The sequence below is a fragment of the Zeugodacus cucurbitae genome, chromosome 6, assembly GCF_028554725.1.
Source record: "Zeugodacus cucurbitae isolate PBARC_wt_2022May chromosome 6, idZeuCucr1.2, whole genome shotgun sequence".
NCBI lineage: Eukaryota > Metazoa > Arthropoda > Insecta > Diptera > Tephritidae > Zeugodacus > Zeugodacus cucurbitae.
The window spans coordinates 55596324-55740502 of record NC_071671.1 but is presented as its reverse complement, the minus strand read 5'-3'; the positions used below and the strand labels follow the sequence as shown (position 1 = coordinate 55740502).

At 33.0% G+C, this 144179-nt stretch overlaps 5 protein-coding genes, 1 long non-coding RNA gene and 5 other non-coding genes across 14 annotated transcripts; 7 read left to right on the top strand and 4 right to left on the bottom strand.

Moving 5' to 3' along the window:
- The first annotated feature begins 42139 nt into the window (after window positions 1-42139).
- LOC105218692 (dynein axonemal assembly factor 4) lies at window positions 42140-43253 on the top strand. Its single transcript, XM_011194430.3, has one exon. The coding sequence runs from the start codon at window positions 42336-42338 to the stop codon at window positions 43092-43094; it is 759 nt and encodes a 252-aa protein (XP_011192732.2). The 5' UTR covers window positions 42140-42335; the 3' UTR covers window positions 43095-43253.
- Window positions 43254-43472: 219 nt separating this feature from the next.
- On the top strand, window positions 43473-43544 carry Trnat-ugu (transfer RNA threonine (anticodon UGU)). The gene has a single exon. It is a non-coding gene; the product is annotated as a tRNA-Thr (tRNA).
- Window positions 43545-44624: 1080 nt separating this feature from the next.
- On the top strand, window positions 44625-44696 carry Trnat-cgu (transfer RNA threonine (anticodon CGU)). The gene has a single exon. It is a non-coding gene; the product is annotated as a tRNA-Thr (tRNA).
- Window positions 44697-45047: 351 nt separating this feature from the next.
- Trnat-ugu (transfer RNA threonine (anticodon UGU)) lies at window positions 45048-45119 on the top strand. The gene has a single exon. It is a non-coding gene; the product is annotated as a tRNA-Thr (tRNA).
- A 456-nt stretch (window positions 45120-45575) lies between these two features.
- LOC105218700 (uncharacterized) lies at window positions 45576-46574 on the top strand. The gene is made up of 4 exons (XM_029044497.2): window positions 45576-45857; window positions 45937-46083; window positions 46147-46320; window positions 46388-46574. Exons 1-4 carry the CDS (start codon window positions 45789-45791, stop codon window positions 46535-46537), a joined length of 540 nt encoding a protein of 179 aa, XP_028900330.1. The 5' UTR covers window positions 45576-45788; the 3' UTR covers window positions 46538-46574.
- A 2520-nt stretch (window positions 46575-49094) lies between these two features.
- Trnat-ugu (transfer RNA threonine (anticodon UGU)) lies at window positions 49095-49166 on the top strand. Its single transcript has one exon. It is a non-coding gene; the product is annotated as a tRNA-Thr (tRNA).
- A 662-nt stretch (window positions 49167-49828) lies between these two features.
- Window positions 49829-49900, bottom strand: Trnat-ugu (transfer RNA threonine (anticodon UGU)). The gene has a single exon. It is a non-coding gene; the product is annotated as a tRNA-Thr (tRNA).
- A 1688-nt stretch (window positions 49901-51588) lies between these two features.
- On the top strand, window positions 51589-54756 carry LOC105218694 (SET and MYND domain-containing protein 4). The gene is made up of 7 exons (XM_011194432.3): window positions 51589-52053; window positions 52126-52321; window positions 52384-52728; window positions 52808-53050; window positions 53413-53748; window positions 53811-54150; window positions 54228-54756. The coding sequence occupies exons 1-7, from the start codon at window positions 51735-51737 to the stop codon at window positions 54420-54422; spliced, it is 1974 nt and encodes a 657-aa protein (XP_011192734.2). The 5' UTR covers window positions 51589-51734; the 3' UTR covers window positions 54423-54756.
- Window positions 54536-59631, bottom strand: LOC105218693 (integumentary mucin C.1-like). Its single transcript, XM_011194431.3, has 3 exons — window positions 59471-59631; window positions 58777-59395; window positions 54536-55026 (listed from the first exon to the last, which is right to left on the bottom strand). The coding sequence occupies exons 1-3, from the start codon at window positions 59471-59473 to the stop codon at window positions 54878-54880; spliced, it is 771 nt and encodes a 256-aa protein (XP_011192733.2). The 5' UTR covers window positions 59474-59631; the 3' UTR covers window positions 54536-54877.
- Window positions 59632-62670: 3039 nt separating this feature from the next.
- On the bottom strand, window positions 62671-64489 carry LOC105218696 (uncharacterized). Its single transcript, XR_852100.3, has 4 exons — window positions 63957-64489; window positions 63784-63873; window positions 63421-63732; window positions 62671-63357 (listed from the first exon to the last, which is right to left on the bottom strand). It is a non-coding gene; the product is annotated as an uncharacterized LOC105218696 (long non-coding RNA).
- A 1342-nt stretch (window positions 64490-65831) lies between these two features.
- LOC105218695 (aquaporin) lies at window positions 65832-136099 on the bottom strand. Of its 4 annotated transcripts, none has more exons than XM_054234523.1 (6): window positions 135848-136099; window positions 134762-134964; window positions 89614-89807; window positions 67555-67698; window positions 67273-67485; window positions 65832-67208 (listed from the first exon to the last, which is right to left on the bottom strand). In XM_054234523.1, the coding sequence occupies exons 2-6, from the start codon at window positions 134775-134777 to the stop codon at window positions 67020-67022; spliced, it is 756 nt and encodes a 251-aa protein (XP_054090498.1). In that variant the 5' UTR covers window positions 134778-134964; window positions 135848-136099; the 3' UTR covers window positions 65832-67019. The 4 variants fall into 4 exon arrangements, with proteins under 4 accessions (XP_054090498.1, XP_054090497.1, XP_054090496.1 ...); XM_054234522.1 differs by having other exon boundaries at window positions 135800-136098; XM_054234521.1 differs by lacking the exon at window positions 134762-134964 and having other exon boundaries at window positions 135800-136099.
- Window positions 136100-144179: the final 8080 nt, after the last annotated feature.

The window sequence follows — 144179 nt, the reverse complement described above, 5'->3', positions numbered from 1 at the left end:
CGTTTCGCTGTTGTAGTTAATGGTGGGACTTTTGTTCTACTTGCCTGCCATTATGTGTTTAGTGGTACAGTGGGAATCGCTTGTATTTGAACTAGTCACCGAGCTCACATACTCTCCAAATTGATTAGGTTTATGCCATATGAGAACAGGTAGAGCATTTTGCATAATATTGATACATGTCGAGCAATATTGGAATCTCTAAAGTCTAATGATTTTCTTCCAAAAAATAAATAGTTCCCTAAAATAAGAATTCCGTATTCCAATTTCTATGATTCTTATGATTTCATACTGGAACCTCGTGTTTCCTCATAACAACCGACAACAATTTTGACTTGACTTCTTATATTAATTCCTGAAATATTACTTTCTTTAAAAACTGTAGCGGATTTTGAATACTTATCGCCAAACTGAAGTATTTTCTTTTAGCTCGAACTCAAACTAGTTAATGGTGGGACTCTAAGCGGACATCAAAAGAATACTCGCTAAAATAATTTACTCACGAAAAAAAAAAATATTTTTATTGTATTTCTAAATAATCTCAACCAAATTATTATTAAAATATCGACAACAAAAAAATGAAAGGTTTGAGTGACGAGTTCTCACCGATGTTATTTAATCCCTATTTTGAGAATTGGAACTAGTTGGGCATTCTTGAGGCACTTGCATAAAATTATAGACCTGATTATATTTTACTTAACAGTGAACAGCGATATGAGAACATAAGGTCTAATAAATATTGATGAATAAACTCATTGGAACCACTTTATGAGTGGGTCTGATGATATTCGGTTCAGCCAGTTTTCTTGTATTTCAGATCAACAAGAATTGGTAGTCTTAATGATAATACTTCATTAAGACTACCAATTCTTGTTATCAACTTAATATCTTTCCTGGAAGCCTTATCTGTATCTGTCAAAAACCTGTAAGCTATGGTCAGTCATAATTCGTATACCTGGGAACCAGTATCAACAACACCAACAATATCAGCCTCGAAATCCAGCGCAGAATCACTCTTGCCAACAGGTGCTACTTTGGACTGAGTAGGCAATTGAACAGTAAAGTCCTCTCTCGACGAACCAAAATCAAACTCTACAAGTCGCTTGTCATTCCCATCCTGCTTTATGGTGCAGAAGCTTGGACGATGTCAACATCAGATGAGACGACACTAGGAGTTTTCGAGAGGAAAATTTTGCGCAAGATTTATGGTCCTCAGAACATTGGCAACGGCGAATACCGCAGACGATGGAACGATGAGCTGTACGAGTTATATAACGACATTGACATAGTTCAGCGAATAAAAAGACAACGACTGCGCTGGCTAGGTCATATTGTCCGAATGGACGAAAAACACTCCAGCTCTGAAAGTGTTCGAAGCAGTACCCGCCGGAGGAAGCCGAGGAAGGGGAAGGCCTCCACTCCGTTGGAGGGACCAGGTGGAGAGCGGCCTGGTTACACTTGGAATCTCCAACTGGCGCCGAACTGCGAAGGAAAGAGAAGAGTGGCGCGCTCTCATCGATTCGGCTATAATCGGCTAAACGGTTGAACACCAATAACATATGGTCAGTAACAAATAATAGATAGTGAGACAGGCTCTTGATTGTCTTTTATTGCCTTGAGAATAGTTTGATTGTTATGTGTATTGTAGTCCATTGCTTCTAACTAGATCTTCCAAGGGGTCAAGAATGACCGATTGAGGGTTTGACGGCGTGATTACTTCTTTATAAACACTTTAATGTACTTTGGATCTAGTTAAATGCCATCAAGCCTACATAATTCTATATATATGTATTTTTCATATCTTTCTATATCGAGTCCCCACTGTATCAACGGTTCATTGCTAATAATAAATTGTGTCGCTAATACAAAGCACAACTATAATTAGTGCAACGGAAAATAATGGCAAAGAAAATGCTGAGGATTAGGAAAAGAAAAGATGAAAAAAAAAAAAAAAAAAAAATACAACTTATGATACAATAAACTTTGAAGTACTAAAGTGCAGCAACAACAAAAAGTTGCTTACATATAAATCTAAGTGGTTAAAGCTGAAGCTGAACTAAAAGCAATGGAGCACAGAGTAATCCAGGCAGAGTGATATCTAGAAGTCATACATTTAGCTGAGACGTGCAGTTAGTTTATAGACGAACATAAAGAAATACATACAAACATACTTATATACATTTATTCATATATACATATATCTATATCTAGTTAATGTAGTCGCATCGACAGTAGTCGTCTAGCGGTTATTTAGTGGGTCTGTTAGTTGTACAGATAAAAAAAGTAGGCAGTCAGTCGGTCGTTAAGGCGTTCGAAGCAAATGCGCTCCAACTTTACATTGTCTATTGTAATAAGCTATGTATATATGTATGTACTTACACATTTATATATATATGTATATGTGTATGCATGAGTATATTTCTATCTGCTTTTGGGCGCATTTGACAACATAAGTGGCGCTCTAATTGCTATTGGTTTTAAAAGCCCATGAGAAATGACTGTCGGCATTTAATATAATGCTTGCGTTTTTTTTTGTTGTAGCTTATCTATGTTATATACATACATACATATGTATATGAATATTTACTTAGTTAGATACCTGCCCATAAATACAAATATACAAAAGTACAAATTATCGCTCGTACATTTATACTTGATTTATCGTAATTGTAGTGCATGTGATAGCAATAAAAAATGACAACAACAACAACAAAAACAAGAAAAACAATTTGTGAATTGTGACACAATAAACTTTCCACTGCTGAAATTATTTTTATTAATTTTTTGTCTTGCTAATAATTATGGTGAATTTAGTATATTTTTCTTAAATATGTACACTGTTTTAAATTTTGTTGTTGTTAATACAATTTGTTATAAAGGAATGAAGTTTTGTACTATATTTTTTATTTTTTACTGATATTTTGTCTATTTTACATTTATAATAAATTATTGTTTAGTCTTTAACCTTTTTTCATATTTTTAAATTAATTTGTGTTCTGACCAAAAATCAATTAAGCACAATTCACTCATGGATTAGGGTGATCCTTATGTGTGGAAAAAAATTGTATATGAAATGCTACAATAGTCGAAAATATCGTCTATAATATAAGAGTATCTACTGAAGTTTGGTAAGACGAATCGCGGTGCAAACTCAGCTTCGATAACTCCTTGCAAATAATGCTGAAGTCTTCAAAATCGATGTTATTTTGGTGTTGATTGGAATTAGTAAGAATAATCTCGTCTTTCTTCGTGAATTGCTATTTTTCCATCGCATTACCTTTAAATTGGAAAATGATGTGTAGATCAAGCGTATAGAGGGTGTTTTGTTTAGAGGTATGAAATGTTATAGCACTAAAACTGTCAAACTAGCTGTCAAAGTAGAAGCATGTGTTTGACATATACCATCAGCATCATGGATAGCATTCCTATGAAGCATTTTTGGTGTAATTATATTCACATAATAAATGTTAAAAAGCTTTAAAACTCATAAAGACAGCATTTTAAAAATTTTCGCATTTTCCAGTTTTTATTTTTAAATTCTATAACTCTAAAAAAGCACCCTATAAACTACTATTTTTTATTCAAACATATGTAAGACATTAAAAAAAAATATTCTTTATGAATTCATCCACTTTACTGTAAATTTGACAACAAAAATGATTAACTTAACAACTGACACTTTGAAGGCTCAAGTTTAGGTCTTCAGGGGGTCATTCCATTTATCAAAAAAAAAAAAAAAACATTAAATTATATTTTTATACATAGCATATATAATATGACTTCTTACTGCATATATTTACTCGTTTAGTTAGAAATGCCTCAGGTGTGAAATCAAATTACTTAAGTTACGCTTCGTAACCTTGAGCTGGGCTTGAACTTGTAAAAATCATATATGTACATATACAATAATTATTGTTATTATTGTAAATCCAAATAATATTAGAAGCAAAAAGTCATTTAATCGAGGCGCTGATTGCTATGACTGTTGGCAGCACTAATTGCTTGGCGTAAATAAATATTAATAAATACATAAACATACATATATATACGATCTTCAAATACATATGTATAAACTTTATTTACTACTACTATTAGAAGTGAATATTAACTTTGTTTAAACACGATTAAATAATTTATAATAATTTATGTTTATTTGTTGAAGTGAGTGCAGGTGCTCATATGAAGTATATGTAGTACAGAAATTGTTGTTGTTTATTAAAGTGATTAACTAGTTACCAGAAGGGCTTAGAAACTGTATACATATATTTTCAGTTTACAATACAATACAATCTAAACTCCATTGAGTGCATTATCTTCATTTAAATTTATTCAAATTATTGCTTTCACACATTTATCACATATTTTAAAATAATTTTCATTGATTTTAATCACTTATGAACTATTATTTTTTTCACTTTCCTTTAATTTTAATATTTTGTCATTTCCATCATTTTGGTATCAGTTGAAATTTCATTTCTTTTCAAACGCATAAGCGTTTACACTTTCTTGCGCATGCGTGCGTATTCACGCATTGTTGCGCTTGTTTTCAGTAACTTTGTTTTTGTATAGCGGTAAATCGCTTTCCAAATGCTTGCAATAAAGCTGTGAAAGTTCAATCAAAAGTTTATTTAAATGTCAATTAATTTTTGTTTTGTTTGTAAAAATAAACAATTTTTTATATAAAGCTGGCTGAAAAGCGATTTATTTTAATTTATAATATACATATGAACAATCACAAGACACAAATAATATGTGTCTATTTTAATAATTAATAAATACTAAAAAGTATTTTATTGACATTAATAATGAATTTTGTATTTTTTATTCCATATTTTCGAAATTTTAATAAAAAAAAAATTCAAAAATTTCTCGAAAAAATGTGTCAATGCAATAAAAAAATATTTGCATACTTTGAGAGAATTTGTCAAAAATTTCCCATTGATATGTCAATTAGCAATATCTATGCTGATTCAATCACATCTTGTCAGGTGTTCAAAAAGCATTCCTATCATGTGGCCATATGTCTCTTGTTGTTATTTGTAAATTATCATATAAATTATCTCATCCGCTCAGATTCTCTTCATAAATCCATAAAGAACACAATTTATATACAAGCATATAAAATACAGAAATATTTACTTGACTATGTATACAGTGGCGGGTGAAAAAATTGAGATGGAGCAACAATACAATAATAACCAAATATTTGTTGGCATTAAAATCTTTTGCCGATAAATTACCGTTAATGTAGCACTTCAATAAAAAATAGTGAAATGTTGACATGTTCTATCAACCAAATGATCTTCACCATATCCGTTCTCTCTTTTATAGAAAATTTGAGACAAAAAGTGGTTTTATCAGATCAGATACAAAAATCTATGCAAAGGTCAGAGTCGATAATTATCTATAAAACAACTACGTTCCATAAATTGTATCAAATTCAGATTTCCCTAGATGAAGAAATTATTTTGAGTAACCCATCCATGATGATAGAACCATTTCTGTAGTGCAAAAATGTATTTTTTCTAAATTAAAAGCAAATTCGAAGAATATACAAATTCGTCTCTATTGAAGAATATCAAAAATCCAAGACTTTTAATCGAGCAATTAAAATAATTTGAACAATTTAACTCTTGATTGTTCTCAATTTATAATGCAATGGAGATCATTTAGCACAAATACAATTAATATTTTATTCAAAATAAATTTAACAAAAGCGAAGGACCTGTTGGATCTGTTTGACCATGGTATTAGCATGGCAATAAAACCCCTTGATGAGATTTATAAATAATTAAGAGTTTTTGAACAATTTAATCAGCTATTCCAAGTACAAAAATATATTTAAATAACAACCAGTTCTATTAGAGCATTTTTTTCTTGGCTGTCATAATATAAATGACCGCCACTGTACACCTATAAATGAACGTTTGAAAAATAATAATTCTTATATGATATTCTCGCATTGTTTTATTCCCCCCATGAATGAAATAATAAGCTAAATTTGCGAGAGCATATTGCGCTCAAGTAGCACGACCTTTCTTGATGCTGACGCAAAATCATATAAACTTGATAATGAATTATTGCAAATCTATAGACACACATAAAGCCATAAAGACAACTTGTATAGGCAACAGCTACTTGTCATACTTAGCCGTCACATTTACGTAAATAAACGTGATCATTCCTTGACATCCATATAAAAAGCAGAATGTCATAACGCTAGCTATTTCTCAAAACATGTCACGTCGCCTGATGAGAAACAGGAAGCCACGGGAGGGCAGTTTCAAACTTAAACACTTGTGGGTATGTCACACATTCGTGAGACTGCGATTCTTTACGTTTACTTGGCACTTCAAACAGTCGAAGTATAACAATTAGCTACGGAGCGCTTCATTGAGTTGAACGTATATATATTTCTCTTCATTTGCTCTCTCCTTCCCATCCGCACGTTTGAAGTGTCTTTCACCTTTTGAAAGAAATGTCGAAATTCTAAATATTCTTCTATTAGTTATAAATTTAGTAATTAAGACCACAACAAACAAACACAAATGCTGCTTCACTATTGTCATGTTAATGTGTCCCGAGATATGCTAATGAAGACGACATTATCTTATGATAAGTTATAAGAATCTTTGATATTACATGTGTCGGTACGCTCAAGCGTTGGATTCGTTACGAAATCCCATTAGTTGTTTGAGTATGGCATAACAATCGATTCGAAATTCAAAGCAAACCCATTATAGCGCACATTGTTAGAATTAATGAATGATTCGAATAAATTGATAAGGTATTTGACACTGGCTGCGAAGCGGTAAAAAATTGTTCCATGGTACTTCACCAGCGATGAAGAGTATAACGATAAGTACATTTGCATGAGTAAAGAGAGGAAATGGGTTAATTAGAAAAAAAGTGTTTGAAGAAAAGGATTATGTGGAAAATTGGGTGTGTACCATTGATCTTCGAATGTTTGCTATACACTCATGTATGGATATGTAAATATTTTTTTATTGTTAAGCTTGATTTGAATTTGAAGTGAGAAAGTAAAGTTATTGTAGATAAATATTTCTCAATGGAAATCACTTTCCTTTGCTGTTATTTTGATTTTCTAAAGTAAAAATTCGAAAAGATCACTCGAGTGGGCGGTACATTTCGTCTTTATTCATGAAAAATTTCGAAAGTTAAGAATAAGATTAGTGGAAACATTTGGAGGGGAAGTGTATCTCATCGGTGAAAATGTAATTCTGTTGTGGTTTCATTCCTCAGATTATTTTTTTGTATGGAAAATTAACAATATATATTGGTCAAAAAGGGTGAAGTGTTATATGACCCACAGGCTTGTTTTTTGCCTTCAGCGACCTCTCTGTAAATATTTCCAAAGTTCCTCAAGCTTTCTGGGTAAGTCCACAAAGATGTTATATGTTACCATTTGGAGTCATCGGAGAGAAAAAAAAATGTATTTTGTTGTAAATGAATTACATAAATGTGAAAAGGAAAGTATAGAGTTATTCTAAACAGAGGCGGTTTGTTTTCAGCGAACTGTAGGGAGATATTTTTATAGTTCCAGAGACATTATCCGTAAGGTTGGTTGAGAAGCTTTGAAATTGGAATGCTTAGTTAAAATGGCTGAAGGTGAAATATAACAATTTCTCTTTCAGTTCTCAAAATTAGGACAGTCTTAAAATCAAAAGTAATCTCTAATAATAATTAGAGTAATTTCGATGAAGAATTTTCGGGTCCGTCTAAAGTGTTTCTGACAGTTCTTGTCAATTTCACAAATTCACCTTTGTTTCAGCTTATTTTTTTGTGGGTGAATATCATAAGAGCAAGGTGATATCACATCATCTCTTAACCTGATCTACCCTAATCAATATCAAACCATTTCCGGACCGTATATACTTTTCAGGTATAAAATTTTATTTTTTATTTTATAATAATTTATCAACTAAAATCACCTTAATAAACCAGCTTGTTCTGCTTTCCAATTATCCAGCATAAATCAAATTATAATTTCCACACAAAAAAATATTGCTTTGATTTCACACTCCAAACTAATAGTATTTCCACACTTTCCAAACTGCAAATTTCAGCCAACGGTTGTATATTGACAGACAATTTCGAAATATCGATAAATCACTTTCAAATGTCAACACTAGCAAATCAAATCACTTGTCGGTTGAAAAGCAAAAATCAACTGCCGGTCACCGGTCAGTTGACAATTCGAACACCGTAGCGAAAAAACAAAACTAATTTCGAAATAGTATTTGGCGAAAAGCGTAAATTTAACGCTTTAACGCTGAGCGGTTGAAGTGATGAAATGTCAACACAACTTTAGTTGGACGCTTGGAAATTTGTTCATCAAACTCATTACCGTTGTTTACCGTTAGCGCGTCGATTATTTCGAGTGTTTGTGTTAATATTGATTTTCGAATTTTTTGCTTTTTATTTTTTGTTTTTTTTTTTTTTTTATTTTTTCTATTATAGGTATATTTATTTTTTAAGCATTCTTCAGACTAGGTTTTTTTTTACATTTCACCAGACACACTTGCGTCCCAATTATTATCAGCACACAAATTGCTTCGAATTTCTTCTGCCGCTTTTTATTTTATTTACTTTTCGAATTCGTTGCCGGCTTTCAACTGTTGGAATTTTTTCAAATCTATTATTCTTTACGTTGTTCTAATTCACTTCCGATACTGCACGACAACAAACAGGAAATCCAACTACACTTGAGTAACTAAAAAATGTAAACAAACGTCGAGTTAATTTAGACTCGAACTTCAGGAAGGAAGGTAGAATATAAAGCAAATAAATTCCGGCTTGTGTTTATTTTGTTTTGTTTGTATTTTGCCTGTATTTGTGTTTCACTTCGTTTATTCGTTTGTATTTCACAAATTCGTAAATTATCCCTGCTTCGTTTGTCAACAATTGCACATGCGCGTAGAACTCACTACAGCGACCCTTCACTTCTTCGATTCGAAATCACGCGCTAAATGAGGGGTTTCATATGTTGTTTGTTGCGAGTTCGTAATTTCTATTTCTACAGTTACGCACAGTCGTTTCGAACGTTTCACTTCGTTTGGCGGCTTAAATCGTACTGAACGCCAGCAATTGAAATTGAGCTGCTCTTGGTTGTATACTCGGCACTTGTGTTGTGTGTGGTTCGTCACCACCGGTTAACGTTTGGCAAGTAGTTGGTTGGCCGATCGGTCGGTCGGTGATGCTGGCTGTTGGCATTAGAAGTGGTGCTGGTGGTGGTGGATGCATGCGGCTCGGAAATGAAGATGTGTTGACTTAACACCATAGCTGGTTTTGTGTTTACAACACGTAATGCGGCTGATGGGAATATGTTGTTGAGCTACAATCGGTAGTGGTGGCTATTGGGAGTTGTTAGTACTCTATATAATACAATTATTACTTCTATATAATACCTATACTAGGGGTTGTGAGATTAAATCTCGACTGTTTGAAAGTGTATAAAAGTAATATTTCATACCTATTTATTTTTTGGTCTCAGACTGTGTTATTTAACCTAAGATACATATTTCCAATGCTTAAAACCTGTTAGATTATTCTGAATTCTCTGAATATTTTTGATACCGAATTTCGGTGAGTTCGAATTTAGGGTTCCTGGTCGAAAACCATAAATTTTTTGTACAGAGCAAATCTTCAAAAAGGCAAGAAAATGAAAAATCTATAATCTTACAAACAAAGACAACATTTTCGTAATTCACTCATTCACTCTAAAATTGCAATTAAAACTTAGAGGTAGATACCTTCTGGTGGGATAATCAATTAGATTCAATTTCGATATCATAAAATTGGCTGCCGTGAAGATTTCGCAAATCCCTTTCTATGTTAACTAGAAATTCGATAATTAATATTTAAAGTTTCTATAGGGTTTCCTATTGACCCGTTCTATCGACCGATATCAGATCTGTCTACATATGCAAGTGCTCGATGTATTTTATTGCCTATTTTGTATTGCTTTGAATTCTCCTTCGATAAAATGGACTCTCGTTCAGTTTTTAAGTTAGAAATCAATATAGCAACCAGTTTTTTCGTGATTTTTAATGGTCTATAACGCATACTTTCTGTAATTGAACACTTTAATTAAGCATATGTCGGTTATAGATTAATATCTTTATAGATTATAATTTATATTACTTTTTAAGCAAGTCTTTCCAATATTTTAATTGTTTTTCTGCTATTCGTGGCGGAGAGGAACTCAACAAATCAGAAATCATTAGATTCCATCCAGTTGTTCTTGACAAACCCAAGGATATATGCTACGGATTTTTCAATTTATATATATGGTTTTAAGAAAATAATCTGCCTTTTAAACTTTATAAATGATCACTATATGTTGTAATATCTATGGTTAATTTTTATCATCTCACGAATCGAATTAACCCCAAAATCTCTGTAGCGCACAAAAAGCACAAGTTCGAAACAATTTCAATGTAACCAATGCGCTTGCAACCATTTGTTCGAACATCGGATGGCGTTGCCAACTACTTTAAGTCGTTGAATGAACAAATTTGTTTACGTGTGTAAATAGTAAAATAAAATGAAAATAACGCTCGTTAGCTGATTAGTAAAACACACAGATGTGACAATTACATATGTACAAATATATTAATATTCATACCTACATATATGCAATAAAAAAGAAAAAATGTCAGGCAGACGCCCACTAAATCTTGTCAATGAGTTAACTTTAAATATGCACATATTGGATTCAACCTCTTCGCGATGTTAAGTCATAATTAATGAAGACTAAAATTCTTAAATGAGTTTGTTATTGTTAGACAGTCGCTAATCAGCTACTTGTGTTTTGTATTAAAGCAAAAATATGGTGCAAATAATTAATTAATATTAAAGTAAGTAATATAATCTAAGAGAAAATTAATCAAAAATTAGTTTCAGAAATAAAAAAAAAAAGTAAAATATTAAGTTAAAATTGAAATAACCCAAAATTAAATTGTAAACAAATTAAGCGAAATATTAACCCTCTCATGCCCGAATTAAAATGGGCGGAGCTAACATTTTTTTAGGACAGATATATATTAGTCTTAACTCAAATATGAAGTGATAAAAATTTCAAAGTCCTATGTATCCTGGTTCATTAGTTACAGGATGTTGCTTATAGGCACAAATTAGATTATTATAAATAAACTAAACACTTTTCTCGTGCAATTTTTTTTTAAATAACTCTCTTATCTTTACTTATTTATGTAGTTCACTTTGTTTTAAAATAAACAAATTTTTTTTTTTATGTTTTTGAGCACTTTTTGTATAAACACTTCAGTATAACTTTTTCGCGAAACCGATTTTGACAATTCCACTCTGCGGAGAAGGCCTACTGAATGAATACGTGCACAGCTCATTACAAAAAATGTAACTGTAAGCTTGCACAACACATAAGTCTACATAATTGAAAAAACCGCTGGTCAAAAATATTTAAATAACGAGAGTTAGAAGCCGGTAAGCCTATAGGCAACATTGGGCATGATAGGGTTAAGAAAATAATATTTTTAATATTAAGTAAAATAATTATTATTATATTAAATGTCTTTTTAATATTTTATTTTTTTATTTCACATTTTTTAATTTAATTTTTTTCTCATTTCTATAATTTTTTTTCTTTAATAAATATTTTTTATATTAATATTAAATTAAAATAGTTAAATATAAAATTGATTAATTAATTAAAATTAATTAGTAAAAAAAGAATATTTTTTTAAATTGAAAGAAAACATGTAAGGAAGGGCTAAGTTCGGGTGTAGCCGAACACTTTATACTCTCGCAATTTATTGATGTAATTTTATAAAGATAACACAAGTCGACCCATATATTCTGCATACAATTCAATTGAATAACGAAAATCATCATAAATAGTATATGGGGACTGAGGTAATTCCTAAACCGATTTCACTCTTTTTCACCACCAAGATACAATATATCGAAGACTTTACGCTCACTTAATTTAATATTACTTATAATTAGGTATATGGGATCTGGGGGAAGTTATGACCCGATTTTTACCATTTCAGGTACAGAGAGAAACTGTTATAAGAAAAAAATGCAGAGGGAATGAATTACATTAAAAAATCTGAGGGATTTACCTATATTTTCGGTGAAAAATTAACCTTAGGCACTGAGTTCTTCATGTTCGATATCAGGGGCCTTGAAAAGTCATGGTCCAATTTTGACAATTTTTCCACAAGTGATGTCACAACTCAAATACAGTATTGGTGTAAAGTTTTATTCCGCTAGCTTCATTGGTTTCTTATGAATACATTATAAAGTGAACGAATCAGATGGAATTCAAAATTGAGTTATATGGGAAGTAGACGTAGTTGTGAACCGATTTCGCCCATATTCCACCCGTGTCATCAGGATGTCAAGAAAGTGTTATATACCGAATTTCATTGAAATCGGTCGAATAGTTCTTGATATATGGTTTTTGACCCATAAGTGGGCGACGCCACGCCCATTTTCCATTTTGTAAAAAAATCTCAGTGCAGCTTCCTTCTGCCATGTAAAATTTGGTGTTTCTGACGTTTTTCGTTAGGGAGTTAACCCACTTTTAGTAATTTTCAACCTAACCTTTGTATGGGAGGTGGACGTGGTTATTATCCGATTTCTTTCATTTTCGGACTGTATTAAGAAATGGCTAAAAGAAACTACTGCAGAAAGTTTGGCTTATATAGCTTTATTGGTTTGCGAGTTATATACAAAAAACCTATTTGGGGGCGGGGTCACGCCTACTTTTCCAAAAAAAATTACATCCAAATGTGCCGCTCCCTAATGGGATCCTATGTTCCAAATTTCATTTTCATAACTTTATTTATGGCTTAGTTATGACACTGTATAGGTTTTCGGTTTCCACCATTTTGTGGGCGTGGCAGTGGACCGATTTTGCCCATTTTCGAAAGCAACCTCCTCAGGGTGCCAAGGAACATGTGTTCCAAGTTTCATTAAGATATCTTAATTTTTACGGACAGACGGACGGACGGACAGACGGATTTCAAATCTACTCGTCATCCTGATCATTTATGTATATATAACCCCATATCTAACTCTTATATTTCTTGGTGACACAAACAACCGTTATGTGAACAAAACTATTATACTCTGTGCAACAGGTTGCGAGAGTATAAAAATATGAAAATAATAGTTTTTATATTTAATTTTTGAATACTTATTTTTATTTTTTAATTTTTTTTGCATTTATTCTCATTTTTTTTTTTTTAATTTGTTTAGAATATAAATATTTTAAATAATTTTTTTTTATATTTTTTTAATTGCTTTTAAAATTTTTTTAAATTTAATTTTAGAAAAATTATAAAAACAAAATTTTTGGAAAAGAAAATAATTTTTGTTTTTACATCTTATTATATTTATTTTATTTTTTACATTTGTTTTTTACATTTTTTAATTTTTTATATATTTTTTTTAAATACATTTCTTTTAAATTCAATTTTATTTTCCTGATATTTATATATTTACTTATTTTCTTATCTCCTTCTCCTCACTTTTTTTGTCAACTCATTGACATTACTTCTTCAACAAAATTTTCCATAAACTTTAACACATAAAACAATTAGTGTGTGGGTTCTAGCGTCATTTTATGCTTGCATTATTTGCTACTAAGGTTTCCCCTTAACGGCCTACGTACAAGTACAAGTAAAGTGCGCTGCAATTATTGCCGCTTGGCCGACATTTCCACAGAAATACGCACTGACGCATTAAAAAATGTTTTTGTAACTAAATATTTATACAACAACAAAAGGTAAATGTATGAAATATCTGCGTTCTTTGTTACCAAACATTTACTATACGGATGTATATGCATGTATGTGCATGTGGGTAGTTAGGTGTGCGCCTCCGCGGGTTGCGTCGAGTGCGCATGCGTCGTTGCACTTGTCAACAATTGAAGTGCATTTGCCTCGTTGCAAATCGATTTCATGCGTGTTCGCATTTGCTAGTATTGTACATGAAGGCTGAGGTGGCATGAAGGAGCAAATGCATGCTGTGTGTGCGAAATGTATACAAAAAAAAACTTACCTATATATACATATATACTCACGAAGGCATATAGCTCGTAGTTTTATTTATGCTGCTACCTTATTTCCACGTTGTTGTTGTGCCGCATGTAATTTGATACGTTTTGTATTGCTTTAAAGTGAAAATCTAAACAATAGCCGTTGAGTGAAGTAATGTGACAGTTTTATAGGCTGTCATATAGTAATCAGGCACACTTTTAATTGAATACGATCGTCATAGCCTTTTTTACCTCTAATTCCTTGTATTCCTTATTTAATAAATACCATTTGTATTTTAAAAAGTTTATTTGCTTCAAATGATAATTTGTGTTGTCCTATTATGCACCACACAGTGCGCCGCAAGAGCATACTCGCTAAAACAACAAAATGAATGTAAAGCAACAACATCGAGGAATTGTTTCGTGGCTGTTTAATAAATAAACGATTTGTAATGTAATAATGCATCTTGATAAAGTTATTACTAGGTAGCAGAAGTACCTTCAAGGAAATTTTATCTCTTTTGAACAATCTCTGTATACAAAGAAAGGTACTTTAATCCCAAATATAATTAAATTGTTTTGCCAGGGATTGGTAATTTAAGTATTTGGTTATGAAGTAATTTTCATTTGGATTTAGGGGATTAATATTGTTCCTACTTTGCCATCATGTTTCTTATCAATTTACCTAGATCATAAAGTACCGTCAGTGGAAGAATTGATAGATTTTTAAATTTAATGAAAGACTTCAGGTCGATAGCCAAGAGCATGCTCATACAAGATTCGATAAGGGTATAGAGATTCCTTCTTGCAACATATAGTTAGAGTGAGTTCTGAGCGAATTTGGATTGCTCAGTTTAATCCTTGAAGGTTGTAGACAAGTGTTATAATTTATTCCTATGAATGAAAATTCTGAAACACAACTACTTGAATATAAATAGACACGGTAATATGGATATCAAGCTGAAGGGGGAAGGGCTATGTGCGGTTGTGTCCGAACATTTTATACTCTCGCAATTTATTCATTTCATTTTATTAATATTATATAACACACAATTTGACCCACATATTCGTCATATATATGGTATAAAGCCCATTGAAAGTAGGAAACCATAATATTAGGTTAGAAGCACCGAGGTCCTCATGTTCGCTATATGGGGCCTTGAAAACCTATGATCTGATTTTGGCGATTTTTAGAAAGGGCCTGCCACACCATAAGTGCAGTATTTATGCAAAGTTTTGTTCCAATATGTATCTTCACTAGTACTAACTTTACATATTGTAAAGTAAACTATTCAGGTCGACTTCAAAGTTCTGGTATATAGGAAGTAGGCGTGGTTGTAAACCGATTTGGTCTATTTTCACAGCATATCATTGGGATGCAAGGAAAATATTACAAACCAAGTTTCATTGAAATCGGTCAAGTAGTTCCTGAGATATGGTTTTTGACCTATAAGTGGGCGCCGCCATGCCCATTTTCTATTTTGTAAAAAAATCTGAGTGCAGCTCCCATCTGAAATTGATGTGTGAAATTTAGTGTTTCTGGCGTTTTTCGTTAGTGAGTTAACCCACTTTTAGTAATTTTCAACCTAACTTTCGTATGGGAGGTGGGCGTGGTTATTATCCGATTTGTTCATATAGCTTTATTGGTTTGCGAGATATATACAGAAAACCTATTTAAGGGCGGGGCCACGCCCAATCACCCAAATCCTTTATTCCAAATTTTACTATTATAACTTTATTTATGGCTTAGTTATGACACTTTATGTGTTTTAGGTTTTCGCCATTTTGTGGGCGTAGTCCGAATTTGCCCATTTTCGAAAGCAACCCTCTCACGGTCCTAAGGAACATGTGTGGGAAGTATTGTCAAGTTACAGCTTGCACAGACAGACATCCGGATTTTGACTCGCCTCGTCGCCCTGATCATTTTGATATACATAACCCTATATCTAACTCGTTTAGCTTTATGACTTACAAACAACCGTTATGTGAACAAAACTATAATACTCTCTTAGCAATTTTTGTTGCGAGAGTATAAAAACTAGACGAATTATTCCAAAGCACAAATTAAATTTGAGACACAAAAGAAGACTTCTAGTTCAAAATACTTGTATTCAGGGTTGCCAACTGTTAATAAATATTTATTTTATTAAATCGTTGGAATCATAATATAAAGTCACCTATTGAGTCAAGGTTTAAGAAATATTCATGTCGCAGATATTTTTGAGTAAAGTTTCCAACTGATAGAAAACTTGATGAAATTCATAGTTTAATACTAAAATATCGGTTTGAAATGCAATGGGTTTAGAAGTAGGTTCGTTCGTAGTTATATTTTCAATAAGATCAATGACAATCCATCCAATATCATTCCAATAATATGATACTAGACTAATTAAAAAAAAAGAAGAAAATGAAGAAGAGAAAGAGATATTTATTTTAATATCATATAGTTATTTTACATTATTTTATATACGTTCTAATATGAGATATTCTAATTTTTTCCAACCAATCAAGTCAGATAATCAATTATTTTATTTACATATATTTTATATTTATTACATATTTTTGCTTTGTTTTTACAGATTCTCAATTTCGCGTAACAGCGAATTGTGAAAATATACATCTTCATGGATCCATATTTGAATGCACTCAAAAACAATAGTCCGGTAAGTGATACACAAAAAAGTATTTTCGCTACTCATTAAGAAGCTCAGACAATTAAAGTCTTTTTGGAGTTTGTAACTGCCTTTTATGGTTCGAAGAAATTTTGGTTGTGCTTTTATGTAAATTTTTCAAATACAAATGATGATGACTCTCCTCCCTACATGAATAGAACTCTTTGCCGTTCTACACCAACAAATGTGGACGAACAGAATATACTTGTACACTGCCATATTTGCATAACAGCTGTTACGTTTTTGTTGTGTCGCTTCAATGAAAGTGTCGCTTCGTTAGAAATGAACATGAAAACGTGTTTTTTAAATTAACCAACTCTTTTTGTGATTTATTTTTTTTTAGTATATTTTTGTCTAAAAATACAATTTATTACCCAACACAAGTGATTCAACCAAAAATCAACAAAATGAATCACAACAAAACAAATTTGATTTTTTTTCTTTTTTACATTTTTGGATTTTTTTTGTGATTTTTTTACATAATTTTTCATTTAGAATGCTAATTAAAACAGGAACATATGAGGTGAAAAACGAAATTAACGCGCTTGCATTTCCGCCATAGGATCGATCTAATTTCGAAAAATGTCGTTTCTGGCACGCATCACACATTGTCGCCACCACCACCACCAACACCACACATCAACCAACTGCAACAACAACAACACCGGCGGCAGCACTTCACAACGAAATCTGTCGATTGTTGAGCTGTGTATTCCTGCTACCCTAGCGCCCTTAACGGCACCCTCAGGACCAGATGAGGCGAGCTGCAGTTCGAACACATGTGCCGCATTGCAACCCTAATTTCTAATTTTAATGATTGCACTCTTCCGCTTCCCGCATTGTTGTTGCTGCTGTTTGTTGTATGTGTATAATTTCCGTTTTGTATGCATTTATCCTTTTTCTCATTATTTCTCGATTTTGATTTATAGCATTTTGTCTGTCTGTTCATTATAATGCTTGCTTTCTATTTCCATTGTTTTGGTTTTTTGTGTTGCTGCTCTAATTCCTTCGAGTGCTAGCCAGAATCCATGTAAAGCAACCCTTTTCCCCCTTTTTTTGAAAAAAAAAAATAAAAAAAATTTTCTGCTTTGTAGCGGCTGTTAGAGTGCCTATCTCGAGCACTGCTGTCACTGATGGTGTTTTCGATTGTGGCACTTCAGCCATTCAGTTGATGATTTTATTACTTGCGTGTGTGTTTGTTTGTGTATGGTTTTCGCTGGCTGCACCGGTGCCTGGCTGGCGCCGCTGTTAGGTCAATTAATGGTTGATTTTCGCTTAGTGTATATTATTTGGTTGAAAAGGGTTCATAAAAGTATGCATTTGATTGTATGAAAAACGTGCTTTTATCTGGTCAATTGAAGTCATTTTATAATATTCATAATCTCTACACTTCATTGGATTTTAGTCAAAAGTCAATTGCTCGGTCATACTATAGATGAGGTGTAGTGTAAGGAAAATATGATATTCGTTATGTTATATTCGTGTTTCGTTATAATAAGTGAGGTTAGTAGCGATATAAAAGAGGGTTTTTAAATGCTACGAGTAAATATTGGTAGCTTCTGATAACCGTACTACATATGCAGATGCTATGAGGTGAGTTTTGCGCTAGTGGTCCGATAGAACCGTACTAATTTTATAACACACTGGCGTACGCCAAAAAAATTAAGAAGGTTATGCAACTTGCTATCCAACATTCAATAAAGTGCACAAATTGTCAAAAATATTTGAGACTGGGCTTATCTTCCATTTGTCAACTAAAAAAAATTTATCTGGAGCTTGTCCCCTTTTAAAACTATTTTTTTATTATACTAGATGTTTTATGAATTTGAGATCCTCTGGTTCAAGAAGCCTCGCCATTTATTGTATTTATTTGATTAGTATTCCCTTGAAATCTGATAAACCGTTTAGGTCATAATTAATTCGATGTAGTGTTTTATTGAATACCGAGCAAATCTAGAACTAAATATCAACTATCAGCTCCATTGTAAATGTGTCAGAAGGGTACCGTATCTTTATTAGATTGAAGAACTGAAGGTGAATTTATTCGGCTTTTCTTCTTGATCTTTTATATAACTCTGCTTTCTGTGCGAGATACTGAAACGTTTCCTACACGACATTCGTCGACAAAATATAATCTTTTTCTATTGTCTTACCACAAAATATTAAGAGTGTTCATTTGGTTTAGATTTCCTTTCTCATTTCGCAAAATTTTCATCACTATCAAGTGTATTTTTTTAGGTTTATAGTACGCTTTATGGTTATAAAAACTATCCATCGGTAGAATGGGGAAAAAATGTTTCCGCCAAATATTTTAAACCAGGCGACGATAGTACTGGGAAACTGTCGCCCATTTACTATTTATTTATTTTTTCTTCAAATAGTATGAGTTCCAAGAAACACCGTCGCCTGTCCAAAGATTGGCTCAGTAGCCGCCATTAAATTATCGGTATAAACATTTGTTGTTTTCCAAATACACGTTTAATAATGTCTGAAAGGGAGAACTTCGAGTCCTGTTTCCTTATTTCCAGAATGAATCATCAAAGTTAGGCGCTCTAGATTCGCCTAACCCCTTTTTGTAATGTTTTCAAGAAGTGAATTTCCAGAAATGTAATTAATTTATATCTACTATTTACGAATAACTTGCAGATAGATCTCAATGGTTTCTATGACATATCTCTGGTTTTTCAGTTGTTAAAAGCTCTAGAACAATTTTGATATGGCTTGAATATGGTCTACATATCTTGCTAATGTCCGAGTGCTAGCTACTTCAAGAAGGTTTAAGAGCTACATATATATAATAAATAACTTTTACTGGTTTCCCTACTTAGTGGTGTCATTATATACTTGTAATAGTGAAATCAAATGCATCTTGCCATCAATGTGGAGAATTTGGCTAAGCTTATCATAGAACTCATTTGACGTTCAAAGTCGCCTTAAAGCATGGATCATTTATTCCATTGGTGAATAACAGCAAAATACACACCACAAATATCACGTTCAAACAACTAGCGAAATCATAAGCTCCTGTTATACTATATTTACTTCAAAAAGTGAAAATATATTTCATTCGTAATTTATTACTCAATATTATTATATGTATCTAGATAATCGTTTAAAAACTTGAATTTATATATTTCTCATGCTGCTCTAAAGCTTTTCACACACAATCAATTTTAAAACGCTTTTGTTGTATAACACGCCATTAGTCGAGTAATCGGAGGCAAATGCATTGACCAGCAACTTAATTACAATTGCAATGCAGTTAAATTGTGCATGAAATGTTTGCAAGTCTAAATGCAATTCGGTATTCAATGTCTGAAAATAAATAAAAATAATTGCATACACACTCAGACATTGAAAATTGGCGCTTGCATGCATTTGCTATGGTGGTAAATGTGAGAAGCTCAAAAAATATCGTTTTACCAACTCAATTACATATATACATAAAATACATATATATTTATATACCTACACATATTGTTGAAAAAAACCGAACCCCCTCATTTAGAGAGTTGAATGCAGTTAGTTGAATATTGACCGGAAATAATTAAAGTGGGCAAAAGGTTGCACTGCGAATTTGCATTTTACTTCACCCCTTCCGACCGGAAGTGAATACAACGGAAATTGCAAAAGTGCATAATGCAGCAGTTGTATGTATGGGTGTTGTGCACTCAAGTATTTACTCATATATGTATGTGTTCAATGAATATTTAAATATGTAAGTAAATGCTTGCGTCTGCTTGCTCAACTGCGTGAAAGCTCACTGAAGCGTATAAAAGTGCGCCGATCACACGATTATCAGTGCGATTAGCAGACATCAAGCAGCCTATGGAGAAAAGCTGCTTTGAGGGTTAAAACAGCAACTGTTGCGCATGCGTGATAATTTCGCATTAAATGCATTTCGGTTTTTAATGTTAAGGTTTACTAATTGCGAAAGTGTGTACTTAGTCATGATATACAAGTATATTACAATATATACATACATATATATTTAACCGTATTATGGGTAAAATATTCAATTCAACCGCGCGTTCGCCTTATCTCATCAATTTGTTTTTGCTATCACTAATATTGTTGTTGTTTTATTTTTATTATTTTTTATTTTACGCATTATTATTTTTTTTTGCAAACGCATTACGGTTTTCCATCTGTTGCATTTTAATTTAATTTCCATTGCATTACTTCACTACTCAGCACTAACAGCTGTTGACTTGGCCGCCTTTGTGCACACCACCCGCTCAATTACGTAGCTTCGCGATGGCCTGCTGTGCTATTGCTCGCTGCTAATGTATTTGTTTGATGAAACAGTGGTGCATTCGGTGAATGATTAAATCAAATCTTGATTAGGTATTACTATTTATTAAGTACTTAAAGTTTAAATCTATGTCTTGTATAGGATAGTAAGGGTTTATGCTTCTACGTGAAAGTGTTTTTTCACCATTTTTCCCATCATCTTTAATTTCTTGCATAGTCCTTGCCAACAACAGTTTCCTGGAATCTGAAGTATCTTAAATAGTTTCCTCAGTACGATTCAAACTTCTTCAGATTAGGTTATGGATAGTTGGAAACTTGAATACACTAATTTACCAAAGATGAACTATGTCCTATGCAAAATTTAGTCATCTCTTCTAATTATACTCTCGCAACAAAGTTGCTAGAGAGTGTTATAGTTTTGTTCACATAACGGTTGTTGTCACACCCAAAACTAAACGAGTTAGATATAGGGTTATATATACCAAAGTGATCAGGGTGAAGAGTGGAGTTCAAATCCGAATGTCTGTCTGTCCGTCCGTCCGTCCGTGCGTCTGTGCAAGCTGTAACTTGAGTAAAAATTAAGATATCTTGTTGAAACTTGGCACACTTATTTCTTGGCACCATAGGAAGGTTGCTTTCGAAAATGAGCAAAATCGGACCACTGCCAAGCCCACAAAATGGCGAAAACCGAAAACACATAAAGTGCCATAACTAAGCCACAAATAAAGCTATGGAAATAAAATTTGCTATGAAGGATCGCAATATGAAGGGGCATATTTGGATGTAATTTTTTTGGGGAGGTGGGCGTGGCTCCTCCCCCAAACAGGTTTTTTGTACATATCTCGCTAACCAATAGAGCTATATAAACCAAACTTTCTGCAGTCGTTTTTTTAGCCACTTAATACAGTCAAAAAAGGAAAGAAATCGGATAATAACCACGCCCACCTCCCATACAAAGGTTAGGTTGAAAATTACTAAAAGTGGGTTAACTCACTAACGAAAAACGTCAGGAACACTAAATTTCACATAAGAAATGGTAGATGCTTCACTCAGATTTTTTTACAAAATGGAAAATGGGCGTGGCGTTGCCCCCTTATGGGTCAAAAACCATATCTCAATAACTACTCGACCGATTTCAATGAAAATTGGTTTGTAATCGTTTCCTTACATCCCAATGATATGTTGTGAAAATAGGCCAAATCGCTTCACAACCACGCCTACTTCCTATATACCAGAACTTTGAAGACGATCTAAATCGTTTACTTTACAATATATAAAGTAAGCACTAGTGAAGATATCGGTGCAGAACTTTGCACAAATACTATGTTTATAGTGTGGCAGCCCCATTCTAAAAATCGCCGAAATCGAACCATAGGTTTTTAAGGCCCCATATATCGAACACGAGGACCTCGGTGCTTCTAACCTAATATTATGGTTTCCAACTTTCAATGGACTTTATACAATATATGTGACGAATATGTGGGTTAAATTGTGTATTATATAATATAAATAAAGTTAAATAAATATATTGCGAGAGTATAAAATGTTCGGTTACACCCGAACTTAGCCCTTCCTTACTTGTTTTGTATTTGTTTTTGAAAATTTTGAAGGTATCTTTTAAAAAATAGAGATTTTCCGAAATTCTTTGAAAAATCGGTATACAGGGAATTTATTGGGTAATGCAATCGAAAGCTGAGTCTCACAGGAGTTCATACAGAGTAACCAACAATTGGTTCCTACCCACTAAAAATACACTTTTGAAACGGTTTAGCGGTTTTGAGTCTTTGTGGTTATGGGATATGGTAGAACTCAAAATGAAACAGATCGAAATATCTGATTTCGTTGGTACTTGTAGATCCCATGGTCTTCTGTAAAAGTTAAGACATACGAACTTGTGAGACTTGAGAGATCTATTTCATAGCAGAAGTCTACATGAATTTTTGACTAGGTGAAGAACATTTCTAGTTCTAGAAATTAACATGAAATGGGAACTCAATCTTAAACTCAGCATAATCAGAATCTTAAAAACAGCAAATACATACCCTTCGGACACTTTTTAAGCGCAATCAAAAAGTGTTTCTGGGTCTTTGGCGATAGTTGACAAAACAGGTGCCCTGGTACACAGGCCAAAGAACAGTCCAAACAATGGATTTTAACCGGCAACCTATTTCAAAGCCTATATACTGTCCTATAAGCTTATGACAACCGTTTCCTTCAGTATGTGTGATCTATCCTAAATAAATCAAAACGGTCTTAGGGGTCTGCTATACTAATTTTTGGATCGATTCGTGCTAAAATTGCAGGAAAACGGTCACATCACTGATTCAGATCTGCTCAGCACAGCCTATTTGGAGTCAAATGATCAGAAGATTATTGGCGCCACTGAGGCCCAAAAACACGCACTGTGCAGCGTCGAAATTTTGTAAAGACGCAGCTTTATTTGCAATTAATTGCGCTCTTCCGTGTGAAAAGTGTCCATTGTTTTCGTTTCGTTGCAATTACGAGCTACAACAAAAGCGATGTTACACTTTTCCGACATCTATTGTTGTTGCGATTTTCATGCTTTTCATTTAGTTTTTTTTGTAATTATCGCCGTCGGCGTAACTCTTTGCAAGTGCAGCCCGCTGAGGCGCGTGCGCACACGTGAATTTTTCCTCGTTTTAATTAATACTCTTTTCCAGCATTTTCATTTAATTTCCCGCTTCATGTGCTTGATTGATTGCTGTCAGCAATTATTACGCATCAACTGACGCAACGCATTTTGTTTTCGTACAACAATCAAACAACGACCCACCGTTTTTTTGCCAATCTTCTTAATGTTGCAATGACTGCATGCTTTTCATTTTTTTTTGTTTATTTATCACTTTTCCTTTTTCGGCATGCCACGCTGCTGTGAGTGTAGAATGCCGGTGGCGTTATACCTTTTCCTAACAGCATTGTTGCACCGCGCCGCACACATGTCAACGGCACAATTGCCGCTTTGACGAATTGTCAAGCGTTTGATGTGTTAAGCAGTGTGGATTATAGCGGTGTATGATTGTGTGTTGCATGCCACATGCATTGAATAGTTTTTCATATGTGTGTTATTGTCGCTTGTGCACTACTTTTCCGCTAATGCTATTTCACACTAAATAAAGCAAAGTAGATGGGTCAATACGATTTTTAAGGGCATACAATTGCATTGCGGCGTTCACTCACATTTTTTTTTTAATTTTTTGCGATTTCGACATTTGAGCTCCCTATAAGTGCATTTAACGAATTAAATCGCCAATAATTGCATTTCAATCATTTGTTTTGTTCAACACATGGCACGTTTTGTCGCTAATCGCATTTAGCGATTTATCAATAATGCCGCCTTTTATGGTGTTAATAATAATATCCTTTTTTAGATAAATTTTCGATATATTCGAAAGTAATCGCCGACATTTCTCTTTTACTATTTTTACTCACATTCTCCGACTTAACTGGAGTCTTTGTTTCAAACATATGTTTGATTTTCATTATGTTGCCCTCATTTCTCTATTCCAATGATCAAACCTTAGATTATCTCTTTCTTCTGTGCACATTAACACATTAGCCACATGATGTCCTTTCTGAAAGCAGCAACTGTTAGATTTCTTTTTGTTGTTGAGCTCCTTTGTGAAACTTCTTACTACATAATAAACACAAAGAACACCAGTCGCGTCTTTCATTTCTAATAAAGCATGTTGGTCATGATAAAAGTCAATAGGCCGCTGTTATGCCATCTGTTACAGTTTTTTCTCATAAGTGAATTGAATTATTTCCAATTAAATAAAATTTAATTGAATTAAATATGTAATTTTCAGCCGAAGTCCTTTCAGTAAGTAAAGTCTTAGTTGTAAGGGAAAAACAAACTAAGGAGTGTATTTGAAGATTTTTAATTAAGGGTTAGGTTAAGAGACTGAACTATAAAAGTCACGAAGGATTTCACATCGACTGCTAAGGATGCCGGTCTTTTGTGATGTCAAGAACTCTTTAAACGTAGTGGAAGACCCTTATAGGTCGACAAAGCACTTTGGGCCTGCCACAAATTTGTTGAGGCGACTAATTTCTAATAATTGAAAATGCTATTAGAAATATACATATATAATTATAACTCAATTTCTCCAATTTTTGATTCGTGGCCTTCGATGTCCAACAAAGGAAATTTTGAAAGCTTCAAGTAGCTTAGTAGTTATATAAGAACTTTTCCATACTAGAGATAAGCTCGAAGCCTTCTTAATGGTTTGACCATTGTTAGAAAACATTAAAAAAAAAATTTAAATTTGAATGGATTGATATACATATAATCTCGTATACCCCTTTGATGATGTATTTTGAACAGGGAATTTTAAACTTAATGGCTAGTTCATCACTAATAGCATTAAATAACTGATAATCTCAACGACCTAATATTGAATTTAAATTAAAATTTGACACGTTTTTTCAAAAAAAAAAAAAAACTATGACCCCTGGATGTTGTACCTCTGAAAGTACACTGAGTAATTCCACAACTCATTTGATTTTTGCATCGATGGATGGAAAAGCACTTTTGTATCCCAGTTCGTAACTGTTAAAGATTAATTCGAAAAAAGAAATGATCCCTCAGTTGGTAAATGAATATTATTAATGGCAGTATTTTATCGAAATATCGAATTTGCCTGAAACACATTATGTGAACCAGAGTATAAATTTAAAGTTCTTCAGAAAGATCTAACTCGATGTATGATAATCTCAACGACCTAATATTGAATTTAAATTAAAATTTGACACGTTTTTTCAAAAAAAAAAACTATGACCCCTGGATGTTGTACCTCTGAAAGTACACTGAGTAATTCCACAACTCATTTGATTTTTGCATCGATGGATGGAGAAGCACTTTTGTATCCCAGTTCGTAACTGTTAAAGATTAATTCGAAAAAAGAAATGATCCCTCAGTTGGTAAATGAATATTATTAATGGCAGTATTTTATCGAAATATCGAATTTGCCTGAAACACATTATGTGAACCAGAGTATAAATTTAAAGTTCTCCAGAAAGATCTAACTCGATGTATTAGGATTCAAAGAAATAAAGGTCCAGTATCACCATTTTCGGTAATACAGTATACTAAGCGAAACATATTTACCGAATATTGTCTAAAGCATTTTCTGACCGATAAAATTATCCATTACAATAGTAGTTTAGGATTCCGTGTGTTGAGCGTTATATGTGTACTTAAGAAAATAACTAACCATTTGATTAATTTGTACATGTTTTTATTCAAATTAATTAGACAATTCACATATGAGTTACTATAGCTACGAGGAATATATGTATTTATGCTCGAAGTACTTTAAAACACTAAAGTCATTATATTTACGATTTACAAACGCCTGTCTGACAGTGCTGTCCCACTGAACTGACAAGTTTTTTCCCGTTGCATTTTTTCCATGCAACTCCCTCGAAACCTAAAAATACAATTTACAGCGTCTCTTTTAAAATCCGAGAAAAACTAGTCACTATGTCGGTGGGTGCCCTCGTCATCATTGTGTCATTTCGTGCAAGCAATGTAACGTATTTTCAATTGTTTTCCATGCTTTTTTCCTTAACTTTTGACGGTTTTTCTCGTCTAATGGCAATAAAATTGCATTATTTAACCAACTCAAATTTGCAATTTGAAGCCGATGACATGTAGACAAATGTGTCACAGAGCTCAATTGGTGGGACTTGGATGTTCAGGGGTATACATATATTAACGTAAGTATATACGTAAATGCTCATGAATATGTGCCAAAACGTTTAACAGAGGAAGCGGCGTCGAAAGCTGTATTCGGTTTTCGGATAATTGCCACGGATCATATACAGTATTTGTGTAAATTTTTATTTCGCTATCTTCATTGGATCCTTATGGATATCTTATAAAGTGAAGGAATCAGATGGAATTCAAAATTGAGTTATATGGGATGGGATCCATTTTCTACACGTGTCATCAGCGTGTCAAGAAAATAGTATATACCGAATTTTATTGAAATCTGTCAAGTAGTTCCTGAGATATGGTTTTTGATCCATAAGTGGGCGACGCCACGCCCATTTTCCATTTTGTTAAAAAATCTGAGTGCAGCCATTTCTTATGTGAAATTTAGTGTTTCTGACGTTTTTCGTCAGTGAGTTAACTCACTTTTGGTAATTTTCAACATAACCTTTGTAGGGGAGGTGGGCGTGGTCTTATCCGATGTCTTTCATTTTTGAAATGTATAAGGAAATGGCTAAAAAAAACGACTGCTGAAATTTTGGTTTATATAGCTTTATTGGTTTGCGAGATATATACAAAAAAAACCGATTTGGGGGCGTGGCCACGCCCACTTTCACAAAAAAATTACATCCAAATATGCCCCTTCATAGTGCGATCCTTTGTATCAAATTTTATTTCCATAGCTTTATTTATGGCTTAGTTATGGCACTTTATCTGCTTTCGGTTTTCGCCATTTTGTGGCCGTGGCAGTGGTCCGATTTTGCTCGAAAGCAACCTTCCTATGGTGCCAAGAAATAAGTGTGCCAAGTTTCATCAAGATATCTTAATTTTTACTCAATTTACAGCTTTACGGATGGACGGACAGACGGATTTTGACTCGCTTCGTCACTGTATATAATAAAGTATATATGAAGGTGACATATGGGAAACATTTTAAAGATAATCAACATTTTAGAATTTGACCAAGGGTGTACACAAACAATATTACGAAATAAAATCTTGAAAACCTTTTTCTGTACTGGTGTCCCGTCGTATGTTCATAATCTCCTCTTCACAACTTGGGACCAACCGAAAAGCTGAGTGAAACTTACTAACTGTCTTTACCACTTCCACAAGGTCCGCCATAGAGTTGAATAGAGTTGAATGATCGCCAATGAAATCACTGGTTTTTAAGGCTCTAGACTGGTATTAAACCCCACGCGGAATATACAAGTTTTTCAAAGTTTTTTTCGTAAAACTCTCCCAGCTCAATTTTATTAAAATTTAAGCATCACGAGGCTGATGAGCGACCCTAAAGTGCATGTTTCTAAAACTACGCTGAAATACTTTAAATGTATCTACAAAGATTAACAACTGGTTTGAAGGAAATTTTGTGAATTGGTGATGAGAGAAACTTTAACAAGATAGGAGCACTTTATCCCTACTTATTATAAAACAGCCTCTATTAAAACTATAATAACATCATCCTTCGTAATTTTTAACTTCTTTAGAATATTTATAAACATATTTCAAAAGATTATTATTTAATTATAATCTGGTGACTTTAATATTAAACTCAAGACATATTATATATTCAATGTTGATCCCAAGTAGGCTGAAAGTCTAAAATAACTTTATGAAAATAATTCTGGGTTCTTAATAATTAACATTTTATAATTTTTATACTTTAAAAGCATTGCAAATTATTTTGATATGACGTAATTATTTAAGAAATCACTATGCTAAATATAATATTTCCTTTCAACTATTTCTTCAAAAGTCAATGACATTTCGAAGCTTTTGAGGGCTCTAGCCTTTTCAAATACAACAAGCGCTTAGCATTTTGTTTTATTACTTTGTTGTTTTATGACTTGCTAAATGAAAAATAATAGTTAGTCATATTTTTTATATTTTTTAATCTTTCACAGTCTCTTCCACAAAATTTGATTAGAGTTATGACTGCTTTTTATTAGCCATATTTTATTTATGTACATCCATTGCCACACAACTCAACCTAATTCAGTTTGAATACACACATATGTGGTATATATACATATGGGATGCTGATCCCGCTCTACTACGCCAATGATGCCACAGAGCCAACAAGTGACAGCTATTAGTCTATTGTTTCAAACACGAGAATCTAAATTTGAAAGCGTAAAAGCAAGCAACAGTTTGCGATTGCTAAGCGAAAGCATATTTCACGATCTAATTAGCTCTTTCAGCTGAATTATATGACTATGACGAACGTGAATTGCGAGTTGTGATGAATGAGCGTTGAAATTTTTAGCGGCGAAAAATTGCGTTGTACCAAGAGCTTATGCCACACGAATGCTTCGCCGAAATTAATGATGCGGCCATAAGTGCTGACTAATTAAAGTATCTACCAACTACTAAAGCCAACAAATTAATTTATTTAAGTATACAGCATACTCTGATGAGTGTTTTCATTTGAGGTTTTTTCAAGCTTTTGCAACATCTCTGTGTTAAACGTTTTCGTTTTTTTGTTTTAATTTTTTTTTTTTTGCATTTAAATTACACTTTATGCGATGTAATTGAACGTCTGATAGTTTAGAATGCAAATTTTAATGCTTGATTGCGCAAACATGATTATATTATTGCAACTATACGTAACGGATCGGATCAGCGCGTAACCTTTGGACCGTTGCAATCTTTGTTTAGATATGCATCCATTTGTAAGGCCTTTTCTGAAGGAGAGTAAATTGTAAATTGTAGGTGGGGCACATGTAGATACATTATCACGTTAAATTACTTTAGAGTAGTTGAGCTTATAGAGTTCCTCAATGAGTCTGAAGAAAACAAGCATCCAACAACTCACCTGAGTTCCAAAGATGTTTAACATTCCGAGTAATTTATTTTATTTTATTTTTTGATTTGAGCATTGGCCGCTGTGGAAAATACGTTATCTGGATTCCCTGAAAACTAAACCTTCACATATTATTCCACTGCAGTAACAAGAGTCGAATCTTCGGCTAGTTCATGAGTTTTCATTTACAAATAAGTCTAATGTTCACTGTTAAATTGCTAATTCAGTTCGAAATCACATATTTAAAATAATACTGTTTTTTGCAGTGCGAAAAATGTATCATCCTACATGATACTACATTTAAGAATGTCTATAAATATTTCTCTCCATATTTGCATTATTTTGCGGGCGTTATTGATGATCGCAAAGCGAGGTGTGTCGCATTGTTAATTAACGTAGAACCGACATTAGGAGTGTGCTCCCAATTAAGAATTGCCTACAATTAGATGACGTCGATTATAAGAATAACCTAACAATAAACAGTGTTATAATAACCGGCTCAATAACAATGGTATTCTTGAGAATCAGAGCATCACAAACTATGTATAATTTATAAACTATCTATGATCCTATCCTATATTTCATTAAAGTATTGGATTTGTATGAAGTCTTATCGCTCAAATTTTATAAAGTTAAGATTTATTTTAGTTATATCTTGAATAATAATGTTATATATCCCAAGGGAAATTGCATAACAGACAACTCGAACTGACAGCATAACTTCTACGAAAACACTCCCGAGATAAAGACCATCACAAGGTTGTACGAGTATGTCTTCTCTACTAATGTAACTAGATTATTGGAACTCTTAAAATGTCTGTCAATGTCAATGTATAAGGCAAATAGAATACCGACGAATGCTGGTAACGTCAGTGACGACAGAAATCGATGAGCCGTTTTTTTAAAGATTTTAAAGATCGACGAGTAAGTGTACACTATGTAGTGCCAGACGTATTCAACACATTTAATTGGAGAAATCAAAATTGCAGAAAAATTTAATTAGACAGTCCCACATCAATTATATGCTGCAAACAAATGCATCGTGAATTTACATTAAATGTGTGGTGGCAATGAATCCGTACCTATAAATAGCATATACAATATGGGGATCCTAAACGTTGGAAGAATTCTTGTATAGCACAATACCGTTATTTTTTAGTAGAAGAGACCACTTATAAATTTACACCGATAGGAGACGGTAGAGGCCTATGTGAACTTAACTATATACTATCGATTATAGATATGTATTAATATTGATTAAGACGATGCTAAATAAATTGTTTCCATAATTTTTTAAGTACCACCCTAACACTAATGCATATGTAAATTGAAAAGCAATTAAAATGCTAAGCCACCTAATCCGAAGAAAAAAAATCACAAATTAAAATAATTACAATTGTGAAACACACCCTATAGTGAATTCAACTGGTTGGGAAAAACTTTAAACCTAGTACGAAACGGAAGGTCTACTTAGTTAGTCTGTTTCCAAATATCTTCGCTAGAAAATCTACAAGTAAATTATGAATATATTTATAATACACATATATAAATACAGGATTCGAAATATTTTTATTAATCTTTCAATTAACTATTTTCAAAAGTAAAGTCCTCTCTCGACGAAACAAAATCAAACTCTACACGTCCCTCATTATTCCCAACCTGATGTATGGCGCTGAAGCGTGGACGAAGACAACATTCGATAAGAACGCTCTTAGGGATTTTCGAGAGCAAGGTTTTGCGCAACATTTATGGTCCTCTAAACATTGGCAACGGCGAATACCGCAGACGATGGAACGATGAGCTGTTCGATTTATACGACGACATTGACATAGTCCAGCGAATAAAAAGACAGCGGCTACGCTGCCTAGGTCATGTTGTTCGAATGGACGAAAACACTCCAGCTCTGAAAGTGTTCGATGAAGTACCCGCTGGAGGAAGCCGCGGAAGAGGACGACCTCCACTCCGTTGGAAGGACCAAGTGGAAAGTGACCTGGCTTCACTTGGTGTTTCCAGTTGGCGCCAAAAAGCAAAACGGAGGAACGAGTGGCGCGCTCTGTTAGATTCGGCTATAATCGCTTAAAGCGGTTCGTACGCCAAATATATATAAATATATATATATATATATATATATGACTTGATTTGGAAAATAGTCCTTCAATTCAGTTCAGAGCGACAAGGCTCTTAATTTAAGGATCAGAAAATCCATCCCTTTCTTCAACATGTGTATGTTCGTTGAGTGATGGTCTGGCAGATTTTGGAGAAACTGCTCTTTCAAAAAGACGTTCCGTTTAATGACCTCTCAGATACACTATTTTCTCTTGCTTTGTGATGATATCTGAAAAAATATGCAAAGACCATTGAAGGGAGAGTTTGAGTGAAACTTCCATGCGGAAATCATCACAATATGAGAGTTTATTTTAATGTACCTTGATCTTGTATTCATAATAAATTAAATATTCTGTTTACAATTCGTATTAGTCCGAAATTTTTCTCACTAGTTCAATCTTATGACGTTTCACTGCACTCCATAGTTGTACAGAGAAATAGTAGTACAAGTAAAATATTCGCAAATTATTCACAAATCTGACTTGATTAATAGAAATGCTGAGGTGAGACTTTACATATATGAATTGAGTTCCATTGCAAATGCCTTTATTAGCATAATATATATACTCGTACATATCTCAAACATTTGGTAGTCCATCAAATCATGAAACTGTTGAGTCGAGAGAATTGCTTTTTCGATTAAATTGTTATTCATGAATTCGTACATATTTGCTGGGGTGGAACTGACGACACCCATTTACCGAGACATGCAATACAGGCAATACCACCAGTGAATAAGACAAGTAATCATATAGCATTTCATATTTGCCCACCCACTAATTGTTTGCATTGACAATTAAAAATCATGTTTAATATATTTGAGTTATCTCTAAAAACATGAAAATAAAACAAAAACCAAAACCACTTGTGCGATTTATGTAAGTGGGTCACAAATTCAAGATTTGAAAATCTATGTGTGTTATATTTGTTTACAAACTTCACGTTTGGAAGAAAGCTTAACAACAGTTGTTGTCAGCAACGTTCGGCGTTCGGCGTATCGGCGTTGAAAAAATGTGCGAAAAATTTTCGAGATTTTATTTACATTTTATTCAATGACCTAAAATGGTGATTGATTGGTTTTTGTTTCAGACTTCGCTTTTGTTTTACAACTTGTCGGCTGGTCTCTTTCAACTATTCCCTGATTACACTATTCGTTAAGCATAAATTAATTAGATGCTGTCGGTAATTTGAAGGTTGTTATAAACTTTATTAGTTAGTAATTTATTAAGGAAGATTTTTTGAGAAGCATATTTAAGCATATTCCCATACTATGTTCGGGAACAAATTTATTATTTATGGGTGTTGCGACGGCCAATACTTATAGATATAGACATTAGGTTCTATATGAGGATCATCAGATTCGAACGTTCCCGCGAAAGTTAGGAACCAACTTTTTTATTGGATTTTTTTTTACCACAACAAATCCATCCTTTTCTCAAGACCCCTGTTTCACGGATTGACTCCATAGTCTAAACTGTATAGTGTACAACTCTGATAATGATAGATATCTAAGATTTGCTGAAAGTTGATAAAATCGGTTTATTTACTTCCAAACAACACTTACTCAATGTTTCATTGCTTATATTTGTTGTCCAACGCATCTGATTTAAATTTCTTCTCGCATTAAAATTCATTAAGTTGCCACACTATAAATTAAATTTAAATACTGTTATTTTTTCCCACTAAGCGAACACGATTTACAAGTAATTCGGATAATTTATTATCTACATTTATTCGTCGGCATTTGTTTACACCCAACTTGACTCCACTTCTTACACGGTTCTTAATGTTGAAAGTGTTGTTGTCAAACTATCAAACAATCCATTCTGACCAAATCGCAAGCATTACAAGCAATCCCAGCGACATGATTTGCATTTATAATGCTTTTCGGTGAGCAATAGACGCCCGCTTAGACATTTGTGGGCACCCATAAAATTTTGTGTTTGTAATAGATTACTCATACAATTGCATTTAGTTTAATTTAAATCCTTTAAGTGGCATAATGTTTATTTTAACAAGTGTGGAATTGAAAATTGTATAATAAAATTAAATGAATTTTAGAAAAAAAAACTGTTTAAAATACTGCAGAATTAATATTCCCCACAATGCACAGGCATTCATCTAAGCTATTTACTGCATTGCATTCCCATATTTTGAGTTGTCTAGCCTGCATTTCGATGGAGAATTTGTATGCAGCTCAGAGTGAACTAGTCAGTTGAGAAAATTTTATTTCACATACTGTATGATGTACTTATAAATGTAATTAAATGGAGAGATTCATATTCGAATATTGTAATTTAATTAAATTGAAATAATTTTTAAAATTCTGATGATGAGATTTATCTAAATCAATTCTGAAAGTAAGTTTTAATCGTTACAATAGCTAACTTTCGATCTCATATAGTAGACCTTTCAGACATATTCCGTAATGTCAGTTTTTCTCTCTCGAGCATATTTTTCAATTTTTCATTACATACATGAAAGTTTTAAGTTTATGGATTACCTTAAGGGGTTATATACAGTTAGACGACCGTAAAAAAGTGAATTTTCCAGAATTTTTTCTGAGAAAACTTTTTAATTTATTGATCCAAAAATTTATACACATATTATGGTATCTTTTAACTGTATTTTAAGACTTAGTATTAGTAAAAATATTTATTTGAAAAAGAGCTACAGCTGATCTCCAGAAGCTCCTCTCAAAAAAGACGTTTTGCGGTGATCACTATATCTCGGAACTGGATCATCCGAAATTAAAAAAACCAAACAGATTTCGTTAAAATAATGTTAAATCTAGTAATTAATCGAAGGAATAAGCAAAATAAAATTTTTTGACAAAATGGCGGTTTCTCAAAAAAAAATCGATTTTCACCCAAATTTTGGCCTTAAATTGTTTATAAAAAAAAAAATATTTATCGGAGAGAAAAAATCTTCGATTAATTACTAAAAAATATATTTAAGAAGGTCGTGTTAAAATTTGAGACTAATCGGTCTAGCCGTTTTCGAGTAATGTTGGTCACCGACTTTGAACACCATTTTGAGAAAATCGCGTTTAAAGTTTGGACCTTGTACTTCCAAGCACTCTGAAACGCCTTTTCAAATTTTTCATTTGCATGTAACTTTGAAAATATTCACCGGAACGATATGAAATTTTCTGTGTGTATTCTTAAATATATGTACATTAAGAAAATGAAATAAAAAAAAATCGATTTTTTGAAAATTCTAACTGTATATAACCCCTTAAAACCACAAATATTTCTAAATAAATGTTTGTCGTACTTTAACTATAACCTATAAGAGTAAGCTTTTAGTCTTTTGAATTTTGCGGCTATGTATAAAGCGCTACAGAGCTCGTACTATACATATTTGAAAGGTCTTGACATAACCTACAAAACGACGCTATGCATGATTAGGATGGATATTGCTTTCAATAGTTATAGACGTGTAATCATGGAGTTCGCTAACGTCGAAATTCGCGCTATTTTAAAGATTTCTTCAGCTAGAGAAACGTTCCGTGCGATTAATGGTGCTTTGGGGGATAGTACTCTATCACTTCGACGATTCAGAACGGGTGAAAACGACACCACGGATAAGCCAGCCCGCGGAAGACCTATGGCGACGAATACCGATCAAATCATGGAAGACATTGAGTTAGACGTGCATGTGGCATCTCGTGACATCGCCAGGAGATGGGAGTTAGTCACCAAACCATTTTAAACCATCTGCAGAAGCATTTTGGATACATAAAAAAATCTTGATGTTTGGGTGCCGCATAATTTGACACACAAAAATGTTCAAGACCGAATCAACGCCTGCGATATGCTGCTGAAACGGAACGAACTCGACCCATTTTAGAAGCGGATGTTGATTGGCGACGAAAAATGGTTCACACACGACAATATTGAGCAAAAACGGTCGCAGTCGAAGGCCGGTGAATCGTCCCAAACAGTGGCCAAGCCGGAGTTGATGACTCTACGGGAGGCTACGGGAGCACGGATGGGAGGTTTTATCGCATCGACCATATAGCCCGGACATAGCGCCAAGTGATTCCCACCTGTTCCTATCCATGGCAAACGCCCTTGGTGGTGTAAAGTTGAACTCAAAAGAGACTTGTGAAAAGTGGCCGTCCCAGTTCTTCGTAAATAAGGAGGGGGGCTTCTACGAGATGGTATTGTGAAGTTGCCGTCTAGATGGAAACAGATTATCGAACGAAATGGTGCATATTTAAACTAAATCCGATCACTGTAACTCCTTTTTAGAAAGCCTTGAATAAAGAGCTAAAAAGCGGAAGGGAATTATTTGCCAACCTAATATATGGGATCTGTTTCGTATTGACTTAGAATTTAATATACATATCACTTTACCAATTTTATTAGATTTTTTTTTTTTGTATTTATGTATATGAGATTACCTAAACATACTCTTTTGGAGTCATATCTGATCGTCAAACGTTCGCGCCGAATTATGGTTTTTGACAACAAGTCAAATTTTTCGCAAGAAACTTTTTTGGTCAGGCTGTGTAAGTCAAGTTAGTCTAATTTTATGAGCATTGAGAACGTATAGCCTCATCCTTCATTATAAAGTCATCATTCACAGATTTTTAAATTTCAAATAACTACACTTGGATGCGGTTGATTTAAATGTAATAAGGTTAATAAGGTATCGGACAGTATACATACTATATTAGTTTCGGTAAGAATTATACTCTTGTGGTATATGGAGAGATTTTGTTCCAAAATTAGTTCCAATTACTTTGTCAAATATATATCATATTGGACCCAAAGCGGACTTTAAATTAGATTTTATGTCAAATTCATAGAAATTATAATAAATTATAGATGAATAATAATTTGAAAATCTATCTAATCTCTTGATTGAATTGAGAAGAACGGTTGGATACACGGGATGAACAAATAAAAAATATTTAACAATTATTCAACAATACTGACCACCTTTAAACCTCTGTTCCAAAATGTTTATTCTTCATAAATTTACATGCTCTCTACTGGTTAACAATAAATGTCGTAATAAATCAGTTTTATTGGATTTGCCTAATCTCCAGGGCAAACACAAATTTCTTTAGAAAAATTTTCCTCCCAAAATTTTTTTCTAATCAGCGGTCACATCTACATTTATTTTAGATTACATCTACATACCTTTATTTATAACCTCATTGTGTTCCGAACAATATAAAAAGGAAATCACGCAAATAATCAGGATGTTACACATGTCCACTGCTTATTAAAAAGTACTCAGTTTTCGACTACTCACTCAACTCATACACACAGCAGCCGCTTGTTATCTCTTTTTATGACCAAATGTAATAAAAAATGTAGCTCGTCACAATACACGCATGTAACTGTCATAAAACTGTAACTATAATTCAATCTCGATATTGTCAGGACAATTACTCAAATATTCTCAGATTCATGCACAATGTACGTGTATCTCTGCAACACAAAAGAACAATGGGCCGGCAATCAACGAGGGGATTTCGACTGCAGTGTACTCATATGGGGGTTGGAATGCTGCAGTCAAAACGTTGAATGCCTCGGATAAATGCAACGGCACAGCATGTAGCAATGCAGTAGTAGCTATGAGTGCTTCCTTCAATGTACCATGCCGGACCCAAAGGTGAAAAGGTTGCGCCACATGTAAAGTTGATAATAATGACGGTCGACAAGCGCTGCTGAAAGTGCAGCCCTTATCTGTATGATTATGGATCTCGGACATTTTTTTGCATTAATAATATTGCATAAAATCGGAAATGCAGCTGAAAAGCAACGCTGATTTGCGTCGTTAGCACAGTAATTATTTATGCAGATCGCAAAAATTTAGCAGCAAACGAGGCGCTGAACCGAGCAACCACCAAAAATGTGGTCAGAAGTGGCCAACGAGGCGATCGGACACGGCAAGCTAATACAAAGTAAAAACACTCGGCGAATATAAATGCTAAAGAGGAGGTTGGTAGCGTTGTGATTGCTCCCGACGGACAGTTGGACTTAGCGCGGCAGTTAGAAAAAACGCTAGACAAATATGTGACTATATACTTACGAAGCTAGCCGAACGCCGAAACACAGCTGTGCCATTAATTTTCTGGCCGTCCCGTTGTTATTGCTGTTGTTGTCGCCTGTCATTGGCCGGCATGCGACTTTAGCACGGCGCAGTTCACTTGCCCGCTGCTTTTCATTCAAATTTCGTCTATTTCAAGCTGGCGCTGCATTACAATGTTATTGCTGTTGTTGTATTAACTCTCTTTACAACTGTCTGCACGACTTTGATTGACGGCTGACATGATCATCACCACGACCATGACCATCACAGACCGGCTGACAGACAGACAGATAGCCCGTTAGCTATTTCCCTTGCCGCTATTTATGGTTGAGCCGGGTGGTGTTTGTTGGATGTCTACATGTGCGCATGTGCGCATGCGTGACGCGTTACAAACGCAAAGTGTCAGCGTTTCAACAACTGCATACATAGTTTTACATGACACACAACCACATTTGTTAGATACATTTATGACAAATGTTCTGGCTGCTGAATTTACACGCTTCTGCACTTACTATTTCATAAGTCGTGGCACCTTTTGTAACACAAATGGATGACAATCATTCCAATGACTGAAGCAGGACACGTGTCTTGCTCGAGCTGTGCATATGATTTTGATTTATTTGACTGGTTTAAGGGTTGAGTTGTGATTTGTTGCAATCAAAAGTTGCAATTTCAAAGCTGAAACATTTGTTAAATTCGGGTTACCATACTACAATACCTTAAATCGGAAAACCGGTTTCTCACCGTTGTAATAATTCAATTAATCATTAGCGCCACCTTGATGGATTTGATTAATCTCTTTTGGAAATAAGACAAATCTGTGTAGCGTACACACTTCGTGCTGTGGTGTTCATTACAAATTTGAGGTTATATTTTGTAGCGTATGAGAGCTTTGCATAAGCATTATCATAATTTTATGAAGTTCCCGAAACGGTTTTCGTGAACAAAACCGGGTTTCTGCTCAAAATTTTGAAATTTGGAATGTTATGAAAGAACAGAAGTAGCAGTGGCTTGTTAGGTTTTTGTGGTTGATTCTGAATATGGACAGTAAACGTTATGTATAAACCTATATGTGTAGGTAGATATCTTTCTTATTTCGATACTTTGATGATCGCAGGAAGTACATTAGACCTCTTACGATCATTTTTGATTTTGTGGTAGTTAGATAGCTGAGCTTTACTGAGTCCCAACTGTTCAATACTAAACCGCCAAGGATCTCTCAACTGTTCGGTAATAATGAGACGAAAACGCATTTCTTACAAAATCATTAAACGTGAAGTTCCTAGTATATCCGGTTTACCTCGATCCAATTGATAGTGAAATTATGGAAAACATTTTTTAAGAATTTTTCAGTTTGATTTGTAATACGTACAACACACTAAAAGACTGGACCAGACTACCCATATAATCTGATCTATACCAAGTATTATCGAACTTTTCTATTAAATTTTAATAATGCTTAACGGTACACTACAACCACAGACATCTCCTAAAATGAAGAGTATTATCTCAATATAAAGTATAAAATTTAACTGCTATAATACGATGCACTTTCGACATTATTCTACTCTCTGTTCATCTAAAGCCAGTCTTCTCTACTTATTTCCTAATTAACTTCCGCAAGAACATCTATTTTGAGTAATGTGAATATCCACTTCTCCAATTCGTTTAAATTGAATTGTAAGAATTATTCTTCTTATCTAAGAAATTATATAACTTTCCCTTAATTCTTCATATACATCGTTAATAAGAAAGCCTTGTGTTGCCAAAAATTGCACGTGCTGCATACTTAATTATTTCCTTTACTCCCTTTTATTTTACCTAATGACTTATTTATATCCAATGCAAACCTACATCCCCTTAAAATACATATATTTGCATAAATTTTTACTCGGTTTTTGCTTCGATAAGTCAATATAGATATGCCCTAGTGGAAAAATAAAGAGCTGAAACGCATTCTACATTACTATTTTTGAAAATAATAAATTTCCAGCTAGTTAAAGCTGTTTGAACCAATTATAATCTAATCGGCACCCTCTTAATGTCTTTAATCTGGCCGAATGCCAGTGGTTAAAGTTATTTGGAAGTCGCCGAGGTAGAATTCACTCAATTCTTTCTTCTTAACTTTCCCACATTTATAACATCAAGACTAAAACACATTGGATCTCACACCTTCAGTCATCCAGGTGACCTAAAGAAAGTAGAAATACAAGGCTTCAGAAGATGTTTATTGGTTCTCGAAGCTTTGTCGCTGGATTAGTTTCAATTACATTAGACTTTTGGCTTCAAAGACTTTAGCAGCCCAAGTATGATCCTCAACTAGAAGATTTGCTATAGAGCCTAACCTAATCTAACTGTTGCAAAAATAAAAGTTACTATTACATATTTATTTTATTGACCAATATAATTCCGATTCCATAATGTTTCCTGTAGGTCACAATTACAAGAATGCTTGCAAAAAGAAATGTGCAAGATGGCAATGCTTGATTAGCATAGTTATGCAAATAACACTTTTGGCACAGTATTGCAATTACCATTGATATCCGTGTATCGATGATTATTTGTGTATTTACTGTTCGTTTCGAGGGGTGGTACAAAAAATACTTGCAATAAAGTACACTACTGGAAAAAATTAACGGATCAAAAATAAATTCCAAATTTTTGGGCAAATTTCAACAGGCCGTAACTTCGAAAGAAATGGCCGTACTAGAAATCGATAAAGAAGGACATTATAGCTCCAAGTGTCTAACTTTTGGATTATAACTTTTAAAAATTGTAACCTCTGCGGTTTTTGAGTAATCGTAGAAAAACCAGCAACAAAAAAATTTTCAAAATTTTTTTAGTTTTTTTTTTGGTCTACGGGCGTGAAAAAAGTTTGTTTGTTTTTAACCACTATAAGGATCGGATACTTTGTTCATTTAGCTTTAATTTGGTTTTTTGAATCCCTCGATACGTCCACTTCTCGTCGAGATATCGGTCTTCAAATGGAAAAGGATCTTTTTGTCTTTGATTATCGATATCTCAGCAACCAATGATCGCACAGAAAGTTAATGGTGGGTTTCAAGAACTTGAATGAATTCTCATTAACGACTAGCCATTGCTTTTTCAAAATTTTTTTTTTTTCTTATTGTCACATGAATTTGAAAATTTAACAAAAAAAAGGGCTTTTGGTGTTTTTTGGAAAATCGTGCGCTAGCTCGAAAATAATGAGGAAACCACTAATGTTAAGTGTGCCTTTTACAGTTCAATATGTCCACAAAAACCCTAAAAAAATCAAATTAATTCAGCTAGCCGTTTTTTGTTTCACTCGATCAAATTTTTGAAAAAATTAAAGGATCACGTTTTTTGCTCTGAAAAGCTCATAATTTAAAAAAAATGAGAATTTTTTTGTTGCTGATTTTTCTACGATTACTCAAAAACCGCAGAGGTTAAAATTTTTTAAAGTTAAAATCCCAAAACTAGACACTTGGAGCTATAATTTCCTTCTTTATCGATTTCCAGGACGACCATTTCTTTCGAAGTTACGGCCTGTTGAAATTTGCCCAAAAATTTGTAATTTTTTTTTTGATCCCTTAATTTTTTCCATCGTGTATTTTTATATTCTTAGTTATTTTTCTTCTTAATCTTCAAAAAGTTACTTTTGTTTAAATTAAGGCAATTTGAACCAGAAATCTGCACGTAGGGTGTAATTAGTACCTTCTAGTATATAATGGTCTGATGTGGAATTGAAAATAATGCACCTGAATAGAATAATCAGCTACTTTTGTGCTCGGAAATAGTAGAGATATATTCACATTAGAGATGAACGTGGTAATCCGTCTACCAATAATCGGATTTTGATCTTTGCAGGCATTCTTTACAATGTGGTAGAATTATAGATCTCAAAATAAGCTATAAAGCCATATGAATACCGCAAGAATAGCAAAAACAGAGATTCCGTTATTTTCGTCCTATTATTTTTGGAGTTCTTCTGACAGACATGATAGGAATGTTTTGTCGTTGGACTGTTCGTTTCATTTAAGACGTCGAGTTTAGCAATCATAACTCTCTCATTGCTGGTATGTCACATAAAAGTCATGATGGCTTTCACTTTAATGTCATAAATATATCGAAATCAATGGAACCATGCAAGTTTAGAATTCAGGCAAAAACTAAAAGCCTTTTAGCTTTTTTCGACGTGAATTGCAATATTGTATTCAAGTATAGCAGAATAAAATAACTAAAAATACTCTCACCTTAAATAAGGTTCAAATAATATGAAATATTCGTAAGCCTATTGTTGAACCACCCCTTAGTATACATTAGTACCTACATAAACTTTTATGCAAAGCCGGGTGGTCGTCATTTCGCTGCTCCAGCGACCAAACAGGACGAAAAGCTATCAACTATGCATTGTTGTTTGGTCGATAAATCTATCGAATGCGGTAGACAGGTATTGAAAGAAAAAGTAAATAAATATTGTGATACAATTCTTTGAAGTATAAAACAAACACGGAAGTCAAAACAAATCAAATTCGAGCGACAGCAATCAATGAAAGCACAGACAAAATACAAAGCACAATTACTATTCACTACGAGCTCGCCCAGATCAACAGACAGAGGTCAACATTTGCCGCTGACAACAGTAGTACATTGACGGTGTCACAGACAGTCTACAATCCAACCGCCATGGTGCAAGTAACACAAACCGAAGAAGATATCAAAATAATTATCGAATTGAATCGGCTCATCACGCGTAAACCGGATGTGGTGCTACTGTCACAATATATCAAATTCAATAATCCACCAATATTCTTCGAACGCCATCTGATGCACGAGATCGACGAGTTATCCAGTTTTTGTCGCATTTTCAAGAATGAAGCGCGTATCGTGCTCGTCAAGAAGCAGAAAGGCATCTGGCCAGAAGTGTTTCAAAAGCTTTCCAAAGACGAATTGAAGCAAAAGCGTTTAGAGATTTCCGATTTAATTGTGGAGCGTAATAAAGAGCGTGATAAGCTAGTTGTAGAGCGATTTGAGCAAAAGCGGCGTACGGAAATCGACAAAGAAATAAAACGCGAAACGGCAATGAGAGAGCGAGTCAAGCAGTTTCAGGAGAATGCGCGTCGTGAAGCGTTGATGGTGGGTGTGCGAAAGGAGACATACACCAAATCACCGGCAACACCTCAAATGTCAACACCGTCGGCAACAATCAACGACACCAATGTAACGGGCCAGCGTATCGGTACGCCAGCGGTGCGGCCCTGGGCGAGCATGCGGAATGGTGGCAAAATAAACGTAAGCTTTTCGAAATTTTCATGGAGTACACCGAAGAGAGAGTCACAAGAGGGATTACCACGACCATTTGCCATGCACGATATGCCCGATAACAGCGGGCCGCAGGAGAGTCAAGAGCAGTGCAATGTGAATGACTTGAATGCAACAGATTGAACGACGGGGAAATGCATTTTATTATTGTGTAGATTTGCAAACGTGAAATTTAAATATATATATATATATATGAGAAGAGAAGGAAACATTTAATGGACTGCCGGCATGTGATTTTGAAATAAATGAATAAAGAATTCAAGTGACTTTGTTTTAAAGAAATTGTAAGAATACAGTGCTTTTCTATCTGCATACCTAAAAACTAACAGTGAATCGTCGTTGAGATAGTGTAATGTCAGCGAGGTCTGCAAATCAGACGAAACTTTATCGTATTATACATAGAATTGCTTTTAAAGTAATTAGAAATGATAAGTGTCTTCATGAAAGCTTTTACTAAAACTAAACAAGTCAGGCTTTTTATACAAGAATACAATCTCAGGTGCCTCTTTAGCTCAGTGGCAGAGCACTGGTCTTGTAAACCAGGGGTCGTGAGTTCAATCCTCACAGGAGGCATATGCGAGACACGCTTTCAACTTTTTTTACAACATCCTGAAATTTACGTAGAACTGAACTTGAGATGTTGAGAACATGATCAGATATGAAAGTTGTGCGCTTATGATTCTTCACTTTAGAGCCAATCCTGTGTTGTGTCCTAGGAACATTAGTTGAAAACTGACTTTAGCCCAGAACTAACTTTAAGGTATGTGTAGGAGGAAGCTGATATGTACCATATGTTGGGAGTTTCCTTATAGCTTATTCAGCTTTTTGTGTGGCATCACAGAGGGTAAAGAGGTTGAGGTATCGGAACTATTTATATATGCGTAACAACTTTTGATTCCAAAGACGATAACTGAATTTAGTGTATGAACTACGTTAACCCTGTTTAATGTATAATACTTAAATTGGAACTAGTCTTCGACGTCAACTAATATTAGGTCAATAAATGTGGAGTGTTTACTCTCTTTTCATGCAGAGATAGATATGGTGTGATATACAGACGGCGTATGATTGCTAAATTGCTGTAGATTCCAGAACGCAATTGTTATAAGATTATTTTAGCCCCTCTGACCAACTCATGCACTTCATCTGCTATGGTGGTGGGTTGACTTTCGGAGATTCAGTTGGACATCTCTTGAAAATGTTACTAGGAAAGAGTGAATGACATTATGTATGTTCTTAGAACATCTATTTATGTTCCGTAAGATGTCTCATGTCATAAGAGTATTTAATAATATACCTCTTAAATTTTCATAATTTCGGTTCTGCTAAATAAATTGTTATAAGTCGTTGCTAAAAGTAACCTATAGCTAATTAGATCTTGCGGATGAGTACCTATTACTGAGTATAAATCGCTGATAAGCCAATACTCGTCTGTACTCCTTTCATGCGCCCTTTTTGTTGTGTTCGTTTTCAATCATATAATGAATTTTAGTATTCTACTTCTTGGATTAATTATCAACATACAATATGGTACAAAATATCACTATAATTACTGACTTATTTGACTATAACACTAAAGAATGAAAGTTTAAGTAACCATCTTATCTTGAAAAATTTGAAATGCATGAAAATTGTTGGAAGTGTATTTTAAGAGCCTCTTTAGCTCAGTGGTAGAGCACTGGTCTCGTAAACCAGGGGTCGTGAGTTCAAACCTCACAGGAGGCATCTCAGTTGTGTTGGACGTTTTTTAATTAGTCAACTTTAGAGCTACAAACTTTTAAGATCTTCCTAGAGTATAGTAACAGAGATGCAGTTTAGTGCAAGCTTAGTTCAAATAGATCTTTAATGATTGGTTTCCCAACTGCCTAGGTACACTTTAAATAATGCTTAATTAGACATGATCAAGGAGAGATTTCAAATATCAATTGTCAAGCATTTCTCTTTCTTTTTTCTCCGTTTTATCTTAGTTAGATAACTATTGAATTCAGCATCTTCGATTTTATTTTAATTAATTCATTAAAGTTTGCAATTTGATATTAAAGCATAATTAATTATTAATTTGATATTTATTTATGTGCCTCTTTAGCTCAGTGGCAGAGCACTGGTCTTGTAAACCAGGGGTCGTGAGTTCAATCCTCACAGGAGGCATCACAAATGTACCTGGACCTTAAAGGTCTATTTTAAAATTCGTCAATTATCATAATCCTTTGATATGTTGTTACAGGACTCATATTACGGAGTACGAATACTTACTGACCTACGAGTACTTAATATGAATACTATCAACAACATGACGGTATGACGGTACTAATAAACTAATTCTACCTTAGAAATTTGGTCCATCGTTTATAAATATGTAACTGTCTTTGATTTGTTAAACATTGGAGAGTGCCGAATCGACGAATCGAACAAATTGTACCAGATTTTCAAACAAATTTGTAGTAGTGTAATATAACTTTTTTTATCGCTTTTCTATGTATATTTTTTGTCATGAGAGCATGGCGCAAATATAGCGAGTAGAGAAATGGAGAATCGAAGAGCAAGTATAAGCTAAATATTAGGTCGTTTAATTACGAATATGTTACTATGCAATTATCAGGCGAAATAAGTATGTAAGATGTACTGGCATTTTCGGTGTTTTTGAAAATAATTACATTTTAAATGGTCGATTTTAATATTTAATTCGGCATTTATAAATATCCAATTCTATTCACATATACCTAAATACTCGTATTTATAGACATTGTACCCATATAACAGTAATTTAAAACTCATTTGAATCGCATCGTTCAATCATTTCGGTCCAATGTACACAAAATGTTGATATTTTCGAAGACAAGTTGCTTGCTTTTTCTTGTTGCAATACTGTTTGGGTGCGCAGAAAGTGTAAGTTTCTTCCAACTTTAGCGGAGCTCAGCTCAGTACTCAGCTTTAATAAGTGTCTTTTGCTTACTTGCGTGCATAGAAATTCAAAATTACAAATGTGAAATGTCTTTCGCCGAACGAATCGTTTGCCAAATTTCATACGTGTCGTCTGAAAGCTGTAAGACGCAACATCAATGAGTTATCGATTTACGTGAAATTGCTGCAATTGCCTATCGATAATGTGAAGGTGTGTGTTAGCAAGTGTGATTAAAAAAATTATATATATTAATTAATTCAATACTCTCTCAAGATCTTCTTACAACTGAAGAAGCGCAATGACTATCGCAGTCGTCCGATTTACGAATATCATATTGATGCTTGCGCCTTCTTTCGCAACAAGCGTCGCAATCCGTTAGCTGAATTATTCTACAATTTTTTGGGTCTTAAAAGTCACAGTAATGCAAATCACAGTTGTCCTTACGATGTATGATTTGGAAATAAACTGGTAAATTTTATTCAAAAACTTAAAATTTCGATTATTATTCTTCCAGCACGATCTTATCTTAGATCGTTATTATATCGATGACAAATTCACCGCTTTTGTACCATTGTCTCTCGGATTCTATGAAGTACATACACGTTGGGAAACTGATGGAGTTACGAGAGCTGATGTGGATGTTGTGATTGAGGCCTATGACTAAAAATTATTCAAATTGTCAAATATATTTTTTTTTGTTTTCAGGATTATTAAAAAGTATTCAATAAAATAGGCGGAGGATTGAATTTATTATCGAGTTTCTGTACTTATAGAGCCTTTGAAATTTTCGTTCAAAATTGGTTGTTACAAAAGCTTTCTTTAGCTAACTACAAGTGTTCTTTGGAGTTATAGAGTCTGTAATTCTGGATCTCCGTATCCCATTATCTCACACAAATAATTTAGAATCTGGTGATATTTTACGAACTAGCATTACCGTTAATGGTGAGACGCACAGACAATAATTCTTGCTCAACAATCGACGCGTTATTGGAAATGGCTTTCATCATTTATCACCCTATAAACTGATACATATATTAATTATCGTTTTATTATGTTGAATAACTTTTTAATTCAAATATTTTTAGTCTCAGTATGGGAAAAAATTTTGTAGCTCTAATTTATTGTAATATTTCAGTTTCTACCTCAATCGGGTCCACGTAAGCGGCAGGACCCGGGTTTGAATCCAGTGAAGATCTATCAACTTGACAGCATTTCTCAAAATTTATTACTTTTGAATTATATTGTATCGTTACAACAGCAACAAAAATACTAAAGTTGTTGATATTCTAAGTAGAGATAGCCTGAGAGCTAATTTTACTTAAGCTTTGTGGTGCCGTGGTCAAACTTTTGAGAAACCCCGTACTAAATTGAAATTGTGTATCTCAATTGTCGTAAAACTAAATATCAGAATGAATTTAATTGCCAACAAGTAAGGAAAGGCTAAGTTCGGGTGCAACCGAACATTTTATACTCTCGCAATTTATTGAACAAATTTTAATAAGATAACACCCAAATTTACCTATAAATTCGGCACAAAGTTTAATAGAATAACGAAAATCGTCCTATATAGTGTATGAGGGCTGAGGTAATTCCTGAACCGATTTCATTCATTTTCACCAGCTAGGTACACTATATCCAAAACTATACACGCACTTAATTTCGCAAAGATATAGTATCTCATATATTAACCAATACATATATGAAGATTAAAGCCCACCGTATTTTTGAAAAACCTATAATTAGGTACATGGGAGCTAGGAGATGTTATTATCCGATTTTAATAATTTTTGGAACAGAGACACACTATTAGAAGAAAACAATTTCCTCTGAATTACATTAAATTATCTAAGAGATTTACCAATATTTTCGGTTAAAATTTACCCTTAGGCGCTGAGTTCAATATGTCCGATATCTGGGGACTTGAAAAGTTATAGTCCGTTTTCGACAATTTTTTCACAAGTGAAGCCAGAGATGATATGTACTATTTGTGTAAAGTTTTATTCCGCTATCTTCATTGGTTCCTTATGTATACATTATAAAGGGAAGGAATCAGATGGAATTCACAATTGAGTTATATGGGAAGTTGTCGTGGTTATGAACCGATTTTCACATGTGTCATCAGGGTGTCAAGAAAGTATTATATACCGAATTTCATTGAAATCGGTCGAGTAGTTCCTGAGATATGGGTTTTGACCCATAAGTGGGAGATGCCACGCCCATTTTTCATTTTGTAAAAAAAATCTGAGTGCAGCTTCCTTCTGCTATTTCTTATGTAAAATTTAGTGTTTCTGACGTTTCTCGTTAGTGAGTTAACCCACTTTTAGTCATTTTTAACCTAACTTTTGTATGGGAGGTGGGCGTGGTTATTATCCGATTTCTTTAATTTTTGGACTGTATAAGGAAACGGCTGAAAGACACGACTGCAGAAAGTTTGGTTTATATAGCTTTATTGGTTTGCGAGTTATATACAAAAAACATATTTGAGGGCTGGGTCACGCCCACTTTTCCAAAAAAATTACATCCAAATGTGCCCCTCCCTAATACGATCCTATGCTTCAAATTTTATTTTCATAACTTTATTTATGGCTTAGTTATGACACTTTATAAGTTTTTGGTTTTCGCCATTTTGTGGGCGTGGCAATGGTCCGATCTTGCCCATTTTCGAAAGCAACCTCCTCAGGGTGCCAAGGAATACGTGTTCGAAGTTTCGTTAAGATATCTCAATTTTTACTCAAGTTATCCGTTGCACGGACAGACGGACGGACGGACGGACGGACAGACAGACATTCGGATTTTGAGTCGTCTCGTCACCTTGATCATTTTGATATATATAACCCTATATCTAACTCGTTTAGTTTTATGACTTACAAACAACCGTTAGGTGAACAAAACTATAATACTCTCTTTAGCAACTTTTGTTGCGAGAGTATAAAAAGTAATTATTTTTTGATACCTAATCTCTCATGAGAAATAGTTATACTTGGAACTACACGTCTTACTTCTCCTCACTTTTCTTCAACACTGCTATTTATGCTTACATAAGGTACATACATATATTTCTGACATTATCAGTACAAAAAATGTTTTTTCATTAACATAATTAATTTTGACGAATAGTTTTTTAGTTTTTTCGTTTATTTGCTAAATTTATATGCCAAGCTTCACTTTTATTTGCTAAAATTTCATAATATTGAGAAAAAATATTTTGTGAAAATATGTGAGCCTCTTTAGCTCAGTGGCAGAGCACTGGTCTTGTAAACCAGGGGTCGTGAGTTCAATCCTCACAGGAGGCATGGTGATTAAAGCCTTTACTTTTTTATTTTCATAACAGAAAATATTGACATTCAAGAATTTTAAGATTATTTATTTACTTTTCATTATGATTCTTATCTGTCCAGTAACGCCAAACCCTTTGCAAAATAATAGTCTCATTAACGAGATTTGCAATTTATTATTCGAAAGTCAAAATGCGCATAATTAATCTAAATGTTTGCAACCCCTCGCAGTTATATTCTTAATTTGGTTGTAATGCAGAAGGGTTGTTAAGAGCTCGGTACACAATACTATAAAAAGGGGTTTGTGCAAAAATCGCGAAAAAATATTAAAATGCGTGCGCAATAATAATCATAAATCAAAGTGGCAGTAGCAAACAGACATATGTACATACATACATATACTATATATGCGTATAAAGGGTGAACATATATTTTGAAATAGACTATGTTCTGGTTAAAAAAATTTGCTGAAAAATTTCTAAATTTTAACTTATAAATATTAGAATTAGAATTTCAGTAGAACAGTTAATAGTTGTGTATTATATTTTTTACCTTTTTTTCTTTAAGTACAACGAACCTTCTCAACTCTTTATCGGTCATTTTATTGTGCAAATAAACACTTTAATTTCATAAACTTTAATTATTTGCATAAAATATCCATCAAAAATTATGGGTATATTTGCCTCCTGTGAGGATTGAACTCACGACCCCTGGTTTACAAGACCAGTGCTCTGCCACTGAGCTAAAGAGGCGCTTGGGGCTAGCAGCGCCAAATTAGCAACGCGACATGTGGAGAAGAATATATGCTGTGTGGGCGTGTGTGTGTGTTGGCGCCAAAAGTTTGCGCTTACCGTGGCTTAAAATAGAAATTTCGCAAGAACTGAAAGAAGTTTAATCATTTTGAAAGCCTCTAAGTTGTTGTTATTAGCAGTTGAATGTCAAATATGAGTCACGTTAGTGCCTCAAGTGAGCATCAATATATGCAGAGATATATGTGTATGCGTGTGTGAGTTATAAATCATAAAAGTTCTAAGAGCTTAATATAGTGTCTTCGAATACAGTAATTGTGTGGAGCAAAACTATACATTAAAGTTAAGGACTGGTATGTTAAATATATTTTATCATATTCTATATTCTCTCAAATTATTTCTAATTAATAAATCCTTTTTTATTAAAAATATTAAATAATCCCTTGAACAAAAAAAAAGCCCCTTTGCCCGCAAATGGGTGCGTTTACAACACTTTTAACCGGCCGGACGGCATTTTCGTATACTCCAACCATTCGGTTTTCCGCTAACAGTCGCTTGCGCTAGATGTCGCCAGAGCCAGTAAAATTTACATAAATTCTACAACAGAGTGCGCTGTTGTTATTATTTTACATTAAGTTGATGGGATCGTTCAAATTTTGTATTCGTAATTATAACCTCACATTTATTTCTGATAAACGTGATCTATCTTACTGTTCCGACATGGTCATCTTCAATATTAATTTGCCTTGAATACCGAAGAATGTTATTTCAAAATCGCATCAAGTTATATACATATGTTCTCTAGATTAGGTGGCAAGTCTCGGTTCCAATTTATACTAAGATAATTTTTTTTTGGTAATGAAACCCATTTTTTTTTAAGAAAAAGCCTACATGGATATAAGACTGTCACCCTTGTCTCAACTTTAGTATGGTCGCTAGCTCAAGAAACCTTTATCAAATACATATGTATGTATATATACTTAAATTCAGCAGACGGTACCTCGTCATTGGTTTATTCATCAGTTCTTACATTTCCATGAAAATACATACACGTTTTTTGGGTATGGGCCAGTAGACTCCAAAATTCCAAAATTATTGTTATTATTATTGTTAAAGCGATCTAGACTAATGAATTGTTAAAAATCTGAAATCATATCTTACAGACCTTCTCTTAAGGCTTTTAAGAACCATTCTATATCTTCAATATCGCTGTTGCTTGTATAGAAATTGACTCTTTGGGTTTGGCTAAATATTAGACCTAACTATTTTCCCATGTGTGACATTTGTTTTGAATTTATAGAGTACACAATTGTCCGGAAACAATTTTTTTTAGATTTTGATTTAGTTGGGATTTGAACAGAAAACCAAGGCATTCAAAACTCCACGAAAGTTTTGTCCATTTCGACTAGTTTCGAGGAAAAAAAACTAAAGATACACATGTAATTTTTCGAATTTTCTCCCCACAACTTTATTCTTCCTATTATGACCCCACCTCATCTTCTTTCCATGGCTATTTTTGTTTGTAAACAAAACAATTTTTACTATTCTTTTTGAGCTAAGCTAGAGAAATAGCGAAGAGCTTTCTCTGAGCATAATCATCTTACTCTGCTGTTCGAAAAAATACTCTTAAGAATTCTAAAAATATATTTGGACTACAGATACTGAAACACCACGTTATGGGCAGATTTTCCACATTGTCAGTTTGGCTGCAGTTTTGTGAAAGAAAAGTTCTACAATTTATATTGTAGAGACTAAAAATAGTTGCCATAAATATATTTATATATAAATTGTTAAGAATTTTATCAGAAAGTAGTAATCAGTAGATACTTTAGTCACAATGTCTTTGGTTGAGAAAACCGGCTTCTTCCCCGACTACTATCTTAACCTGAAAAACTCGCAATCGGACGTTTTCGATGTGCAGATTGGTAAGATAGCTGCATGTCGCAACGATTACGAGCGGCTGACATTTGTCGAACAATTTCCCGGTGTACGTGAGAATGACGGACAACTGCAGGTGAAACGGGAGTTTGCTGGAAAAAATGCCGACACTGCAGCGCAACTCAAGGAGAAGGGCAATCAGGCATTCAAGGCTAAAAATTGGTTTGAGGCGATGCTTTTCTATACAAAAAGTTATATGGCATTGCCAGAGCATAAAGGTGAGTGTTTCTTTAGAACTTTGAATGACTCTATAATTGAAATCTTATTTACCTTTGTATCTCCGTTTTCAGTAAGTGACCGCGCCATCATCTTGGCTAATCGCTCTGCCACCCTCTTTCATATGGAGAAATTCGATGAGGCACTCATTGATGTTAAGCGCTCAATCGATCTGGGTTATCCAAAGGATCTCATCTACAAGCTATATGAACGCCAAGCGCGTTGTTATATGGTAAAGAAAGACTACCCCAATACCATAGCTTGCTTCAAGTGAGATGCCTTTATTTAACAAAAAAACTGTTATCAAATATTGATGCGCTCTTTAATTGTAGAAAATGCATCACCGCCTTGGATGATGCAAAAGTGCCTTCGGATAGGCGCAGCAAGCTGAGTCTGGATGCCATGACGATGATTAAAATGTTGGAAAGAGATCCTCAAACTGCCAAACAGGCGGCTAGACAACAGAAGTTCGGTGAGGCTAAATTGACAATGGCAATACCCGATGAGAAGGAGTTTCTCAGTGATAATGTACGCTTCGATCAGAACCCCTCGGAGGGTCGTTTTGCACGTGCTGCCACCGACATTACTGTGGGTGAGGAGATATTGGTGGAGAAACCATTTGTAGCGGTGTTATTGGAGAAATTCTCGAAAACACATTGCGATAATTGTTTTATTAGGTAATTTTTATTTTATTTAGATAATATTAAAAAACTTTTGGGTAATTCTAAACATACCTTTTATAACACTTCTTTTCAGAACCGCCATACCAGTCGCCTGTCCAAAGTGCGCTGATGTGCTCTACTGCTCCGAAGAGTGTTTAACCAAAGCCAGTTCCACTTATCATAAGTACGAATGCGGTCTCTTGCCTACGATTTGGCGTTCGGGCGCTTCAGTAAATTGTCATATGGCTTTGCGTATTCTTGCCAATAAGCCTTTGGAGTATTTCTTAAAAATTAAAGATGATATTGAAAAGGATTTACCTCTTGATGAAATAATTAAGTAAGTACTCACAAGATCTTATTATATACATATACTCTATGATTACTTTAGCGAAAATATAAATATTAGAATAAAGCCATAATCGTTTTATATAAAATCTCTCAATCCTTTGTCGACATATATATGTCGAGATTGCTTGTAGCCTTGGCCTAAAAAACTATGATTTAACATTCAATTGTAATAGAGAGTTCGGTAACTGACACAGCAATCCCTTAGCCCTGTTCATTCCACTATTTGAACCCGTTCCCGAAAATTTTAATAAAAAATTATACCAGTTAATTGATTTATACCAGTTGTTTGATCGATTCGCCACTCCAAAAGGTCTAATCTCTTATTAATTCTAATTATTTTTTGTACCACAGGCTACCCCACGAAGACTACAGACGTGTCTCACATCTGGAACGTCATGAAAAATCGCGACCAGCCTCTAATATCTTCCAGCACACGTTAATGGCACGCTTTCTAACCAAGTGTCTCGCCGAAGCTGGTTACTTTGGTGAAACACCTAAAGCTGAAGATTTGAACATCATCGGCGGCATAATGTTGCGCAATCTACAATTCATACAATTCAATACGCACGAAGTGGCCGAATTACATGCGAAGAAGAGCGATGGCAACGAGAAGACGGTATTCATTGGTGGTGGACTCTATCCGACTTTGGCGCTCTTCAATCACTCCTGCGATCCGGGTGTGGTTAGGTGGGTATTATATACCGTTATTTTATGTATATAAAATACTTTATTTTATTTTTGCACCCTAGATACTACCGCGGCACAACCATACATGTGAACACCATACGTCCCATTGAGGCGGGGCTGCAAATTGCTGAGAATTATGGTCCAATTTATACGCAGGAAGGACGTGAGCAGCGTCAGGCACAACTCAAAGAACTTTACTGGTTCGATTGCACTTGCGATCCGTGTTTGGAAAATTGGCCCACCTTCGAACAGATGCCAACCGACCTCATACGTTTCCGTTGTGACGGCCCCAAGCCGTGTGGCGCTATTATTGAGGTGCCGGCAACGTGCAATGATTTCATGATTAAATGCGTGACTTGCGGCGAGTGCACAAACATTTTGAAGGGCCTCAAAGTGATGCAGGTGCGCGTGCATAAATGTTTAACGATTTCATTGAGGGCTTTTGTTTCACTTTTTATTAAATTTATTTTAATTTTTAGGATACCGAATTGATGACACGCACCGCCAAGCGTCTCTACGAAGCTGGCGATTACTCAAAGTCACTGAATAAATTCATTGATTTACTAAAGATCATGTACGAGGTGTTGGCACCGCCCTTCCCCGATTTTTGCCAATGTCAACAGCATGCAAAGGATTGCTTCCTGCACTTGGGTAATTTCTATAATCTCAATTAAAGCGTAGTTATTGTAATGCCGTAGCTAATTGTTTGTTGTCTGTGACGCTGTAATTAGTAATGAAATTCGAGTTGGTTGCACTGCAACAATTTGCGATTGTGTAATCGTTGACATTCAATATTTATTAAAGTTTTATTTTCAGCTATAATTCATATACAATTTTATTTATGTATATACAACAACTGATATACTGACGAGCAAATACAGGCATGCATAATATTAAATAATGAAAAATAACAAAAATATTGCACAATATTGCATATAAAATTGTAAAAACCCATATAAAATAATTTAAAAAAAATGTATATACACAAAAGCTACAAACATGCCCGATACTTAAATAGGTGCCACGTGCTTACAATTCGCACACAATTTCCACTGTGCATCACTACAGTCTCACCACCACAATTGCAGGCGCATAAATATTTTGTATGTGGTCCATGCAGCTCCACTCATCAATAGTACAACCAATAATTGCTGTATGTATTCGTGTTTTTATTGAACTTTTGTTGTTGCGTTTGCTGGCAGTAATAGCGGTTGACTTCAGTGCAACCGGCGTAAAAGCAGCAGCGATAGCAATGTTCATGCGTTACATATTGCCAATCTGTTGGGTGAGAGAAGTAAAGTGTATATAATATTATTATTTCAAAATTCATTTGTACTAAACTGTATTAACCCATTGCCAGGGTTAACAATTGATTTAATGATCCCGTTTGTTGTATTGCAAGTAATATGAGTTGTAAAATGATTGAAGCACGATATGTCATAGCATAGTTCAAAAATCGTCTGTAATGTTAATCGTAAAAGCGCTAATGCGTGTTTAATTAGAACTAATTGAGCGAATGTAATATGCTATTGAGTATAGAAATGTACATGTGACAGTTCTCCAGTCATTTTACTTTAATTCGTGGGTACCTTGCTTATGCTACATACATCTGATAGGGTCTCAGAGCGTTTTGAGCATAGAAAGGAGACAAATTGAAATTAAAATATTAAAGCAAGAATATGAAGGAATATTTAAGGATATACATATCCTAATATTATTGCTGTAATCTTTTAATTAACCTTTGCATTTACTCTATATTTAAAATTCTCTCTCTCTGTTGGTTCCCATAAAAATTTATATTTTACACAATTTTGGTTCATAAGAAGTATTATAATGCTTTAGAATCCCCTGTGAAGTACTTTATCTTCCATCCACACATTATATCAAGTGATAAGCAATATGAGTTCACAAACATTGAGTTCAGTATAAGTGATAGTATTTCAGTAGACAATTAAATGCATAATAAATTATGTATGTACATATGTTGCTGTTATTAATTGTAAAAATATTAATTATTATGATTTCCAGTGATATTCTCTGAATTCGTAGAATTGTTTTTTACTGATCTTAATTTATATGGAAGTAGTTTTTGTTACTTATTGTCCTATATACAAAAAAAAAAACGTATACACAGCCACAAAAAAAAAATGACCTGGGGGTCTTACTATGTGGACAATATGTTTTTGTGGTAACTGAATCAGAATCAGAGGTCTATTTTATCCCATCAGATCAGGTGTCGGTTTTTTTAAATTGAAAATGACGGATCCAATATGGCGGACGCTATTTTGAAAAATTCAGCGTATTCGCTTGAAACTCGTTACTCGTGGGTTCTTGGGGTGGCGGATTACGTATTGGACCTTACTTTTTAAAAAGTAGCCGTATTGAATCCGCGATTTTGAATTTTGAAAAACTGACACTGGATACGTTCGGGGTCCCGAAAACCCCCAAGAAGCGAATTTCTACCGAATTCAATGAAGTTTAAAACCGTTGTCCGCCATATCTGTTTTCTGGGGTTATATCAAAACAATGATCCGATGGGGTTAAAAGGACTTCGTATTCGGATTCAGGGACACCAAAAACATAAGACCCACATAGTAGGGCCTACAGAAAAATTTTTTTTTGGTGTGGCTGTTTTATTTATTTAGGAAATAAATATTTTTAACACCTAACTAATCTAACATCAATTCCGTTCCGGGATATATGTTTGTTAATATGTCGTTCTTGAGCATTATAATTACTTCCTTTGAATTATGTAAAGATATATATAAATATGGGCTTCGAGCAGAAAGCGCTTTAAAGTTTATATTATGCAAATTTTCAATTATTAGTGAATCAAGCACAACGATTTTTATACTCTCGCAACAAAGTTGCTACGAGAGTATTATAGTTTTGTCCACATAACGGTTGTTTGTAAGTCCTAAAACTAAACGAGTTAGATATAGGGTTATATATATCAAAATGATCAGGGTGACGAGTGAAGTTCAAATCCGGATGTCTGTCTGTCCGTCCGTCCGTGCAAGCTGTAACTTGAGTACAAATGAGATATTTTGATGAAAGTTTGGAAGACGTATTTCTTGGCACCATGAGAAGGTTAAGAAGATGGGCGTAATCGGACCACTGCCACGCCCACAAAATGGCAATAACCGAAAACATAAAAAAAGCTATAACTCAGCCATAAGTTAAGCTATTGGAGTAAAATTCGGTATGAAGGATTGCACTATGAAGGGGCATATGTGGATGTAATTTGTTTGGAGAAGTGGCATCGGCCTTTCAAAAATCGAAATTGGTCCATAAGTTTTCAAGACCCTATATATCGAATATGAGGACCTCAGTACTTCTAACAAATTTTTTACCGATATTATAGTTAAGTCTCTCAGATATTTTGAAGAAATTTTGAGGGAATATGTTTCTTCTAATAATATATCTCCGTGCCAACAATGAGTGAAATCGGGTCATAACTTCATTTATCTCCCATATACTTAATATTAGGGTTTTCAAACTTGACTTTATACCATATATATGCCGAATATATGAGTCAAATTGTTTGTTATATTAATAAATTTAAATAAATAAATTGCGAGAGTATAAAATTAAATAATATCAAGCGTTGTTGCTTCAATGAAAAGTATATTGAAAGAAGAAAAAATTCCAAGCTCTACTATAACTTCAAATCTTAGATTTCCTGATCAGCTATATTATAAAAAAAATTGTCGAAAATGTGCACGAATTTTGTTCTGCTATTTAGTATGTATCGTTAGTTTAGGCAGGATAACGATCCATTTCCAATTATTACTTTATGCATAATGATTTTAATTTTCTGTCATTTAGACTTTATCTTTCCAAATCATGATATTTAATAGCGTTCTTTGGATCACTGATTTCTCTTGCTCAAACATTAATAATTGCTCTAAGATTATCCTTAATTTTTTTGGCAGAACTTCTTCTAGTATGAATATTATCCTTCCTAATTTATATAATAAAAAAATATATTCTAAAATATATTCATGTTGTTGCTTCATTTTAATATTGAGACACCTTTGCTTTTACTCTTGGATATGTGGTAGAAAAATTCACATTAGGGTCTGATTAATTTGTTATGGGATATTCTTTAAAAATAATTAAACTATTTTTTAATCAATGGAAATCATGTAATAAGTACGTGTCAAGCTTTGTTGAACTAGTTTCAAGCTACCTACCAACTACTTTGTAATTTCATAAAAATTTCCTCCCATAACGCAAACTACCTTAAGTCGAAGTTCTCCATAAGTCGAACTCTTGAATTGACAATAGAAGTCAAATTTCATACAAATCTCCTTTCATAAATCCATCTTTTCGACCAAGACGTAATACAAAATTTAAAATTTTACTATCGAAACATATTTTAAAAGGGTCCCTCTATATCGTACGGACGAGAACAAAAAATATGTTATTATACTTATGGATTGCATAAATCATATAACAAAGGAATGGGACATAGACGTCAAGAGCCAATAATAGCAAACTGCAACAAACAAAATTACAGAAAACATATTTTAACGTATTTAAATAAAACTTAATGCGAAGTAAATAAATAAAACTGTGGGTAAATATCTATTTTACAGCTTTTTGAAAAATTTTGTTTTAATGAAAATTTCTGTAACTCGAAGTCTCTCTAACTCGACCTTCTTTTGTGGTTTATGGTGATTCATGTTAGAGAAGTTCTATGTACTTATTGTTGTTCAAAATTAAATAAATTTTAATTGGAGTAGTTCTAGTTATTTTCGGACTAGTTAATTTGCAGTAAAAGGTTTGCTACTAACTATTATTCCGTTGGCTACTTCATTGATTCAGGACACTGTTTTTTTGTTGGGTTTACAAAAATCTATCTATCTTAGAAAGCGTTGAGAATCCAAAAACTATCAAAATCGACCATATTTGGATTTTCATACTCATGTGGGTAATAACTCAACGCCGTGAATAATCGCCAAACTCATACAAACTCAAACATATAAAAGAAAATATGCAAATATTGTTGTTGTTGCTACTTACAGCCACACTTCCATTGCCAATGCGGTTGCGTGCGATAATAGCAGCGATTCTGCTGATAAGTCGGTTTCTGCGGTTGAGTGGGTGGCGTATATGGAATCCATGGTTTCACTGGGCGATAAACAGGATAACCGGGTTGTCTGGTGGGGATCTGTGGTGTTAGAGTGTTTGTTGTAGAGGGAATAAATGGCAATGGTCTGGGAGTTGTTGTAGTTGTACTGGTGGTCGTTCTAGTCGTTGTTGTTGGGTAGTCAAAAATCGTTACTTCTGACGTTGGTGTTGGTGTTGGTGAAGGCTCCTCTTTCGGCGTCGTAGTTGCTGCTGTTGTTGTTGGCGTTATGGTCTCCTCTATTAAAGTAATCGTAGTGGTTGGAAGATCCTCTTCCGTTGTTTCAGTGGGCGGCGTAGTATCGATGGGTGTTTCTTTTGTTGTTGTTGTTGCAATTGTTGGTGCCTCTGTGCTGGGCACACTAGTTGTTGTTGTGATGGGTGACAGCAGCTCAGTGGTAGTTTTTAATGTAGTCGTTTGGTATATCTCCGGCTCCAATGGTTCTGGTTCGAAATCTTGTGTCAAGACGAAATTGCAAAGCAAAGCCACACACAATATAAACAATACTCTCGCCTATTTTTTTGGAATAAATCAATGAATTATTTTAACTTTTAATTTAATAATATTTTTCTTTTTGCACTTAATTACCATTTCACTATTTGTAATTTCAAAAACTGTTCGAAATATTTTTGAATTTAAGTTTTTCAATATAAAACACCGCTGTACGCTATTTGTGGCGTCTTCTCGCCAACAGAACTTCTTTCCTACTGGATCGCACGACTGTTGTCATCCAATTGTATTCACGCTGAAATATCGGCTCAAACTCAGCGTCGCCGTGCACTGCCTGGCAGCAGTATTATCGCGCACATGTGAACGACGAAATATGATCGTTTTCAGTCAGTCACACACACACACACACCCACACTCCACATCCCCTTTCAATTTCTACATGCATTTATTCAAACATTGTTGTGTAACCGCCAGCATTTTAGTGCAAATTCCTCCGTATTGAAGTTGATAACTCGCACTCGCGGTTTAATTAATTAAACGCCTTGACATATCAACAATGTATGGTCTTTCGGGCTTAAATCCATCAGCTACTGCACTTAATTAACCACAGTCAACCACATAATTCGCATAAACTACATTTAAACACTTTGGCTTTGGTAAACAATGCCGGCGAAGTTGGCACCTCAGCTTCAGTGGAGCTTCAATCGGTTGGCTGGCAACGCTCTTCACCTAGAAATGCGATAGGCATTTGTGGGCAAACCGATATTGTCGTGTATTGTATGTTACGTTCGGTTGTTCGTTGCAAAATGGATGAGTAATTCCCTCTATTGGATGTCTGTTTATCCGACTAAGCTGTTGTTAATCCAATGTTCATGCCCATACATACATACTTACATAGTTAGCAACATGTGTGGCAAAACAATAAAAATTAAAATAAATAAGCTTTGTTTATTTAAAACTATGTATATATACCTAAGTGCTAATATATTTTTTTTTATTTTCCCATAGCTTACAATTTAGTGTCATTCTGTGTTGGTTTTGCACTTGTGATTAGAAAACACTCATTTAGCACCATATTTTAGAGCTTTTCTACAACTAAGTTTTAGTGTTAAAATTTACTTACATATATATCCATATATATACGAGATTATTAAAAAAGTAATGCGAGTTTTTATGATTTCTCATAAAATATTTATTATTCTCTTTAAACCAATAGGCACTAAATTTTGCAATAGCTGCTCCAAATGTATAGCTTTTTCAGTTGAAGCTCCGTTGATTTCGTTCATTGGATTGAGTTTTGATTTCGCCACCATAACCATTTACTCAAGTTTCTTTAATAGCTAGGCTAATGAAACTCCTTCAAAATTAAATTCGGCAGCTAAGTTCTATTCTTCTCCAATCCCAAACATCAGTTCCATTACTGAACCGTACCAAATGAGACGAACTCTTCAATTGCAGCTAATTTAATCGCCAAGCGGACCCGTTTCTTAAACCTTCAGTGATTATTTTCTTCGCACTAAGACATCCCGTACGAGGTTTGTTATTCATCTTTGCATCTTCTTAGGCTTCTTAGAAGCATTGATGCTTATCTAAACCATCTAATTCCATTTTAATATAAAATACTTAGGAAATTAAGATGTGAAAAACTTCTTTATGTAGAGAGTAGCTGGAGTAGCAGACAACAGTACACAGCACTTAAAATACATCTGTTGTAAGGACTCAATAGTATTTCATCTTCTTAAATTAGATCGGCAGCAAAGCTGCTTTTGTTGCCCATCAGGGTCGTCTGTCGGTTATCTTTACTGAGTCTTACATATATTCATTTACTTGTCTCCTGCCTCTCCGGCTGAAATATGATATTTTTGAAACCATTTTGCATCACTTTGAACCTTCTCCAATCTTCGTAAAATCAAGTTGGAAATAGTTGAAAATAGTAAAGTTGAAACAAATCTATAAAGAAAAGGCTTAACATATGTACAGTTATGTGAAAAATAATAAGGAAAGCGATGAATAAAAAGTACGTATAACAAACAAAGCCAAAACAATATGTTTAAAACTCTAAGTACACGATAAAGACCGCTAAACAGGGCACTATGTAGGCAACCTATTATGTTGTGATACTCGAACAATTTAAGTGGTTTGAGGTCAACAACTTCAATATGGTACAGTGGCCATAGAAATTTTTTGGAATACAGTGATGTACAATGAGATGTAACAATGAAGAGCTTTGGCAACTTTTAAGAATTCATAGAAGGCTTTTCCGTCTGCCAAAACCTAGTTTTTTCCATGCCAAAGCGATAATGATGCAATTAAACAACCAAGCATTTTCAAAAAAACATCTCATACTAATTAGAAACTGGTATTAACATAATTGAAAGAAAACTAGTTCTTTGTTCTTATTAAATATTGTAATTTTTTTAGTAAAAGTAGACGTGTCCTTATTATTTTTCAAATGTCAAAAACGGCATATTAAAAAAAAAAAATTAATATAAAATACAAAGCTTTGCTAAATCTTCGTAAAACTAAAGAAACATTTAATTGGAATATGTTGCCAATAGATTTGCTTCATTATTTGGTTTTGATTCCCTCACATTTCTAGATGGACATAGACTTCATCTAGACTAGGGCACTGTCCTTATTATTTTTCACATATGTAACTGTATATTAGAAATTGTAAGCGTGCTTAGTTTGAAACAATTATCCATTGTAAAATCAAATAAACTGGTAGCACTAGCAATAATATTCTACAAGAAATATCGGAGAAATGTTGCTATTCGAAGGGCTAACAAATATAAGCAAGTGTCTTGAGGGTCTGATTAATATTTTGAACCAATTCCCATATATAATAAATAAAAAAGAAATTTACTAATACACTATCGTAGACTACTGGCGAGATTTCGGTTGAAAAACTCGTAATTTTGTTTTCAACATTTGTCTCTCGAATTTAGAAAATAAATTGTTTTAAATAAAATAAATAACAAATTAAAAAAGAAATTAAAAAGTAAAATAAAATAACAAAAAAATAAAAATTTAAATAATAACACAAAATACCTACATAATATTAAATTTAATCAAAAAGACAATTGTATACAGTTGTAAATTTTCTAGATTATCTCTTCAACATCTTTCACACAAGTTTATTTTCAGAGAATTGATAAGCCAGTGACCTTGACACACGTTTCAGTCACCAATAAAGTGGGGAAGTTAGCATTATATTACACTCTCATACACTCAGATGCACTTACATACATATAAACCAATTACATTACATTTCAAAATGATAAGAAGCTTAAGCTTACGTCAAGTAGCGCCTATTAATAACATGACGTTACAGTAAATATTTTTATTTATTTTGTTTTTATTTGTCATGTAATTTATGATTTATATGAAATCCAAGAAAATTTTCTTAGTCAGCCGGGTGCTTACGCTCTGGTCGTTTAAATGACAAAAGGGCAATTTTCATTTTTCAATATACATACTCTTATATCTATATTTGAAGCAAGTCACAAATGAGAATATTTACATACTGACTAATTTGATATGCTAACTGACTAATATATGTATGTCCGTATGTCTGCGCAAATATAGATTGTTAAAGTTTACACATCTGCATTCAGAATTGTTTGCTTGAAAGCGAGAGCAAATTAACTGAGATATACATACATGCACATACAGATTTTTATATAGGTATATAGTACATGCGACAATTTTCAGTAATTTCCATATATAGCCACGGCTATGTCATGTGCTTCAGCTATGACTAAGTGTGTACATCACTCTCAATAACTCCTCACTTGTCACTTTTTTGTTTTAAGCACACTTTTAATATACTTTTTCTGATATCTTTGTTTATAAGTTTATACACACTTAACAGCTGAAAAAATATTTTGAATATTGTAGACGGAAAACTTAAAATATTTTCTCACTTGTCTAAGGTTTTAGCTATTGAATAAGAATGTTCTACATCCTCCGAGATTATTTGCATCTTATCACCAATCCGTCCTAATAGCGCATACAATTTTGCGCTGAAATATTAATAAAGATAAATTATTTCACAGAAGACATGACGAATCAATAATTAAAGCAACCTTCTCACTGCACCTTCCTTCCATAGTTCTCTGCTGAAACTTATCGCACTTCCAAATGTAATAAAATGTTGAAAGCCTTTATTCCTACAGCTCGATTTCAAGCATTCTGGTCATCGGAAAGTCAGGTTGCTTGCTTAAATCTTTTCCCACAACACCGCAAGCGCCGTCCGAAGATGTAATGGAAACTTATAAACACGAGAATTGGCATCTTGAATGATTGGAAGAGTCAAGCCTGGTTTTCCATTCATTAAGAGGGGAGTTCGGAAAAAATTTGCTCCATCTAAAGCATTTTTAGGAAAATATCCACATATCCTAGAAATATAAAGGTTGTATTTTACATAAAATGACGAAATATCCAATTACATTTGCGAATTTGCTGTTTGGTTTGTAGAGGAATTGCAACTTTTTCACATAAAAATCCTTTTGTAATTCTCGGTCAGCCTACTTTTGGAACTAAAATACATAAAATAGGAATATAATGCATTTATATGGATATCATTTTATAATAATATATTTATATGTATAATTATACTTACATTACAACTTCTTCGTTACTACATTATATTAAATTCATGTGCCACTAATTGCCCTTTAAACTAATATAACAACAAATCGCAGGTAATTTTGTTTTGCTCTTTACTGCTTACATTTTACAACTGTATTCCTTCTTTGGTGTTATTTGTTATTGTCAACAAATATGTCGAACAAAAACACTTTCAATAGTGCCAAAAATACCGCACAAACAACACAATACAAATATGCACAGGGTGTGCAAGAAAATCAGCTTTAGTGAAGACAAAAACCAAAAATTTCATCGTGAATGGATTGTTTGTTAGTATTTTGTTGTTACCACAAACTTAGCAGTGACGTCACGGCAACTTATATTTCTGCAAAACAAACGAGTTGCTGGGCACTCCTGTTCGCCTGGTGAAATGCAAGTTTACTGACTTTTGAAATAAAAGATTTCTCTCCAGCAGGCGAGCACGTGCGTGTGTGTGCGGGAGTTTGTGTGTGATTGTTGCGCGTGGGTGATTTGTTTACATTGCAGGAGATTATTTATTGTTAAAATGATGAATTAAAAACTAAATAATACAATAAAATTATGCAGGAATATTATTTAAACAAATAAAATGAACAATTTAAAATTAAATTATATAATATTTTTTACAGCAACAACAACTAAAAACATTCGTTAACATAATAAATAAATGATGTCTATATGCATATAATGAGTAAAGTTTTTATTAATATTTTTGGTTGTAATTCAACATTTATTCACTAATTTACTAAATTTCCATTAATCTAATATTAAATAAAGAAATTTCATTCATAAAAACTTGTTTTTTTCTTATAAAAATATGCGGTGTGTCCACCAGCGTAAGTATGTATACATATAATATACACACGTATAAACATAAATAAAGAAGTAAACAAACGATGTACAAACAAAACATATGCAAAACACAGGGTGCACCATATGAAATATTTTAGCAACTACACAAATGGCCGCTATTGTGAACGTTTGACAAGTAACGCCTAGGTTTATGCAGCACTTCAGAGAAATTTTGCCACAAAAAATTGGCGGGAGACACCTTCTGCACGATTTTGGTGGCCTGGTGCAATGCGAGTTTACTGATTTAGAATTTCAACAATTTGCGCGAACCCGATTTACATGGCGGCCACATTAGGGGTATGACGTGCATGCGAAATGTGAATATGAGTGAATTATGCAATATTATGCAATTAAATGCAAAAAAATGATAGAAATTAAAATAAATTAAAATAAAATAAAATAAAATAAAATAAAATAAAATAAAATAAAATAAAATAAATAAAATAAAATAAAATAAAATAAAATAAAATAAAATAAAATAAAATAAAATAAAATAAAATAAAATAAAATAAAATAAAATAAAATAAAATAAAATAAAATAAAATAAAATAAAATAAAATAAAATAAAATAAAATAAAATAAAATAAAATAAAATAAAATAAAATAAAATAAAATAAAATAAAATAAAATAAAATAAAATAAAATAAAATAAAATAAAATAAAATAAAATAAAATAAAATAAAATAAAATAAAATAAAATAAAATAAAATAAAATAAAATAAAATAAAATAAAATAAAATAAAATAAAATAAAATAAAATAAAATAAAATAAAATAAAATAAAATAAAATAAAATAAAATAAAATAAAATAAAATAAAATAAAATAAAATAAAATAAAATAAAATAAAATAAAATAAAATAAAATAAAATAAAATAAAATAAAATAAAATAAAATAAAATAAAATAAAATAAAATAAAATAAAATAATTTGTTTTTTTATTTAATTTTATTACATATATAACAACATTGTATTTATGTTTAAATACTTACATATTCCACAAATTCATAAAAAAATTAATTTTAATTATTTTTTAGCATTTTATTTATTTATTTTAAATATTAATAACATTTATATTAGCGCAACAGGCACATAAATTTTTGACCATATAAATTACAAATATATTAAATAAAAGTACATATGCACATAAACAATGTTCTATGCATACATAACTGTACATAAATATATAATTGCTTTGTAAACATGTAAATATATGCTTTTTAACGTAATTTGCTTATACGTTTAAGGCAAACTTGTGGTTGCACAAACAACTGTTGAAGTTTGTAAATTTCATTTCACTGCTGCATTTTGTTAATCCTCGCTTAATTTCTAAAATTACAAACAAATTGTAATTATGTAAGTATACATATACATATAAAATATATATATCTCAAAAGTGTATGTTAATAACTTAAAACGGTTGCTGATATGTAGCTTTTGTGGGTATATAATATATATAAATGTGATTTTCTTGGTACATTTTTTACATAAGTTTGACATACAAAAATACAAAATATGCATGTAAACAGTTTACAGTTAATATAGAAACTACAAGCGGGTGTTGAATAAATTAATTTTTGTTGCTCAAAATAAAATTTCGTTTTTTTTATTAAAATTTTTTGAATAAAATTTAAAAATTTTTTTTTTTCGTGTAAGCCACTGACTACTAGCGTACTGTGGAAAGTTCGGACGGTGGTTATGTGTGTGGATTTCGGAATGGAAGAGGATGAGTGGGATGCTGCTGCTTGTTAAAGCACTCAATTTCGGTTATGAATGTGGAATGTGTACATTTGGCATATGAGTTGCATCGCATCGATAATATATATATATATAAACACACAAGTATGTATGTGGTGCTTAAATCACTAAATTAAAATTACAAATAAAATTATGCATAATACAAATGGTGGTGGCGTGGCGTATACGTAACATTTTTTTTTTCATATTCATTCTCAATACAAGTGCATTCAAATATATACTTATTTTTACATATATAAGTATATATGTATGTGTAAAAGCTTTTTGCGCTTATTAAATATTTGAAATTAGCAAATGTAAACAAAAACAAAAATCAAAAAATGCCTGTCGTCATGCATTTGCGGCACATATACATATGGATGTAGATACGCATGTATGTATGTGTCTGTAGCGGCTTTTTGTTGCTGTAGTACTCATTTTACAGTTTACATATTAGCATGTGGCAACACTTTAGAAATCATATGAATGATCTTCATCATCGCCCTTGCGCACCTTAAAGACAAATCGGTAAATAATGGCGGCCACAATGCCACCGGCAATGGGTCCCACCCAGTAGGCCCAATGATCCGTCCAGTCATTCTGTATGACAGCGGGGCCAAATGAACGTGCCGGATTCATGCTGGAGCCAGTCAATTTAACCTGTTAAAAAATAAAAAAAAATTTTATATTTTTTTCCCTCAAATAATGTAGTTCTTATACTTACAGCACACAAGTGTCCAGCCGTAATGGAGAGACCGATAGCCAATGGTGCTGAGCCTTTAATGTCTGTGCGTCCGGGATCTGAAACAGCTTTGACAACGAATACCAGCATGAAGGTGATCAACGCTTCGATGAGTACTACGCGTCCCGCATCGAGACCGCCAGCATACGAAGACACGCCCAGTTTTGCGCCGGCGATTTCATCGGTTACGGCCACCTGGTAAACAGTTATAAATAAATTCATATAAAATATTTGTTTTTGTTAATTTAAGTGTCTTGTACTTACAGTTATGACCGCTGCTCCCGCAATGCCGCCAATCAGCTGCGCAATAATGTAGAGCACACTCTTTAGTATACTCATTTCACCAACAACGAGAAAGCCAACTGTCACAGCTGGATTAATGTGACAACCGCTGATATGACCCAGACCCTGTAATGGCAAAGAAAATGAAATTGTAAATATTACAGTTATTTTATACTTTTTTTATTGGAAAGATACTATAACTACAGTGGATATTTGGCGTTATTCGAAGAGCTTAAGATCTGGTTGCTGACTCTACATAATCACCTGAGTTTATATTGCACATCACGATTCTCATAATACCTCTCACATTATAGATTAAGCCCGACTCGTTAATCCCTTCGATTCCATAGGAAAACAAGGCTTTGTAACAAACACGGTACCGGATTGCTATAAGGCCAGAGACAGGGTGAAACATTTCTAAACTGTTTTGGAGAATATCTCATGGTACAACAACAACAACAACAATTATTATTTCATTTCCTTCAGAATGAATGAATTCAAAATGTAATCCTTGTTAGAATTCGGTTGGAATAGAGAGAAAATTTGGAAAAGTTTAGATCTGGAAGTTCCGAAAGCACTCCAGACGTTCTCTACCCGTAACACTGTTTCTGAAATACTGTTTCTAAAGTCATGACATCCCTTGGAAGCTAAATACATAAAACAAAAGAAGAGGTCATCGTCACAAAGTGAGTGCTGACAACGATACCTAAGGATTTTCTGCCGAATCATCACAGCTGGCTCAATTTCCAATTAATTCTTGATGATTTCCAAGTAAGTCTGATTTTCCCATATTTAAAAATAAATTATAACTGAAATAAATAAGCACATTGCATAACCCTTAAAGCAAGCTCACTTATTTAAGAATTTAATACACTCTTCTAGTACACAAGCACTCTTCTAGTGCATAAGCAACCATATGTATATACGTAAGCCCGCATTTGGATAAACAAATTATTGTTCAACACGGTTCTTGAAATTCAATTGTGCTTCAAATTTGCATTGCTAAATTGTGATTTAGGTGTGCGCATGCGCAGTCTTTCTGCGCCAATTGTATGTATTCCTTCACTGCCACACACTGCCTTGAAATGCGTTTGAAATTAAAGCAAAATAAATAAGACTCTCACACTCAAATTGTATGTACTCAAGTGTAAAAGGGAGCAGCGAAAAAGAATTCTTTGAAAATTTATTGAAAGTCACTGCGAATGCGTGCGTTTACTTCTTGCGTTTATAGTTCATCGCATTTAATGACATAATTTGTCAGCGATTTAAACGAATGTTAAGACAGTTACAAGTGATATGTTGCTGGTAAATTATTTGTGCGACGACAGGTATCAAGACATTTTGGTATGTTGAGTGTTTTATGACTGTGAGAACCTATCAATAAGGTTTAGAGGTATTTAGTAAAATAATAGTATATTAGTATACTATCGTCTGTCTCAAACTGGTATAAATCACAAAGACTGCTATAATATAATTTTTATCGCCTCTCTAATTAATTTTATAATATCTGTCTTTGATTAGTTAAACGTTGTAGAATGATGAATCGAACAACCCACTGGTATAAATCCAATAAACTAGTGTAATAAACTTTTTAGAAAATAGGTTTCTAATATCTGCCTTCGAGAATGAATCGAAAAAAAAACAGGTATAACTCACAAAGACTGGCATACTATAAATTTTAAAAGAATAACGCCTCTTTAATCAGATTTAAAAAGCTTCGTTTAACTAAATTGTGGTGAGTGACGAATTTCAATAAAATTGCCAAACTCCTAAAATCTCTACAGGGTAAATAATATAATAAATATATTCGATTAAGAATAGTACATATTACGCATGCATTTATGCTGCATCAGCACTTGGCGCATATGAATTTACAATGCGATGCAATTTTCGAAACTTTGCTCGCCGATTATGCGTTGTTGAAATTAAAAGTGATTATTTGCGAAAAAAATAAAAAGGCAGATCAGCGATTAAATCTGAATGCGCACTTGAGCCTAGAAAAAAAAATATTTAGTTGACTATCGATGACTTAACAACAACTAACAAGTGCTGCAAATGGAGTTATTATTATTATTGTATTACGAATGTGTTGAAGGTTTCACGCCACAGGTGAATTATAGGTAAATGTGAATGCGTTAGTGAGAGGTAGGCAAGTTTTTTATACGATGATTATAGGCTTGAGAGTTGTGTGAGAGTTTCGCAAATAAGAAAAATATTATTTAAATTTTTACTGTTTCTAGAGTTTAGGAAGCAGGCTGGTGTTATTTTTCTCTATTGTAGACACAATTCTACTATTGAGTTCAAGAAGCATTTTGATAATAAATATCGGCATTCAAATTCATAAATTATAGTTTCAATCTGCTGTACGATTTGAAGTCAAAGATAGAGATATTCAATACAAGTGAGAGTAAATGAGAGAGATATAGAGGGGTGATCTGCTCGCCTATAATTGATTACATCGTCACAGTTCAAGATTTACTGAACCGATTATTTTACATGGTTAATATGCTATGTATCAAATATATAAAGTACTAGCAGACCGCTCCAGCTCGACGTCCTAGTGCGAGCTTGTATAGTTCTAATATTTTGCTCTTCTAGCCGCTGCACACGCTCCGTACTTGACACTCAAGCGCGTACTTGGTAGGTTTCGAAATTTTGTTAAGCAAGCAGCTGCGAGCACTCGTTACTCGACTCTCTGCTACGCGATTGCGATGCGAAGAGAATGACTTGCAACACGATTTTCAGTTTCAGATTAAGATTTTCCATCACGGAGTCTTTTTGATACCCTCATCTGGGAACTATTTTCAGAAAGTTGAGGTTCTAGAAATAAATATAGCGTTACTCTTGATAAATGTAGCTTTCCAATGGTGAAAGAATTTTTGAAATCGGCACAGTAGTTTTCGAGCTTATTCCTTACAAACATACATACAAATCTTTCCTCTTTATAGTAGTAGTATAGATAAATAAAAAATAAAATAGAATGATGAATCGAAAAAGAACTGGTATAAATCCAATAAACTGGTATAAATTTTTTTTTAAAAGATAGGTTTCTAATATCTGTCTTTGATGATGAATCGAACAAAAAAGTGGTATAAATCATAAAGACTGGTATAATATAATTTTTAGAAGAATATCGCCTCTCTCAACAGTTTAAAAAAGTTTCGTTTTGCTAAATTGTGGTGAATGACCCATCGCGCTGATGTACATATATTAAATATCGAATGTACGCTCAACAAAAATCTCCCGAAAGTCTGTCCTCGTAAGGCAAATCGTTATTAGGGGGATCTGACTACATATTTATTCATATTTGTATATGAAGAATCGAAAGCATCTATTATAGGGACCAGGACCCTCTGGACTTGGAAGCCACTCCGTGAAATAGTGAAAATCTAAAGTCTCGTCGATGATGTAGTGAATACTTTGCTCATATTGACTTCTAAAATTGAGAAGTAAATGAATGTGGTATAATCTATTAGCTCCTGTATAGATATAATACTGTGTTTATACATTTTGTTTTTATGGTACGTCATATGTATGTATCTAAGTAAGAAATGTAGAGTGGAGTTCTCAAAAGGTCAATTAAAAGACTCAAACTCATGAGATATTAATGGGGATCTGTTGGTTCAGATTAAAGCTACAAATTTAAAAGAACAACAACAATAATATATATATTTTCATACAACAAACAAATTTGGAAAAAGAACTGAATGAAAAATGCAAATATCTCTAAAAAACCAGTTATCTGTGAGCCTCTATGAGATTATAATTTAGAATAAGACTCATATTTTTAATAAACTTTTTTTTTTATTTACAACCAGCATACCAACACTGACTGATATTATTCATAAGCAACTATTCAAAACATATTGAAGGTGGCGGTCAGCTAAATTCAAATAAAATTAAAATAAAAAGTGAAAAAAAACTAAACGTTTTTAAAAACGAATAAATAAAGTAAAAGCCAGGTGAGTAAAAAAAATAAAAATTAATCGCAAGTGAGTCTAAAACGACTAAATTAAGACAAAAATCGCAATTAAAGTTTCGCGTGGGCGCTAAGCTGAATAAATGCGGTTATTATTGTAGAAAATTTGAAAAAAAAATATACAAAAATAAAAAAATAATAAAAATATATAGAAAAAAATAAAAATAAAAATAAAACAAAAAAAAATATAAATAATAAAAATATATATAATAAGAAAAAATATATAAAAAATAAATGTGAATGGACCACAATAACATTAAATGACGGCTTGGTTGGATATTTGCTACAGAATTCAATAAGGCCCGCAGAAATACCCGCGTATGCGTGAGCGACCAATGCAGTCCCAGCAGCTGTGCGTTGACTACCAAGCGTGATATTTTGAATGGTATTATTTATTTACTACACTTAGTCGCATACATTTTACTTGTAGCATAGCAAAAGCTTCGCATTATTTTGCTTATAAGCCTTAGCTTGCCAAAGGCCTACAATTTATCGGTATCAACAATCATTAGCGCGCCAAGCCGCCAAACCGCGCCAAATGCGACATGCCAGAGTCATGGCTAGCGCTTAAAGGCGGTCACTAAATGGTCGCGGACAGCTCAACTGACTACAGTGGCAAGAACGACAAGCAGACTTGGCATAGGCAACACACCAAGCTGTCTGCGACAACACTTTTAGGCCTACAACAACATCTAGCATTATTTATATGTGATTTGTGTTTTTTTTTTTGGATTTTTTTGCTGGCAACTTTTATGCATTTTCAATCAAAACACTTTCGATTGCATTCAAGCGTGTTGGCAGTCGAAAGAGACCGCGCCACAGCGACTTGACCGTAGATCCGTTTGTGCAGCAGCGGCGTTTGCAATGATTTCATTCTGGGTATTATTGCTTTTGTTATTGCTTTTTCTGCAATACATGCGTAGATTGTGGTTGTAATGGCCTTGAGTGCAGCGTCTTACTGCCAACTTTAGCGCGAGCGTGTATTTTACATATGTATAGATATATGTATGTATGTACATATATTCATCGCTTAAAATCACAAAAAGTATTTGAATTGTGATTGCAGAGCTGCTGCTCCGTTGCATAGCGCACACCGTGACATGTACAGATCACATCTTCGCATTGTTTATGGTTATGTGCGAACACATTATTGTTGTTGTTTTATTGCTGCTCAATAAAGTTATACGCGCCTTTCTGTCGGCGATTGATTTTTTCGATTTTTGAATTTATGTATTCTTTGGCTGCAACTAATTGTATGCTGATTTTCGTCGAACGTTCTTACTTCAGCATGCTGACATGCGCATTAACAGTTAATAAGCGAACTGCTGTTGAGTCAGTAAACACGGTCTACTCATAAATATAATAAAATGCATACTCCCATAGTTCACTCTAGCAAGCGTTCAATGCAATGCGAAACTACAGCAAGCAAAGACAGCCTATCAAATTGGTGTTTTATTAGCAATCTACGTTTGAGTTCATATTTATTGTCGTATTGTTTTGAATTATCATTTGTACACACACCTTGATCTTTGTGCGAGCGTTTGTGATCTGCCTTTCTTATGACATAAATCATATTGAGTTTTCTAGGATGGTATGTGAAAAATGTTACTCATACGACGTGGTCTCTCAGATGCACAATTCGTTGCTACTTCGAACTGATTCATACAAAGGTATTAATTTTTGACACCAAGTGAAATTAAAAAATTAATCTTCTTCTATAATATAAAAATGAATCGCAAAATGTGTTGCTAAGCGCATAACGCGAGAACAGCTGAACCCATTTCGCTAATTCTTTTTTGCAATGCTTCTTAAAGTACAAGGATGGTTCTTACGGAGAGAAAAATTAAAAAAATTCCTTGAAAAGTCTAAAATCCACACTTTTCTAATCTCCCATACAAACTACTCTACAAACATAAAAAATGAATTGCTGTTCGTTAGTCTCGCAAAAAGTTGAGAACGGTCACACCGATCTGGCTAATTTTAGTCTTGAAAAATTCTAGCAAGCCCAAGAAAGGTTGAGAAAGTAAGTAAATATGGAAAAATTGCGAGGAAGATAATAATAACAGAAATGAATTTGAATTAATTATTTGAAATGACAACAAAAATAGAAAATAAAAAAAAAAACAAAAAATAATAATATTTTGAAGGTTGTCATTGTTGCTTTGTTAAAATATTTTTGTCATTTCTCAAATGTGTAAGGTTGTGCCGATATCCCAAAACAATTTGTAACCAATAAGGAATGGCTAAGTTCGGGTGCAATCGAACATTTTATACTCTCGCAATTTATTGCTATATTTTTTTTAAGACAACACACAATCTGACCTACTATATATTCGGCATATAATCCAGTAGAAAATCATCAAAGTTAAATTGCATATTCGGCCTTGAAATTACTCATAAATTGCAAATCAATGATAAACCAGTCTGCAAAATCGCCAAAAATAGCGATATAGCGAAGATTTTCCAGATGTTCAAGAAGTCGCTAGAAGCATTGCACAGGACTTTAAAGGATTTACGCGACAACTAAAACGTTTTTGTGAGAGACATGATTGTGTTGGCAGGTGATTTACGCCAGATCCTTCCAATTATTCCTGGACCAACTGTTGCTGACGAACTAATCGCATGCCTAAATCTAATTTGTGGCGACACATAAAGAATCGCCAATTAACAACTAATATACGAGTGATTTAGAAACAATATCAAATTGCGATTGTGGAAGCAGTTGGAAATGGTAGCTTCCCAGACAGTGACAGATTTCTGTCACTTCATTGATTCGAAGGAGAAGCTTATTCATCGTCTTTTTTCTGACATGAAACCACAATATGATAATCATAAATGACTATTTGTGGTAAAAAACAGTTGACACAGCTACAAACCAGTATGTCCCACAGACTATTTAAAATTGCCTGGACTATCCCCACTCACCTGCAATTAAAAGAAGTATGGGTTGACTTCAATATTTCTCGACTTTTCAATATAACTAGACTGGCTGTGAAGAAGGTAATCAGTATAGTCAACGAAGCCAAATTTGAGCCAACTTACGATTAATACAGATCTACAATAATATATATTAAGAATTTTCAAATTTACCGGCAATAACTTTTTCGTCTCTATGCGTAAGAATCTTTTCTCTGTATTGAAAAATTTACTAATTTAATGTATACCTTAGCCACAAAAACGTATGGCCGGGTCTGCTAGTTAAATTATAGTAGTAACCGATTTTTTAATTTAAAATATTTTTATTTTCAAATACTTTTTGGCGTTTTTAATCCAAATAATAATCAAGGGAAGACATTTGCGGATGGGAAGTTGATAAATTTATGTAGGTAGGTTGATGTTGTTAATTTATCAATAAAAAAATAGGTATTTATATAAAAATGTTTTATGGAACTCTTACAGTAATAGAGCGGACGTCATTGCTGGTCTATTTTGATTACGTGCATTGTTCTTACTATCGAAGGGCCAAATCTGATCTCAGCAAATTAATTAAGAAGGATGTATGAAATACTGTAGTTTTCCGAAATAACGAACACATTAATTGTCAGGCCTGTTCGTTACATCGAATTTTTCGCTAATTCGAGTACTCACTTACTTACGGAAATTAGTTAAATATCCGTAAATTGCAGTTTAATAAATTGTTTTATTAATTATTTGTTAAAAAATGACTTCTATTTGGTGCTGATAATTTTAATTTGCTGAATGATTTTAATTTTTTTATAAAATTCAACATTTTTTCAATTTGCACATTTCTTTTGAATTTTATCAAGTTATATTTTTAATTCTGGTTCGATGTTATTTGATTTTTTTTCTCTTTCTTCATATGTCTTCTTCATGTTGTTCGTTGAACCGAGTACTTACAAATCCCCGATGTTCGTTATTTAAGGTTAACAATGCGACAAATTTGCTTGTTCGTTATAAACTCCATCCACTGTAAATTTCGGCAATATTTAAAAGAAGAAAAAAATCGAGGAAGAAGAACCTTGGATTATATACTAAACGCTAAACCAGTTTCTTGAGAAACATATTTTCTTACTAAATAATCGGCAAATAATCAGTGATTTTCATTTCAAACCAATCAAGTTCTTTGCTTTGTATTTGGAAATTAGAAATATTGGGTGGGGACACGTTCTTCACCAAATTTCATTTTTTGGTACCTTTGAAAACGAAGTAGGTTTATTTTTTCCTCAAATAATACCAAAAAAATTATTATTTTTTCTAATAGATGTAAAGAATTTGCAAACAGTCCCGATAATTGTCTTTCGCTGGGCAAATTCATTTTCATTTTATTTGTAATACCGAGGATGTATACACCAATGACAACTGGCAATACTTTAATATAGTCATAGCATTTGAGTAGCGGTAAGAAAAGCAGTCCTAAAATTTGAAGAACACCTTAATTTAAATAACGGCAATTTTTTAAAGGTGTTTTCAATGAGGCTTTGCTATTTTCGAAGTTTCTCTTTTTGACAGCTATTACATGATTTATACACAGTTTAGGGTTTGCCATTTCATAATGAAGAGGCTTATTCAGCAAGAACGTTTATTGCTGACATACGACCTGGATTGGTGTAAAAAGTGGCCGAAAACTAGGTCTCTCGGCTGGAATTTAGTCGAGCCTGCTGCCGAAATTTGATTTTACAATTAAATTTAAATTAAACTTATTGAAAATGACGATATAAACCAATGGAATTACATTAAAACAGCAGAAGCTAGTATAAGATAAGATAAGTATTTGGAGCAAAACCCCATATTTGGGCTTAAATTATAACTCTCTGAGATTAATTGGCGATTAAAGCGAAACACAACATCCGAATAATAATTGCGAATTAGTGGGTCAAAGTGAATCAAATTATTCTCAAAAACTTGCGACTTAAGCTACTTTCAATGCCATAAATAAATAGGCATAAAAATCAGTTCTTAAATAAAATTCGTATGAAAATCTGTAAACAAATGTTATTACTTGCTTTAATTAACAAAATTATATCAAATGCATTGTAATGAGGTCATTTCGAGATTACGTCAGCACTGGCTATTCGCACGGCAAATGAACTTTTATAGCAACGGAAATTCCAAATTACCACAAAAAAAAAAAAAGAAACAACAAATCACATAAAAATTTTGCTACGCAAAAGGCCGCCGCCGCGTAAATGGCAATTGCTGCAACTAAAATGGACTGAATGAAAATTTAAATTATGCAAACAACATTTACTTTACATATTTCGTGCCGCCAAATGCAGTTCTATGAAATCATAAAATTCTGCAGCATTTTTCATTGAATAACCAGTGCATTCAGAAAATTCGTAAACGCAATAAGCGTAGTAAAGCAACATACGCATAATTTAGAAATATAAATTACAAAAACAAAACAACTGGCGACCACAGCTGTTCAACGAACCGTAGGAATGCTGAAGCCCAACCAAAGCGCACAAATCAAAACTGGACGCTAAATGATTATCCAAACGCAATCAGTTCGGCTTAATAGTCATAGAGAGGCAGAAAAATGCGAGCAGACAAGCGAACGCCAATGAAATTTGCCACGCACCACAACGCAAATGCGCCAGTGGACCATGTGACAACGACAGCGCCAATGGCCACGGCTCACTACGGTGGATTAATCCGTAGCCGAAATGGCGGCGTGCATGCGCACCGTTCGCGCAGAATGACAGTGGCCAACAGTGACAGCATTTAACACATTTTAACGCATTTTTAAATGCCACCAAATGCCGTGTAAACAAATAATTACGCGCTCTTTCGATTGCGCACGCACGCATGCGCCACAGACTGGCAGTAGCCGCCATGGAGCTCTAGCCTCACTGCTTTGCAAGCCGACAAACGGCAGTTGCAAAAACACCAAAAACATGACCATCAATGCCACACAACGTCGCAGCAGTCGTAAGTCATAACTTCAATTTATATGCTCAAGATTGTTAAAACGATAACGACCAACGATCGCCTGCCTCGCTGACTGCCGGCCTGCTTACCGATTAACTAGCCATTGGCCCATTGATTTGCGTCAGTAGCCGGCGTAGTTTGACCGGCGTTCGCTGTTGGCAAAGACTTCGCTTTGGCTGTTCAACTTGGCTTTGCTGTTTAGTTTGGTGCCTTGAAAGGCAGAGCTGAATTTGTAGTCTGGGGAGGAGGAGAGGTGTGTGGCAGTGCATTGATTGTCAAACTCAATGCTTATCTAACGCATTGCACTTGGCTGTTTGCCTTTAGCTGCTGACTTTGACTTTTATTGCACGTTCATGGATCCAATGCACTTCTTTGGTACATGTACAAGTACCAAGGAGCGTATATAAATGTTTGAACTGTAGAGTCGTTGGAGTGGGAAAATGGTTTATTTGCTTTAATATGGATAGATCTATCATCTATAGAAACAATCCAAGGTAAAGCTAAATCCTTACTAATGTGGATTAATCAGCATATGTATATCACTGAGGGATTAACTCGATCTCATTTCAAATTTCAACAAAAAAAATCGGAAAATATACTCTGACTCGAACCAAGAGATGGACTTGGAGACAACATGTTTCTACAAACTTAATATATAAAATATTCAGATAATATAATAACTATTAGATTTAGTTGATACTTGAACATAAACCTCCACATTATAACAATAACCTATCAGATTTATGCCTCCTTTTTACTATGTCAAATTTAATGATACTAAACTGGCAATATTATACTTTTATTTATTTATTGCATTGAGATAAATGACTTAAATTATGGTAGAAACGACAACTTAGTTACATTTGTTTAAAAAATTGCTTAAAAAGAAATGACAACCGTTTTAATTAAGCTGATTGAAACTGTCATTAAATTTGACACAACGACAAATGCACAAAATAAAGCGATTATACTTCAAGTCCACAAAGGTATCTCAGTCGCTAGTCCACACAGAAACCATCGAAAATCTAGATAAATTTACTTTCACATTGCAGCCGTTTATAAAACGCTTCGAATTTGACAACAATAATGACAAAATTATGACTGTAGTTGTATCATCTAACTGTAGTTGTAAAACAAATTGCAAGTTTCTTAATGGTAATATTTATCTTAGTTTTTCGTTGTACTTGGAGGGATTAATATTACACAGTTTGCTGATTATGTTAATCGGCAAATTAATTAAACCAATTTTTTATAATAATCGATTACATATGTTAATTCCCTGTCAGATATAGTGACATAATCTATTTATTACTATAATTATCTCTTTAAATAGAGATTAAAATTCCAAGAAGTGGCATAAAATAGCGCGTAGTTTGAACTGCATTATTGGAATGTTGTTTTCTTTCTAAACTTTTTTTCCTGCCTCATTATATAATTATGTAAATATATTTGTGTATTTATATATACACTTTTCCATTTAATTACATTGGGTTGAACCTACTTTGGTTTACATTAATCCATTAAATTCTCGGCACGTACCAAACGACATTTGTATTTATTATGGCGAGTGAGAGAATTTGCCACTCAATTGGCAAATATCCAGAGCTGCGTGGGTGCGCTGCATGGCAATTGCCTTTAGACATTTTTTATAATAGACGACTTTATTATTTTTATTTTTGAAAAAGCTGTAATCAACTTTTCCAACGCACTGTGGCGCTAAACGGTATTGCATATTAATGCAAATCAACATTTTATAGTCGCAAATATTGCTTCCTCATACTGCAACCAGAGACAATTTAACGCTATCAATTGCATAAAGATCATAAGATAAATGAAATGTGTAAAAGCAGTAGCAGGCATACGAATAACCCAAATAAATTTTCCATGCCAAACGATTTGCATCGCAATGAAAGCCATATTTATAGGTAACATTTGTATGTATGTCAAATTCATCATTTGTATGCCTCGGAGCATTTTTAGTTGGTATGGGGCTAGGCTGAGCCCATTTATTTATAAGCCATTCATCAATCAACACAGCTATTACTCAATTGAAAATCACTTTGAAAATGCTGTAAGTGTTGCCATATTGTGAATAAATTGTTAACATATGGCAGATGTAAGTCTTCCGCATTTTTTTTATCAGAGTTACAGAAAAGGTTTGACGTATAATTTATATAAAATTCATGGATGCAACTGTTAAGTAAATTCTTATAAAAGCAGGAAGCTACATTTGAATTGAATTTATAGGATTTCCTAGAGGGGTAGCTGCCAAAATAGCTGTCAAAGTTGACACATGTCTTTGACATTTAAGACTCTAATGTTACTGTCATTCATGAATAAAAAGGCTACAGTCACAAAATTCAACACTTTTTATTTCTTTATAGTACTATAAACCGTGCAGAGTTTGGAACTTTATGAAAATGGACTGTTGGAGGAGGAATCATGTCATGAAATAGACATCTCTATTGCCCACCTTATGTCAATCGATTGTACTCCGATAGAACTGCGTTATGTTAGAGGTAATAGGGTGGTTAAGGTACGTCAAGTTAATAATCTATGCTGATAAATTAGCTAAGATAGACTAGGTTAACAACTTTGCAATACTGAGATCCGTACAAATCATCATAATATCTTTTAAATACATAGAACATTAATTTATTAATCAATTTTGATCTGCTCAAACAGTTAATCAATTTTGATATGTTTTTAATCTCCTCAAGAACTTTTACTAGCACTTGCCATCTATCTATATTTACTTATGCTACATAGTATATCCATACTCATATACTTATTTTCAAGGTCTCTAATGCAATTTCATAAACAACTTTTTCTGTAAACAGTTATTAAAAATAAACAGTTAGGAGTATAATAGAAGTCAGTGGTAACAAAACTATTTACAGCACGAAATTAATGCGAATTCGAAGAGTCTCGGGCAATTTAATTACTGTAGTAAATATTTAATTTGATGCGTTACACGCTTTGAGTATTATTATTGTTTTTAATTTTAGAACAAAACAAAAAAAAACAGTTAATCACATTATGTATGGCTTTTAATTACATTCACCATATCGTTAAAATGTTTTTAATGTCAAGTCATCAAAATAAAGTAAAAGCTATTAACGCTGGTTTGAAATGCAATAAATCAAGTTTAATAGTTATGTGTAAGTACTAAGAAATAGTATTTCGAAATAAACTATATGTTTTGTTTATAGAAATAGGTAAAAGTTACGCAATGTCTATATATAATAGTAATAGTTAGTAGTAGGGTAATCAAAATGTAGATTTTTAAGACTTTAATAACAATATGTACATATATGTTTTCGAGAGTTAAATGGTAATTTATAATATTTCCGCGATTGAAAAGTTCTTGTAGTTCGGTGTGAGTCATAAGAAGTCTACGGAGCTTCGGGTATTTGATAAGAATCATCTTCCTATAAATAATAAATAGTTCATATTGACTCGATTCCTTCACTCGAATTTGTATGAGGACTAGTATTACACTCCTACAAAACCGTGTTATTCAAAAACCATAATTTTACCTATAATTTGGTAAACTGTTATGCTACCGTAAGGAGCAAGTGTCTAGGAGATATATTTACATCTGTATGTACATATATGGTAACAAAACTATCAAACATGTTTTGGCTCTACGATCTAATGTACGTATCTCCTAATTGACTAAAGTTAAATAAAGCAAACTCTCTGGATTTTACCGCATTCTACTACAATGGGAATAATGGTCCTAGTCACAGTCCATACAAAGTAGGTTGCGAAAGTGAAATATTGATATTCATATTGATGGACCATGGATTTGGAGCGGCAGCACTTTTGGGGAAAATTTTATAATTCCTGGGGAACTGGCTTAGTATGAGTTTTTAGTGAGCAAAAATGGGACTACAACTTCGGGTGATTTTATAGAACGTCATTTTGATCCTTCTTCTTCTTAAGGTAGAAAGAATATATAGCATCCCTTCAAAAGGGTAACTCTTTACCAGATAGTATTAAAATTTGGGCCTATTTCTGGAAGTCTCAATACTCTGCTTATAAAAATCTCCGCTATTTCACTTAATAAATCTGAAGATCACGAAGGGTAGGAGCATCTCAAAGAAGATTTGCTCTTTCTTTTGAAGCAATTGGAAATTACAATTGATAACCAATTTCCAAAAGATGTGAATGATGTTAGCTTAAGTAAGAAACGCTCGTATTTAGAATAATTATGAGAGTTGCCTTAAATATATGTATATAGAGTACATATTATCTGAATGGTGGTAACAGAATACATTTTGTTCGTATAAATATACGAATGTGTGAACGTAAATAGGTCTAGACACTATATCTCACACCTTGCTTTAGGAATAGAAAAATAAAAAGAACTTCTGTCACCGTTATGACGCCTAATTTAATTAACTTACTTAATTAAACAGCACTGCATTAATCGTGAAAACAACCAAAGACAAAAAGATAAATAAGCAAATAAAAATAAAAAAAATCAAGAATGCCAATCGCAAATAGCGACTCAATAATTAACAAAGAAAGCACAAGCTCATGTGGACCAAGGACAAGGTAGAAAAAAAAAACAAAAATGAAATGATAAAAAAAATTTAAATAAAATTATCTTTCACTCAGTACTTTTCGGCGTATCAAAGCGTAATGCTGCCTACGTATGCACAATATCACATGCGCTACCAAACATTTGTGCAAATACACAAGGCAAGTATTGTAAATATTATAACAATTGGCTATGCTAATATCAATAGTACGCTATCGCACACATTGTTATCTCGCGCTCAATGGCAGTTATACATATTTATCGCAGATATCCGTTCATTATAATCATGTTAACAATAATTGAACGCCTACTGTGACGGTTAAGTGGTTTGTGGTTGTTGTTGTGGTATTTAATGCTTCATAAATTTGCGTGCAATACTTGTGATTAGCAATTAAAATGACTGGCCTACACTACAAAAAACAAAAATAATGTCGAGAACAACAACAAAAATAAAGTAATACAAGTAAAACACCTGTTTGCATGACGTTTATTTATACCCTTGCAATACATATGTACATATGTACACTTGTGTGCATATAATTTTACATATTAATGCATGCATGCACTCACATTGTTTGCGCATAAATTCAACGGTAAATGATATTACATAAATCAAAGAGAAAATGTGCGCAAAAAATAAAACACAAAAAGAACAACAAAACAGAACAATGGGCTTGTCGAGTTCAGTTGAGTGATGGAAAGCTGGGTTGGTTGGTTGATAAGTTATAACTATTATTGACAGTGCTTACCAACAACAACAACGACAAAACAACAATGTATGAATATATATATGTATGTATGTACTTTTTGCAATGCTAAGGTTGAGAGCTGGGTGTATATTTGCTTGAATATGCATATGCTGCTTATATTAGGGTGGTACAAAAAAAAATTAAAGATAGACTACAGCCCAAAATAGAAGCGTAGGAAAATAGAGTTCAGATTCGCTTTGCGAGATTTCAAAAAATATATTATAAATCTGTTTTGTGATGGTTAGTACTACCAACTATCTCTCTCGAAACTTTATATTGATACACTTTGTATACGATAACTCGAAAAGTTCCTCAGTAAACCATTAAAACAACTTTGTATATTTCTTTTACTGCAGGTCCACAATTTAGTATAAGTAGGCAACTCTTTAGAATTTCGTTAAAAGAATATATTGCCGAAACCAAAACAAAAAAAAAAAAATGTGACGAAAAGTGAAATATTTTTTTATCTTTTTATTTTTTAGGGCCTATTGGGTGTTTGGGATCACTGTTAAATCAGTTGTCCAGATAAATACATAGTTTTGACATTTATGTTCAATATGCTTTTTCAGAGCTGGAATTCTATACAGCAAACATAGAAGCAGAGATTTCTAACTCATCCGTTAATAGAATTGACAAAATGTTTCTATTTATAGTGCGAAGACTCTAGAATATACTCTCTCGACACCCTTTCCTTTTCGAAAAAGTTACTGCTCTGTGCGTACTAAAGCCACTTAATTTACTACTTTGTGGTTCCACACTTCAATTTTAATTAAATTTTATTCAATTAAATGTCAAAAAGAGCAAGAAACAACACATAATTGGGGCAAACTACTGGTTCTCCAACCATATCAGGGAATGCATCTCTGATTTGTTCTATGTAGTTCAGGTGATTTGACCTGGATAGACTACTTTTTGATGATAGAAAAGATTACCCCAAATAAATGTGTGGAATGTTGCCAAGTTGACAAATCTTAATGTAAAAATATTCGTGGTATTTATACCCGACTTTCGGGGAAAATGCTTTGAGAGGAATGCCAAACGATACTGATAAGCAAAAAACATAGTTGGGAAACAAAGTTAAAAAAAGTTGTAGGATTTACAACTAGCAAGATGGCCTTCTAAGGACGTAGCCGCACTATACAGCAAAATTCCTGTATTAATGAAGTTTGAAGTGTTGTTCGGCTCCCACGTCACTGTTGACAGTCATAACTTTCAAATTGTAGATAGTATCGTTTACTTGGGAACCAGCATTAACAACACCAACAATGTCAGCCTCGAAATCCAACGCAGTATCACTCTTGGCAACAAATGCTACTTTGGACTGAGTAGGCAATTGAAAAGTAAGGTTCTCTCTCGACGAACCAAAATCAAACTCTACAAGTCGCTTATCATTCCCGTCCTGCTTTATGGTGCAGAAGCTTGGAAGATGTCAACATCAGATGAGACGACACTAGGAGTTTTCGAGAGAAAGGTTTTGCGGAAGATTTATGGTCCTTTAAGAATTGGCAACGGCGAATACCGTAGACGATGGAACGATGAGCTGTATGTGTTATTCGACGACATAGACATAGTCCAGCGAATAAAAAGACAGCGGCTACGCTGGCTAGGTCATGTTGTACGAATGGACGAAAGTGACCCAGATCTGAAAGTGTTCGATGCAGTACCCGCTGGAGGAAGCCGAGAAAGAGTAGGTCGCTCCACTCCGATGGCAAGACAAAGTGGAAAGTGACCTGGCGTCACTTGGTGTTTCCAGTTGGCGCCAAAATGCAAAAAGGAGGAATGAGTGACGCGCACTGGTGGAATCCACCAGTGCTATAATCGCTTAAAGCGGTTTCCTACGCCAAATCTATATATATGTATATATAATGAAGTTTAAATGTTGGCAATACTATTTCTTTAAGTTTTACTTGAATGATATTTAAACCAAAAATCACCATATATTTAAGGACGACCTTAATATATTTGAGCTCACATGAAAACCCCAGTATTCGCTTCATGCAAATTCAAATAACTTGCAATTAAATGCAATTATTTTTGTTAATTTTTTCTAATTTTTTAACAACATAAATTTGGTGGTAATGTTTGTAAATTTCATAAATTATTTTGTTTAATCATTATTTTGATTAATTGGCGATTTTTTACAGTAAACCATAAATCTAAGAGCTATTGTTAGCCCAACTCGAAAATCGTAAATTTTTCGAGTAAATATTACTTAGCATACCAACAATTAACTGATGCATGATAACTGCAGGGTATTCCTCTACATGATCAAAAATACCGTAGGCGATCGCGCTGCAACAAATGCATTAATGCGCTGACATTTGCAACAACGCTGCAATAATTTCAATGCTACAGTGGCGTGCAGTGAACTATGAGCCAGAGGTAACCCAGCAGCATCAGCAGTAACAACAACGTGCACAACAACAAATAGTACAAGATTGAAGGCAATTGAAATAAACTACAATAACAACAACACAGTCAAAGTAAGCGAGCATCTAAGCGAGCGTTGATTAAAGCTAATTACAGCAAATGCCTGCCATTTACAACAGCCGCTGCCCTCTACAAAGTGGATTTCATCCACTCGCCGGTGCTCCAACTCAATCTAGAACTTCATTGCATGCATTGGCGTTGCACTTGTCATTGGTTAAGTACGTGCGTGCATAAATAGGCGCACATTTAGTTTCAAAATTACACACAAATATACAAAGATATATCCAAGTGTGTGTGTGTGCCTGCGCGTAATTAAGCGTTGCAATCATTTCAGTTGGCGTCCGCTGACAAATCAGTCGAACGATTTAGTTGCAGATATACTCGCTTTAATAGACGTTTTAATACTCGGCTTAATGCCATGCGTTTGTCACGCATGCGCCGTCGGTCGCTTGCTCGCTCCCATTCACAGCAAATGTAGTTTTGTCAGCAATACAATTCGCTAGCTGGTTTTCATTTGTATTTGCCGTTGTTTGTTGCACTTGCAACATTATTCTGGTTTACAAATAAAATAAAGCAGAAAAAAACATTTTTATGCCTCGAGTTTTATGATTTCATTTTCAGTTAATTGTCTGTGTTAATTTTTGCTTTTATGCCTAGCTGGTTTGACAACTCTGAAATGCGAATGCCAATGTCTTAGAAATATGTGGCTTAGGCCTAAATATGAGTTCATTACTGGTTTATTAAAAGTATGTTGGAAAAGTGGAAGCACAGTGGTCACGTGGGCGAAGTATTACAGATAAAATAGATTATTTAGGAAAATTATTGAATAATAATATCAAATAGTTCAAACTATCAAGGGATTCGGAAATAAATATTGGGTAGAAATTAATGAAAAATCGTGGAGCACATTGTGACTAACCTCTATAACATATTGAGTTTATGAGTGAGGTCTGGGGAGTGAAAGAGAACGATATTAATAGAGAAATATGATACAGTTATAGAGATATATAACGATCGAAAAGATCGAGTGAAATATAACCATAAAATAGGCCGAAGAAAAGCTTTTAAAAACATGATTTAAGCGGTTAGTAATTCTAACAAAAAATCGATTTACAAGTTTGATATGCAGTCTTTAATTTTCGACTCCCATAACAAAGAGTTATAAAACAGAACATTAAAAACAATATTGAAGCATATACGAAGTTTTGGATGCCTTATATAGTAGCAATGTTGCCATTAAGCATTTTTTCAAAAAAATCGATTTTATATTTTTTGCTTATTCGATAGTTTATACTTTCAAAAATATCCTGTGAAAGCGGCAAGGTCATAGTTTTTGAATTTTTTTAAACTCAGAATTCTTGAATATATTTACTATACAATGACGTACGATCTTTTTGATTGGTTGAAAATTGTCAATTTGGCATTAAAAGAAAGCCCTTTTTTATCTAAAAAATTGTTATTTTTTCAGAACTACGCCAAAATCGTAGGTCATTGTATATGAAATTTGCTTTCAACAACTCATTCGGCCGGAATCATGTCAGCAGTTATTGAACTTTTTTTTGGCACCACCGAAGACAGCATATAAATCCGTTGTTTTTCAATATTTTTGTAAAGAAAAAAAACAATCGATCGAGTACTTTCTTTAAAAAAAAATTCACGAAACCCATGTAATTTTTTATGGGTTACACTGGTATAGCCCCTTAATCTATATGTGGGACTAATTTGCATAATGATTATACCTGATCTACCTTTTCTTGTATAAATGAATAAATTCATTCATTTTCATATTGCAAAGAAATAGACATATTTCTTGATATAATTTTGTATGACTCCAAATATTGTAAGCTGGCAACCTTGGCAGTATATGAAAAAACAGCTGATGTGGCATTATGACAAAAATCAAATCTACTCCGATTAATTAGTAAAAACCTCCGCTAAGGCAAAATTTTACGTCGAAGTGTTGAAATTTTGAATGTAGTCTCATAGAGAGATTCATGGTAGTGAACCTTTTTTGGTCCATTGGTATATAAACTATATTAATGCCGATTTCGAAGTTGTCTATAGGTCTTAGGTTATATTATAAAAATGGAAGCATAGATAGATTGAGCTATGACATAGAAATTAGTTATCTTAGGATATACCTGCTGAAAACGAACAACTACTATAAAAATCGTCATACCTCGTGGTACAAATATTTTGTGAATAGAGAGAATTAATGTAGAAATTAAGCACAAATCGACTGTTCTTATTTTAAAAAATTTCGAAGAATAATATAACAAGATATTTTTGAACACAATGGTTTACTCTAAAGCTAACTATGACACTGTACTTTATCGATTCATATATATCTGTAAATGATGGCGAACCCGATCCCCCAATCGATGACGATGGAACAGATGTTCCATTACCCGACCATGAAGAAATTCGAATAGCAATTACCCGCTTGAAGAACAACAAAGCAGCGGGGGCCGATAGATTGCCGGCAGAACTATTCAAATACGGCGGCGAAGAACTGATAAGGGGCATGCATCAGCTTCTTTGCAGAATATGGTCGGAAGAAAGCATGCCTGACGATTGGAATCTCAGTGTGCTCTGCCCAATCCATAAAAAGGGAGATCCCACAATCTGCGCCAATTACCGTGGGATCAGCCTCCTAAATATCGCATACAAGGTTCTATCGAGCGTACTGTGTGAAAGACTAAAGCCCACCGTCAACGAACTGATTGGACCTTATCAGTGTGGCTTTAGACCTGGAAAATCGACAACTGACCAGATATTTACCATGCGCCAAATCTTGGAGAAGACCCGTGAAAAGAGGATCGACACCCACCACCTTTTTGTCGATTTTAAAGCTGCTTTCGACAGCACGAAAAGGAGTTGCCTTTACGCCGCGATGTCTGAATTTGGTATCCCCGCAAAACTAATACGGCTGTGTAAATTGACGTTGAGCAACACCAAAAGCTCCGTCATGATTGGGAAGGACCTCTCCGAGCCGTTCGATACCAAACGAGGTTTTAGACAAGGTGACTCACTATCGTGCGACTTCTTTAACCTGATGCTGGAAAAAATTATAAGAGCTGCAGAGCTAAACCGAGAAGGTACAATCTTCTACAAGAGTGTACAGCTCCTGGCGTACGCCGATGATATTGATATCATCGGAAGCAACAACCGCGCCGTTTGTTCTGCTTTTTCCCGCATGGATAAGGAGGCGAAGCGAATGGGTCTGGAGGTGAATGAGGACAAGACGAAATATCTCCTGTCATCAAACAAACAGTCGGCGCATTCGCGTCTTGGCTCCCACGTCACTGTTGACAGTCATAACTTCGAGGTCGTAGATAATTTCGTATACCTGGGAACCAGCATCAACAACACGAACAATGTCAGCCTTGAAATCCAGCGCAGAATAACTCTTGCCAACAGGTGCTACTTTGGACTGAGTAGGCAATTGAACAGTAAAGTCCTCTCTCGACGAACCAAAATCAAGCTCTACAAGTCGCTTATCATTCCCGTCCTGCTTTACGGTGCAGAAGCTTGGACGATGTCAACATCAGATGAGACGACACTAGGAGTTTTCGAGAGGAAAATTTTGCGTAAGATTTATGGTCTTAAGAACATTGGCAACGGCGAATACCGCAGACGGTGGAACGATGAGCTGTACGAGTTATACGACGATATTGACATAGTTCAGCGAATAAAAAGACAGCGGCTACGCTGGCTAGGTCATGTTGTCCGAATGGACGAAAACACTCCAGCCCTGAAAGTGTTCGATGCAGTACCCGCCGGAGGAAGCCGAGGAAGGGGAAGGCCTCCACTCCGTTGGAGGGACCAGGTGGAGAGCGACCTGGTTACACTTGGGATCTCCAACTGGCGCCGAACTGCGAAGGAGAGAGAGAGGTGGCGCACTATCGATTCGGCTATAACCGGCTAAACGGTTGCAACGCCAATCAAAAAAAAAAAAAAAAAAAAAAAAAAAATATATATATCTGTAAATATTATCTAGTTGCACTTTTGATTGACTTGAACCTACCCCAATAAACAATTATGTGCCAATTGATTTAATATGCGATATTTTCCAAGCTTGTTCTACAGTAATTAAATGGAGATGAGCAATTGAAAAGCCTGATCATTTAGCTTTAATTGCGAGCTTAACCTTCCAAACGAGTATGGGAGCATTAAATTTATGTATGTATGTCGAAAAAATATTTATAGAACTCAGTTAAGTATATCGAAAGTTAGAGATTGTGTTGATATAAAGAGTCAGGAAATATGATAGTGAAATCATATTGAAAAAGTTTAAAAATAATTATTTGGAAAATTTACTTTTTCAAATTATTAAATTTCCTTTTTCCATTCCAATTCAATTTTTTTAGTTCGATTGATTTTTTTTTAATTTTAAATAATTAATATTGTATAAAAAAATAATATTGTTTTACTGAACTTACCAGCGCCATAGTGGCCACCACTAAACCGAAGCAGAAAGCGATTTGTGGCACCGATGGTGAGTACGCATCACCGCCGGTACAACTGCCAACACCGATGGCGACCAAGAAGAATGTGCCCAAGAATTCGCCAATTAGTGCGCGCCATATTTTCTTGTTCTCGGTGATGTCACTGACACCAATGATTTTGGGAATGTCTGTAAAGGAAGGAAGGAAAGAAGACGTAAGTTAAATATATATAAAATTTTACTACATAATAAATATAATAAAAATTATATAAAGATTCGTTTAAAATGACAGAAACAACAGACCATGCAGCAACTGATAACTAACAAAAAAATATTTGAGGGTGTGTTTTAAAATTTAAAAGAAGAAGTAAGCAATCTGAGTATAACATTTGTACGTCAATTAACTCACAAAATATTAGTACTGTCTTCTTTTTATCATTATCATTTATGCTTCAAATGACAGCGAATCAAAAAACATCACAGATAATTGATTTGTCCAAGAAATATTTTCAAAACACAACACGAAAGTTATTAGAGCTAGTCGTAAAGAGCATTTTGATGTTCCGGCATTCAAACGTAAATTTGCTGTGAAGCAAATCAATCAACAAAGAGTCAAGATACTATGCGCTGTTTGAAGACAATGAGTAGCGTTCTATCGCTAGCAATAACTAACTTTATTTATACAAATAAACAAACATTTCTTTGTCTAGGAGAATTCTAATATACTACCACAAATTGAAGCGCAAAATACCACAAATTTTGTTTTTAACACCCATAAAGACCAAGTGATTGGTTTGATTGACAGGCGTGAAGTTTGACATTTGTATAAACATGCTTAGGCACACAAACTATTTTATTGGTGGGAAACTACGCAACACGTGATATCTAGAAATATGTGACACTGGTATGTGAAGCACTTAATTTATAGAAGTTACTCGATTTTGTTGAGCATCTGTTAATACAATATTGTTGTTAGACATGTAAGTTATACGAAATTAATACATGCACTGAGAATATAGAGATTTAATATTATGTACATAAAACAGAAGTCAAAAATGACTCGAAACATTTCATGAAAAACAAAATTATTTAAAGGTTAGGTTAAAATACAACATTCCTAAAGGAACTAGTATTATGAAGTCACATATTTAATATTCAGTGAAAATGAGAGGAACTCAGTAGAAGTGTCTCATGCGAGTTTTCCAGCATCTCTGTTAGCGACCAGAACTTCGAAAGAGTAAAAGATATTACCATCGATTTTTCTTTGTGTTAGAATTGGAGAGATGTCACATGATATAAATCTCTTATAGGTACCATAAAACGATATAGTAGCTGCTCTCAAGATACAAAGGTATTTTTTTGGACCCAAGAGTCGGTTGCGTTCATAAAAGAAAGGTTTCTGTTTGTCGAAATCTGTTACAAATCCAGTGTTGATTCAAGAGAATATTAAAAGAAGTCAAGTTTGAAGGCCACGATACAAATTTCTCTCAAATCCATGAAAATATGATTTTTGGAAATTACTGGATCAATTGTTAATGAGATGGTAAAATGCTTGAATACCAACAGCTATAGACTAATACGGCATCAGCGAAATTCTACTGGACGGGATTGACAAAGATAGAAAGACAATTGAAAAAGTAGAGAAAAGTAACTGTCGAAATGTTATCAGCTCTGCTGAAAAAATGTTCTTGGATAGATGATATTTTAAAATTCGAAGTTTTTGACTTCAATTGTTAACTGCAACCGAGAAACTTAGGTTATTCCAAAGCTATATAATTGTGATTCAAGCTAAGTAAATTAGGTTTCAAAGTGAACTAAATCCAACTACTAACAACTATCTTTGATACACCAAATATTAATGTATATAAAACAATATAAGACTAATGTATACAAACGTTACTTGCTTTGGAATAAAAATTTAAATTTTCCAATAACCTTTTTCAAGTTTTATCATTTAAAACTTTTTTTATTACACAAAATTTCTTGTACTCTGTTTTATCTAAATTAAATTATATTGGCCACAACGCAAACTCAAATAAAAATTCTCATAAAATATACTACAAGCAAATATTTAGCAATAATTTTTATGACATTGAATATTTCGTCACACTTTTGCTATAAGCTCACTTATCTGAGTAATTAAATATATAATGTTATTTTTACTTTTAGTAGCATAACGGTTATCAAGTAACGCATGGTTTAGGATTAAGTCGTCATAAATCACATTCAGAACATGGAAGCACATTTATGACACGGTTTAGGAGATGACATATAAAACTATAAATGTATATATAGATACAGGAATGCAAGTGGTTATAAAAAAGTTTGTGTTCTGCGAACTTGTGTTTGATGACATTTTAGAGATCACGTAAACCTTTTTGAATATGAAAAACGAATATTTTTTAGTTTTCTCTAAAATTATTAGCTTATGAAAATGACTTATCAAATTTTTAATAATATACAGGTCGTACTTTAAATCCCATATAATTTTTTTATACGTTATTTTTAAAAAATGCTAAGTTTTTGTTATTAATAATATTGGAATATAACCAAATCGGTCTTAAGGAACACATTAAAGAAATAAATAATATGTAAATTTGACTCAGAAATCGTATATTATGCCTCAGCACAGAGTGAACTCGAATTCAAGACCTTTGAAAAAGGGTATAATATATGCTAAAAAGGCCTGACATATCTCCTATATGCATCCAATTGCTCAAGTGAAAAATGTTGCTGAAAAATTATAAATGTTTTATCTATTCATTCATGGTTAAAATTATGAAAAATTACTTTATCAATTCAGAGAAAATGTAATCAGCGAGTGATAACAAAGCCATCTGTAGTGCTTGTATGATATTTTAATTTCCGTCAGTTCAAGTGACTTTATATTAATTTTCTGGAAGAGGAATTGAATATTGCAAGGAAGTTGGAAGTCTGTAACTATTAGTACACGATTCTTAAATATGGCAGACAAAAAAGTAATGACTTGAGCTATTTTTTCAGAAGCTTGGTGTTAGGTTAGGTTTTTAGGCAGATCTCTGCAAAAACAGAAGATCTCACTTAGACAGCCTGGCGCTGTCCATTGTGGTACCAATAAAACTCACTGTGGATCAAAGACCTTAAAGATTCAACAAAACGCTTGGAATCCGTCACAAATTTCTTAAGACGACTAATATCGATTCAAGCCAATTCGCTAGGATCGCCGAAAAAGGGCCTTTCGAGATGTTTCAACCTCAGTCTGGCAAAAGCTGGACAATGAAGAAGCTTGGTGTAGTTTCTATTTGTTTTTAGTTGTATTTGAAGGAACTAAGAATTCCATCATCCCATATATTTTTCAGAAATACTGACCGAGCTTTTATTTGGACTGATGCCGTTAAAATCTATCTATTTTTACTCAGGAATCTTTACTATTCTTCTTATTTTTTATTAAAGGAAAATATTTACTTTCTTGATAAGTCTATTTACTTATTTGATTGATTAATATTGCACATTTTAGATTACGTAATTAAGTAGCTTACATTAAACTATTGTTAGGTTTCAAGAGATAATTTCGAAAATTCTAATTTTTCAATTACAAAAAAAAAAAATTTACTTTACATCACATTTTAAAAATTGAAATATTTTTCACTGAAATTAATTTTTTTCTTTTCTCTTCCTCTATTTTTTAAATAAAACTTAAAAAATATTTTTTTAAAATTGTCACTTAAAAGATCGGGAAGGAAATAATATATAAAAAATTCATATTTTTAACATATATTACACTTTTGTTCTTTCTTTACTGTAACTAGTACTGATTAGTATGATTTTACCAAAAACATATTTCTTTAATACACAGAAAAAAACACAAAAACTTGAACACACACAAAATACATTTTTTTTTAACCTAATCCTTTTTGTTTTATCTTCTTTAAAAAAAAAAATTCCAATAATTTTAACATTTTCACTAAGACTAGAAATTAACAACACCAATTAACATTCTGCATTATCCTTTAAGTTAGTAAAAATTCATAAATTTTTCACACAAATAATAATGCTATAGTATTTTGATATATGGTATTCACCAAAAGTATAAAAATTGATTTTTCAAATCCACACTAGAAATTGAAAACAAAATCACTATTATTCTGAACAGAAACAGAAACAGAAATTACCCTCAGAAACGCGATCCGCCGAGTAAGTCATTTCGGTACTTTCGTGGAAAACCTTTTTTTCACGCTGCTCGTAAGAGATTTGCACTTGCGTTGTCTTGCCTTCCTGAGGAGACTGCTGAACCACAGACGCCATGCAACTAAATACTACCTGTGGTAGGCACTTGAGAAGAACTTACACTTGAGATTGTGTGTTCTTTTCGGCGATAATTTCAGATATGCGGTCGACCACAATGAGTGAGTTGTTAACAAATCGGAAATCAAAACGAGTAAAAGTGATAATGACGACGATGATGACACCGACGACGCCGCAAAGCGAACTGAATGAATTTACGCGAGCGTTACTGCTTTTCTAACACCGTAAATAAGTTGGTTACGTTTGATTTTTTTTTTCAACTTGCAGTGTGAAAATTGTCAACTATTGTTTTTATATTGTTGTTGTTGCATTTATATTGTTTAATTTTATTGCGTTATTTTGATTTCTAGTTTACGAGTAGCAGTTTATAAGTACCGGCAATACACGCGAATATACAACACAACAACACCAACAACAATTCGTGGAAGTTGTAACTGAAGTTGTATTGTTAATTAATTGCTTTAATTGTCGATTTAATGGCAAAAATAAACGAAAATCAAGCGTGTTTAATTGCTAATTTATACGTAATATTCAATTAAATAGCAAATAATGTGAAATATTTCACGCTAAGTTGTTGTTGTATTTGCTGCGACGAATATTTTTTTAGAATTTTTCTGGTTGAAATTTTCTCGTTCGGTGCTGACAACAGGTGCGCTTGCTTGACAGTCGAGTTTTGAACTGAAGCATGCGGTCAGCGTGCGATCGCTTTTTTTCGGTGGGGGTGGCTCAACTTTACCGTTACATTTCACTGTCTTAACATTGGCAAACGCTGGTTGGGTGCTGGGTGCTGGCTGCTAGGGTTACGCTCTTTGGGGCTGTGGCTGTGTCGCTGTGCGAGGCGCACCCGACTGAATATTGAGTATGCTTGCTGACGTAGCCAAGCACTGCTGATAAAAGAAACAACAACAAGCAATAACAGTGGAGTAGCGTGTGAATATCAGTGAGAAACTCTTTATCAGCCGAAGGTAATGATAAAACATGGTTACGTATACGCGCCGCGTAACGTTAATGAAGATGGGATTGCCGTCGAAAGGGCGCGTTTGGTGGGTGAGAGTGTGAGGTAATGTATTTATTAAGTGACACTACATATGAGTAGAACCGTTGTCTTATCACACTTCAATGTTACTCGCTGCTGAGTGGTTGACATGCATTTACTGAAGAGCGTAAATATTTACAAATTCCGGTAGTACAATGTACGTAATATTGTAGTTATTTTCAAGTATTTATAATATAATTACATTTAAGTATTTAACTAAATACTGGCATGGAAATTAAGTTCAAATTCTCATAAACTAACTAACATACCAAAAAACAACTTGAGGCAACCAATGAGCAGACACATGTTGCGATAGCATCAGTTAGACAATTAATTAAATTTAGCGTAAAAAATAAATTTTTTAATATTTCATTTTTTGATAAAAAAGTAATGCCTTGCTACCGCCATTTGTGGCTGGCGTATTTACTTTTCAATCATTTTTATTTTTTTTCGTTGGCTTTCACACCATGATGGCGTTGTCAGCAGTCGCAATGTGTTAACAGCTGTCAAAATTAATGATATGAAAACGTAAGCGCCGGACTGTTGGCAATTATATGATGTTTGATGGCTTCCGAAAGCTTTGAAAAAGCCTAATGGGTTTTATGAATGAAAAAGTGCATTCCAGTAAATGTTGATAGGAAGTAGCTAGAGTATTGTGGTCACTCAATTTTATTGTTATTGTATTGTATTGGTAAAAAAATCATTTATCGAAACTTTATATACGAACATTCATACCCAGTAAAATTTTTAGGTGGATTCCAAATAATCTATTACACCTATGGAGAGATTTTCTAAAAAATGTAGGGGAGTTTCAGAACAAGTTTTCATATTAAATATAAACATTAATCATTGTTCGTCTCATTTTCCTTCTTTTTAAGTCACTGGTCAATAATTACATGATAAACTATTGGACACAAAATATGGGCCGATTTATCATAAAATTTGTATTATATAATATTGAGCTATTAGTCAGAGCATAAAATAATGACAGTGAATTGTAATAATTATCACAAAGTATTATTACTTTGAAGAATTATCTTGAATTAATAGGTATCCATATGTAATATTAATTAATACCGATAAATGTAATTAATTCCAATGAATTACTCATAATTACCGATAAGCATAATTACTTAAAAAAAATCTCTAATATTTATAAAGACAAATATGCGTTTGTAATTGTGTTGATTACCAAATAAATGTACTTAATTACAATGAATTACTCATGATTACCGAATAGTATAATTATGTTTTGAATTATCTTATATTATATTAATAATAAAAAATATTAATTTGTAATTGTAATGATTACCAAGGAATGTAATTAATTACAATAAATTACTAATGATTACCGAGAAGTGTAATTACTTTCGAATTTTCTCAATCATAATAAATATTAATTAATATTGCAATGATTACCAATAAATGAAATTAATTACAATGAATTACTAATGACTACCTAAAAATTTTAATTACTTCTAAGAATACTTTAACCAGTTTTTATAAATTATTAATTACAAATTAAAGATTACCATTACAAAAGTAAGAAAATCGAATGATAATTTTAATTTTAAAAGAAAAAAATAACTGTAGTTAAATTTTAATCGACAAAACTATTCTCAAATATTTTCAAACAATTTCAAAGTAAATTGTATTCACCTAAATGACGAAAGCAATTAATGCACATATTTGCAATTTATTAAAATGCAAATATCAAATGTTAGACGTCATTATAAGACGGAACAAAAAATTATATCAAACAACAACATATTCATAAAAAAGCAATGAAAACAAAAATTGCTCCAAAAAAACTTGCACAAATTTCGTATGCTGACGACAGTTCGACGACGACGCTTGCTGACAATTTCTAATTTAATTTGAGTCACGTTTTCTGATTAAACGTAAGCGATTTATTATGATCTACCTCTCCTACACTCCCTAGTATTTATTTTGAATTATTTCGCTAAAAAATCTCAACTGGTTATTGCGTTTTTTTTGGCGGGGGCGTGTGTAATCACATTTTTATCGCAGATTGTAATTTAAAAGCGTGCTTTTTTACAAATTATCGCTAAATGTGCTTTAAATTACGGGCTCAAAGTGGATTTCATATGGCTTTAAATTAATTGTGTTAATATTGACATTTAAATAGGTTTATTGACCGTTAAATACAGACATGTGAAACAATTGATATACAAGTTTTATTTGTTGAGCTGTAATGAATTTATAATGAGTTTTTTTGGTGAAATTTTTCGAAGAAAATTAAATAAAACAAATTTAAAAATTAAAAATTTAATCCAATTTTTTTATACTATATGATATTTGGGCGGTGCTTTTTAGTAAAACGAGGTCAATGGTAATATGGATTGACACTCGATTTATTTAAATTTAATTTGAGAGTTTGGTAGATGATTGTGGGCGCGTTCTGGTGTTACGTATCGAATTCTCGAATAAAAATTTAAGAGATGATCTCAGAGATTATTTAATAGGAACCTTGTAACTAATATCCTTAAAACAATAGAAACATAAGATTTGATAATAAATTATTATCTATTACTTTGAAAACTCATTCTCATTTCTATAGAAAATCAGAATATTACTATGATTATAGACAAAACGATAACCACTTAATCCGACTAAAAGAACCACTCAGTGCCACTAACGATCTTTTTTTCATAAAGCTAAATAAATAAGCCTTAACAATAGGTCTCATTTAACATGTCATTTCTGTGCAAGAAGGTCTATGAGTTCTATTCAAATCCAAAGCGGAACTTACGTAACCTTTATACTTTATTTTTGGGTATTGAATTAAAAAATGGTTTGGAACAGTAAGTCGTGTTTCGAAGTTAGTTTCTAAAATCGAAATATAGGCCTAGAAGCAGTTGGTTGCGCAAAAATATTATTATGTAGAAAAGGAGAAATCACTTTTCTACTTGTTTTATGGATACATGTTCTGTGGCCTAGATAATCTTTTTAACTAACGGTTTTGAAATATCAGCGAATAAATCTTTAAAAAGAGTTCCCAATTGTTAACAAAAAAACTCTATCATATATTTTACACTTTACAGCTGGACGTTTTTCATAAAAAGTTATTTCCTACCTATTTTACCTTCTAGAAAGGCCAATGATTTTAAAATCGTTTCCTTACTTCATATTGAATTTCAGTACTCTCAGTTTATATCTAACCAAACTTAAGGGGTTATATACAGTTAGACGGCCGAAAAAAAGTGAATTTTCCAGAATTTTTTCTGAGAAAACTTTTTAATTTATTGATCCAAAAATTTATACACATATTATGGTATTTTTTAACTGTATTTTAAGACTTAGTACTAGTAAAAATATTTATTTGAAAAAGAGCTACAGCTGATCTCCAGGAGCTCCTCTCAAAAAAGACGTTTTGCCGTGACCACTATATCTCTCAACTGGATCATTCGAAATTAAAAAACCAAACAGATTTCGTTAAAATAATGTTAAATCTAGTAATTAATCGAAGGAATAAGCAAAATAAAATTTTTTGACAAAATGGCGGTGTCTCAAAAAAAAAAAAATCGATTTTTCACCGAAATTTCGGCCTTAAATTGTTTATAAAAAAAAATATTTATCCGAGAGAAAAAATCTTAGATTAATTACTAAAAAATATATTTAAGAAGGTCGTGTTAAAATTTGAGACTAATCGGTCTAGCCATTTTCGAGTAATGTTGGTCACCGACTTTGAAAACACCATTTTGAGAAAAACGCGTTTAAAGTTTGGACCTTGTACTTCCAAGCACTCTGAAACGCCTTTTCAAATTTTTCATTTGCTTGTAACTTTGCAAATATTCACCGGAACGATATGAAATTTTCTGTGTGTATTCTTAAATATATGACAATAAGAAAATGAAATAAAAAAAAATCGATTTTTTGAAAATTCTAACTGTATATAACCCCTTAACGCAATTTCGAAAGTGTCTTTCAAGATATTCGAAGTCTTCAACGTTCTAAAAATACGTCATTCGTAGCAGTTCAATCATTTTTTGGTAGTCAGTCATACCCACAAACATTTTATCGTTATTTTCCCAAAATTCCTCTAAATCACAATTACTTATGTAATCAATAAAAATTTGCCGTCACAGGCGATTATATGAGCTGTTATTGAACTCACAAGCCCCGAGTATCAGTGCCAAATACTCGTGTATACATGAACATTATCAAACGCTTAAGTGATAAAACGTAATAGGGTACTAAGTAATTAAGGCATTAGCGGCGAGTTGAGAAATTACGTTGCGATAAATATAGAAAAAAACAGTGAAATTTTTTTTCAATTTTATTTTTCACTTTTTTTTTTATTTTTATACAACAAACTATAGCGTTGAATGTTAGCGAGTAAGGAAGTGAGGTGAAAATAAATCTAAATAGATGTAAAAGTTGAAAAAAAAAACGTGAAATTTTTAAAAAATATACATAAGTGAAATATTGGGCTAAAAATACAGTGTTGCAATTTGTTTTTTTATTTTTTTAATATTTGCAAATCGCTCATTTACGCCAATTCAAACGTGTCTCTGAGCAAAATAACTCACATTAAGGCTGAGGCGCTGTGAGGGGGACCTCAAATGAGACGCAAAGCACTTTGGACGTTTAATGGCTTGTTGTTGAAATATGCCATTGCTGAATGCCACGAACTGACAATTAGAATGCGGCAGACAATAGTAGTTAGTTAATTTACAATACAATGCAACAATAACAATGTATCTTCAAGTATGTGTGTGTGTGTGTAGCTGTGAGTTGTATAGTAGATTAAATCAAATTATTTATCACCTCAGCGGTGAGCATTGTGTTGCGCCAACAGCATGTGGTTGGCAATTGCCACAAAATGCGGCAATTGCGGTAGCTATCAATGGTTGCGGCAACAACAACACGAACAACAACAATAACAGTGGCGATAATGCAAATTTTACAACAAAATTGGCATTTGTTGTGCCGGTTGAAGTTCAAGTCGTCACCTTGTTGTGCTACGTCGTCAACTTGGCGGCCATGCGGCTGATTGCTTATTTGTTGTGTTGTTGTGTGGCATAGTAGAGTGGTGGTGGAGACTAGGTGGCGAGCCGCTAAGCTGTGTGCGGTGTAAGTTACGCTACCGGCTCACAGCTTGCATGACTGCGCTAGCGGTTACAATGAACTTGATTTTGTATTATTATTTTACTAATTTGTGTTTTGTTTATTTTTTTTTGCACAATTCACTAATTCGTTTTTGTTGTACGTGTAAACAAGCTCTTTATTACAACTCTGTTGTTTCAACTGCCAACTAATAAAGTTATTAATTTTGCGAAAATTTATTTTTTCAAATATTTCAATGACAATTTATTGCTATTGTTTGCGAAAATGTATTGAATGTGATATTATTTTTCCTTTTAGGCACCTTTTTACAATATATTTTGCAATTAAGTATGTTTGTAACATAACTGCGTGTAATATCTTCTGATTGATTGGTCCACAAATCAATACAAAATATGTTTTTTAATAAATAAAAATCTTCATACAGAAGGGAAGAACAATTATAGTAAATATGGACCAAGTTCCAAAAGTGTCATAAGACTTCGAAGAAAAAAAATATATACTGCACAATCTGACTATTCAATATTTTTTTACTCTAGTAGTAGTCGTAGTATGTATGTGAGTGGCGTTTAAACTGATTTGCCGGTTATAGCCGAATCTATGATAGCGTGCCACTCCTCTCTTTCCATCGCAGTTCGGCGCCAGTTGGAGAACCCAAGTGTAACCAGGTCGCTCTCCACCTGGTCCCTCCATCAGACCTTCCCCTTCCTCGGCTTCCTCCGGCGGGTACTACTTCGAACACTTTCAGAGCTGGAGTGTTTTCGTCCATTCGGACAATATGAAATAGCCAGTGAAGCCGCGAAGTATTTTTATTCGCTGAACTATGTCAATGTCGTCGTATAACTCGTACAGCTCATCGTTCCATCGTCTGCGGTATTCGCCGTTGCCAATGTTCTGAGGACAATAATTCTTGCGCAAAATATTCGACTCGAAAACTCCTAGTGTCGTCTCATCTGATCTTGACATCGCCCAAGTTTCTGCACCATAAAGCAGGACGGGAATGATAAGCGACTTGTAGTGTTTGATTTTGGTAGTAGTTGTGATGAATAAACATCGAATTTTAAATTTGTTGTCGTTATCAACAAAGTCGGGTGTACGTAACCGCAACAAAACCGTTTTTACATCCGGCCAAAGAGTCTTGCCACTTATTTCATTGAAAGTTTTTCTGAGTAAAATTCTATATATTTTATTCGTAATAACTTATTTCAGAAGGCCAAAAGACCTCAGAACCCTTCGAATATATAAAAGATGTTTCGAAGAATCATATCTATATAAGTATATTCAATATTTAGTCATATAAATGCTGATGCGGATCAAAGGACTTCATTGCCAAAGCAAAGTTGAAACAGAATTTATATACAGGTAAGTAGATAGGTTATATGTTTCTAAGACCAATAATATTTTCCAAACGTTAATCTCAAATCAGAAAATCGTTGTTTCGATGCACTCAACGAAAGATTAATGATATAGAAATTAACTTATACATCGTTATCTCAAGAAGAAAAGGTTATCCTTATAATTAAGACCTATTTTCAACTGATATGATGACCTTTCCAGACCCACATTCTTAATTGTTAGAGATGTACACTAAAGCCACCGGGACCTCATTTCTATAACAGCAAGCACAATATCAAAAATGTGTATTTCTGTAATGAAAAAATGATGATGAAAGTGACGCTGGAAAGATCAAAGAGTAAATCACTGGTCGCCCAATCAATCGGAGCTTTAACTAGCCTTAAACTTAGAAAGCATTTTTTTATTTGAAAACAAGAAATCCACTCATTATTGAATGTTCGGCTAAGGCCACTTACAATATGGCGCCATTCAGGAATACAATACTTTAACTAATTAAGTCTCCCACTAAATTTAAATTCAAACAATTTTGGTAAAAAAAATATTGACAGATAATGTGATAAAACAATTAATTACCGATTTCTGCTCTTCTCGAAATGCTGAAATGACATGCGAAATTTGGTTAAATAAATGTAAATATGAACCAAAGCAGATATGTATGTATGTATGTTTTGGTTGTTCAGTAGCGCGCAAAAGGGAAATCAATTTGACTAATGTGTGAAACAGTAAGCCGTAAATTAGCATTAATTAGTTCTCTAACCACATGCGCGCGCGCTTTGTAATTATACCAAATTTAATTCGCTTTCAATTCAGTTTTGGCCTGTTCACAGCAGTGTTTTTTGCAAACTATTTTTGTTGTTTTTGTATTGAATATTTCCTTTTTTACAACTATTTGTTTTATAGTTTTTGCTTAAATACTGATTGCTGACACGTTTCAAACGTTTCAATGTGTTTTTTAATCACTTTGCTGGTGTTGTTGAACGGGTTTTTGTTGCCACTTTTTGTCCCTGCTGCTAGCTGTGAGTTTGCGCTGAGCATTCTGCTTGGAAAAATATTTTTTTTCTTCTCATTATTTGTTTTTTTAGTCTCGCTAATAGTTCTAAATGCAATTGATATTTTTTTGTTTTTTTTTGTTTTCACTTTGCACTTGCCACACTTTAATCTGTAAATTGGGTAAATGCCTTCGATAGCACAAACAACAGCGGTGAAAAATATGAAAATAAACAATTTAGTGCCGACAACCAACAATCATAAATAAATATTTGCTATTTTAATTAGTTTTCACCGCTACGCTGTTGCTGTTAGTGCTGTTGTTGTTTTTTATGACCCATAAACAGGCGGTGCCTACGTAAGTGTGAAAATAATTATGAATGTGCAATTGGTTTTGTAATAGTGAAGTCAATTTCGAACGCTGAGCATTTCTTTGTTCTGGACTTAATTTGTGTGCTTTTGTGGAGGTTAGAATGCAGTTGAGGGGTGAATATCAAAAAAATTATAAAGTCGGTATATATGCTTGGATTTTTCTTCTCTTGAATAAGTAATTATCGAAAAATCAGTGGATTCCTTCTATATTTTGAAATCAATTCAATCAACTCAAATCCAATTTTGATTTATTTTAGTAAATCGGCGTCAATCTAATATCGATGTAGATCTAGCTAACTCTGTATGAGAGTTGATCTTCGAAATAATATACTTATGTTGGATGCTTGAAACACAACTGTTTTCTGAGTATTTCCTAAGTCTCGATCTATATAAAACTAAAAAAAACAGAAACTTTCATAATAATATTGCTACAAAATTTCAATGATAAGGCTATTATTCTGTAGAATAGATATGGACCTAATAATAATTTGATTTTCATATTTTTTCACATAAATAAACACATCCGCTAAAAAGAAGTTATGTTAATCAACTACTTTCAATTATTTTTATTTAGTTATGGATGGCTTTGAGATTCATTCAATTGAAGTGATAACTGATCAAAATCTTAAAAAGCGAAAAGTGTGTCCAAATCGTACTTGTTACAGTCAAAGAGAAATAATAGTGGATCTCATGTAAAACCATGATTGGATATAATTTTTCTCACCTATCTTCTTCGGAATTCCTCAATAACGTCAAAATCTTGTATTATTGAAATTTTTACAAAAAAAAAATTAATCAAAGTAGGTAACCATTTAAATCATTAAATAGCTTTATATTCACTAAATTTCTCACACACTAATTATTTTTTTTCTAGACTTGTAATATACAAATTAAAAAAATTGATTAATATACTCGTAGACTTATGTTTATTTTCGTATTAGCACGTTTTTAATTAGTCGCTAAATATTATTACTTTAACACCTATTCCGTTAATTAAGCGAACTAAATTACCAGACTACTTAATTGAAAATCAAATATACTTTCTTAAACAATATGCTGATAATAATAAATACAACGGGTGTTTATTTAGAGGTGTGGCAATATATTTTTCAGAGTTGGTCTTTTTGACAGCTATTCCATGATTTATACTCAGTTTGGGTTTTGCCATTTCATAATGAACAGACGCCGGAACAACGTTTATTGCTGGCGTACGTCCCCAATTGCCGGAAAAATTGATCGAAAATGGAATTTATTCGAGTCGGCAGCGGCGGTCACATAACCGAATCAATTTTAACCCTCTCATGCCCGAATTCGAATGGACGGAGCTAACAAATTTTTTTAGAACAGCTGGTCAAAAGCTTTAGAATAACGAGAATTAGAAACCGGTTGCTATAGGCAATATTGAGCATGAAAGGGTTCAAACATAACGGAAAATCTTTATAATAAAGCTTATTTCTTGACCACAACATTAACTTATCTGCATTTTATTTGTTCTTGAAAACAACATTTCTTCAAAAAACACTCTTTATAAATATTCGGTTAATAATTGATTAACAAATTTTACACCCTTATTAGCAAAAGGCCATTTAAAATGTGCTAATAATTTAACTTAAATATTAACATTTGTAGTTAAATATACTTATTCTCAAGTCTAACGCGTTGATTTTAATATCGAAATGTTAATAAGCGTGTAATCGCTAGACAGAATCTACATTATTACTTATAATGCCCTGTTTATATAAACACAGCTGCATTGGAGACTATTAAGTAGCAAGAAAATAAATTTTAGACTATTAATTGAGTTAATTATAACACAGTTTGAAATTAAAAAAAAATACAATAAATAAAAAATATGCTAAATAATAGGAATAAACAAAGAAAACACTTTTAGACCTGAAATAAAATATTTAAATTTTTTGTAGTTCATTTTATTCAACAAAAGGCATAAATAATTATGTTACGCTCATGACAGACAGCAGCTCTACATTTTAACAAACGCATGCACATAAATACATAAACAATTAAATTGCATGCATATATTCGCCAACTGTATGAAAAAGTGAAAAAAATCGCATGCGAGAAAAATAGGCACAGCATATTAACAAGCAACAAGCAAGTACTCGCGAACACCAACATATCTGTTGTTCGTTCCACGCATATTGGTTGTGATTAATTGTTGCTATCTAATGATTACATACATTCATACATGCGTTTGATAAATTTTGTTTGCCTTTTTGCTAATGTTGCTTGTTGCGATTAATTGGAGCAAATTTGTAGGCGAGCGTTTGAAATATTTTTGACATTTCCTGTCAAGGATTTTGATAGAGTGTTTGAAACGCTCCTCGTACGCACTACGGGCACAGCACAGCATGAGTGCGTTTGTGTGTATGTGTGTAGTGCAAAAATTTAAGCAATCGAATGTGGAGTAATACATTAAGATCAAATGAAATGTAAACAATACCCAGCCCAAATTGAACAATAGTGATCTAGCTTTGGATACAGACAGACATATATATATATATATATATATGTATTTAAAACGATATCTGTGCTTGTGTGATATTAGCAACGTCGCAAATCATGCGTGGCATATGCCTAGAGGCTTAACATCAGCGCCTATTGTGAGGCGGTTAAATAAATTAGGAAAAAGGAAATAAAAAGAAGTCGCGTTACGCCTGCGCATTAGCGGGTGTGTCTTGCACTATGAATAAATAATTTTATGAATTTTATAAAATGATTTACATGATTTTAGCAGCGATTTATTAAGAGCTTGTGTTAACAAAATTCTATAGTTAAAGTATGAAGAACTTATCAACTATAAATTGAAGATTATCAATTGTAAACAATAATAGCTCAAAGCAACTGTCTATTAATATTATTTTATTATTATTATTGTCATCGCAAAATATTAGTCACAATTTTAGAATTAATATCATTATTGATTAGACCTAATAAATATATTTTAAAGATAATGACTAAAAATAATGATTCACATTAGAAGATGTTAAGAAAACGTGTGCTGTGTTTCCATGCTTTCCTTTTTCGTCTGAGATTTTACTCACATGCGACATCACCCTAAATGTAGGCAATGCTTAGTCCCAACTATATTAACAAATCCCGCCTATCATTACGTCAACCTAACTTGATATTATTACAGCTTATTCTCGATTCCTTACTTTACTTTATTACTTTAATTTTACTCTTAACCAGGAGGGATAATAACTTAAAATATTTTAGCACATTTCTTGTGGTAATAATTTAGAGAACTCCTTTAGAAATATACCAAGAAAAAATTAAGAATTAATTCGCCTTCACCCTAAATGTAGCCAATACAACTTTAATACGATGATTATTAGAAGAAAGTTAAGCGGTAACACTTGACATATTATTGGTAATTACGACCATTGAGTACTCTAAGTCATTAATTTTTCATAATAAAAAGCATTTCATGGAGATGGAAGTATTTTGACAATAAGCGATGCAAATATGAAGAAAATTCGAAAACACTAGGACGAGAATTCTGAAATCTTTCGAAATTTTCTTTAAAATTTATGTAAGGTAGGGATTGTACAGGGGAGTTTTTTTTTACTTTTGCGGAAGTTTTTTCTTAAATATACATACAATTGAACTTCTCTAACTCGAATCACCATAATCCACAATAAAACTTCGAGTTAGAGAGACTTCGAGTTATAGAAATTTTCAATGAAACATACAAGTTTTTTAAAAATCTGTAAAATATAGATTTATGTACATTTTTATTTATTTATTCTGTAATTTTGCTTGTTGCACTTTTCTATTGTTTGGCTCATGACTTCTGTATCCCACGCTTTTGTTACATGATTTATGAAATCTATTAGAGAAATATCATATATTTTATTCTCCCGCACACGATATAGAGGGGCTCTTGTAAAGTTGTGCCTCGATAGTAAAATTTTAAATTTTGTATTATGCGCTGGCCTAAAAATTTGATTTATGGAAGGGAATTTGTATGAAATTTTAGTTCTACTGTTCGAGTTATGGAAGTTCCACTGTATCTATAAATACAAAGGAACATCTACAAAATTTAATTTTTTTTATGAATATGGCCTCAACAAACATCATTTTGACCAATTACATAAGCACTTTAAATATTTGTTGATATTTTCTACTTTTATTGCCATTATACCATGTGCAGTTTACTGTAATGATAAAAAAATCGACGTAAATCACGGCTAATGGAAAATTTTCAATTTTTAAACATCAAACAAACACTCGCCTAATCAACCATAAAAGATAATTTAGGCGTTGGCATGATATTAATTTTCGGCAATTTAGCGCCTAATATTTGCTTTTGTGTAGCTGTTGTTTCTCATAAAACTCAGAAGACATTTAATCGATAAAGGGAACATAAAAGTAAGCAAGCCGCCAAAGTCATAACTGTTGTTTGGTGAAAAAGCACGTGAAAAGCAGTCTGCAGCGATTTTTATGTTCTGTTTACAAATCAACGCAATATTTGCACTAACTTTATGACAATAATTATGAAATTTTATAGAAGGCTCACTCACTCACATGAAACCCAGCCCTGATGACGGCAGCAACAAAAAGGGAGCAGAGGAAAAAAGTTGAATTCGTTTAATTACTAAGTTGCGGTGAAATAGAAAAAAGAAATAACTTTTTTTTAATTATTGCTGTTAATGAACTCGAATGGCGCCTAATACTCGTACTGAAAGATAGCGATATTGTTTTTATGCTGAATTGCAAAAACTTTGGGCTATTAACTTTAGTGAAGAAGCAACCCTGAAGAGAATTTTTAGAATAATTTAACATTTCGTCCAGCGACAAAGAACTGTCAAAAACTCCCATATCTATAGGATATCTAAAAAATGAGACGCTTGCTGCAAACAAAAACAGATTGTCAACTTTGATAGTGCGTCATAGCTTGAAGTTAGGTGCGAACTATTGAAACTTATTTTATACCTTGGAGTCTCGTAAAATTTGTCTGAGTTGTTCAATGCTATTCCTGTTGGGTGCTTATACTACATTCATAGGTGCACACACATGGAACTGATTATAAATTTATGCTTATAGAGAGACAATTATAATATTTACTTAGCAAGTCTGGTGACGAACCTCATATCAAAGATCTGAATCTTATCACTGTAAAATTAGTGAGTAATATTTGTTGACTAGGAGCAGTGTGAAACTACTATAAATTTACTTTATGTAAATTTATGATAGTATAGATATCTCTATATATACCATATATGCTGTGAGAAAACTATTTTAGTAGCACTTGATCAGCTGTCGAAAACTTTAGGAACGGAAAACCATGTACAACATTTTCTCTATAAAAAATAGTCTGATAGTTGCTATCAGATAGGAATCGATAGAATTTCTTTATACACCGAGAATTATTAAGTATGGAGATCCACAGGGAAATATATACCAGACACTCATATCGAAAGACACCAATACCAAACTACAAACCTAAATAATAACAGGAAAACAAATTCCGGTCTAGTTTTTACTAGTTTCGAATCAATATTTAACAACTAATTCTGAAAAATTCAAATAATGTTCAGTTTTAATCTCTTCTAAATTCTAATCGAACTCATGTAGCACTTATCGAATTTAATTAACATTTGTCGTGATTTCTTATCAAAAATGTGTGCGGAATTTGTAGAAAAACAAAATATTCAAAAATAAATTTCTTCACTAAATAGAAACACGTGAGTGCTATTATAAATACTTAACTTTGACCAAACCAACAACAACAAAAAGTGCTAGCTGGCAACTGGAACTCAAGAAAAGTGGCCATTCGCTATTTGATTGCATGTTATGGCCAAGTTGAATGCCGTTACCTAACTTATCGGCCATTTCAATCGCAGTAGTTTAAATGTCAGTTTCGAGAGTGCAATTTAATCTATGATTGAGAGAGTGGCTATCTGCACTCCACTTTACTTTAAAATATATGTGGCATTGTTGCTTGAACTATGTTTTGCTTATTATTTGGTCTACTTTTTATATGTTTCTTTTGTAGTGCTTCGTATTTCGTTCTTTCATATCAAGGGCGAATAGAGAAACTAAAAAATAAATAAACAAGTAATTTTTTAATGAAAAAACGAAAAAATACATCTATGAGTGTTGAGATTTACCCTATTTTGATGACCTTCCAACTTAATTTTTCAGATTCTGATCCTAAATTTGTACCCTAAAGTTCTGTCGATGCTTATTGCTCGCTCGGATAATTCAAAGACTACCTTCTCAGTTCTTCAGATTGGTGTAATGACTGAAAGGATGTCTGTCCGTAAGTGACCGGAGTCAATCCATTATAAAGCCCATTATATTCGCTAGATAGTTCCAACTAAACACCTTTTCACAGTTTTTTAGATTTGAAAACATTAAAAAAATATTTTACCCTTACCCTTTAATACTCTAACTCTTAAGCCAAAATTTCCACACTATTTGTTACCATTCAACTGGTCAGATAAAATTTGCTTCTAAAAGGCTCCGTTTTTGTTGTGGCCATTATTTTCGAGTAAAATAGCTGCATTGGCCATGCCTTTGTTTAGTTGTCATTGGGCATATGTTGGCCTTATACCCGTATTGCAATTCACCATTTCCTATTTAACAACACCGTTAGACAGCTCCGCCTAATTTATGGTGCAACATTTTACTGTAAAACTAAACCTAAACTTCATGCAGACATAAGGCTATGTGTACACACACTAGAGCGGTGAACAAAGCGATTCACCACGTAGTAAATTTCTTGAATTAGAGATATAGTGCTGTGATTCAACCAGTAACAAATTATTAATTTAGTTTAAAAAAAAAAAGTTGGCACAACTTAATAAAATAGACTTTAATTTTTTTTATAATCACCTATACTACTCGTTCATTAAGTAATTTCTTTTTATGACAACAGCTGAAATTATTGAATTTTACCGCAGCCAACTTAACACTTAATTTCTTGACCGTTATGTATTTGAGCAGCTGATATAGTAAACAGCATTTATAAAATATTGAAAATTTATAATTTTAAGAAATTTTTCCCTCATATTAAGGCAGTAGTCTGCTTTAGAAGCCGAAAAAATCGTTTTTTAGCAATTTTTTTTTGAAAGGGAAGGAAATGATTGCGGTAAACAGAATTTTAAGACGATAGTGTACTATATTTAAGGCTTAAAAAACAATATTTTTTATTAAAAAATATTGAAATTTTTTCAAAGTTTAAGTATTTTTCTGGAGCGCCTGGAGTCTGCACTTGTAAATCGGTGCCGATGATGGAGGTCGTGCGATGCATCTGAAACAGTCGAACCTAATTTTTTTTAATTTTTATAAGTTTCTTTTCTTTATGAACTAAAAAAATACCGAAGAATTTATAATATTCCAAATTTTGAAAAAAAAAAAATCACTTTTTTAAGAAAAAAATTGACTAAGTTGCAAAATAATACTTTTGTCCAACTTTTTTAGTTCAAATAGATGATAATTTAATACTGAAGCTAGATCACTTTGGTTTTTTCGATTGGACATATATTCTTTTTGCTATCGCCGGCACCGTGTTCTAACACTTGTGAAAATGAAAACTCGAGAAAACGCGTTTTAAAGTCTGCCTGAGCATTCGCATCTGTTCGACGCTCGGACACTAAAACTGCTCTAGCATCGAAGATTTTTTTTGAAGTCTGTAAAGCAGACGACTGCCTTAAGATAGGTTTCTTAGATTCGTCAAGAAAATAAATATCATTTGTTGATTAGGGTTTGGTGAATTATTATCAGCAATATTAGTGAATGAAGGTTATCTTCTTAATGGAATGTATTATTAATTATATGCTTTTATATTGACCAGAATTTGAATTAGGACCCTCCGAGTGGTAAATTGTAAATTTTGTGATTTATTTACCTCAACCAACTTTAATCACATCTTAATAATTATATGTGGAATTTCAGATTTTTTATATTTTATTCAGAAGGAACCAACCTCAGGTCTTCAAATTGAGTTAATTATACATAATTCATACTCTTCTGACTCGCTGGTGTACTACGCGCATAGCCTAAGGCGCGTGTTGGTCTTTGCTGTTATGCAAATTACGCAAGGATATTTGGTTGAAGCTAAGTAAGGGCTGATGCCGAAAGCACTAAATACAATTCTGGCGGTACAAAAAACGATTAATTCTATTTAAGCCAAAAATCAACAGTTAAATAATACAAATTCAATATTTTCCTACCTAATTATGTATTGTGTTGCTAAAGAGCTTTAGCGGGTGGTAGAATTCAAAGAAATTCCCATTTGAAATTCAATATTTAACAATGTGACACTAAATTAAAACGTAATAAGTTACAACTATAATTCATCAAAATGTAACAACATATATTATTACAACAACAAATTAAAAATTTATCATCTCCTTTTTTTGTCATTCTTCATTCTATTGTTTATTGCCATTGACACCTTTGCTTTAACCCGAATTTCTTTACGTTTGGATTTATGCGATTTCATTTATCAAACGACAGTGAAAGAGTGTCGTAATTAATTTTTGTGTTTTTATAATTATGTTTAATTGTTTTGACGACAACTTATTAGCCGGTTATCAGTGTGGCACATCAAATGCTGTTCTTTTGTTTCCATAAACAAGATCTCGTTGGTTTTCACAACTTTAGAGAAGTTGTTTCTTACTGTTGTTGGACTACGTAGTTTATCGTCAGTTTGTTTGGTATTTAAAGTTCCACTTGAGATTTCGTTGATTACGTTCTGTCAATCATAATATTAACCACGTATTTCTGGGTGTACTTATAAAGGGGCTTTTTTAGATTGTGTTTTAGATAAGTTGATTGCGAAAAATTGCGAAGAATTTGAATATTTTAAATTTTATTTCTGTGATGGACGTAAGCAGATGTTAATGGGTTTATGTTTACTCACGTATTTTCTATAAAACGTTTGGAATATGCTAATATAGTGTGATATAATTACCATGTTTTTGGAGATAAAATCAATTTAGTTATTTTAAGTGCTTCTGTTTAAAAAATTAAACAAATATATGAAAGATAAGTTTACTGGTCAAGAATTTTGTGGCTATAAATATATTATAACTGAAAAACGTATGATATTTTCGATATTATCTAACAAATGGTTGAATCTAAAAATTGTCAATTGACTGAAGGGCGATTGATTTTCTGAAATAAAAAATTCTTTACGGAAGAAATAGAAATTGGAAGGCTACCTTTTCACCTGAGAGAGGCTGACAGCGAAATCCCAAATTTTATAAAAACAATATGATACATGCTGGAGGACAACCAGCACCTGCGTATTAACGAGGTCTTTCTGGCCCACAGTGGATCGAAAACGGTCTTTGCAGCTACTGTCGCTCAGAAGGCTCATCTCTCCGCAATCATTGTAGTGCTTACTGGGCATTCTCCAATAGGCACACACACGGTGAGGCTAGGGGTCAAGTCAGACGCTAGTTGCAAAAGCTGTTTGGAGGAAGGCGAAGAGGAATCGGTAGGCATATCTTCGGCGAACCCAGCGATGTGACTGAAATTAGCCGATTTAAGAACGTTATTATAGAGTCCAAGCTCTTTGCCGCATCTTAAGGGTCTTAGCGATTCGTTAGAAGTTTTCCGGGTGTCACAATGGACAGTCGAAACTGTCTCAAGTGAGATTCTCTGCATCTGCGGAGATCTACCCATTAACCTAACCTAATATGATACATTAAATATTCACAGATTTATCAATATCTTTTAGGCAAAGACCACTGGATCTCTTGAATCAATTCGTTGAATATGAGATTATAAGAAGTGAATGTTGTTTTAGAACCAAAACTGAGATCATAATAAAATTCTAGGAGATTACATTTTCTTCACAATCAAAATGTCCTAATACAAAAATATATAAAATGACTTTCTACACTTTTTACTCAGGTGAAATACTGTGAGTAGCGTTATTTTTAGCGACACCATTAAAATGTCAGAAATATCTCACTAATATATTATGGTTAACACACTTTCACATTTCGCAAATATTATAAGGCGTTGTAAACTTTACGGATCCTATGAAGGAAAAGCAAAACAAAATGGATAGCGTGTGTGAAGTCCATAAACGTGGAATACAAACATGTCAATCAGCTGAGTGTATGAATGTAGTAAGGCACGTGCTTTCAAGGGAAGAAAGGGTACTAATATCCTTACATAGTACTACACAGTTGATAATGAACTTAAAATGTGTATATAATTTATTTAAAATTTATTTACCTGAAACTTGGTTAACAAAAAGAAGTACTAGTATGACCCTCAATGAAGAGATTATATTCGATCATACCTAAACATGACAATAACTTCTAACTTATTCGTGTAATTCTATATGTACATATGTGGTATATGTAGATATGTTATGGTATGTTATGCAAATCACATTTTATTTTCCACCTGCTTCATACAAAATGTCCATTTCCGGCTTTACGCACCTTTTCATGTCAAAGTGAAATAAGTCAGGCTGCATACTAGTAATTATGCTTATATATACCATATATAGATGTACGTACGTAGGTCTTCTGATACTTGCGTGGCACTAGTCCACACCTTTCATTATCCAATTGCCACTATATTCATAAAGAAGGATAAGGGTTATAGTAATAAGTTATGGATATGAAAGTAGGCATTGCTAAGCAAAATAGGACAAAGGCGTGTCTTTAAGTGCTGAAAAAAAGGTCATGCCACAGCAAAAAGGATTTTGAAAGAAATGGGAAGGGTTGCTTCTAAAAACAAGAAATAAATACAGGATCAGAGACAATTTCTCAAAAAATATAAAATTAATATTAGATAAAAAATTAACTGATATGTTACTCAAACTACCCAAAAGCCTTCTTGAGCAACCGGCTATAGATCTTTGATCGTATTGTTTATTGATCGATAAATGAGCTGTAATACTATCGATAACTATAAAATAATCGATCTTTATAATATTAACGGTATGGGAAAAACTTAATAATAAGTTTCCGAAGAAAAAAATGTTGTTCATCGATCTAAAAGCAAGCCTGGACTATCACAAATCATTATTATAATCTTTCTGGTCAGTACAACTACTCAAACCATTTTCCATACACATTTGAGTTTAGTGTCCGATAGGATGATCTTCAGTTTCTTCCGTGAACTATTGTCTTTTAGTACCTTATTGCATTTTTAGACAGGAGCTAATTGATCAATTAACCGACCTCTGCTCGATTAAACCGCTTATTAAGTTCGATTTACCATACAAAACAAAATCTACATTTATCTTCAAAGACTCTCTGCTACCTCTCTAATAGACCACTCGGTTATTATTTAAATTTGCTGTATTTGTTTTCGAACCACCCTACGAAACACACCCAATTGAATCAATATTTCATTACATAGTACAATTGAAGAGTTTTTGCATAATAAAAGCGGCCGCACACAATGTCTCTGACTGCTGACCACACATTTTGCAAATGTTGCATGAGTGCACAACTTTTAAAGGACCTCAGTTGAATTGCTCATATTTCATTTTAGTTATAAATTAAAGTGTTTGCTATCTGCCGTTTGCATTTACAAGGCGGTAAGTCAAGGGCATGCCGCGCTTCTAACTAAGGTTAGACGAGGTTTATATGAACTTTTGTTGCTTTGAATGAAGAACAACTCAAGAATTTCGTGGCGTGTCCGAAAAAGCTGTTGCCTGTTTTGTGAAGGAAGTGATTAGCATATTTTCAAGTTAACGGAAACTGTATTCCACTGTTTGTAACTTCCGGCCAAAAAGCTGTTATTGAAAAGCAGTTCTGTATTTTTTGCTTCATTTGATTTTTAGTGTTTGGTTATATACTATATAAAAATCTTCAAAGTCACTTATGGTTACTTTGAGGAAGGTTTGAAATGTTTGTGTTGATGATCAGAACTATTACTTGCCGATTTTTTAGGCGGATTAGATCTTCTTGGTACACTGCCTTCACGTGATCTTGAAGCGGATCTTGAACTGCGTCGTTTATAATTCGGCGAAGGATAGTAAAAGCTATTATAATCCGGGGTAGTGCGCACAGATTGGCTAGAACGTGTCTCACGCTCCTTTTCCATATGTACATGTATGTATTTACTATTAAAGTTATTTCACTAAATTAATAAAAGACAATAAACTTAAATATGGGCACACGTGTTTCGAAATCTTTAATATGTTTTCATTAAGACTTTTAAAATTTCAAAATATATAATTGAAATATATTTGAAGTTTCGTAATGTTCGAAAGTGTTGTAAATATTGTGAAATATTAATATAAAGAAGTGTTTAGGTTTACTTATTCATACATTTTGACTAAACCAACAAAATTCAGTTACAAACTATGGTGCCTCTGAAGGAACGTTCTCAAAGGTTGATAAATGTTTTACGGATGGAAAATGATCTGATGATGAGAACATATCTTCCTAAGTGCTGTGAAGCTGACAATAGGCATCTTAACTCATTAGGCAAGGATCGTATTATGGTATTACAGAATTTTTATGATGAAAGTCATTCATTGAAACGAAGAAACATACGAACCAACATTTCGAAGTTTTTGTAATAAAATAATCGTTTTGTTAAGAAGTATTTAGAGATCATAATGAGCTAATTAATTTTATTACGAATCGATTGCTACTAATAAGAGCCTCAACTGACAGAGAAATTGTCTCGAAATGGTTCAGAAAAAGCTGAATACCGTTACTAGGAACATTTCATCATACAAACTCATAATATAAGGCTAGAACATAATAACAGTGCTCATCTAAGAAAAGGTTAGAAAGTACTATTGAAAGCTCCTTGTCATAAAAAGAAGAAATGCTCACTGACAAAAGACTAAAAAACTAATTTAAGTATCTGGAGGACAACGTATCCAACAACGAGTCGAAATTATTAAAATTTACTACCGAAATTCAGAGTTAATTGCCTCAACTTCAAGAGCGATGAGGCTCATTTCTAGCTAAATGGCTTCGTTAATAAGCAAAATATGCGTTATTGGTCAGTCAGTACTCAAGAGTCACCATTGCATACCGAAAAAATACGGTTTGTTGCAGTTTGTGGGCCGGCAGCGTCATTGGGTCGTACTTCTTCCGTGATGATCAAGACTGGCACGTTAATGGGAATCGCTACCGCTCAAGGATAACCGAATATTTTTGGCCCGAATGGGATGATATGAACTTGGACAATATGTGGTTCCAACCGGACGGCGCCACTAGTCACACAGCGAATATCATATGTAAGCGTGGCCGTGGTGGCCATGCAAAAGATATCTAGTTCCATACATAATGACATCGAATTTTATTTCTCAGGAATAAATAATGTCATTGATATCCCAAACCGTGTTTGCTGTATTTAAAATAAATTTTAGGATTGTTATAGAAAAATCCTTTAAATGTAAGTATGTTATTATTGCTATAAAAAATCTCCTGTTCTTATACAGGAAATCATAATAGACAATATCGAGCAGGAGAACCCCTGTGAATACAATTTTTTCTTCAAGACTTGTATTCTTATGACCTTTGTTTCTAGAAATTATTTATGAACCATGCAAGGTTACAGTTTAAACGTTTCCTGGTTCATCTAAGTTGTAAAGACCACTGTTTCTATATGGAATATATGTACATAAAAATCCTCCCAAGAGTTTTAGAAGTGCTACTATGTTCAATAATAAATGCTTCGCAAAAGACAATGACAAGCCTAAAAATACTATTTCACTGCAGTGTCTTAACATTTTTGGCTCAAAAACTGACTTGCATGTATTTAATTTGCCTTGTTTCGCAACTTGCTATAATTATACACCATTTATGCAAATGTGAGCATTAAGAATTTATTTAAATTTGCAAATCACCCTTTGCCAATGTCACTTTCATTACAGTTTATTTTCAATGACCCACCTGCCGTGTTATATTTGTTGCCCTTGTTTATTTATTATTTTCACCACATGTAAGCAAATTTAAACCTGCTTCAATTACGTTGTAACTCTTTAACGACCTCACTGCAGTGGTCATAAAGTTTTCGCCGACAAACAGAAGCAAAAAACAACAACAAAAGGAAACCATACAGTCTATCATTCATTGGCTTGCCATTTATAGGTTTAGTCATACCTACTTGGGTAGGTGTCGCTATGATCTAATTGTGAGGCACTTTGGTGGCGGCTCGCGTGTCGCTAGTTATATAGTATACAACAGTTATTTGTTTGTGTTTAGGTCTGTTGCATTTACTAATGGAAAGTAATTTCTAAAAATTTCCAAAAATTATAAAATTCTTGTTTTGAGAACTATAATTAACAACTCGCCAGTGTAGTAATACACTAGAGTGTTACATCATCAGCTGAGAAATTGCTCATATAAAATATGTGTTTACAACCAATTAACTAACTGAGGAGTTTCATTGTACGAGTAATTTGATGATTTGAGTAATGGAATAATTTTTTAGCGTGAGATAATAGCCTAGGTTCTCAGAATGAAAAAATACGCAGTTAAAAGTAAAGGTACAAGAAATGGTTTCAAGGTAAGGACAAAATATTGGACAGAAAACTTTTAAATTTTGTCAAAACGACAGACAAACTATGATAAGGATCAAAGACATAGAACCGATAGCGCAATCAAGCTATTCTATAGCAGTAAGTTCCGTTAAAAGTGTCTTTTGTGGCACAAAAATATATTTTATGCGAAGACAACCCGATATTTTATCTAACTGCAAGAATCATCTGTACCAAAGATAGTTGAAGATACTCGTCTAAGCAAACTCAGGAGAGAGAGCAAACCCCGATGAGAATAAAAGTTAGGAGAAGTTTTGAACTGATTTCGAAACTTTATTTGATTCCGCTTTACAGGCTTCAAAAAATCGATTTTTTTGTTTTGTTTAAATTTCTTCCAAAACTATCCACGAATATGTCTTTAAAATTCCAGAGGCCAATTCGACATATTTTCGAAACTAGAGCAGTTTTAGTGGTCGTCGAGCAGGTGCGAATGCTCAGGCAGACCTTTAAAGCGCGTTTTCTCGAGTTTTCATTTTCACAAGTGTTAGAAAACGGTGCCGGCGATAGCAAAAAGAATATATGTATGTCCGATCGAAAAAAACCAAAGTGATCTAGCTTCAGTATTAAATTATCTTCTATTTTAACTAAAAATGTTGGACAAAAGTATTATGTAAACTACTTGTTTTGCAACTTAAAGTCAATTTTTTTTTCTTAAAAAAGTGAATTTTTCTTCCAAACTTCGAAAAAATTTGGAATTTTATAACTTCTTCTTTTTTAGTTCATAAAGAAAAAAAACTTATAAAAAGTAAAAAAAAATTGGTTCGACTTTCAGATGCATAGCACGACCTCCATCACCGGCATCGATTTACAAGTGCAGACTCCAGGCGCCCCAGAAAAAAACTTACAACTTTGAAAAAATTTCAATATTTTTTAATAAAAAATATTGTTTTTTAAGCCTTAAATATAGTACACTATCGTCTTAAAATTCTGTTTACCGCAATCATTTCCTTCCCTTTCAAAAAAAAAAAAAAAAATGCTAAAAAAACGCTTTTTTTCGGCTTCTAAAGCAGACTACTGCCTTAATGCTTAGTTAATAATTGGTTGGGTTATCTAATGAACTTCTGAACTTCCCTTACTTTAATCACCATAATCCAAAAAAAAAAAACTTCGAGTTATGAACGGAAATTTGTATGATATTTTACTTCTTTTGCCAATTCAAGAGTTCGAGTTATGGAGAACCTCGAGTTATAGAAGTTCGAATTTTGGAAGTTCGTCTGCATTTTAATGGCAAATAGGCGTGGTCGTAATTCGATTTTCAAACTGTATTGTTTGTAGTAATTATTTCAAGAGTTTGAAAGATATTAGGTAAAATCTAATAGTAAGAATTAATACACTTAGAATTTCAAGTTTCTTAAAATTTTCTTTAAATTATCTTCTTCTAATATTAAAATCTATTGGTAGTTCTTGCGCGTTGAGATTCATGAAATACCGATATATGGAAGGTGGACGTGGTTATTAAGTGATGTTACAAATTTCCGCATTTTAGCATAAAAATATATTTTTTTTATATCTATAACCCCTCTTTGGATCAATAGCTTTAGGTTTTAGGTACTACACACTTTAAACTGACTAATTGTTAGCCCTGTAACTTCAACGGATTTTCTAACTGTAATGAAATATACATTGAATAAATCACATTTATATCAACAAAAATGATAGGTCTCGGAATGATTGTCTACAATACAGTTTAATACTTAGCGGTACATCAATTCTTCAATACTAACGAGTTCATTCAGCAACTCAGCAAATACTCGTAAATGCGCGAAATCAGCTCACATTCTTCCACTTTTCTAACACATAGCACTAATAAAAAGCGGCAAAAGTCGTTTATCGAACACCTTAAATGGCAACAGATTACTGGGTCATTGATTTTTAATTCCAACCATTAAGAAATATTACGGAAATGACAACGACTTAATTGTTATTATTGCTGTTATTACGACCGCTTTCTTGGCGTATTGACGTGTGTGTGTGGAGTTCATTCACTTGCCAATTCAGTTAAATTGTTTATTATTATTAATGTTGTTGTTGTTGTTGCTTTTGTTTCAACTTGCGTTTACTTTCTGTTTTCGTGTTGTTTAGCTTTCTAAACATGTCGAGCATAAAACATGCAAGAAATTCGAAAGAAATGGAAGAGAGCAAAGAGTAGTTGAGGTAATGAAGAAGTAATGATATATGAGTACAACAGAGTACAAAAGATAATGCCGGCGTTGAGCTGGTGGAAAGTGAGACATGCAACAATTTAAACTGGAAATACGAAAACATTTCGAACATACTAGATAGTTATGCGATTGCATGACAAACAAGTATCTAAGTAAGCAGATTAAGAAAGTCTAACAGTATTGACATATTTCTGAACTATTTGCTAGCACAGGTAAATAAACTTTTGAAGCGCAAAACTGTTTACTGAGCGCGTACGTGTAATTGTTATTGAGTAGAATTACACATGTGTCATGTTCATACATACTCGTACTCGTAAGAGAATAAGGCGTGCTTTGATATCATATTATTTAGTTTAGTGTACTCAAATAAATAATTGTATTTATTTTTTGAGTAAATACCTCCTATTGTTAGTTATAATATTTAATTTGTTGAAGTAAGATTAAGATAAATAACTTTAAGTGTCGCTTAAACCGTTAGTTTAAATGAAGACATTTGAGTAGTTATCTACAATTTAGTTAGTTCTTATATGGCAAATAAAAAACTATTGTATTTAAGAAAAAATAAATAAATTTGAAGGACGCATCTGTGGTTTTTTGAATTTCTAATTTGGTTTATTATTTAATTTATTATGGATTTTTATCAATAAAAAATTTTATTCCATACAAAATTAAAAAAAAAATTAAATTGAATATTTGTATTGTAATATTATTAAATAAGATAATGATTCGAACTTCATTATTAAGTCAGAAATATTGATATTAATATTGGTTCACATTTTAATGCAGAAAGTGACTCATACGCCATGTCCACCATCCCATCCTTCATATTAAATGTATGAAAGTAATCAAAAACTGTGATAATCATAAAGCGAAGACTATATTTTCAATAAATAAATCCTTTATTCGTTCTAGAAGTATTGAGAAAGTGGTTCCGCATTGTCTATGTTATTGCAAAAGGAGTGGACTACAAAAAATTTGAGCTGCGTTCAACATCAATCCGAAAAATTCAGATTTTTTAATTGAAATCTGAGATAAAGTGAAATAATTCACCTAAAATTTAAAATGTATTATAATTGAAGATGAATAAGGAACTGTTTAAGCGTCGCCAAGGAGCTTCATTATTAATTATCTGTCAATAGCGGAAATAGTTGCATAATAAAATTTTAACTTTGATACGTCACAGAAACCTAACTAAGAGCCTTTTCGCACAATTGATCAATTAAAATTTTAATTGAGAAACCAGTTTTTGTCCTTCGCACTGCCGGCTACTCGAGAATAGATCAACTGTTATACATTTTTGTTTTTGCTTTTCCTAAGAAGTTGGTAAGTTTCAAGAGCTGATTGCTATTTTCTCAATAACAACTTGCATTGCATTTTTAACTCAATTATAATTCGATTAAAAATTAATATAGAACAAATAAGGAAGAGCTAAATTCGGGTGTAACCAAACATTTTAAACTCTCGCAAGTTATTTATTTAATTTTATTAATATAACACACATATTCGTCTGATATATGGTATAAAGTCCTTGAAAGTTTAAAACCCCTCATATTATTTATATGAGGACTAGGGAACCTGGCCCGATTTCACTAATTTTTGGCACGGAGACATATTATTAGAAGAAACAAATCCCCTCTGAATTTCTTCAAAATACCTGAAAGCCTTACCCATATTTTCGGTAAAAAAATAGAAGCCCAGAGGTCTTCATTTTCGATATATGGGGCCTTGAAAATTTATGGTCCGATTTCGATGATTTTTTGAAGGGCGATGCCACACTGTAAATGTATTATATTATTTGTGCAAAGTTCTGTTCCGATATCTTCACTAGTGCTAACTTTATATAAAGGGTGATTTTTTAAGAGCTTGATAACTTTTTTAAAAAAAAAAACGCATAAAATTCATCGGTTCTTTATTTGAAACGTTAGATTGGTTCATGACATTTACTTTTTGAAGATAATTTCATTTAAATGTTGACCGCGGCTGCGTCTTAGGTGGTCCATTCGGAAAGTCCAATTTTGGGCAACTTTTTCGAGCATTTCGGCCGGAATAGCCCGAATTTCTTCGGAAATGTTGTCTTCCAAAGCTGGAATAGTTGCTGGCTTATTTCTGTAGACTTTAGACTTGACGTAGCCCCACAAAAAATAGTCTAAAGGCGTTAAATCGCATGATCTTGGTGGCCAACTTACGGGTCCATTTCTTGAGATGAATTGTTCTCCGAAGTTTTCCCTCAAAATGGCCATAGAATCGCGAGCTGTGTGGCATGTAGCGCCATCTTGTTGAAACCACATGTCAACCAAGTTCAGTTCTTCCATTTTTGGCAACAAAAAGTTTGTTAGCATCGAACGATAGCGATCGCCATTCACCGTAACGTTGCGTCCAACAGCATCTTTGAAAAAATACGGTCCAATGATTCCACCAGCGTACAAACCACACCAAACAGTGCATTTTTCGGGATGCATGGGCAGTTCTTGAACGGCTTCTGGTTGCTCTTCACCCCAAATGCGGCAATTTTGCTTATTTACGTAGCCATTCAACCAGAAATGAGCCTCATCGCTGAACAAAATTTGTCGATAAAAAAGCGGATTTTCTGCCAACTTTTCTAGGGCCCATTCACTGAAAATTCGACGTTGTGGCAGATCGTTCGGCTTCAGTTCTTGCACGAGCTGTATTTTATACGGTTTTACACCAAGATCTTTGCGTAAAATCTTCCATGTGGTCGAATAACACAAACCCAATTGCTGCGAACGGCGACGAATCGACATTTCACGGTCTTCAGCCACACTCTCAGAAACAGACGCAATATTCTCTTCTGTACGCACTGTACGCATTCGTGTGGTTGGTTTAATGTCCAATAAAGTAAACTGAGTGCGAAACTTGGTCACAATCGCATTAATTGTTTGCTCACTTGGTCGATTATGTAGACCATAAATCGGACGTAAAGCGCGAAACACATTTCGAACCGAACACTGATTTTGGTAATAAAATTCAATGATTTGCAAGCGTTGCTCGTTAGTAAGTCTATTCATGATGAAATGTCAAAGCATACTGAGCATCTTTCTCTTTGACACCATGTCTGAAATCCCACGTGATCTGTCAAATACTAATGCATGAAAATCCTAACCTCAAAAAAATCACCCGTTATTTTAAAGTTAACGATTCAGATCGTCTTCAAAGTTCTTGTATATGGAACGTAGGCATGGTTGTGAACCGATTTGGCTTATTTTCACAACATATAATTGGGATGCAAGGGAAATATTACAAACCGAATTGCATTGAAATTGGTCGAGTAGTTTTGGAGATATGGTTTCTGACCCATAAGTGGGCGGAACCACGCAAATTAAAAATTTTGTATACCATTTTGAGTGCAGCTCTTTTGACGGACGGACAGACAGACATCCGGATTTGAACTTTACTCGTCACCCTGATCACTTTGGTATATACATATAACCTTATATCTAACTCGTTTAGTTTTAGGACTTACAAACAACCGTTATGTGGACAAAACTATTATACTCTCTTTAGCAACTTTTGTTGCGAGAGTATAAAAATTACATTTTTATTTTGTATGGTAAATCGATCTAAAACAGCGCATTAATCGAACAAAGGCCAACCTAACCTAACTTGCTAATTAGTTGAGATTTCAAAAATATTTCTATTTATATGAATATTTTCTGTAGCACCATAAAAGCAAGTTGACATGGATTTTCAATTATCCAAATATCTATATTATATAGAGAGAGTTATCAAGCACGGTAAGAATCGGTAATCGGGGTCCCCTGTTACGTTAAGGCACTCATCCATACCGATATACCCAACAGCCTATGGAAAAATCTACTAAAACTGAGAAACCACTAAAATCATAAGCAAGAATTTTTGATAGTTCACATTACGACCTCGCGGTAGAGACTTGACCGATATGCTGCTAAAGGGTTACTGCAATTTATATTGAAACTTTAATTATATAAAATTAAGACCTTTTTGATCTTTATTATTAGAGTTATTATAAAAACAGGTTCCATACAATAACAAGTATTAATAAAAAATCAAATCATTAGTTATACCCAGACTGCCCAGAAATTTCGTAATGGATGAATATATGTAATTCTCTCAATAAAAACAACAAACAGTTCACGTAAGTGAAAAAAATGTCTCGAAACATTAAAATTCAGGTGCCATAATTGAGTTAATTGACACCTTCTGCTCTCTGAGTCAGAATAAATTACGTTTTACAAAGAGTCTGTAATAAAAATGAAAACACTTAAAATAAGTGTAATGATGCTGTCATCGCTAAGCAATATTTTTCAAATGATAAATTTTTCCATTCATCTGCAATTTATATTTAATTATTTGTCAAATAAATTGCTTTCTCACGCTTTTTTAGAGTTCTAATTAATGTCTACTAAATGGCGGCTGGCTTTGAAATACGCGAAAGTTGACAACAAAAAGAATTTATGCATATATATAAGAGTGTAGATATGTATGTATATACACTACTGTAGTTAGAAATATTTCCACTCTAATGCTCACATAACACATTTCACTTTGGTATTCCCTAATTTGTTTATTATGCAATTAAAAATAATTAATAAAGCCACACACACGCGCACTCGTGCCTAACAAAAAAATAGAGTTGGGTGAAAAACTATTGTACTTTAGAATTTTATAATCGCAATTTTTTAATAAAGTTGTTTATGAGCCGTCATCTCCCAGTGGAATAGTACAGCAAGTATTATTTAATGTTGCTTAAGTAATGCGGCCGGTGCGGAAATGGAAAAATTTATAGACACTTTTCTGGTTTTAATGGCTAACAACCTCTCAGAATACAATGATCTTCCACTTTTTAATTTTTTTAAGCTTGCGCATTTTAGCGTTAACGTAATGGGGGCTCATTCAGCGGCATTTTGATGCTTGCCAATTTCATTGACTTGCGTGCCCAGCTGCCTGATGCTCAATGACTAACTGCGATTGTTATGATGTGAATAATTTTCAATAAACAAATTAATAAACTGTAAATAATTGAAATTTACTGATATTATCCATGGTACTTCGCTGTGCCAAATAGAAAATTAAATGATGTAAACAATTACATTCATAAAACTTGCTTTCATTCATTAATTTAATTGTCGATTTTATAGGGTGAAATATTAATCCAACTAGAATATAATTCTACAAAACCATAGAGCAAGTTATAAATTTAAATTAAAGTAGCTTTGAAAAGGAAAGGTTTGGTTTCTTTTTCGCAGTCGTCCCTAAATTATGTCACTATCTATCTATCTAATCTTTTTAAAAAAGACATTATACATTTTCAAGGGTTTCATCTTTTTCTAATACCTAAAACCATCTAGAATGTTTGCCTATTGCTGCAGTCCCTTATTATGCTCAGTTATCACTAAGTCAAATTTAATGACAGTTATTAGCAAACCAAGTTAAAGGAAAGGGGGACAGCAAACGACACATATTTTTCCCCGTTATTTTGACATTTCTCTTCAGTAAGGTTTGGCATTTCATCATGGAAAGATATACGATCCAACAACGAGCCGAAATTAATAAATATTACCACCGAAATTCGGAGACAGTGGCCTCAACTTTAAGAGCTCTTCGTCCTACATAGCGATGAGGCTCGTTTCTGTCTACATGGCTTCGTCAATAAGCAAAATAGGCATTATTGGTCAAGCAGCAATCCACACGTACTCCATTGCATCCCGAAAAAATTACGGTTTTGTGCGGTTTATGGGTCGGCGCCGTCATTGGGTCGTACTTCTTCCATGATGATCAAGACCGGCACGTTATTGTGAATGGGAAGCGCTACCGCTCATTGATAACCAAATATTTTTGTTCCGAATTGGATGATATTCAAATCGATTTATTGAAAACCAAGTTTGGTGAACATGTTATCTAACGAAATGGCCCAGTCAATTGGCCACCTTCGCCTTTCGAATTGACGCTGTTAGACTACTTCCTGTGGGGTTACGTCAAGTCTATGGTCTATGCCAACAAGCCAACGACGAACTTCGTACGAATATCGAACGTGAAATTGCATTATCGGCCGATTTATGCATGAAAACCGTCGAAATTGGGTTCAACGTCTGGACTTCTGCAAGCCTGCCCATGTTGGTCATGCAAAAGAAATCCAGTTCCAGTTCCATACATAATGGCATCGAATGTTCTCTCACAGGAATAAAGAATTTCATTGATATCCCAAATCGTTTTTGTTGTATTCAAACATAACTAGTGTAGGGCTCTTATTGAAAAACCCTTTATTACGTAAAAAATATTTATAAGACGAATGAATATGGCAATTGTTTGAAATACCTAGAAATCAGCCATATTTATCGGGTATGTTAAATTGCGATATCCTTTTCCAGGTGATTGACTATTCAGATATAAGCTAAATCGAATTAGAAATATAATATTTGTACTAAATTGTTGGTCAATACTATATTTATAATAACTATCAAAAATCCCCTCAAAAATATTTGACTCTAAAGTTACATAGATTTTGTCTGAAAATTGTATTTTAAGTCGCAGTTGAGTTATCAATAAACGAATTCAGACAAAAGTGCTGGTAACAATTTAGTAAAAGGCGGGTTAGGCATCACCTCCCTAAAACTATCCATTTACCTCACAATTTTTTTCACAAATTCCGTTTTAGCCATACGTGTACAACCTACCTACCTTGTATATTCAGAAATTTATTTTATATAATATTCGTTTTTCAAATGCAGACAATCCGGAAATTAAAAAGTAATAATTATTATAAACATTGTTTACCAATTATCAAAACGCGATTGCCTTTGATGTGTAGAGAATTAAAAAAAAAATCAATTTAAATTTGTGCTTATTAAAATACCGCAATAATAACGGGGAATTTCCGTTATCTCAATGTTTTACGAGTATTAAGCATCAAAATCAATATATACTTCACACGATGTGTGTCAGATTTGAATTGCATGTTAAGTTTATACAAATTAAAGCACAGTTATTAGCATATTACTAAAAAATTTACATACAATTAAAAAGCTATTATTATATAGTCACAACTGAGTGAATTGAGTGATTATCACTTGATTACTCATGGTTGGTAGATGCTTTAATAGTATGGTTAGAATTATTGCTTTATAGAAGCTGTCTGCATTTATAGTCAATGAAAATTATTCGTTTTTTCGTATTCATTCATAGCTTCGGAGGTGGCTAAAATTGCTATTAAATATATAATATTAAATCCGACGGATAAATTAAATATAATCGCATAATATAACTCGAGATTGATTAATTCGGCTTGGCTAGGAACTGAGTCACTAAAGTAAGGATGCAAGGATCACAGTACAGATATGAGTTATATTTTGCTTTTTTAAAGCTTATATTACTTCTTATAGTTTATGAGTTATTTTTGAGTCAGAAATGGGCATATGTAGATTGTAATAGCGTTTTTAGACAGGAGCTACTTGATCAATTAACCAGCCTCTGTTCGATTAAAACGCTTATTAAGATCGATTTACTATACAAAATAAAATCTACATTTATTTTCAATTGAATTTTAATCGACTTGAAAATCAAATGCAACTCTGCGACAAAGACGCATGATATACATTATTCGGCTGCGATTGGTTAAATTTTTTGATAAAAAAAGCTACGGTAGATGTCGCTGTTAAAAAAAATATTAACCAGCTGTTGAAACATAGCAACTTTTTATGAAAAGCAAAAACAAAAATGCATAACAGCTGATCGGTTATCGAGTAGTCGGCAGTATAAGAGGCAAAAAAAAGAGGTTTATCAATAAAAATTTTAATTGTTCAATTAATTTGGCTGTCTAAAAACGCTATAACATTGCCTTCTAGCAAACATTAAGATACTAAATTACCACCACCACCACCTTTTTGCCTCCAGCAATGCTCCATTTCTAGTGTCCGCTATGAATATATACTCATTCGTATGTACAACAAAGGTATGTACTTATCAATATCTAATTGATTTACGTCTGTTTTTATTGCGAGATATGTAGGTACATCTGTATCTGTCCGTTATTATTACTACATCTGTTATTTAATTAGCTATGCGATAAGAGCTATTAGCCACTGTTATTAATATTTTAATAACAAATCTATAGATAAGAAATACTTAAGAATTTACTATGTAGAGCAATTGTTATTGTAGCTAAAACAGCTGTAAATTTTATAGATGTTTCTGATAATTTTAATGTAAGGCAAGTGTTTCTAATATTTCATAAGAAAGATGGTTTTTACTTTGTTGAGGTAATTTATATAGTATGTAATAAATAGCCAGTTTTTCGATTAGAGAGCTTGAAATGTTGAATATTATAATATGATTTATATCTATCAAGATCGTGATGGTATATTTTTTAGCTGTGACTAAATTCTTCTTAAGAATTTTGAAATTATATTATCGGGTAGTACGACAGTATTTAATCAGAGAGTGAGTGATTGTGATTCTGGCTGAAAATATTAAAATTTGTGATTGAAATTACCTATTTTACTGTTTTTGTAGATTGAATAAGATGAGTATTTCAATTAGATGTAAATTAATCACTTACTAGATATACAATTCTTAATCCCTCCCATATAAAAAACAGTTTTAGAAACGGAAATGGTTTTTGATTGAAATTATGCATGGATAGTTAAGTTATTCAAGCATAGAACTTAGAACCTATCGTACTAAGTCCAGACACTCATATATCAACCTACAAAAACGCTTTATGTTCTATTTAGTAATCAACTCGTCTATGTCTCAAACAACACTTTATCGAAACAAATATATTGTTGTTAGAATTTATCAAATATTTACGACGCTTTGCTTAATTTTATTTTCCTAATCATTGAACGCTGTACAGTCAATTAACAAATCTACAACAACAGTTTTTATGGCGTTCCTGTTTCAATTGAAATAGCTGCCCAAAAGGCGTTAAATCACCTCATTATCGTATAAAAAAAGTTAATTGACCATTCCGCAGATTAATTTTCAAGTGGTATACTATTTTTACACTCCAATACACACAGATACACATCATATTTTCTGTGCGTGATTTTTTATCTCGAATCATTTATAGCCACAGACGAGCTCGATAATGATTTACTATAATTTCTACAGAGCTAGTTGGTAAATTACGCTAATCTGCTGCCAGTGGTCATAAAAGCTGGCTACAAATTAAAAAAAAAAGTTCGACTAATCTGCTCAACTAAGCAGTCAACTAAGCGCGTATATTAGTCACGATAAGAGATGCGCACAAACTTGAACTTCAGCAGGTTGAAGCTGAATTTCGAATTTTAACTTCACAAAACAAACAAGTAATCTAACTAAAATCAAACAAACAAGTTATTAGCCGGCGAAAATCGCGCTACGCAGCGTGTAAAACGTGACTACAACAAATTAAAACATTCAATTAAAACCGGCGTTGAAGTCAAAACAAAGTTGATGACACTCACCATTCAACGGTCAGTAGTCCCGGCGCAGTGGTCGTACACACCCATTCACATGTGTCGAGAAATATAAATATCTGTCAGTTGAAAAAATAATAAATAAATAAAAAAATGCAGTGTGTGAACACATAAATAACTGGAAGGAAGTTTGCCGTAGATGGAAGAGTAAATTTTTGCAGCGATTTAAAATGTGAATGTAACTTTCTTGATTTATTCATTCACATTTAATGATCGTGAGTTTATTTATTTTTTCTTTTAATATTGCTATTTATTTGTGGATTTCTCCAACACCTATGGCTGTGGGTAGAGTGAAGAAAATAAATATATTTTTCTACTTTTAATTACATTCAAGTCAAAGAAATAGCTGCGCAAAAGTACGCTCACACACCGACATTTGCAGCAGTGATTTTAGTGTTTCAAACGATAATCCAGAAAATTCGTCTGATTTTATTTCAAAGCGCTTTATATATAAAATAATATTGTATAAGTTTTAGCAGAGGCGTAGAGATCACGACAGTTTCGCACTGTACTTTTTTGATGATCTTTTGACAGCAAAAATTATTTGATCCTGATCCATATATTATATTTAAGAAGCTTAGGGGTTTTCACAGCGATCGAGATTTTTTATTCTTCAAGACCTTCGAATGTTGTCTTAAAAGTTGATCGGAGTAATAGTTTTGGAGATACAGTCTGAAAAAGTTGCGCGTTTCAGAGTAGCTTTATTAATTTTTCTGAAAATTATGTTTTCAAAATCGGATATCAAGATTTCTCGCGAACTTTTTAACCGATTTTGCTAAAATTTTAGAGAGGTCTTTGAATGAAGGATCTTTTTAAACTATTTAAAATAATAATCCGTGAATTTTTAGCATTGTTTTTCGTTTTTTCGTAAAAACTTCTGACAAAATCGAATTCTTAATCTTTATCCAAGTTCTAGTTTAAAGTCTAAACTAAACACATATTTTTATACTCTCGCAACAAAGTTGCTACGAGAGTATTATAGTTTTGTCCACATAACGGTTGGTTGTAAGTCCTAAAACTAAACGAGTTAGATATAGGGTTATATATATCAAAATGATCAGGGTGACGAAAAAAGTTCAAATCCGGATGTCTGTCTGTCCGTCCGTCCGGGCAAGCTGTAACTTGAGTAAAAATTGAGATATCTAAATGAAACTTGGAACACGTATTCCTTGGCGCCATAAGAAGGTTAAGTTCGAAAATGGGCGTAATCGGACCACTGCCACGCCCACAAAATGTCGAAAACCGAAAACACTTAGAGTGCTATAACTAAGCTATAAATAAAGCTATGGAAGTAAAATTTGGCATGAAGGATCGCACTAGGAAGGGGCATATGTGGATGTAATTTTTTTGGGGAAGTGGGCGGGGCCCCCCTACTAAGTTTTTTGTACATATCTTGCAAACTCCTAAAGGTATATCAAGGAAACCTTCTAGAGTCGTTTATTTTAGGTACTACCTTACACAGTCTAAAAATGGAGGAAATCGGATTGTAACCACGCCCACCTCCCATACAAAGGTTATGTTGAAAACTACTAAAAGTAGGTTAACTCAATAACGAAAAACGCCAGAAACACTAAATTTCACATAAGAAATGGCAGATGGAAACTGCACTCAGATTTTTTTAGAAAATGGAAAATGGGCGTGGCATCGCCCACTTATGGGTCAAAAACCATATCTCAGGAACTACTATTTCAATGAAATTCGGTATATATCACGTTCTTGACACCTTGATGACACTGGCGGAATATGGGCGATATTGGTTCACAACTACGCCTACTTTCCATATAACTCAATTTTGAATCCTTCTGATTCGTTCACTTTATAATGTGTACATAAGGAACCGATAAAGATATCGAAATAAAAAAATAATGTCAAAATCGAACCATGACTTTTCAAGGCCCTTGATATCAAATCTATTTTTCACCGAAAATATAGGTAAATCTCTAAATAACTTGCGAGAGTATAAAATGTTCGGTTACACCCGAACTTGGACTTTCCTAACTTGTTAATTTTCACTTCTGATAAAACCACTAGGACTTATATTGTCAAAGCTCAGAGCTCGCTGGAGATGATGTCCCAAAACAAAGTCTTTAATATTTTTCTTAAAAAATTTCAGTAGTCTCTCATTAAACAATGAAACAACACTTAAAACAATAAAAAAGTCTGAGCTTAATATTTATATAACAAAAAATATATTGAAAACAGCTTCTACATCTCTCAAAAACTTTGCTTCACTCTTTAATTTTGATACTCTTCCCGCTCAATCCTTTAATTAAATCACAGCTTACGCCCCTGATATTCATTATATCTGTACTTTATACTTTTTACATTTTTTTCTGGTTTTTTGCAATAAAAATTCTTATTTGTCTGCCATAAATACAAGCGTGAAAAGGGGTTAAGAAGTTAAATTGTGAATTCAGACGTTAACTGTTCTTGTGATCTCAAAATTTTACGATGACATCAAACGACTGCATATTTATTAAACATTCTTTGTTTACACGCCTGTATACAAATACAAAAATACTATAGTATTTATCACAGAATATATATCATTATGAAAACAGTGCAGGTAAATAATGAACTGTTTGTTTTTGCGTGCTAAAAATTTATTCCATGCCTTATAAAATGAAAACAGTGTAAGAGACGATGTTTTTGTATGCATTTCAGGTTAGTCAAATAATAAAAAGAAAAATAATATAAAAAATAAGAATAATTTATATTTTGTTTACTTGATAATATATTATATTATTCACACTAAAAAAAAATTAGAAAAATAAATTAGAAAAAAAAAACATTTAATATATTTAGTATATTTAAATGGATCAAATTGTGAGTACAAACATACAAATGTAGGTATATTTAAATATATATATGAGGTCTTACTATAATATTTAACCCACATTCTCTTTGATAACTTGAAATGAAGGCGAGAAATAAAGTGTTGAAAATACAAAATGAATATATCTTTTGAGAGATATATACTCCTTCACTCATAGTAAAATCATCAAATAAGGTTATGTCAAAAATATATTTAATATGTTTTTTTTCTAAAAAGCAATAATATCATATTCAATTCTTTAGTAAAATTTAAAACAAAATTTTTTATTCATTAATAAACAATAAAAACTGTCTAACTGCAACCCACGCGTATTGATTCTGAATATTGAGTTCAGAATGTATCACGCCCGCTTTTCGCCACTTTGATTGTTGGCAATATTCTCTAAATTGTATTAACTAGTATTTGTCATTGTAAAATTGTTTTTTTTATTTGAAATGTTTTTAATATTTTAAATAAGATTGATGGTATCATGCCTTCAAAAGCTTACTTTGTAGTACAAAGCATATAAATAAAGGGTGAATTTAGTGGTATTTCAAAAAGGTCTCTCAAATCAGCTATCAAAATAAATATAAATGTCTGACATTAACTTTCGATATACATACATAGAGAACTACTAAAAAAAACAAGACCAACAGTTCAAAATTTCGTAAATTTGTTTCTAAAACTCTCATTATGTGCTAATTTGCCGCATGAGTAATGAGTAATATATCTGACATGACGGGTCCGAAAATAGTAAAAGCGGTGTATTTGGGGTACCAAAAATCATGCAGAGACTATCCAGGCTCACGGGAAAGCGGAAAAAGTTTTCTAAGTGGTTTATATACCAAAGGCATTTTGTATTACCTTAACTTTACCATTAATATAGAACATTTCACCGATTTATGATTAATTATGTCCTCAAGTAATTATCCAGCTGGGTTTTACAACAAGCCTTACAACTCTGAAAACGTCAACTCGAGAATATTTGTTGACCATTTCATTAATTTTTCCATCTTTTGCTTGAAATCAAAGTTAAATATCTCTAAAAAGACACCCTATATGTAAACTAGTGCAAGCTTTGATATCTTAAAAATAAATGGTAATAATGATTAATGATTCAAATAATGGAAGTGGATTATTGAAAGCAGAAAAAATTCTTGTATAAATTCTTATACAATTATTATTGTTTTAAATTGTTCTATCTTTTTGAGCTTAAAGTAAATAAGTCAAAAGCAATTGTTTTAAATAGCAAAGTAAACAAAGAAGGCAAGTGGGCTGGAATTATTTTTTAGTAATGAAATGAAATGGCAAGCTTTGAACACGATGTCTGTTTATTTAAATTTAAATTAGATACAAAAATTTCATTGATTTATTGTTATTTGATTATTAAAATTAAATGGTTGATAGCTTTTGAGCACGATCTAATTCAATTATGTGCTGTTTTTAGATTTTTTTATTAATTAATAACAATAAAGCAATACATATTTTTAAGAGTGAGACAAATGGTATGTCTTTTACTTGTATTTAATATCCTTAGGCTCATAATCAGTAATTTCGATCTTTGATTTTTTTTATTGTATACTTGACCACCTGAACCTGAACTGAAAAATTTACTTAAAAGACCAGAAATTTAAACTTTTTTTAAATACTAAAGAACAATAAAGAAATTAAATAAGAAAAAAAATCAAACAAGAAACGACAATTTAATTTATAAATAATAACAAATTCTAGAATCTAGAGCTCGCTTAAGGGGTTAAGGGTAGTCAGGAATTAAAAAAAATTTTTTTTTTTTGCATCTTCGTTAAGCGTAATATCTTAAAAATATTTTCTGAAAATTTGAAGTTGATCCGATAATAACCCTTCGAGTTTTTCGACAAATAACAAAGAGCTCCAAAACGCTAGTGTGAAACTTTAAATGCGTTTTTCTCAAACTATTTTTTTTTTTAACTGGTGATAACTGTAACTCGAAAACCGCTATGTAGATTTTAAAGAATTTTATACAGTTTTTAGAATATATAAAACTCCTGACTTTTCGAAGCTTTTTTGCTTTTTTCTTCTCAAATTTCGATTTTTTCAGATCATATAACTGTTGATTTTTTCCCAAAAATCTGGAAAAAAATTCCGGAGGCCGTAAATTTTGCTAATTTAAAAAAAAAAGGCAAACACCCTTCGATCAGGCTCAGGTTTATATATTTATAAAACTAATTTTTCATATCCAATTAAGTTTAGTTGAATCTACAAGGACTTATGTTTGTCACCACAAGGTCTTTTTTTGAACTGGGCTAACTATATACATACATAGCTATAACTTCGGAAATGATAATGTTTTTTTCAAAATTTTCGTAAAAGCAAGTCAAGATATGGTGTAATAATGCCATATTATTACTTTTATTAAATAACTTTATTTAATAGCAAAAAGAATTATTGAAAATTCTAATTTTTTCGTCTTAGGAATACTAACTCCTTAAATTCTACAGAATAAGGGTACTAAGCTGTACTAACAAAATTCTGTTATATGACAGCCTCAAAAACCTATGAAAATCCATTTTAACATCAACTAAGGAACTGATAGTGTTAATCGGTGACCATACAATTTCAATTGAAGAATTGTTCTAGAAAACTTAAACACTGTAGTAAATTAGATTAAGGACCCCGGGTCTACAAATTGTGTATAACGTGTACCTCAACGAATGTAAACCAAAAATTTGATTTGAAGAGTCTTCAATAGAAAAGCTCCTTAAAATATATTATGCTTTGTTTCCTTACAAAAGTTAAATTAAATTGAAGAAAGTTTAAATAAGTTTTGTAAATAATAAGTAGGTGCTTTCGAATAATTTTTATTGTTATTTAATAACTATCAACACTTAACGATTGTTAGGAAAAGCTGAAACTGAAATCGTCAACTGTTTTCAATTTCCACTCACACAATTCATATTTTTCGAAGACATAAATCTAATTGCCATTGAGTAAATATTGAACAACTGTTTTCGAGAGACCTGCTGTAAGGTGTTTCCCAATAGCCATTTAACAATATTTTGTTAAAAATGTTTTTTTTTTTCTTCAATCAAATCAATACACTTACCGCGTTTCTCCTCCATTGCTGCGTTTATTATTATGCTTTTAAGTGGTGCTTTTGCGAATTGAGATTTTGTTTTGGAAGACAAAAAAAGTTTTGCTTTCGCAACCAGGCGAATAGTGTTTGGCGAAAAAAAAGTGTTTTCTCGTTTTCTTTTTTTCTTCTTTTTTAATTTGGTGCTGTTTAGTAAAAATCACAATGGCACTTGGCTGCAATTAAAGTGTTGCAAAAATAAATAACAAATCTACGAACGTATGTGGGTTGAATGGGTGCGTGTGTGTGTGTTTGAGTGTGTTTTTCTATGCGAAAATTCGCTTTGTTGTTGCTATAAGAAATGCCTTTGCAAAAGTGTCGGCGTTGGCAATCAATGAAATGAAAGTCACAATTAAATCAACGCTTCAACGCGCACAAATGTAATAGCGTGTGTTTGCATGTGTGTGTTGGTGGATGTGCAGGCGCGTGCGAGTGCAAGTGGGCGCTGTTAAAAGCCAAGTTAAAAGTTGCTAGAAGACAACAACAAAAGAAAAATGAAATGAAATAAAGTAGCAAAATTGTTTGTTGCAATTTCACTTGAATAATTGTTGTTGGCGTACACTTATTGGCCATTCGGTGCGCCAGCAACTAACTCTTAATGAATTTGTCACTGGAAAACAACAAAAAAAGCAAGAAGATTGCAAATATAAGATGCTTAAGTAGAAAATGAAAGTTGTGGTACAAAGTGTTACGCTACAATTGTTTGTAGGTGTTTTTGTAAGAGTAAAATAAAAATTTAGGCGCGCAATATCCACCAACACACAAAATTTGCAAAATAAAAAAAAAATACACTAAAAGCACAAAGAAAGTTTTTTACAGTTTTGTATTTTTATAAATTTTATTTTTTTTAATTATTTTTTTTTAATTTTTTCGATTTCGAAATATTTTTTTTCGATTTCGAAATGTTTTTTTCGACTTCGAATTTTTTCGATATCGAAAATATTTTTTTAAATAAAAAAACCGTTAATTCAGCTTTCGAAACAAAAAACAATTTTTCTTTTCTTTAACAACCTTCTATGCTGCTGATAACCATATGTAGTTGTTGTTGTCCGTTTTTACTTTCAAACTCAAATTTGGCTTATCTATGCCAAGTAGTAGTTCGATCACTTGTCGTTTGCGAGCACTTTCAATTGAGTTACGCGTAATTTCTACACTTAACAATTTGTATTTCACGAGAGTCTTTATTTTATTATATCTTTTTGTACTTTTATCGCAAGAAATTGTATTTCAATTGAATATTTTATTGTGATTTTGTTGTTGCTTTCGTTTTTCGCGTTGCTACCACGTTCGGTGTTCGAGCGTAAATAAACACAGTCTGCAGTTGATTTCAGCTGATATAGTGGTTGGAAGCGTAAAAACGGCGCGCACCAACAGCAACAGCAGCAGACAGGTAACAGCAGCAGCAGAGGCACCAACAGCACACCGTTAAAGTCTAACAGTCAAGCGACCGGCATCAGACGTTAGCGTTAGTGTCAGCTTCAGTCGCAGTCAATCAAGCCGGTTTTGTTAGACGTTGGTAGTTTGGTCTACAATCAGCAAGCACTCAAGTCAGCTGGTTGGCAATCGGCCAACTTACGGCCAGCGAGCAGTGATGTTTACAGCGGTCGGCGTTAGCGAAGCAGCAGAAACAGTTAGTTAGTTAGTTAGTGGTCTAACATAACAGCTGGCGCAATGCGTAGCTTCAAATCGACGTCGACGCTGACTGCGCTGTGTCTATTACACTGTTGATGTTGGTAACTGAAGAGACCAACTAACAGTGGGCTATTTTGCAGTTACTTGCAAGAATATAAGAGAAATTGTTTGAAATGTGAAAATTAACTATTAAATGTTCAAGAAAATTGGAAGTTAAGACTGAGAAATTTTGGAAGATTAAACAGTGAATATTGAGATTTTGGAATCTGTTCTGTGATCTGTTGAATCTTCAAGTTTTATCTGTTAATATTTTTCTGAATAACTCCAGTTAAATACTTCCAATTTCTAATTAAATTTTCCCATTTTTCGGCCGTGTAGCGTATCTTCGAATTTTCGAAGTTTCGATCGAAAATACTGTTAAAGCTTTGATGTGTTGATTGCAAATAGATTTTCTTCTTGTTTTTCTATGTAGAGTCATAGATCTAATCATTCTGCTACAGATTGTTAATTTTTGAAATTTTAATCGTGAAGATTGCCTTACTTTTAAAGTAAAAACAAGATCAATTAGCAATCTATGACAAAAAAGTTTTTCTCTCAACGACTACAGAGCTATTTTGAGAACTCGTATAAAGATGAAAAAAGTGGGAAAATTGTGGGTATCGACTTTCTTATCTTCCAAAAGCTTCGCCATGCCAAGGCTCTACATAGTTGATCATGATATCCAGGGAGGAGGAAGATGGAGGCAGAAGAAGTATAATATATTTTTTTTGGTACCGTTACATATAACAGCAACTGCTTTAATCTGGCAAAATGGCTAGTGCACCAAACTAAAGAAAATCTTAAGGGTTTTGTCCCGAAATGTAAAAATTTAAAAATTAATTTTTTATCTGGAATTTCATAAAAATTTTACTGTTGAGGTAGTTGATATCTTTTGATAGGGAAATATCTTAGATTTTTATTGACTAGAAAATTATTTTTTTACAAACAAAACAAACCACAAAACGTTTAACAACCACGGCATCCAACTTGAAGTTGCTGCGTTTCTTTTAACATTGACATTTAACAGTGACTGTTAGCAAATAACAGCCAACTTGGGCGCCATCTCTTTTATTACGGTATCTATTACCGTTATTGCTACCGACTTCATTGCTTCGATTAATGTTACTTTGCGTATACAATGACAAACTGCATTTATTGGCATTTTACTTTCAACTTGGCCATAATATTTACAATAACGGCAACTGTTGCTGTTATTTTTGTGACGGAAAATACTTTATCTGCATAAAGTGAAATGAAATAAAATGTATACTCAACACATTTGTATATATGTATGTATGTTATCGTGTATAATTTGCTATTTCGATTGACGTTTCCCTTTGCCAAACCAATAACTGGCAATGCATCTTTTACCCATTTTGCTTTCTTTTATTGTACGTATGTCATTGCAGTCAGCTGTGTGACGACAGCTAGTGACATGATGGCTTACTATAGAGCTATAAAAAAGTATATACAAGTATAAATATACTAGAAAAGTGTGGAGATTGTATAAGCCAGGCAGTGAGGCAAGTTAGTCACGTGCTGTTGTCATTATAGTTTTATTTTTTGTTTTTGATTTTAGTGGCTTGTCTTGAATTGGTTGATGAGTACTTTAGGCAATTGGAAGCAACTACGACAACGTAAAACAGCAACAAGTTGCAATTTGTGTTGCTTATTTCTTTCTTTCTGTCCTTTTTAGTGACTTTATAATCCATTTTGTGATAAATTATTTTCGATATAAATAATATAGTCAATTATCGATGACGCAATCATTGATTTGCGATAAATAAAAAAAATAGACAAGAAATGTTATATAAAGTTACTTTCTGTTATTTCTGTTAAAAAGGTAGACTATTCGTGGTTCATTGTACATTGACTCCAGCTGAAATATGTGTATATATGTATATTGCATATAGCTAAGTTGCTTGAACAATTTCTTGATTCTTTTCACGATTTTGATTGTCTTTCTCATTTTATTACAAAAAGCCAAAGGGACCTAACCGAAACATCCCTTAATATGTAGAATCTCCATATACGCACATACAATCAAGATTAATTCAAGTTCATATCACTTTCTGTCAACCTTGCTTTTGTCAAAGACCGGCATGTTCCTACTATACATTTAATTATTATTATTTTTTTTGCTTTGCTACATCATCATCATCATCAACAACTCTTTGCTACTATCAACATTTGTAAATTTATTGATAAAACAAATATACGTATGAGCATGTGAATGATTTTCGTTGTTGTCTCGCTTTTATCGCTGGCAGAAACATGTACACGCTTCATATTTACTACGCCGCGCTATTTAATAGTTTGTTGTGATATGAAAGTATGTCACAAGCGACTCAATATAGTCCTAGGTCTTTGTGGTTTTGATGACATGCACATATAAGAACAATTATAGGAAAATTGTCACGGAACTAACAGCATTTAATTCCAAGCAAAAATGATGCGTATACGCAGTGGTATTTGGGTTAGGGTGGAATAGTTTGTTGCCAAAAGGTGTTTGTACAAAGAGTTTCTGAATATTTCTCTGAATGAATTAATGCTGAGATAATGACTTAACAACATATTCGAGACGGGATCCATTATGGTCTTAGTGTATCTCAAAAACTAATAGAGCTATGCGTCTTCATCAACACGTAGTTGGTGAAAACGGGTAATTAACTCGACTAATTTTCATATAGAGGTTATGTCCGAAACTACTTAAAGGGTTACATGGGTTTCTTGGATTAAAAAATGTAATTTTTGGCTTATTAATTTCTACAACATCTCAAGAATACTATCCTAAATTTTCAAGTCGATTCGAATAATAGTTTCGGAGATACAGTCTTTGGAAGGTGTGCGCTCCAAGTCAGGTATTATTGTTACTCAAAACTTTAAACGCCTTTTTCTCAGAACCGTGTTTTCAAAGTCGGTTGTCAAATGTTATGTTATGCCTATAGGCAACATTGTACTTACCGGCTTCTAACTCTCGTTATTTAAATATTTTTGACCAGAAAAGTGTTTAGTTTATTTATAATAATCTAATTTGTGCCTATAAGCAACATCCTGTAACTAATGAAGCAGGATACATAGGACTTTGAAATTTTTATCACTTCATATTTGAGTTTAGACTAATATATATATGTCCTAAAAAAAATGTTAGCTCCGCCCATTTTAATTCGGGCATGAGATGGTTAATAACATTCACACAAAATCATTAAATGTCTGTCTAAAAATTGAGAAAATGAGACTACTACTGCACCTACTTCCAATACCAGGTCAAATATCTATGATTAGTTTATTGGAACAAAATGGATTAAAATAAATATAGATTAAAAAAATTTTTCCAATCTGAAACAGCTTAGTTCTGATCTAAACGTGTCTAAATAGGTCTAAACTATCCTCTAACGACAATACTAGATTAACTTTATATAGAAAAACTAAACAATAATGGCACACAATGCGTTCCCTCAACCCTTTCTGGAACTATCACTTTGATTGACTTTATAACTTATATAAAGCTTAATTTGAGGGTAATCTCAGTATGTTCTGAACACAAAATGAAATTTCGCTTAAGATAAAGTGATTCGGTATCAAAAATGAGCGAGAGTCGATGATACCTTTACCCAGCACCAATAATATATAATAATACTGACATTTGTAAACATGGTTATTTCATGTATTAATTTAACTTAGTGTGGGATATGCCCCATATAATAGTCTAGTAAGGTACCTAATAAATATAAGGACAATCGGTATATTATTTCACCTAATAAGATATGATTCATATTCAGACCCCGCAAAATCTTTCACAAGCCTTTAATTTTTTCAATTCTGAGAGTATCCGTAGTTTGGTTAACTCTCCTCAGAAGTTAGACATTCCTCGGTAGTTTCGTAATAAATATTTTTAAATAATTATTCAGTAGTAATAATTAAAATTCACTTACCATTAGTTTAAACTTTATTTTTGATGAAAATCGCCGTAATTCGTGGTCACTACAAAGAAAAGATATATAAAGTACTTTATAATAAAATAATGTCTTGGACTTGAATTAAATTGAAAATATAATAATAATAAACAAACTGACAATATTTATTTTATTTTCTTTATTTGATTACAGTAACTAATAAATATTTAATTTGTCTAAAATATTTTATAAAATTAATTGTTAAAACAGTCAAACCGAAAATATAGCTTTATTAAAAACTCCAAGAGAAAACTAAAAAAATGAAAGAAGTCAAACAAAAATGGTGTGGCAGAAGTGCGAAAAAATGTCAATTAAAGCCAATGTACCTGCAAGCATCTAAAAATAGTCAATAGGGGGCTTAAACAGTAGTCCGCCAGCAAAATCACATTTGTCCAATTAATATTTCATTTCGAACGATAGTTATAAAAGAGTTTCGCATTTTCATTCAACACACATATCACAGCGATACGAAAAAGTCCATTAACAGTTAAGTAAAAATAATAACAATAAATAAAATTGAGCAGTTGATTGGCCGCTGGCAACAAAAATAAAGTTGATAGAAATTAAAAAATAAAAAATAAAACGGCATGACTCGAGGGAGGGATGAGTGGTGATGTGGTGATTTTCGCAAAAAGTAATGACATTGAAATTGTAAGCTGTAATGTGAGCGGTGAATGCGCATGTGCAAAACTTAACAACAACAAACAACATGTCAAACGCGCGCACACGCAGCGTATAGCAATAACAATAGCACTGGACTTGCGCGCTCTGATCGAAAACTTAGTTTGATGTTGTTCAACTGGCACAACTTTAGCTACAAACACACATAATCATCGCAAACAACTTCATCGTTAATACGATTGGCAACAACAACAACAGTAGCAGCTTAGATTTCAAAGCCCATCTCGTAGGCAGCGCTGATTTTGTAAATGTTGCCGTTGAGCCTGTAAGTTTCAACACCTGCTGTGCACACAAGTGCTAGTTACAAGCAACAAAAACAAGAAAAAGTATAAATAATCCGCATATTATTGCAGAGCACTGTGTTAGTAACTACATATTATATGCCTATACGGAGAGACAAATGCATGATGACCTGTGGTTAAGCGTGCAAAATTATTATTTTTTGATATTTTCAAGTCATGTGATTTGCTAAAAGCCCAAGAAACTTAAGTGTAGTGAGTTGTAAGCTTAAAAAAAGAGAATGGTTCACCAAAATAGCTGCTTAATTATACATATATCTATAATATGAATCACATTTGATACAATTTTGACAATATTGGAACATAGAGTATACATTTTTCTATTCATCGAATTAAAAGTTTTATAAAAATACAAGTATACCCGATAGACGTTGTCTCACATGATATTTCAAGCTATTAGGATATTATATAAAGTATCAACTGAAACACTCATAATAAAATTATTGGAATTAATATATAATTGGATTGAAGATTTGGTACACCGACAGTAGTGAATATAATAAAACATAATAAAACATTTCCCAAACAAATTTTCCAAATCAATTTTACAGTAATAATGGCGCCACCTATTTTTGGTATGTTTTATAAAAATATATAAATTTAAAATTAATTAAATGCACCATTTAAAATGAATCGAATTGTGACTAGAATTCTCGAATCCACCAAAAGACACACAAAAAATCTCATTTAAATATTTCCAGCCGTTTAGGAGGAGTTCAGTGGCATACACACTTACAGAAGAATTGTATATATAAAAAAAGAAAGAAATGTTATCAAAAATTATAGAACAAGTCCATCTATTGTAGATTTAGACAATAACGAATATGAACTATTAATCAGTTTCAGAAAGCACTTTTACGTAAAAATATAGCATAAATTCTAGATAACTATTTTGAGTTGTTTTCTGGGGGACATAAAGATTGATAAAGATATTATGAGTGATTAATGATTTCTAGATCTCATACATTCTCCTGCCAACAAAAAACTTATTCCATATCTTTCCTTGGAGCTTTATAATAAACATATACCGACAAACTGAAAAACTCATATAATTTCATTGATACCATATTTGAGTACGTGAAAGTTCTTTATAAAGTGGGGTTAATAAATCGGAGGCTTCCTGTCGACAACCGGTCCCATTTGAAATAGAAGAAAGTATTGTTCAATGAAAACTTTGGCGAAATTGCATGAATTATGCTTCGAATTACTTTAACATCCAACGTTTTACCGAATCTGGACCTTAAGAGAATTTTCTAGTGTTTTATGGTCTGAAAATGTTTACTAGAAAGAAATCGCCAAATTATAGCCGTTTTAAAGGGACCGCTTGCAGGTACATATAAGCCGCTATAGTCGAAACTTAAAACGCGTTTTTCTCGAAACGATATTTCTCAAAATAGCTGACAACATTACTCAACGAGAATTGACCGATCGACTTCAAATTTAAACTGAAAATTCTTGAATATATTTACTATACAATGACCTACGATTTTTTTGATTTGTTGAAAATTGTCAATTTGCCATTAAAAAAACGACACATTTTTTCACAACTACACCATTTTGTCTATTTTTGATATCAAAAATCGTAGGTCATTGTATAAGAAATATATTTGACTTTAATAACCTTTTAGAATGTTTTTGTTTCAAATACTCATTCGGCAGGAATTATGTCAGTAGTTAGAACTTTTGTTTTTTGTACCTCCGAAGACGGGATATAACTCGATTATTTTTCAATATTACGAAAAAAAAATTAATATAGCTGAAAATATACCTAATTATGTGCAAAAAACTTCGAAACAATTCATCGAGTACTTTCTTTTAAAAAAATTCACAAAAATCGCCTAATTTTTCTCGGTTTACACTGGTATAACCCTTTAAAGCAAAGGACCTATCTACTATCTCTAGGTATCAATAAGTTACAGGATCGTTGTTATCAGTTTTTCGTCCTTGATTGTTCTGCGTGATCTTCCGTCCAATTAACTCTAAAATGGTATACTTGGATAATACCCAGAATAATTTACAACTGTCCTCTTTACAAACTTCTCGGTAGCTGTGTAGATACTAGCATTAAGCTTGTTATAAAATCAATAAAACAATTAAATAATAAATTAAGTAGTATAAAAGAGCAAACATAAAATCTCACTGACGTATGTAGATGATAATAAGATATATCACATGTACATACACACATATATTACTTAAATACCACAAAAATTTGCAGGCTTAATTATTTCTTTGTGTATTTTTACACTTTTTAACATTAACACACCGAAAATTTGCTGAAAATCAAAAATCAACCAATCTCATGCACATATACTCATATAAATATCTTGGTATGAATGAATGTGCGTATATTTAACGACTCACCCACAACAACGCTTTAAGGCACAACAAATATGCAACGCATTGCCACCACATTAGTTGTTGCGAATACACGCAATTTCGATTGCGATTGTAAAGTAATAAAAATTGTTATTTCATAGTTGTGGGTCTCTAGTGCCAAGTGCAGATTTATTGTTGCAAATTTAGTTGAGAAAAAAGCTGGTCAAAGCAAATGAAAACAAATTTCTATCACCAACTAATACTTCAAATTTAAGGTCATGGCGAAGTACGCGCCAAAAAATATTATTATTAATTTTTTTTTTCTTTTATGCTTTTGTTTTGTCTTGGCTTGATTGCTGTTTTGTAGCGGTAAATGTTGTTGTATGCACTGTCATGTCATAGTAATATATTTCAACTGACGCCTCAATTGATAGACCACGAGCAGATTTAAGCGCATGCGCATGC

Coding starts and splice junctions, on each gene's coding strand:
- LOC105218692 (XM_011194430.3), top strand. CDS start 42,336: ATGGTGCAAGTAACACAAACCGAAGAAGATATCAAAATAATTATCGAA.
- LOC105218700 (XM_029044497.2), top strand. CDS start 45,789: ATGTTGATATTTTCGAAGACAAGTTGCTTGCTTTTTCTTGTTGCAATA. Junction 45,858..45,936: donor TGTTTGGGTGCGCAGAAAGT/GTAAGTTTCTTC, acceptor TTGCGTGCATAG/AAATTCAAAATTACAAATGT. Junction 46,321..46,387: donor ATCACAGTTGTCCTTACGAT/GTATGATTTGGA, acceptor TTATTCTTCCAG/CACGATCTTATCTTAGATCG.
- LOC105218694 (XM_011194432.3), top strand. CDS start 51,735: ATGTCTTTGGTTGAGAAAACCGGCTTCTTCCCCGACTACTATCTTAAC. Junction 52,322..52,383: donor AATACCATAGCTTGCTTCAA/GTGAGATGCCTT, acceptor CTTTAATTGTAG/AAAATGCATCACCGCCTTGG. Junction 53,749..53,810: donor TGCGATCCGGGTGTGGTTAG/GTGGGTATTATA, acceptor TTTGCACCCTAG/ATACTACCGCGGCACAACCA.
- LOC105218693 (XM_011194431.3), bottom strand. Junction 55,027..58,776: donor TTGGCAATGGAAGTGTGGCT/GTAAGTAGCAAC, acceptor CTCACCCAACAG/ATTGGCAATATGTAACGCAT.
- LOC105218695 (XM_011194434.3), bottom strand. CDS start 93,902: ATGGCGTCTGTGGTTCAGCAGTCTCCTCAGGAAGGCAAGACAACGCAA. Junction 89,808..93,769: donor GGCGGATCGCGTTTCTGAGG/GTAATTTCTGTT, acceptor CTTCCTTTACAG/ACATTCCCAAAATCATTGGT. Junction 67,699..89,613: donor TGGTGGCCACTATGGCGCTG/GTAAGTTCAGTA, acceptor TTGCCATTACAG/GGTCTGGGTCATATCAGCGG.